Genomic DNA, 144,179 nt, shown 5'->3' with positions numbered 1-144,179 from the left:
GTGTGGGGTATAATGACCTATTTAAGAAAAATCTCTTCTTTTCGGAATCTTTGATATTTAATTATTTACAACATAAAAATAATACTAGTTTGTGTTCGCACTTACCGGCATCTTAAATCTATTAGATTTCTAAATCTTAAGTCAATGTATTTTGTGGAAATTTCAAATAGAGAAAAAAAAGTCAATGACCCCCCTCGGTCATCACGTAGTACATGTATCAAGTTAAAAACAAATCTTATGTATAACTAATTGTTTTTTTTTTCTCTTTCTCTAATTTTATTATTGTTTTTCGTTGTTCATTTTCTGATTTTCAACAAAAGAAGAAAACCAAAAAGAGCCTCTTAACATGGAAAATACATCAGAAAACCCGAAAATAATTGAATTGTGCGTGTTAAGCGTTAGGGAGTTGCCAGAGAGAGAGTGCCGACCGACCATATGTCGGCAGCACGCATATTAACTACACAGAGGCTACGTGTTTTTGTTTATTTAGTTTTCAAAATTTTCCAACAATTACGAAAATAGAAGGGGTTATTCACCTCTCCAAAGGAACTGTGGGAATATTAGTTGGTTTTAGTTTAGGTTTAGGTTTCATGGCTGTAAGGCCCAACTGACGTGAAGTTCAAATAAATGATCTGTATAAAATCATCATTGAGCCTTCCAAAAAAAAAAAAAAAAAAACTAACTAAAATCTCCAAAACTTCCACCACACTTTGGCTATCTCCCTTAAATCCCATTCCAGATGTACTAAACGAATGAAAATCCACATCATTTGTATAGCAACTCCCTTTTCATGTACGCAGCGAATGAATCACCATTACAGCTGAAAATGGTTAAGCAATCTCCATTCATTAATAACAAATGCTGAAGATAATTCAAGCACTTATTTGGAGTAAATCATGGCAAAGTTGTTTGTTGCACAGCTACCATGTCGACTTAGGAGGGAGACGAGGGAGCGACTGTGGATAGTTTGTTTTCTGCTGTTGTTGTTCATGCGTTTGTTTTGGGGTGTTACGAAGTTTGTCGTTCAAGCATATTAAAGTTCTGCATGATTGGAACATTAAATCATTTTTCAATTTTATTTCGAAAGAGCAACATAACAAATAAGGTAGATGGGGGGTTTAAACGGTAGTAATACAATACCCTACACTAGCAATATGTAACTCTCAAAGGTATAAGAAGGATCAATATTTAATTATTGAAAAAAATCCTCAGTTTTTGAGGAACAATTTCTTGGACCGATTTATTATGCTAACAAAATTTGGCAATTCCTGAGGCCCGAATTTTTTTCTCTAAGAATAAATCTCCATTTCTTGGTTACATGAAGCCCCAATTTTTTTCAATACCACAAAAAAAAAAACGCGAATTCCTAGTGTCGCGATTTTTATACCCTACACCACATAGTGGTAAGGGTATTATGTCTTTGTGCATTTGTTTATAACATGGCGAAGGAAGCGAGATAGACCAATAGTTACTTTTGAGGATCTCCATAGAATCACTTTCTGAGTTGATTTATGCATGTCAGTCCGTCCGTCTGTCCATGTATTCTTGTGAACAAAATGCAGGTCGCATTTATTATCCGATTGAGATGAAATTTTCCAAACAACATTTGTTTGGCCCAAGGACGAACCCTATTGAAATTGGGTCAAATCGGTCAAAAATTTGATATAGCTCCCATATATATCTTCGTCCGATTTGCCTTTTATTGTGCACCAAACGTGTAATATCAGCCCGAATAGTATGCACATACAACCAAATTAGGCCTGAAAATAAGTATGCCAAATTTGATCGAAATCGGCTCAGATATAGCTATTGCTCCAATATATAAATTGTTCATCCGATTTGTTATTTTTGTCCTCCGCAGCCGTAATATGCACTCCGTAACACCGACATTTAGGGAAATATATCAAATACAGCTCAGAAATATCTTTGCCAAATTTTATAGAGATCGGTTTAGATTTGGATATAGCTCCCATATATATCTTTATCTGATTTCAATTTAATTTTTGCACCAAATGGGCAATACAAGTCCGAATTTAAAAGATACAAATGATTCGTCATATTTAGTCCTTTGAACTTTAAATTACAATTATAATCATAGCGTGTATAATTAAATTCTCCAATAAAATATTTTAATTGTTATGTGGAACTCTACAAAATTAGCAAAGTTGTGTAGGGTATCATAAAGTCGGCCCCGCCCGACTTTAGGACCTTCTTTACTGGTTTTCTATACGAAAACAATCACCAGTTCTTGGAGACTCGGTTAATGGGAACTAATTTTTTCTGAAGACAGAAGAAATTCCTCAATTCCTTGAGGTGCAATTTTTTGCTATAAAAAAATTCTCATTTTCCTGCCAATTTTTTTCTGTATAAAAATTCGATTTTTTTTTATATCCTCCATCTAGTAAGGAGGGTATATTTAGTTTGTTATTCCGTTTGTAACAACTCGAAATATACATTTTAGACCCCACAGAGTATATATATATGTATATTCTTAATGCCGATTTAGCGATGTCCGTCCGTCTGTGGAAATCGCATTAGCTTCCGAACGAAATAAAGTAGGTTGATAAAATTTTACTCAAATGTACAGCCTAAGGCAGGATATTGTCTGTGCAGGTCCCCGTCTTCGTATAGTCCCATATAACGGTACCTCCCGATATTCGATACTTTGTTGATTTTAGCCCAAGGCTTTAATGCACCCTCCAGAATATTTTCGCGATAATATTCGGCATTTATTTCAATATTCGGCCACGGTCGATTAATAAGAGCGGAGAGCGGCCATCGGCTGTTATGGCGGCCCACACCATCACCATGGCCGACGCTTGAGTTCTGTTGGCCAACCGCAGGTGCAAATTTTCAGCTGACCTCTTTCGCAAGTAAACACGATCATTTAGTTTGTTTACAAACTGCTGGACAGCGAATGTTTTCTCATCGGAGAGAACCATATTCGGCAGTTCACCACTTTCGGCCAAGCGAATCAACTCCTTTGTTTTTTTGGGTGTATTTTCTTTCTGTTGCGGTGTAAGCTCTTGCACTTTTTGGAATTTCAATGGCCTTAGCCTGAGCTCATTTTTCAATATTTACCGAAAGGAATATTGCGATATGCGATTCAGCTCACAAGCTATTTTCGGCCACTGCGACGCGGGTTTCGATCGTCATAGTCGCTTCTTTACTTTTCGAACCGTTTCTGCTGATTTTGCTGTTTTCTTCCGTTCACATTCTTGACGTCGGATTACACTACCAGTATCACGGTAACGAGCAATGGTACGAGACACAAAAGATTTATTTACATTTAAATGCTGGAGTGCTCTAATGATAGCCACTTGTGGTTTTCGAGCCAAATATAAAGAAATCACACTATCACGTTTGAATTCCATCACGAATAACTTTTTTCCTGAAAAATTCTCATCAAAATGCTTTTGTACGCTTGTAGACAATATATTGAGCTGTCACTGGAATAATTTTAACAGCTGTCGGACGAGTGGCTTACAAATGTCAGCAGTCTGAAGTTGTTTGCAGTGTTTTGATCTCACCCTGTATATAGATGTTACTATTGGTTTCTAGGGTACGTAATAGTTTCGGATAGAAAAATCGGATGATGTATCGGTTTTACTATCGTCCTCCTCGGTAAACTTCAAAATTAAAAATTTTGAAACCAAGAAATAAAAAAAATTGAATGGACTTTTCTCTGACGAAATACCCTGCACTTGCTAATACTTATTTATTATAGTAGGGTATCGAAAATCAATACACCTCAATAGCCAAAACATCGATTATTGAAAATGCAACAGGAAATATGATTTAATGGCGCTATTCATGATGTTGCTAACAATGTTGTTGTTTTTGTTATTATTATGAACGTTGTTGTTGTTTATGTTCTTGTTACTAGCGTACGTACACTTTCATGTTGGTCTATTGAAACGTCAGTCAACAGCCATAAAGAGGCCAACAACTTTGTTGTAACAACTCGGGTTGATCAACAGCCATCCGCTTGGGCCGTGGTGCCACAAGAAGTTTGTTTTGTTTTGTTTAGTTTTTTTTTTAATTTCGAATGCAACGCATTCTATGCTACAACAAACGGTGGCAGGCGGCAGCAAAGCAGCAACAACAACACCGACTCGTACATAATTACATTACATGAAAAACAACAACTAGAAAATGGTTAGCATGTAATAACAATTATCTCTTCTTTGTGTTTCTGTGTGTGTTTTATTTTGAGTTTTCCCCCAATTGTTTGGTGTGGCTCCCGGAAATCTGTTTTTTTTTTTTTTTTTTTGGTTTTTGAAAGGAGGGGAGACATTAAATTTTGAGTTGGCTGTCTGCCTGTTTTTCCTTTTGTTTTGGAAAATTATTATGAAAATTGGGAGGAAATGTTTTTCAAATTGCTCCGACAGCTTTTTTGATGTTTTGATATGCTGGTTGGTATTTTTCAAAAAAAAAAAAAAAAAAAAAAAATATGTTCTTTTGTTGGGTTTTTTGTTATTGAAAGGGTTGGTGTAACAGGAAGTCTTTAATTCGTCAACTTTCCATTCTATGCTGGAGTTTCATGAAATTGTATTCGGTTTCGTATAACAAGAGGTGTTATTTTGGTATTGCCGTTATTTATGAAATACAGTATCAGCTAAATGACCATCACTTTTAAATAACCACATCTCCTTCATGGAAATCGAAAAGTGGCTGCCCTAAAGCTTCGATAGCCTCACAAATTTCATATTTGAGGTCTTCAATCAGCGTAACTTAAACTGTAACTTTCACGTGGCCCCCAAAGGAACAATGTATCCGCTGGGCCATAAAACCACATCATCCAACCACACTTTGAGGATGGAGAGGCTTTTCAACAAATACTATTATGTTTTCCAAGTCGCAGATGCAAAAATAGACCCTGTCACCAGTTTGAGTTCTTGTGTAAATTGAACTGTGTAAGTCTAAGGACCGTGTATTTAGGCAAATACGGTAGAATGACGTCCCAACAGATCGAACTTATCTCCAGTATTAAGGTTTGACAAGGTGCTTCACAACCGCCAAAAATGTTATAGATTTGCGATATTTTCCTGCAGGATTTTCACGAGTACTAAAATGTACTAAAAATTTAATACTTGGTATTGGACATACGGAATGTGCTAGAAATTTGGAATGAAAATCACTGATGGAGTTCAGGATAGATGTATCGATTGGATAGAGTTAAAAACTTGAAATTTGACCGGAGAATCAAGGTTGGAAAGTAAATTTAATATATGAAGGTGGTTTTGGAAATGTACGAAGTGTACTAAATGGTTCCAAATTTGGAACTGTTTGGTCTATGGTGAACAGATGAAGCTGAAATTTTGTATTGGGGTCCCTGTTAGTGGTAAGTTTGTGATAAAGAGGTGATCTTGAAAACGTGCACTAAAGTACTAAATATTACTATATTTGTGCTTGAAATTTTGGTATTAGGGTGGCTGTTCATGTGCCACAGCCAGGACATAAAGAGGTGGTTTAGGAAATGTGTTCTATTATTGTATGAAAAGTACTGAATGGTACTATATTTGGTATTGGTTGAGGGGATAGGGATAAAATTCTGAAATTTGATATTTAGATTACTAAGGGTATTTGAAATTGGCGGTGTTTTGGAAACTCGTCCTATATTTGTACTAAGAATACAATGATACTAAATGTGATGTTTGGTGAAGTAATAGGGCTAGAATCCTCAAATTTGATATCGGCCCTCTGTTGGTTCCTGTGGTTATGCAGGTGGTTTTTAAAATGAGTTTTATAATTGTTCGAAAAGAACTAAGTGGTACTAAATTGGGTTTTGGGTGAAGGGATAGAATTGCAATTCCGAAATTATATATTTATGTCTCAGCTGGTATCTAGTATTGAGATACGGATGAGGTTTTGCAAATGTGTACTATAACTGTAAGAAAAGTAATAAATTTGGTATTGATACTCGATCCTTGATATGAATGCCATACTTGGTGTTTCTGGTTAAGATATGGAGGTGGTTTTGTGAAATGTGTACTTTCTGGGGTAGAACGACAACATTTTCCTATTATTCTTTACGAAAAAGGAAAATCTGGAAAAGAAAATAAAACCTTGAAAATCTGAAAATTTAGTACGATGTTCAAAGTTTTTATTAAAAAAAATTATCAATCTGGACAAATTGTACATTTTGTGTACTAAAAAGGCTTAACACGAACTTTTGGAATGAATTTAAAATTTGAAAAAAAAAAATGAATTTTTAGGTGGACTTTTCGCTGACGAAGTAGTTAGCATGGTTTCAAGAATTGAATTGCTTCATTAACTTAGTGTGCAATTTTGTCGATTTCTGTCAAACTCCAATTTAAAAACTGTAGCTTATTGAGTTCTACAGATTTCAGCATGAACCAGTGAGTTCAGTTCATTTGGGCTGATATTAGCCATTATTTGCACAATAAACCTGAAATCGTATTAAGGATATATATGGGAGCTATATCCAATTCTTAGGCGATTAGGCGAATTTTGGCAAAAGCTATTTCCGAGCTCTAAAAGTATCTGGTACCAAATATCATTATTGTCGAATGCATACTACGAATTTAAGGGACTTAAATGCCAAATCGGATGAAACATATATATGGAAGCTATATCAATATCTGAACCGATTTTCTCTAAATTTGATATACTTGCTTCCAGACTGAATTCGGGCAGATGTAACAAAATTCAGGACTTTTGGAAAAATATTGGTCATTTGGTGCACAATTAACTCGAAGTCGGTTGAAGATATGTATGCGAGCTATATCCAAATCTGAACCGATCTTGATAAAATTTGAAAAATGTATTACTGGGCTGTATCTGATGTCGGATACCAAACATCATTCTTGTCCGGTGCATAATACGAATGTGAAGGATTTAAACACGAAATCGGATGAAACATATATATGGGGGCTATAACTATATCTGAACCAATTTTCTCCGAATTCGGTGTACTTGTTTCTAGACCGAATTCGGTCGGATGTACCAAATTTAGGATTTTTGTACTGATATTGGCCATTTGGTGCACAATAAACCTAAAATCGGATAATGATATATATGGGAGCTATATCCAAATCTGAACCGCTCATGATACAATTTGTCAGATGTACTCCTGGATTTTATCTGATCATTTAAACATTATTTTTCTTGTCGGTTGCATATTGCGAATATGGGGGAGACTTAAACACCACATAGGATGAAACCTATACAGGGTTGCCCATATTCGACGGACCCAACACTGGCTCGTACGGCAGCGATATTCTCGGCCGATCGCCTTGGTCGACTTTTATATGGCCTCTTCGGATTAGAAAGAGCCTTACCAGTCGAACATTTTTCGTATAAACGCTTAATGGTGTTCTTAGAAGGCGCACTTCTCACATTTTTTAATGTTTTAAAAGCACGTTGAGTTTTCACAATTGACTTCTTGTAAATTTCAACTATTTCAGAGCGCTCGCGTGGCGTGTGTTGGTTCATGGTAAACATCTGCTTGGACTGACGCTTCAAACGCGGTATGTCATTAAGCGATGTGACATCTCTGTCAAAAGTTATGGCGTTGCCAGATGGACCCGTCGAATATGGACAACCCTGTATATGGGAGCTATAGCTATATCTGAACCGATTTTTTAGGCTGAATTCGGTTGGATGTGCTAAAATTCATGTCATTTGGACTTATATTGGTAATTCCGTGCACAATGAACCCGAAATCGGTCTAGTATATGGAAGTTATATCTAAATCTGATCCGATTATCACTGATTTCAATAAGGTTATAATAAACAAATATTTTTAATTATAATATTATTATAAAATCGAATAGCGGCGTTATTCGCCGGAATTGTTTCAAACTCGTATATGAAGTTCAGAATCGGTACTACAGCCTATTATTTATGAAAGACCACGCCTTCGTATAGACTCCATATAAGGGGTTTCATTTGAGAGTTATTCTCTACAGATTTTGTTTATTTTTTGAAAACTTTCAAGTTCCTTCAAAATGGTGGATGTTGTCAAAAGTTCGGCCCGGCCAAACTTAGCTTCTTTTTACTAGTTTTTTTTTTCCAAAAAATTAGCAAACATATTTTCTAGTTTTTAATGTTGTATCAAATTCATCTTCTTTACATTCAATCATAGTATATCCCTAAATTTCCATTTGTTTAATTGGTTGTGTGCTATACCACAACTTGTTAATTACTTCTAATAAGCGCAATGGGTTGAAGATTCGGAACAAAAATTTTACACGCCAACGTTTTAAAATAGCGCAAAAATTTGTACATCGATGAGAATAGTTTGGCTTGTTAATTTTTGCTAATAAATCGCTAAATTGCATGTCATAGTTTCGGCACTTCAAAAGAAATATGAATATAAGGCAAAGACATCATACGAGTATATGCACAAAACGATGTGGAATTTGTAAGAGGGTAATGATTTATGATCGCATCGCCTTTTCATGTATATACCTACATACATATATAATTAATATATAGGCATAGTACTTTAAGTGGAGCATATATTTATTTCGATAATTACATATTTTTACGTCAAATTAAGTTCAAGTGTTTCAAAACAATTTTCATTCATATGCAATCAAATTTCAACAGAAGATATATTTTGAAATGCATTTTTTTATTCTGAAAACTTTCAGTTGGCATGAATGATGTAATATTTGCTGTTCACAATTGCCAATGTCACTTTTTGTAGGTTTTATTTATTTAATTTTTTTGTTGAAATATTTTTTTTAATAAATCCAAGTAATTACAAAAAGCAACAGTGATAAATAAAGGTGTTTAGTGGGTGGATGATATTGAGTCACTTGGTGCAATTAAATGGTAAATTAGTGGATAATTTATGTCAAGGAAATGATATCACAGCTGGAGATGTTTTTGTCTTTTTTATATTTTATGGTACAATTAATGTTAATAAAGTCTAAAAAAAATATTTGCAACTCACCTTCAATTAATTGTAGACAATTGCGAAGCGAATTTGTTGTTGTTGTTTTTTCATGGACAGGGGAATAAAAAATTAGTTTGCATCTGAAATAAGGCAGAATGAATAATTTCGTCACTTTTATTAAATATAAATAAAACAAGTTAGAAAATATCAGTCGATTTTGCCGAAAGATGTATACCCTCAGCCATTGTACGATTATTTAAATATATTTTGACTTCTGTTATAATTATTCAAATTGTTGACCCTCTATCGGTCCATTTTGTATGGGACCTAAATCAATATTATATAAATATTGCATCATTCCAGATTCTGGCCATATCGACTGCTTCCTTCACTTTATATAAGGTACGTGATAATTTTTAGAAAATGTTAAAAGTGTGCGGGAGATGTGACATATAGTCGGCCGAAGTGTTCCATTTTCATATCTCATCTAATACAGATCAAAATATTGGTATCAGCAAAATTACAAGAAATTCTAACATTTATCTACAATTTTATTCGAAATCATAAATTCCATATTAATCTTAGGTTTCTGGTTAAGAGAAATATTTAGATACAGCAAGTCGTAAAGAATCGCTGACTTGTTTCACAAGTTATGACAGATACAAGTATTGAAAATTGTTGCCCTTGTTGTGGGTGAGGTTCCAGAAGGGGGTCGCAGATATAGTCATCTTTACAATATATCTTGTGTTAGCAAAAATTTTTGTACAGAGTGAGATAAAAAAACTGCAACAAAGTCAAATCATTTTTAAATTTTATTTCAAATTTTATTGAATGAAAGCAAAAAATGTCAAATTTTAGAATAAGTTTAGATTTTTCCGAATTGGTCACCTTTGGCACGAATTATGGCCTTCAAATGGCCAATGAAACCGCCACACGTTGCCCGAATGTTGCTCTGCAGTATTTTGGCTCATTCCCGGTGAAGCGCTTGCTTGAGGTGATCGACGCGTTGGTATTTTTTATTGCCAACCTTGCTTTCCAAAATATTCCAGACACAAATGTGGTGGACATTGCGGAACCTTATCTTGTAATCATTCATGGGTGACGCTGCTGAGTGCGATGGTGCTGAGTCCTATTGGAATGTCCAAGGTCTGCGGCCAAAATGTTTGCGCGCCCAAGGCTTTAATACACCCTCAGTAATATTTGCGCTATAATATTCGGCATTTATTCTGACTCCACGTTCGATTAATACGACCATCGGCTGTTATGGCCGTTCACACCATCACCATGGCCGGTGTTTGAGTTCTGGTGGCCAACCCAAGGTGCACATTTTCAGCTGACCTCTTTGGCAAGTAAACACGGTCAGTTTTTTTGTTTACAAACTGCTGGACAACGAATGTTTTCTCATCGGAGAAAACCAAATTCGTCAGTTCACCACTTTCGGCCAAGCGAAGCAACTCTTTGGCTGTTTTGAGTCTATTTTCTTTCTGTTGCGGTGTAAGTTCTTGCACTTTTTGCAATTTCAATGGCTTTACCCCGAGCTCATTTTTCAATATTTGACGAATGAAACAATGCGATATGTTCAGATCACGAGAATTTTTTTCGGCCTCTGCGACGCGGGTTTCGATCAAGTCGCTTTTTTATTTTTCGAACCATTTCTGCTGATGTTGCTGTTGTTTTCCACCACTTGCTTGACGTCGGGCTACGATGGTACGAGACACAAAAGATTTTTTCACATTTAAATGCTGAAGTGCTCCAACGATAGCCACTTGTGGTTTTCCAGCCAAATATAAAGAAGTCACATAATCACGCTTGAATTCCATCGCGCATAATTTTTATTTATTTATTTATTTTTTTTTTTTGGAAAATTCTCACCAATATGCTTTTGTACGCTGTAACAATATAATGGGCTGTCGCTGGAATAATTTCAACAGCTGTCTGACGAGTGGCAGCTGAAGTTGATTGCAGGTTTTTTATCTCACCCTATATGTCTAAAATTTGCAAAAAGTTGGATGCTTATTACGTTTTCCAGGGTTTGCTTTATTGTGTTGATGGGAGTATTGAGATGTACCAAGTCTGGAATATAATGGGATGTTACTTTCGCTTTTTATGAGCTTTATGGATACTCAAACATTTTAGGCCTTTGTGAGCGAGGTACCAGAAGGAGTGGACCGATATACACCATCTTCACAACAGATCTTTTGTTTGTGGAAATAATGGGATGTGTGAAATGTAAAGAGAACCTGATGCTTATTTCGGATTTTATATATGTCTTGGTTATTCAAAACTTTGACCCTTTGTGGGGGATGTACCAGAAGGAATAGTCCGATCTCTACCGTGTTTATAAGAGATCTTATGTTGACAGAAATATTCAGATGTGCCAAATCTAAAGGAAATCGGACGTTAATCTCGCGTTTTATGAGCTTAATGGAAATTTCTAAAATTTCGACCTTTTGTGAGGGAGCTACCAGAAGGAGTGGACCGATATATTCCATCTTAACACCAGTCCTTGGGTTGAAAAAATTATTGGAATTTGTGAAATTTTAAGACATTTGGTCTCTTACATCACATTTTATAAGAGTTGTAATAACTCAATATTTTGACCCTTTGTGGAGAAGGTACTTGATGGAGTACACCGATATTGCCCATTTTTGCACGTGACCTAACACAAACACAAATATTAGGATTTGCAATGGAGCAAAATCGGATTATCCATTCCCTTTCTGTGCAGTAAATTATTTTCTTTGAACATTTCAACCCTTTGTGGGAGAGGTACTTGATGGAGTGACCGATATTGCCTATCTCCGAACTCGATCTGGTTTGAAATTTCAAAAATATTAGATTTTCATATCGTAGATTACCACCCTCATTATAGAAATTGTCTTTATAGTGAAGTACAATTTTTTCACAAAAACCGTTTCCCCCACATTTTAAATTTTCAAAAAAAAAAAAAAAAAAAAAAAATTCAAACAGCATATTGAACAAACCCCAACACATGTATCTATCATTCTTAACAACCAAATAAATGTCCATTTATATAATTTAATTAAATTTGAAAATCATGAATTAATTCAATAAAAAAAAGAAAAGAATTGCCGCTTAACAAATAACGTAATTGACAAAGTGTGGGATGTTTCAATTAAATTCTCCACTTCAAAAGCTTTATTACCCTTTTTGGCGTACAATTTTTTTTTTTGCACATTTCAGTTGATCAAAGCTGCCATAATTCTTTAATTCCATTGAAATTAAATAACATTTTCCTTGTTGTTGTTGCTGCCGTTTTTGCTGTTGTAGTTGATTTCTTAATTCGATAGCGAATGGCAAAATTGGTTGATAGGGGGTAGGAAAGAAAAAACTAAATTTCAATTAACAAAAACTTCAAACAATTGAACACGTGCTTTTAAGTCTCGCACAAAAAACAACAAAAAAGCTAAAAATGAAAACCGTTTAACTATTTTTATGCCCGCCAATTTGAGCTAAACAAACAAGCCAGCGATTTTGTTTGTTTGAAACGGAACCAAGTGCTATTAGAGTCAAAAATAATGTTGGCAAAAAATACACATTTTGAAAATCCAAAAAAAAAAAAAAAACCTTCTGACATTTATGGCGAACTGCCGGACACATACAATAACTACGTACATATGTACACTGCAAAGAGTTGAGCAGAATACACGTAGGCTACTGCCAAGACAATCGAAGTATAATTGAAATTGATTACACTTTATATCTTATTATCCGCTGCTGAGTGGTAGCAGTTCTTGGTGTCTTTGGCCAGAGGGTGATATAAATATGAAAAAAAAAAACGTATGATAGATATTCTTTTAGAAAATACGAGATTAAGGTACTTCTTATAATTTGTATCCAACAATACAATATATTTTTATGTTCTGTTATCTTCTTTTCTTTGGATCTCTTCCTTATCTGGCAGATGGCCCAAAAAATCATTAAGAAGTGATTTTGACTAGAATGAAGATTTCCCCCTAAGAAACATGCCTATATCTTCAGGGTGAGATGAAGAAACTGCAACCAACTTCAGACTGCTGTCATTTCTAAGCCACTCATCCGACAGTTGTTAAAATTATTCCAGTGACAGTTCATTATATTGTGTACAAGCGTTCAAAAGCATTTTGGTGAGATTTTTCCAGCAAAAAAGTTATTAGTGATGGAATTCAAGCGTGATAGTGTGATCTCTTTATATTTGGCTGGAAAACCACAAGTGGCTATCGTTAGAGCACTCCAGCATTTAAATGTGAATAAATCTTTTGGGTCTCGTACCATTGCTCGTTACCGTGATATTGGTAGCGTCGCCCGACATCAAGGAAGTGGACGGAAGGAAACAGAAACATCAGCATAAATGGTTCGAAAAGTAAAGAAGCGATTTGATCGAAATCCGCGTCGCAGTGGCCAAAAAATGTCTCGTGAGCTGAATCGCATATCGCAATATTCCATTCGGCAAATATTGAAAAATGAGCTCGGCAAATATTGAAAAATCAGCCCAAATAGTATGGAATACACGTACGACCAGATTGGACCTGAAAATAAGTATGTTCATCCGATTTGTTATTTTTGTCCTCCGCAGCCGTAATATGAACACTGTAACAACGATATTTGGGGAAATATATCAAATATAACTCAGAAATACCCTTGCTAAATTTTATCGAGATCGGTTAATATTTGGATATGGCTCCCATATATCTTCGTCCGATTTGCCTTTTATTGTGCACCAAACGTGTAATATTAGCCCAAATGGAATGGAATTTGGTACTTACGGCCAAATTGAGTATGGAAACCAGAAATACCTTTGTCAAATTTTATCGAGATCGGTTCAGATTTAGATATAGCTCTCATATATATCTATCCGATTTCACGATAATTCTGCACCAAATGGATAATACAAGCCCGAATTGAAAAGGCGCAAATGTCTCGACAAATTTAGTAGAAATCGATTCAGAGGAGGATATTCCTCCCATATATTAGTTCCTTTGGACTTTTTTTACCCTCCACCATACTATGGAGGGTATATTAATTTTGTCATTCCGTTTGTAACTCCTCGAAATACTCATGTCAGACCCAACAAAGTATATATATTCTTGATCAGCGTAAAATTCTAAGTCGATTTATCGATGTCCGTCTGTCTGTCCGTCTGTCTGTCTGTCTGTCTGTTGTAATCACTCTATCTTTCGAATGAATTGAGATAGGTGGCTAAAATTTTGCACACATGTTTATTTTTCCAGTAGGCAGGTTAAGTTCGTAAATGGGCCATGTAGGTCCACGTTTTCATATAGCCCCCATATAACGGTACCTCCCAATATTCGGTATTTTGATGATTTTAACGACATTATTCATGGGAATTATTTCAAATTTGGTACTTGAAGTTCAAAATGGATACTACACCCTAAGACAGAAAACTGTCTGTGCGGGTCCAGGTCTTCGTATAGGCCCCATGTATCCCTATATTCGGCATTTTGACGATTTTAGGTACAATACCCACCGAAATTGTTTTAGATGTGGTATTTAAAGTTCGTAATGGATGCTACAGCCTGTGACAGAAAATTGTCTATGCTGGCCCAGGTCTTCGCACAGCTCCAATTTAACGGCACCTCCTTATATACGATATTTTGATGATTTTAGCTACATTATTCACCGTTTATTTCAAGTTTCTAATTTGAATATGGTAATGGCTTATGACAAACAATGCCTATGTATGTCCACGTCGTATAGACCCCAATATAACGGCTATATTGGATATTTTTAAAATTTTAACAGAATTTTTAAAGGATTTTATTTTTTGAAAATTTCCAAATTCGTTGCAAATGGTGGAGGGTATTAAAAGTTCGGCCCGGCCGAACTTACTGCTTTGTAACTTGTTATTATTACTATAATCATAGTTGGTATGATTTAATTCTCACAAATTCCCCATTAAAACCTTTATTTGTTATGTGAGGCTCTACTAAATATGCAAAGTGGTGTAGGGTATCATGAGTCGGCCTCGCCTAACTTTAAGACTGTTTTTACTGGTTATTGTTTAGTAAAGTTCGCTGTCCCGTTATAAAAGGGACAGAGCTCAGAAGAAGACGGTTATCTATTTGGTTATCTGTGTTTGTTGAAACACGAGACTTTTTTCGGGTATGATTTAGTCGAAACTTTTTTATATCTTTGTTTCTAGACTCCACGGCCTCCTCCTATAATTATCTAATCTATACAATGAAAAATTTCTTAAGTCGGGTGCATGTATTAACATTTTATGAACTGTGGGTGGAAGATAGGTGCTAATGACATAGAATATGTTTTTATTGTTTGGGATTGATAAGGATGTAACTGAGGGGTGTTCAATAATGTTGCAAGCATTGTCTTCTGATTAATGCCGAAAAATTTAAGGCCTTTGCACTGGAAACTGCTAAAGAGTTAACAAATAGATATCCATGGCATCTATTTGTTAACTCTTTAGCAGTTTCCAGTGCAAAGGCCTTAAATTTTTCGGCATTAATCTTGCAACATTATTGAACACCCCTCAGTTACATCCTTATCAATCCCAAACAATAAAAACATATTCTATGTCATTAGCACCATAGAACTGACAAAATTGGAGCGAAGTCACTTCAGTATATTGGGCATAACATACACATCTGACAAAATCTGAAAGTTAAATTAGCCCTTTTAGAATCGTAGGACCATTACTAATGGCGTGAGAAAAATCACATTGGAGGATTCAGGAGGGAAAACAATTAAAACTTTACCTGAAAACCAATTTTATTTTCAAAATTAATCTTAAAGGCAACTTAGATCACTCACATCTTCTATATTATACACATAAGTCAATACCTTGCTTTTCAACAATAATGCCAAGATTTTTCCTTTTAAAATGTATTTAATTCTGTAATACAGTTCTATTTTTACTCCACTTTTTCACTGATCCCACAGAAAAAATCAACTAAATACATTTTCTCTTTTTTGATGCTATTCTCGAATAGGGCCGTTAGAATGAAGTCAAGATATTTATGTTTTCTAAAAAGCTTAACCCATTAAGAGTTCAGGTGTACACATTTGACAATGAATATCTGATTTTCATTTTTTGAATTTTGGCCAATGGCGGCGACCACTGTGCAAAGGTGACCAATTCGAACAAATCTAAACTTATTCTACAATTCGATGCTATTTCCGACATTTTTTACTTTCATTCAATAAAATGTAAAAATAATTTGAAAAATTATGGCGTTTGACTTGTTGCAGTTTTTTTATCTCACCCTGTACACGTTCACGGCTTCGTATAGGCCTCAATATAATGGCAACTCACTATAAATCGTTGCTGATTTAATGAAAATTATGATTATTTAAATTGTACCCTTGGAGAAGGGCTGATATCGCTGATATTGAAAAGTTTTTACTGGACCCTCCCAGTTGAATACTCCCTTCGCTTTCTATGAAAAATAGGAATTGTTTTGGAAACTGTGATCGCTTTTGTGAGGGGTGCCAAAAGGAATTGACCAATATTGTCCTACGATAGAATATTTGATTATTGTTTATAAATCATTACTGTAGTTGTCAAACTATCACTTTTAGGTTTTTGACCTTATTTTCCCAATTTCATTTTCAAATTAGAAAAAAGCTTACGTATAAAAAAATCAAAATAAAAAAGATACACCATGACATCACTCACTACCTGCAGGGATTTATCCCTCATCAACGAAATGAGAATACTTTTGCAATCTTCCACCTTTTTTTCAACAAATAATTTATTGAAATGGTCTCCCTCTCGTTTGTATTTCGATTATTTTTTGCTCATTTTTTTCAGAAAAAGTTTCAAGAACACAAAATTGAAAGCATTGACCTAAAAACCAAAACAATTTACCTGCATTCTGACTGGCGTTGTTCTTGCCGCTGATGATGATGATGATCGTAATCATCGTCTTCAGTTTTAATCCATTATTTACGGACTGTCGAAATAATTCTCAACGCGTCGAGACGTCGTGTTCTACTCAAGCTGTGTCTTAATCCTCCTACAGCATGAAAAGAAGTCAGAATTTCATTTTGGATGGTGGCTACCACAACAATAGATGCCCGAAGAGAGAGTTTTGCCTTTTTTGCGAATTGAGTTCTCCATAAAAAAACTTCAGTGTGGTTTTTATTCTGAATACCTACATTCGTTTTCATAATTTTTATTTTTTGTATTTTCTGTTTTACTTTTACTGTTTACGTTCTTATCATTGTTGTAAATTAATAAACAAGAAATGGCAACAAATACAACAATTATTCAAAAGAACCAGCAGAAAGGCTACCACGCTACTTGACACATTTACGTTTCTGTTTTATTATCTTTGCAGAAAAGTAGGACTCGGAAATATGATTATGGCAATAATCGCCATGATCATCATCACCGCTGCCGTCATCATCATCATCAGTGCCACAATAATGTGTGTCATGTTTTGTGTTTAATGCATTCATTTTATGGTTTTTATTATTATTCTGAAAACCAGAAAAAAAATTAAAAATAATGGAAATGTATTGTTTACGCACATTTTTAAGTTGCATGCGTTTCTAAATCGCATATTAATGTCATCACTTGGCAAAATCAAATCCATTTGCGAGGTAATAAAATAAAATAAATATAAAAAGTTGGTTAAATTAATTTAACATTTTTGTTGTTGTTGGAAATAAAAATGAATGCGAATAAAAACAATTGTAAATATATTTTAATAAAAAAATAAATGTTATTTTTATACCCTTCAAAACTATGCATTTGGTTGGGCCAAAAAATTATATAACACCTCGAAATACTGGACATCTGAATCATCCTATCTCGCCGAGCTGAGTCGATCTAGCTATGTATGTCCGCCCATCTTTCAATGTTAAATTGTAACCACGCTACAGTTCCTAATTATGTACATGGTGATGTACATGGGGTAAAGTCAGAATAAAAGCATATTTGCACATAACAGAAAAAATCTTTATTTTGTAGTTGCTCTGGATACCGAAAAATTTTGCAATGGGCTTGCGCTTAGGTCTGGTCAATTTGTGTGGTCTTAGAATAAAATTTACAATAATTTTTTGTAAAAAAAAAAACAATTTCATTTAAACCGCGAATATTTTTAATTCCAGAAAATTCACAACTTTTCGAAAATGTCACTTCTGACCATTATATTGATGTTGATATCCAATACAGGGTGAGATAATAAAAACTGCAACAAAGTCAAACGCCATAATTTTTAAAATTTTATTGAATGAAAGTAAAAAATGTCGGAACTAGCATCAAATTTTAGAATAAGTGTAGATTTGTTCGAATTGGTCACCATTTCACGAACTCAAACCTTCAAACCTTGGCCTTCAAACGGCCAGTGAAACCGTCACACACTTCCCGAATGTTGCTCTGCGGTATTTTGGCCCATTCCCGGCGAAGCGTTTGCTTGAGGTGATCGACACTTTGGAATTTTTTAGTGCCAATCTTCCTTTCTAAAATACTCCAGACACAATAGTCCAACGGATTGGTATTCGGAGATTTTGGTGGCCATCGTGCGCTGGAAATGGAGCGAGGATCCTCATTTTGTAACCATTCTTGGATGGTGCGTGCTAAGTGCGATGGTGCTTAGTCCTGTTGGAATATCCAAGGTCTGCGGCCAAAATGTTTGCGTGCCCAAGACTTGAATACACCCTCCAGAATATTTGTGCGATAATATTCGACACTTATTCTGATGCTACGGTCGATTAATACGAGCGAAGAGCGACCATCGGCTGTTATGGCGACCCACACCATCACCATGGCCGGAGCTTCAGTCCTGGTGGCCAACCGAATGTACACATTTTCAGCTGACCTCTTGGCAAGTAAACACAATCATTTTGTTTGTTTATAAACTGCTGGACAAGGAATGTTTTCTCATCGGAGAACCAAATTCGGCAGTTCACCACTTTCGGCCAAGCGAAGCAACTCTTTAGCTCTTTTGAGTCTATTTTCTTTTGGTTGCGGTTTAAGTTCTTGCATTTCGAGCACATTTTTTAATATTTGCCGAATGGAATATTGCGATATGTTCAGCTCACAAGCCATTTTTCATCCACTTCTACGCGGGTTTCGATCAAGTCGCTTCTTTACATTTCGAACAATTTCTGCTGATTTTGCAGTTTTCTTCCGTCCACTTCCTTGACTTCGGGCTACGCTACCAGTATCACGGTAACGAACGATGGTACGAGACACAAAAGATTTATTCACATTTAAATGGTGGAATGCTCTAACCATAGCCACTTGTTGCTGTCCAGCCAAATATCAAGAAAGCACACTATCACGCTTGAAGTCCATCACGCATAACTTTTTTTCTGGAAAATTCTCACCAAAATGCTTCTGTACGCTTGTAAAAAATATAATGAGCTGTCACTGGAATAATTTTCACAGCTGCCGGACAAGTGGCTTAGAAATGACAGCAGTCTGAAGTTGGTTGTAAATGGGAGCTATGGCCGATCTCAATACTATTTAACAGATGTATTTTTATGCTGTATGTGATAGCTAGGATCAAATGTCGTTGGTTGATAACATTTTACTAAAATGTCTACTATGCCTGCAGGATTTTTGGTATTGAAAATGGGCCATGTAGGTCCACGTCTTTGTAGAACCCTCATATAACGGTACCTCCCTATATTTTGTATTTCGATGATTGCATAGACCCTAATAAAACGGCTACATTCGGCATTTTTAGCATTTTAACAGAATCTTTAACGTACCTTTTTTTTTTGAAAATTGCCAAATTTATTTCAAATGGTGTAGTGTATTCAATTTCGGCTCGACCGAACGTACAGCTATTTTACTTGTTTTCATTTACAACATTATGGTATTCAGATTAAAATTAACCACAAGTTCTTCTTTGTCACTAAGCGAATGGTAGGTGCATGGAATTTTAAAGTCCAGATGAATGTCTCCCTTCGTCCAGAAGGATGAGATTTGGCCGAATATTTGGAAATTTTTTATTCAGGGTTTGGGAATTTGTACTAAAAGGCCTATCTGCTGTACATGGAGGCACAACTCAATACTATTTGAACTGTATTTACAATGTGCTACGATCAACACTTTCCTCATGGAAAAAACGTGTTTAGGCCCCAGATGTCTTTCAACCGCTTCCGTTTCAGGAATCGTCCGTACAGAAATTGTACAAAGTTAATTGTGCAAAGTCAACCGATCGGTGAAATTTTGCAAGAGGTCAAATTTATGGAGGAGTGATAAGGTGAAGTTTTTAGAAATTCGTAATTGTGTCAATATGTGGCATTATTTTGAAAATATTACGCACAAATCATGAACTACGGCTATAATCCTGATCTTAGATATACGATATGAAAAAGATATTCGCACCAGAAGTTAAAAAAAAAAAACAATATATATATATATATATATATATATATATATATATATATATATATATATATATATATATATATATATATATATATTTTAGAGTAGGAATTCTGATTTTTGATATGTCGTTTCAACAGACAAAACTGAAAGGGTATGCATAGTTCGAATCGAATCAAAAATCATTGTCATTCTGTAACTAAAAATGCTAAAATTTTACATAGTTAACAGTTCTGGCGAAAAGGCTCAAAAAGGGTAGGGTAGTAAATGGTAGGGTTTACGAAAATTACTACATTATATGAAGGCTTCAATTTCAACATTTTCAAATTGTGTCAATATGTTATAACAGTCAATTACTTGAATAATTTGAATTTACTCTAACTATACCTACGTAGCACCACGTATAAAATCCAGTTGTGATGCTATATATACCGTCTCGATCACATTTCATTCAATATTTGTTTTAAATTATTATTAACTCTCTATATAAAATCTTAATTGCAACAGAAAAATATAAAATAATAAAAAACTTCAACCAAATAGATTTGATATATCCACAAATAGAAACCAGTAAAGACCATGCAAGAAGCGGATTTTACTTGATGTGGTTAAAGTTGAGTTTGTTTGTTTTTTTTTTTTTTTTTTTTTTGCAAAAGTTCCATGTTCAGCATTGCTTTGCGGCTGTTGTAGCCATTACAAGTTATAGCACTTTCCATTTCAATAAAGAAAGCCCAGGCCTGCGAATTTACAGACCAGTTGCATGGCTGGATGGCTAGCTGACCACAAACTTGGTCAAATATGAAATTATGATTTCCATTTCATAGTTCAGAGTAATCGCAGCATGTGTTGTGCGTTTTCAGTTACCAACTTTGGAGTTGGCAGTTTTTTAGCTGTTTTTTTTTTTGTTTTTGTTGGTTTGCTTTGCAACACGTTCAGCAATTGTGGTTGCATTGCAACACTCTTCAATTAAATCCATATTGCAATAATGCAACGCACTTTGTGGCTAGTGCTGGCTAGTAGTCCACGAAAGAGACTACAGTCCCGTCAAGGCAGTGATATATAATGTGGCTTTGTAGATTTCCAACAATAACATAAATAATTTCATTTTTAATTTAGAAATATGAATGGTTGGTTGTTAGTATTAGTCGGAAAAACTAACATGTGTTCGTAGGTATACTCAAGAGGAAGGTCCATGTTATACCCTACACCACAAGGGGGTCAGGAAACGAGATAGATCCATAGTTCCTTTTGATGATCTGCATAGAATCACATTCTGAGTCGATTTATGCATGTTCGTCCGTCCGTCCATTTATTGGCATTTATTGCCTGATCCAGATGAAATCATTTGTTTGGCCCAAGGACGAACCCTATTGAAATTAGAGATAATCGGTGAAAAATTAGATAAAGCTCCCATATATATCTACGTCCGATTTGCGTTTTATTGTGAACCAAACGTGTAATATCAGCCCGAATAGTATGAAATTTTGCACATACAACCAAATTAGGCCTGAAAATAAGTATGCCAAATTTGATCGAAATCGGTACAGATATAGCTATAGCTCCCATATATATTGTTCATCCGATTTGTTATTTTTGTCCTCCGTAGCCGTGATATGCACTCTGTAACAACAATATTTGGGGAAATATATTAAATAAAGCTCAGAAATACCTTTGTAAGATTTTATCGAGATCGGTTCAGATTTTGATATAGCTCCCATATATAACTTCGTCCGATTTATTTTTATTGTGCACCAAACGTCTAATATTTGCCCAAATGCGATGGAATTTGGCACTTACGGCCGAATTGAGTCTAGAAGCTAGAATGTCAAATTTGGTGAAGATCGGTTCAGATATAGCTATAGCTCCCATATATATTGTTCATCCGATTTGTTATATTTGTTACCCACAACCGTAATATGCACTCCGTAACAACGATATTCAGGGAAATATATCAAATATAGCTCAGAAATATCTCTGCCAAATTTTATCGAGATCGGTTCAGATTTGGATATAGCTCCCATATATATAACTTCGTCCGATTTACCTTTTATTGTACACCAAACGTCTAATATTTTCCCAAATTGGATGGAATTTGGCACTTACGACCGAATTGAGTCTAGAAGCTAGTAAGTCATATTTGGTGAAGATCGGTTCAGATATAGCTATAGCTCCTATAAATATTGTTCATCCGATTTTTTGTATTTGTTACCCACAGCCGTAATATGCACTCCGTAACAAATATATTCAGGGAAATATATGAAATACAGCTCAGAAATATCTCTGCCAAATTTTATCGAGATCGGTTCAGATTTGGATATAGCTCCTATATATATCTTTATTCGATTTCAAATTAATTGTGCACCAAATGGCAAAAGCCCGAATTTAAAAGATACTTTTATTATTCTCTGAAAGATAATTTTGAACTTTAAATTATAATTATTCTCCCATAAAATATGTGGATCTCTACTAAATTAGCAAAGTGGTGTTGGGTATCATAAAGTCGGCCTCGACCGACTTTAAGTTTTTCTTTACTGTTTTTTTAGGAAAATACTGCACATAAATACATGTTTACTTTAAAGGGTCTCAAGTAACAATTTTGGGATGAGAAACTAACTACACCATTATATGGTGTAGGAAGCAAAAAAATTGGACTTGAATAAAATATATTTTCATAACAATTCTACTATGTTGATAAACCAGCCTTTTTATTTTCATTCAAACAATGACATCATCTGTTCTTAGTGATTTAGGTTACTTTTACTTTTGTCCATTAAAACATTATCTTCTTCGTTTTTTATTTAGTTGTTCTGTATTTTATTTTGCCAAAAGCATATGCTTGTGGAATTTACCCACCAACACCACCATTATGCTATGACTCATAGAGACTGTTTTGTTTTCAATTTGGAAAGACAGAAATATACTGGTCATGAGAACTGTGTTCTTAGAATATCAAAAAAAAACCTGTTGTATGTAGTTCGTGTGCTGTAACAACTTACTAAAGAGCAGAACATAAGTTGTCTTTTAGACGCACTAAATATCCAGCGAATCTCAAAATATGCTTATTTATTTTAAAATGTTTAAGAGCCATGCGTCAGAAGAACAGTAGCATTAACTAGATGTGAAAGAGCAGATGTATGTCCTACCAATTGCAATTAACCGCTTAAAACTTACAGAAACTTTGTCAAAAATATGTTTTACTCTCTTCCATATATTAAAGATCTCTAGAATTTTTTATATGTATAAATATGCAAAAAATTATATCTCAGTAATACATATGAAATGTGTTATACCTTCTATCCAATTGACTCTTCATTGGATGTCATATCCGTTGGGACCTGCAGAATTTGCAATCTATTGAAAACATCAAAACAAGAAACTTTTACGAGAGCTTTTCGAACTTCGAAGACCTTCAGAGTTTCACCTTGGTTTGGGGGCTCTTTAGATGGCCTGATATATTTAAAATACCTGTAGAAAATTTGCTCCCACACACCTTTTTTAGAATCTTATTTAAATGTTTTTTCCCTAACATCAGAAGGTCTCCATATCCTTGAGAATGTCCATTTTGAGGGAACTTGAATAATTAAAAAAAAGCAAATCGTGGAAAAATATCTCTCAAATGAAAACCCTTATATGGGGGCTATACGAAGACGTGGTACTTCATAGGTAATTTTATGTCGTAGGCTGTAGTATACTTTACGAACTTTAAATAGGAAATTTGAAACAAAAAATCATCAAAATACCGAATGTAAGTAGGAATGCGTTACATGGGGGCTATATGAAAACGAGGACATACGTGGACCATTTACGAATTTAACCTGCGTACTGGCAAAATACACATGTGTGCAAAATTTTAACCTTCTATCTAAATTTGTTCCATCCAAATCTTAACCCATTTCTAATTAATTTGTAAAATTTATCACTGTTACTAAATTCCGCCACACTTCCGAAATTTCATTGAAATCGGATATACATATCGTGTTTGGTGCATAACATGCATGAAATTGACCGAAATATGTGTATGAAGCTATACCCAAACCTTAACCGATTTCAATATAATTTGGCAAAAATAAAAATTTGGTACCAAATTTCGTCACTTTCTCCCAATTTCATTGGAATCGGACATACACATCGCCTAAAATCGTAAAATCGGCCGAAATTATATATGAGAACTATATCCAAATCTGAACCGCTTTGAATTTAATTTTACAAAATTATTTTTGTACTCATGCCGAATTTCATTGGAATCGGACATACTTATCGTGTTTGGTGCATCAAAAATGTGAAATCGACCGAAAATATATATAGGAGCTACAGGGTGAGATGAAAAAACATCAACCAACTTTATACTTCAGTCATTTCTAAGCCACTCGTCCGACAGCTGTTAAAATAATTCCAGTGACAGGACATTATATTGTTTACAAGCGTGCAAAAGAATTTCGGTGAGAATTTTCCAGAAAAAAAGTTATTCGTGATGAAATTCAAGCGTGATAGTGCGATTTCCTTACATTTGGCTGAAAAACCACAAGTGGCTATCGTTGAAGCACTCCAGCATTTAAATGTGAATAAATCTTTTGTGTCTCGTACCAGAGGACGGAGGAAAACAGCAACATCAGCAGAAATGTTTCGAAAAGTAAAGAAGCGACTTGAACGAAACCCGCGTCGCAGTGACCGACGAGCTGAAATGCTTCGTGAGCTGAACATATCGCAATATTCCATTCGGCAAATATTGAAAAATGAGCTCAGGGTAAAGTCATTGAAATTCCAAAAAGTGCAAGAATTTACACCGCAACAAAAAGAAAATAGATTCAAAAGAGCTAAAGAGTTACTTCGCTTGGCCGAAAATGGTGAACTGCCGAATTTGGTTTTCTCCGATGAGAAAACATTCGTTGTCCAGTAGTTTGTGAACAAACAAAATGATCGTGTTTACTTGCCAAAGAGGTCAGCTGAAAATGTTTACCTTCGCTTGGGCACCAGAAATCAAGCGCCGTCCATGGTAATGGTGTGTGCCGCCATAACAACCGATGGTCGTCTCCGCTCGTATTAATTGACCGTGACAACAGAATAAATGCCGAGTATTTTCGCGAAAATATTCTGGAGGGTGTATTAAAGCCTTGGGCACGCAAGCATTTTGGCCGCAGACCTTGGTCATTCCAACAGGACTCAGCACGCACCACCCAAGATTGGTTACAAACTGAGGTTCCTCGCTTCATTTCCAGCGCACAATGGCCACCAAAATCTCCGGATAGCAATCCGTTGGATTATTGTGTCCAGAGTAATTTGGAAAGCCAAGTTGGCACTAAAAAATACCAAAGTGCCGATCACCGCAAGCAAGAGCATTGCTGGGAATGGGCCAAAATACCGCAGAGCAACATTCGGGCAGCGTGTGACGGCCGTTTGAAGGCCATAATTTGCCAAAGGTGACCAATTTAAACAAATCAAAACTTAATCTAAAATTTTATGGTACGTCCGACATTTTTTGCTTTCATTCAATAAAATAAAAAAAAAAACAAGTAAGCAAAGGCTATAGTAGTGCGGGGCGGGACCATGTGATACCCCACAACACTACAATATGGTAGAAGCCCCTTATGTCCAAATCCATTTTGTAAAATTCCTTTTTGAAATTATGATATAGAGTACTGCCCAGATATCTTTTGCATTTTCGTGCGGTCAGGAAATTTTTTCTGTTTTTGGTTCATTTGAACCCCTAAATATTTTGTCATTATCTCCGAAAGTAAGAGGTCCCTCTGTATCTTCAAATTTAGACTCATCTATATGATTTGCTGGTCTACGATATTTAGCTATATTCGTCAACGAATTCAGCATATAAAAGCCAGAAGTTCGCCTTTTGTGTATTTCGGATATCGCCTCTAAGTATTGCTGGTACTTTTTTCACACAAAAGTAGTGGTCCATTCTACCCGCTGTCCTAAACTTTGTGACCTTTATAACGGCTGCAAGATCAGGAACATTTTTAGTTGTTGGTCAATTTCAACCCCCAAATATATTGCGGACATCTTTGAAAACAATAGGCTTAGGCCTTCTTAGCCTAATCCTACCTTTGTGAAAATTTCGTGAGGATCGGACGATAATTGCGATCTGTTGGTCCATTTCAACCCCTAAATATTATGCCATCATCTCTAAAAGCAAAAGCATAGCTAGATCGACTCAGCTCGGCGAGATAGGAAGATGCATATATACTTTCCTATCTGGGAAACCAATATTTCGAGGTGTTACATAATTTCTGGCCCAATCAAACTTATAATACCACCTACACATAGTGTCGTAGGGTATAAAAAATTTAAAATTTATGGCGTTTGACTTTGTTGCAGTTTTTTTTTATCTTCCCCGGTATATTGGAGATTTTCTTACGGTTATTTTGCACAATAAGACTAATTAAATGTTTTTTTCTTTAAAAATGATTTGGGGAAGATCTTGTAAAAGACTTTTAAACAGAATGCTATTCATATTGTGTCATTTTTAGGTATTCTAATTTTTAAACAAAGATCCATTGACCTATTAACCAGAAATGAACGGGGCCTTAGGTTGTTCATAACAGTTTATGATTTCGATATTGGATAACATAAAACATTCATAGAAAAAGGAAATTATCTATCAAACTTGTTACACATTTAAAGCATGTTTTCTAATAGATTCATATGGGATAGACTGAAACTCCAATGGCAAAAACTCCCGAAGACAAAAAAAAAAAACCGCCACAATTCACGATTGTCAACTTTGTTTTTTTTTTTTTTTTGACACCGAAATGCGTGTGAGAATGGCAATTCAAGGTGTGATCTCATCTGATCGAATCATTCGAATCTCAGCATCGAATCGAATTCTAAAAGACAGCTGCAGGAAATTCTAATTGATAATTTATGTTTCATGTTTTGTCGCGATTGAAACATTGGTCGTTGTTGATTTTTATGGTTTTTTTCTTATTTCGTGGTTTAGGGTTTACTTGTTTTAGTTGCCAGCGAACAACAGTGACAACATTATGCGGCAAATGATTTAATCTTTCAAATGTGTGTCACCATGGTGAATGTATGTCAGTTATTGAAAAAAATATTTATGTATGTGAGTAATATCTTTTGAGACTAAAAATGGAATAAATGGCAGCAAAATAATTCCAAATGGATGACGATTCTAAAGCGAATGTCAATGTGTCGTTTATGATATGTACTCATGAAAATCGTAAAAAACTGAGGAAAACACTTACGTAACTTCAAGATGTAATGAAAAAATTTAATTTTTTTATTTCTAAATCAGCTAGAACTCCATTTTGCGATTATCTTCTTTAGATATGTGGAAAAGTGGCAATAATACTTTTGGGAATTAACCCCTTTGCAGTAAATTTTTTCCAGGACCCCCAGATTGATTGATTTTTATGTTCCCTGTTTTTGCACTTTGTACCATACCTTTCGGTCGCACATGAGTAAATTTAGTTGCTGTGGCAATTCGACTGATACTTTCTGACTTCTGAAATCAATTTTAATACAACAATTTCATTGGATAAAGCTAGTACACAAATGGTACTTTTGTGTACATTTTACCAAGGATTTCTAAAAAAAACTTACACGTTTTTTAGCTCTATAAATACATAATATAAGCTCCGTAGTATTAGAGTACAAAAAAAAAAATAAAAAAAACAAGGTCTCCATATGAAAAAAGAAGTCAACAGTGACCTCAGTATCAATTTCAGTATTAGAATTTCTACCAATACCAAATTCAGTAACTATTAGTACGCATATACAAAACAATCTACTTCTCTCCATCCCAGACATTAAAATTGATCCAAAATTAGTACCATTTTGTGCTTTTCAAACAATTGTAGTTCCACCACCAGATACCAACAGAGACCTCAATGTACGCATTTCCAAACCATTCTCCATATATCATCCTCAGATACCAACTGTTATCTTAACATCAAATTTCAGAACTTAATCTCTTTCTCTTCAACCAAGACCAAATATAGTACTATATAGTACTTTTCATACATTTACAGTACACAATTCCAAAAACATCTCAATTCCAGACAACAACAGGGGCCTTAATATTAAATTTCGGGATTCCATTTCTTTTCCTTCACGAAATACTCAATTTAGTACAACTTAGTACTTTTCGGACAATTGTAGTACACATTTCCAAAGTTACTTTCATTTATTAAGCACATACAGGAACACTGACATTTATACCATATTTTAGGATTCAATACAAAATTAAGTACTATTTAGTACTTTTGTTACATTTACTGTACACATTTCCAAAACCACCACCATATCCTAATACTAAGAGAGACCTCAATGTCAAATTTGAGAATTCCAGCCCCATTCATCAAATTTAGTATAGTTTAGTACTTTTCGGTATACATTTCCAAAAACATCTCCATATCTGAATAAAAGATACCAATAGATACCCAAATATCAAATTTTGGGATTCCAGCTTGCCTTCACCCAATGCTCAATTTCGTACTACTTAGTACTTTTCGAGCAATTTTAGTACACATTTCCATAGCCAATAAATTTCAGATACCAACAGAAACCTTAATATCAAATTTGAGGATTAAAGTCCAATCCCTTTATCACAACTAAATATGGTACCATTCAGTAATTTTTGTACAATTATAGTACACATTCCTAAAACCACCTCCATATGTCCAGGATACACATGAACATTTACCGTTACACCAAATTTCCGATTTCAAGCACTATCTGTTCACCTAACAGCATATTGTACCAAAAAAAGTACCATTAACAATTTTTCGTGCACCTCTTTATCACAAATCGACCACCAACAGAGACCCCAATACAAAATTAGTACACATTTCCAAAACCACTTTCATATATCAAACTAACTTTCTAAATTTGATTAATTTCCAGTTTTAGCTCTATCCGTTCACATAATATGAAATGGTACAATTTTATAACTTTTCGTAACCTTAAATTTCGAATTTCCAAAAACCCTGCCCTCCATCAGTGGCTTTCCTTCCAAATTTATGAATTCTATCTCATTTCGTTTGCCAAGACAAAGTATTTAATATTTACTACATTTTGGTACTTTTCGTACGAATTTGCAAAAACCCAGCCGAAAAAAAATAACATTTAAATGTATGTGTAATTTGTTTACCCCAAATATAATGTATTTGTTTCCATTTAGTACATAATTCCAAATCTCCGGATTCCATCCTTATCAGTTCGCCCAAATACAAATTGTATCGAATTTAGTACCATGTAGTACACATTCCAACGCTATCGGTCCATCCAAATTCAAATTGTAGCAAATGTAGTACATTTAAGTAAAAATTTTCAAAACTACCTTCATATCCCAATCTTGTGACTCTTTTATCCAAATTTCAGGATATTAGCTCTCTGGTTCACCCAAATCCAAATTGTACCAACATTTAGTACCATTTAGTACACATAAGAACGATTTTCCGAATCTTCTTACATAGTCATAAAATGCAATAGTAATCCTAATTCCAAATTTTAGCATTCCAGTTCTATAGATTCTCCCAAATCCATACTATACCAAATTTAGTACCATTAGGTACAGGGTTGCCCATATTCGACGGACCCATCTGGCAACGCCATAACTTTTGACAGAGATGTCACATCGCTTAATAACATACCGCGTTTGAAGCGTCAGTCCAAGCAGATTTTTACCATGAACCAATTGACAGAAGAAGTCAATTGTGAAAACCCAACGTGCTTTTAAAACATTAAAAAAATTTGAAAAGTGCGCCTTCTAAGAACACCATTAAGCGTTTATACGAAAAATTTTCAACTTCTAATCCGAAGAGGCCATATAAAAGTCGACCAAGGCGATCGGCCGAGAATATCGCTGCCGTACGAGCTAGTGTTGAGAGGTCCCCAAGAACATCCCAAAAACGCCGTTCTCAGCAGTTGGGCATGGCCCGGTCCACTTTACAACGGATTATTCGCATTGATTTGCATTTGTTCCCGTACAAAATTCAATTGACGCAAAGAATGTTGCCTGCGGACAAGCCTCGTCGAATATGGGCAACCCTGTACATATATTAACCACAGACACGAACAGTGATATCTATATCAAATGTCAGTATTTAAATGAATTTTTGCATCCATATCAAATTTAGTACTTTTAGTACTTTTCGAACATTTATAGTACACATTTCCAAAACCACCTCCATATCCTATTACCAAGAGAGACCTCAATATCAAATTTTAGGATTTTATCCCCATTCATTCACCCAATACCAAATTTAGTACAATTTAGCACTTTTCGTACGACTATGCTAAACACTTCCGAAAACATCTCCATATCTGAATAACAGATACGAATAGATACCTAAATATCCAATTTTGGGATTCCAGCTCCCCTTCACCCAATGCTCAATTTAGTACAACTTAGTACTTTTCGAGCAATTTTAGTACACATTTCCATAGCCACCTCCGTATTTCAATTTCAGATACCAACAGAAACCTTAATATCAAAATTGAGGATTATAGCCCAATCCCTTCATCCCAACCAAATATGGTACCATTCAGTAATTTTGGTACAGTTATAGTACACATTCCTAAAACCACCTCCATATGTCCAGGCTATACCTGAACATCTACCGTAATACCAAAAATTTCCGATTTCAAACACTATCTGTTCACCCAATACCATATGGTACCAAAAAAGTACCATTAACAACTTTTCGTGCACCTCTTTATCACAAATCGACCACCAACACAACCAAAACCACTTTCATATATCAAACTAACTTTCTAACTTTGATTACTTTCAAGGTTTAGCTCTATCCGTTCACATAATACCAAATGGTACTATTTTAGAACTTTTCGTGACCTTAAATTTCGAATTTCCAAAAACCCTTTGATAACCTATCCTGCACTCTATCAGTGGCTCTCCTTCCAAATTTATGAATTCTAGCTCATTTTGTTTGTCTAGTACAAAGTATTGAGTACGAATTTGTAAAAACCCAACCGAAAAAATATAAAATTTAAATACATGTGTAATTTTTTACCTCAAATAGAATGTATTTGTTTCCATTTAGTACACATAAGTACGAATTTCTAAAGCTTCTCCCATACCCCAATCCTACACTCCCACCATAATCCCAGTTCAAAATTCGCCCAAATACAAATTGTATCAAATTTAGTACCATTTAGTACACATTCCAACTCTATCGGTCCTCCAAATTTAAATTGTACCAAATTAAGAACATTTAAGTACAAATTTCCAAAACTTCCTTCATATCCCAATCTTACACTCTATTAAGGACTCTTATTTCCAAATTTTAGGATATCTCTCTCTCTCTGTCTCTGATTCACCCAAATCCAAATTATACCAAAATTTAGTACACGTAGGTACAAATTTCCCTAACAACCTACATCACACAATCTAATAGAAATCATATTTAAAAATAAAACAGTAAAGAAAGTCTTAAAGTCGGGCGGGACCGACTTTATGATACCATACACTACTTTGCTAATTTAGTAGAGCTTCGCATAACAATTAAAAGTTTTTATGGGAGAATTCAATCATACACGCTATGATTATAATTTAAAGTTCAAAAGACTAAATATGCCGAAGCATTTGTATCTTTTAAATTCGGACTTGTATTGCCCATTTGGTGCACAATTAATTTGAAATCGGATAAAAATATATATTGGAGGTTTGTCCAAATCGGAACCGATCTCGATAAATTTTGGCAAAAATATTTCTGAGCTGTGTTTGATATATTTCCCTGAATATCGTTGTTACGGAGTGCATATTCCCATTTGGGCAAATATTAGACCTTTGGTGCACAATCAAAGGTAAATCGGACGAAGTTATATATGGGAGCTATATCCAAATCTAAACCGATTTCGAAAAAAAATTAGGAAATGTATTTGACATATTTCCCAAATATATTGTTGTTACAGAGTGCATATTACGGCTGCGGAGGACAAAAATAACAAATCGGATGAACAATATATATGGGAGCTATAGCTATATCTGAACCGATTTCGGTCAAATTTGGCATACTTATTTTCAGGTCCAATCTGATCGTACGTGCAAAATTCTATACTATTCGATATTACACGTTTGGTGCACAATAAAAGACAGACGGACGGACATGCATAAATCGACTTAGAATGTGATTCTATACAGATCATCAAAAGGAACTATGGGTCTATCTCGTTTCCTTTTGCCTGTTACAAACAAATGCACAAAGACATAATACCCTGACCACTTTCGTGCACTGAAGTAAAAATTTCGAAAACTACCTCGATATTCGAATCCTACTTTTTGTCATGTTAATTTTCAGGATTCCAGCTCCATCCATCAAATTGTACTTAATTTAGTACCATTTAGTACTTTTCGTATTCCACTTCCAAAACTAGCTCCTTGCATCGACTCTACTCCTCAACCTTGATACCCATTCCAGTTTTTAGCTCTAACCGTTCACATGATACGAAATGGTACCAAAAGTCAGTACATTTTAGTACATCTCGTACAACTATAGAGCAAATTTCCAAAAGAAAAAACTTTTGGTGCATCCATCATACACTCCATCACCCTAATTCTAAATTACTCTACTGGTTCGTCAAATACAAAGGGTAGCACATTTAGTACCTTTCTTGTGCGATTTTCCAAAAATCCAGTCTTAACTAACTGAACTGTTAGCCTTAGATGTATAAGGGTTCAAAATTCAATTTTTAATCTCTCTGAACGGGATGGAAGTTTTAGCACAGCCTAAAGTGGTTTCGATCTTTTCTTATAGAACTTTCACTTCGTCCATAGTAAAACGTTCAGGCAAATCGATCGGCAGATTCTTGTTGTTGTTCCAAACCTAATATTCCAATTTATTGCAGACTTTGAACTCCGAAACAAACTTAGATCTCTTGGATACAATTTTTATTGGGTTTCCCTATAATTTTGTTATAATCGTATATCATCGATGAGTTTATGGGCCATAATTCTTCTACCGAAATTAATTGAAGCCATATAAACGTATTCTCTCTCGCTCCTACCCTTTCTTTGTTTACTGCGACCATCCAATAGGATTCAAATTACCTCATATGAAAGACAACAAACAACAACAAAGTGTAATAAATGGCTTTTTATGACTTGTACAGGTCTATGTTACCACAGATCCCTAACTGCCTCGCAGTCAGCCTGGCCAAAGTGATAACCTTTTTTAATGACCTTCATTAAGTGGGGTTTAGTTAATTGTACGGGTTAGTCGTTAGTCGAGTCTCTCCCTCTGGTCGGGCCAAAATGCCCGGTGTCTGCCCCCTTTGTTTTCACAAATGAGCAACGGCTTAACCTCAACCTGCTGCTCATCATCATCATCGTCGTCGTGTTCGTCAACACAGCATCTCGAGTGTGAGTGTGTATGGTCATGGAATCGTTACACATCCACAATGTTGCAGTCAAATGGTGATCAGCAGCGGATCAAGTGTTGTCAGGGCTAAGATGGGGTTTCAGAGTGCGGCTGGTGGGACTGCATGTGGCTAGGGGCGGTAGACACTGACGTCCACAATGACGGATTGACTGTCAGTTGATCTGGTTGTGATGATGACGGCGATGAAGTAGATAGATTGCCCGTCCGTCCTGACTGACTGACTAGCTGACAATCGTCCACACGTATAGGTGTAGTGAAGAGGTTAGAGTTGTATCTTGTGGTCTTGATATGTTTGACTCGGACGTTGTTGTGATACTGTTGCTGCTGTTGTTGTTGGCATTTCAGTTTCTACTTTTTGGTTTCCTCTTGACATGACCGGCCTTTGTTGTTCTGTGAGATTTTGTGAAATTATAACAACAACATGTTGCAAGTTTGCAACTGACGTAGTGTTCGCTTCATACGTGTTGCCATTAACACTGCCATCGAGTAATGGCTTTGAAGTTTCAATTCTTTTGATGTTGATTTGATCGAGCAGATTAAATGGCATCAAGAAAATGTAAAAAAAAACGACAAAGCCACACCTGGCGAGTTGGGAGACTGTTTTCCTTCCATGGCAGATTTAGACGATGGACAGTGAATCGCAATTGCTAAGATATATTTTTGAATTGATTTTCGAATATTTCGTTATAAGTTCTCACAATATATTTTAAAGTTTCGAGGAAGATTGTTGACCAATTTAAATTTTTAATCAAAGATGGGACCGTTAAATTCCTACTGTTTCGAAACGATAACGGGACTGAATATAGAAAACTGTAAAACTGTAAAACTCTCTAGAAAAAATTGATGGTAATGCATAAAAGCTTTAGAGACTTCTTGTACTTTAAGCATCCTTCATTATAGAAATAATTCTCATTTACTTCGTATTACGAAACTAATATGGGGTTTCATGTTGCAACAATGTCGTTGCCCCCTAGAAAGTAAAATTAAAATGGGATTGTGGTTAAATTGCGCAAGACCCAATTTTTATACCCTCCACCATACATAGTATGGAGGGTATATTAAGTTCGTCATTCCGTTTGTAACTCATCGAAATAATCATTTTAGACCTAACAAAGTATATATATTCTTGATCAGCGTAAAATTCTAAGACGATTTAGCCATGTCCGTCTGTCTGTCTGTCTTTTGTAATCACGCTATCTTTCGAACAAATTGAGATAGAAGGCTAAAATTTTGCACACATGTATATTTTGCCAGTAGGCAGGTTAAGTTCGTAAATGGGCCATGTAGGTCCAAGTTATCATATAGCCCCCATATAACGGTACCTCCTGATATTCGGTATTTTGATGATTTTAGCGACATTATTTACCGGAATTGTTTCAAATTTGGCATTTGAAGTTCGTAATGGATATTACAGCCTGAGACAGAAAATTATCTGTGCAGGTCCACGTCTTCGTATAGCTCCCATATTACGGTACCCCCCGATATTCGATATTTTGATGATTTTAGCGACATTATTTACCAGAATCGTTTCAAATTTGGTATTTGAAGTTCGTAATGGATACTACATCCTAAGTAAAAAAATGAACCATGTAGGTCAACGTCTTCATATAGCCCCCATATAACGGTACACCCGGATATTATTTAACGGAATTGTTCCAAATTTAGTATTTGTTCGTAATAGATACTGCAGCGTAAAACAGAAAATGGGTCAAGCAGGTCCACGTCGTCATATAGGCATTCGGTATTTTTAAGATTTTAACAGAATTTTTAACAGATTTTATTTATTTATTTTTTTTTTTTTTTTTGAAATTGTCAAATTTGTACCAATTGGTGGAGGGTATTAAAAGTTCGACCCGGCCGAACTTACAGCTTTTTTACTTGTTTAATTTTAGTTATATCCTCAGCAATATGGCTAAAGAGTGTATATATCATTTGGTACGGCCAAAACATGCCTTATCGAAATTACTACCCCCACACAATAGTCGAAATTTCCAAACAAAAAAGAAATATTTTACTGCACAGAAAGATAAATGATAATCCGATTTTGCTCCAAATTCAAATATTTGTCTCAGTGCTAGGTCAGGTGTGAAAATGAACAATATCGGTCCACACTACCAACTACCTACCCCACAAATGGTCAAAATTTAGAATAATTATATCTCTCTTAAAATGTGATGTAAATGGAAGGAAATGGTTTTGAAAATGTATACTAAGTATAAGAACTCTACTAAGTGGTACTAAATTTGGTACAATTCCGTTTTGGGTGAACGGAAAAAGCGTGCATTTTGAAATTTTGTGTTGGGTTTCCTGTGCACAAACTTCACTTTTCAAATATAAAATGACTTCTTAAGAATTTTTTATGAACTTTCAAAACGTTTACCCTTTCAAAATGTTTAAGACTTGACAAGTAAAAAAGAAATAAGATTGGCAGGGCCTCACTTGGAATACTCTCCACAATTTTTAACGAATTTGCAATTTTTTTAAAAAAATAAAATCCGTTAAAAATTCCAAAAAAAAGTCTTAAAAATACTGAACATGGCCTTATATTGGAGTCTACACGAAGACGTTGGCCAGCATAGGCAAATTTTGTCATAAGCCATAACAATATTCAAATACGAAACTTGGAAAAAAATTTGGTGTATATTGTACCTAAAATAGTCAAAATACCGAATGTAGGGAGGTACCGTTATAACGGGGCTATAAGAAGACTTGGACCTGCATAGACAATTTTCTGTCACAGGCTGTAGTACCAATTAGGAACTTCAAATACGAGATTTAAAACAATTTCGTTGAATATTGTACTTAAAATCGTCAAAATACCGAATATAGGGCGGTACTGATATATGGGGTCTATACGAACACAATAGACAATTTTCTGGCATAGATTGTAGTTCCCATTACGAACTCTAAATACGAAATTCGAAACTACTCCGGTGAATAATGTCTCCAAAATCGTTAAAATATCGAATATCGTGGGGTACCGTTGTATGTGAGCTATACAGTGCCTATATAGGCATTTCTCTTCTAGGGGGAAATATCGTATACCTATATAGACAACAGGATAAAGTACTTATGTGGATTTTCAGACAATTTCATTTTAAATTTGTCTACAATCATCAAAATACCGAATATCGGGGGGCACTGTCTTATGTGGGTTATACGATATCGTGGACCGATATAGCCTACCTTGAACTTGACCTGCTTGCAGACAAAAGACTGATGTGTCCAAAATTTCAAAATTTCATATCTTAATTCGTTTTGACTGTAGCGTAATTACAACTGGGGGACGGACGCAGAGGGCTAAATAGTCCTAGAAGTTTAATAAAATTATTATTTCGATGAATTACAAACGTAATGACGAACTTATTATACCTTCCATACTACGTATAGTAGAGGGTATTGGGTGGTATTCGGAGATTCTAGATGTAATACCAAAAAAAAAAAAAAAAAAATACCATCAAATTTCAAAACTCATTTTTCATTTTCGCGAAGTATTTGGCAAAATATCGCAGACTCTTTGTGTATTTCACAAAAGAGTACCCATCTCTGCATTTTGTGAAGTTTACCTTGTCAAATTTCACTGCCTAGAAAACAGGTTCCCATCTCAGATTTGTGTTTGTAAAATAAATCTGTAGCCATACATTTCGACAAAGAGATGTTTTTAAATAAATAATTTTGAAACAATTGTAAATATATGATTGCATCGCTGTACCTTCTTAATTTTACCATGAAGCACTGTGCACTGGACCCGCTCAACTTTATGCTTTGCATTTTGGCCTTTGTCTGTCTAATGACGGCGAGCTTATTTCCTTCGAAATAAATAACTTCCATGGTGTCTTCTTGGTGTGATGGACAAGGCAGCTCTACCACGATTTCAAAAACTACAACAAAGCAATCAGATTACCTTGATATTTACAGCATCAATCGATGACTGACACAAACTGACGATGATGAGGATGCTAATAATTATTCACCCATTCTCTTCTTCCTTTTCGAACTTTAAAAACGAAAGTCATTAAGAATGTTTTTTTGTAAAACAATACCTAGAGATTGTTCTGTAAAAAAAATGTTTGCAAAATTTTCATAATTCTCCTTCATCCTTGGATTATGGCAAGAAAGAAGCCTTATAAAGGATCTCAGATTTGCATATATTTAGAATAAAATCCATGTAACCACAATGTAAACATCTACTGGTCAAGTGTCCAATTACCATTTATGGATTATTACTATTTTCAGATAAGCAGATGTTGAGCATTTTAGAGAGGTGTTGTGACTAGGAATAGGTTTGACATCACTTGTTTTATTTACGAGTATCTAACCACAAATGTGTTGGGAATAAACAAAGAGATCAGATGGCTTCTGGGAGGGAATAATAAATGTTTATTTTTTTTTTTAATTAGAAAATAATGGATAGGTTGGGATAAGGATTGCCTCGCAATCAAAGACACGTAGAACAAAAAATTATTTGTTAATGGCTACTAAAACTAAATAAGTACTTATTTGTTGACTTTAAGTGACCAGAGAATAACTTCATGTTACGTAATACATGCCCTTGTAAAAGTATACGGTAAGCCGATTTGTAATGAGTATTTTTACTGAATAAACATACAGGGTGAGATAAAAAAACGGCAGCAAAGTCAAACGCCATAATTTAATTTTTTTTTTTAATTTTATCGAATGAAACCAAAAAATGTCGGAAATAGCATCAAATTTTAGGATAACTTTAGATTTGTTCGAATCGGTAACCTATGGCACGAACTATGACCTTCAAACGGTCAATACCATCACACGCTACCCGAATATTGCTCTGAGGTATTTTGGCCCTATCCCGGCGAAGCGCTTGCTTGAGGTGATCGACACTTTGGTATTTTTTAGTGCCAACCTTGCTTTCCAAATACTCCAGACACAATAGTCCAACGGATTGGTATCCGGAGATTTTGGTGGTCATTTTGCGCTGGAAATGAAGCGAGGAACCTCATTTTGTAACCATTCTTAGGTGGCGCGTGCTGAGTGCGATGGTGCTGAGTCCTGTTGGAATGTCCAAGGTCTGCGGCCAAAATGTTTGCGTGCCCGAGGCTTTAATACACCCTTCAGAATATTTTCGCGATAATATTCGGTATTTATTTTGATGCTACGGCCGATTAATACGAGCGGAGAGCGACCGTCGGCTGTTATGGCGGCCCACACCATCACTATGGCCGGAGCTTGAGTTCTGGTGGCCAACCGAAGGTACACATTTTCAGCTAACCTCTTTTAAACACGTAAACACTATAATTTTGTTTGTTTACAAACTGCTATACAACGAATGTTTTCTCATCGGAGCGGAGAAAACCAAATTCGGCAGTTCACCACTTTCGGCCAAGCGAAGCAATTCCTTAGCTCTTTTGAGTCTATTTTCTTTCCGTTGCAGTGTAAGTTCTTGCACTTTTTGGAATTTCAATGACCTTACCCCGAGCTTTCAGCTTACGAGCCACTTTTCGGCCACTGCGCCGCGGGTTTCGATCAAGTCGCTTCTTTACTTTTCGAATCATTTCTGCTGATGTTGCTATTTTCTTCCGCCCACTCGGGCTACGCTACGATGGTACGAGGCATGAAAGATTTATTCACATTTAAATGCTGGAGTGCTCTAACGAAAGACACTTGTGGTTTTCCAGCCAAATATAAAGAAATTACACTATCACGCTTGAGTTCCATCACGAAAATTTTTTTTCTGGAAAATTCTAACCAAAATGCTTTTAACGCTTTTAAACAGTATAATGAGCTGTAACTGGAATAGTTTTAACAGCTGTCGGGGAGTGGCTCAGAAATGACGGCAGTCTGAAGAAGGTTGCAGTTTTTTCATCTCACCCTGTATGTACATCATAATCTGAAACTAAGGTGGTCAAAAATAGTTCATATTGAGATAAAGTAACATAATCTGCTGTTTTACTTATCTTCCCTTATACAAATGAATTTTAATATAACCATTTAAGCCAATAAATTATGTTAATATGGACCACCTAATTTATTTGTCATAAAAACTTAAGTTGATCAAATTTTAGAAATTCAAAAATAGGAACATTTTGTTATTTTCCCACGATATACATGAATATTCTATGACAAGGGGCGCACATGCTGACTATTAAAATCATCATAAAAGTTAAAATTATATTTTATGGGTATGCGAATAGAAGTTTTCGAAAACTACTTTGGATTTATACGTGACTGTCATTTGTTTGATTTTTAATCTGTTTTGATTTCGAAATTAATTATTTATATTAGCGTTTCTTTTGACGTGAAGAAAGTACAAGCTAGATTTGGTACTATATCCTATCCTGCTTATATGAAAAAGTATAAAAAAAGAAATCCACATTTTTACCGGTATTATTTCAAATTTGGAATTTAGAGTTCGCAATGGATACTATAACAGAAAATATTTTGCGATCATATTATTATTTCAGCCGAAATTCGAAAATGGTATTTTTGGCAAATTAACGAAAATAGTGTTTATTCGAAAGGGATTAGGGATATCGAAACAATTAAACTGCACTCAAAAACACAAACCTAGAACATTTTTTTTTTTTTCAAATTCCAAAATATTATTTTTTTCAAAACATATGCTTTATCGAAAGTTTCCGTCATTTTCTAAAATTTCGACAAAAAAGCGACTATAGTTTGCGATGACATCACTTGTAGAAGGATTCAATAAAAAATATGTATTGGAGCAACATGGAAACGTACGTCCCTCCATTTGGACTGATATTAGCCATTTTTTGCACAATTAACCTGAAATCGGACTTAAACATCAAATCGGATGAAACATATATATGGGAGCTATATCTGAACCGATTTTCTCTAAATTTGATGTATTTGCTTCTAGACTGTATTCGGTCGGATATACCAAAATTCAGGTCATTTGGACTGATATTGGCTATTTGGTGCACAATTAACTCGAATCGGATATACATGGCAGTTATATGCAAATCTGAACCGATCTCGACAAAATTTGATACACTTATATCATAGCTGTAACTGATAGCTGGTACCAAAGCTCATTGTTGTGGAATGCAAATTACGCTTGTGAGGGATTTAAAACCCCCAAATCGGATGAAACATATATATGGGAGATTTAGGATCAATCCAGTCGTAATTGCCAAAACTCAGGGTCTATCTCGCTTCCTTCTCCATGTTACATACAAATGCACAAAGACATAATACCCTTAACACAACGTGGTGTAGGGTATAAAAAGAAAAAATTCCACTTTGCATATGTAGTAGAGCTTCATATAACAAATAAAAGCTTTTATGGGGAATTTGTGAGAATTAAATCATACCAACTATTGTTGGCGTGATACCGGGACAAATAAACCCAAAACTAAAGAAAATAAAAACAAGGATTAGGTAGTTTTGTGTATTTTCAAATGATTTATTTGTAAAGTAGTGAGTTTCAAACGAAACAAGACTTTACCTTATGACTGTGGTTACGACGAGATCGATAGAACAAGTGTAGTTGCAGATGAGCACAATAACGGAACAAGGTCGTGACCAGCACCGACGACCGCAGCATTGGAAAGTGCCTCTCTGCATCCGATCTGAGCGAATATAACTTTTAGGAGAGAGTGCAGAAGATAGCGTAAGCTCTGCCCCACAATCCGAACTAGGCGAATGTGACTCCTAAAAGAACGGCAGAGAAGATTTCCCCATTGATCTCGACTGAGAGGCCAATTAATGTAATTAATTGGAATGCTGGGGAAGGGGGGACAATGCATCGAACACCTTGGCGTAACCAACGTATCGAACTTATACAACTAAGATTATAGTTATAATTTAAAGTCCAAAGGAACTAATATATGAGAGGTATATCCTCTTCTGAATCGATTTCTACTAATTTTTCCAAGACATTTGTGCCTTTTCAATTCAACTCAGAGTGTATACTACGGCCACGGAGGACAAAAATAACACATCGGGTGAACAATATATATGGGAGCTATAACAATATCTCAACCGATTTTGCCATACTTATTTTCAAGCCTAATTTGGTCGTATGTGCAATTATGCTATTCTGACTGATATTACACGTTTTGTGTACAATAAAAGGCAAATCGGACGAAGATATATATGGGAGATATATATTCAGACTGGACGGACTTGTGGTGTAGGGTTTTTTGGAAAACCCTTATTTTGAAAGCAATAAATTTGGTTTATGATTATTTAAAAGATTTTTTATATGAAACAGAAATTTTCCGCTTTAAGGGCTTTATTTGTCATAGCCACCCACCTGATCAAAGGTTAATTTTCTTTAATATTTACATTTATTAATTCTTCTAGTATGCGTTAAGTATACCCCATCCCCCCACTCTGAAATATATGACACAGATTTCCATATCAGTTCCATAAATTCAAAACGAACTCTCTTTTCTCTCCACCACTACCGCCACAACATCACTTTCAATCCCGAAAAAATATAATTTCCACTTCAATGCACTTTTACTTTAAACGAAAACGCTCAGCGAAAGAGGAGTAGGAGGAGCAGTAAAACAAGAAAAATCAATTAAAATTAGAAAATAAATTAAATTCGTTCAGTTGGATTTTTTTTATTAATCTATTTTTCAGTTACCACCACTGCCTATCGGTCATTCGAGTGCAACAGCAGCAGTTAGAGAAATGAAAATGACCACAAAAACCACAATATCACGGCTTATTGCAGTTGTTTTTTCGTGTGTTAACACACATACCCATGAAATGGAAAATAATATCACAAAAGAAAAAGAAAATCGGTCTATCCACATCTGTCCAGCCAGCATGGTTTATACGTCCAGTTTAACAAATAAGCAAATAAATCCTAGAAGGCGCCATTAAACAATCATAGTTTTTGGGATGAACAAAAAAAAAAAAAAAAAAAAACAGAAGAAGAAAAGAAAACGAGGAGGAGAACTAAACTTCACAGCAGTGCGCCACACATTGAAGTTGGAATGGACAGACAAGCTAAATTGCCATGGAAGAGAGTGTTTGGCAGGCGGGATGTAGCCAGCGGGATATAGCCACACGGATCAGTGTAAAACTTATGATTTTTATGGTAAAAAAGAAGAACAAAAAAATCATAGAAAATAAGCAAGACAAATAAGAACTCGATCATAAACTCATTTGCACAGTTGTTCAGGAGAAAAACAAATGGGGGAAAAATGGACGACAGATTCCAATATAAGAGAAGACTTCAAGTGTGTCTTCTATAAATACAAAATTCTTAATAGATTATTATTAGAAAAAAAACTGTTAAAAAGTATAAGTCGGTTTTGCGGATAAATATAGAGGGTGAGATAAAAAACTGCAAAAAAATATTTTTTTTTTTTAATTTTATAAAATGAAAGCAAAAAATGTAGAAAATAAGTTTAGATTTGTCACTCTTGGTACGAATTATCAAACGGACTATATTTTGGCCCATTCCCTGCGAAGCGCTTGCTTTAGGTGATCGACACTTTGGTATTTTTAAGTGCCAACCTTGCTTTCCAAAATACTCCAAACACAATAGTCCAACGGATTAGTATCCGGAGATTTTGGTGGCCATTGTGCGCTGGAAATGAAGCGAGGAACCTCATTTTGTAACCATTCTTGGGTGGAGCGTGCTGGGTGCGGTGGTACTGAGTCCTGATGGAATGTCCAAGGTCTGCGGCCAAAATGTTTGCATGCCCAAGGCTTTAATACACCCTCCAGAATATTTTCGCGATTATATTCGGCATTTATTCTGATGCCTCGGTCGATTAATGCGAACGGAGAGCGACCATTGGCTGTTATGGCAGCCCACACCATCACTATCATTTTTTTGTTACGAACTGCTGGACAACGAATGTTTTCTCATCGGAGAAACCCAAATTCGGCACTTCACCACTTTCGCCCAAGCGAAGCAACTCTTTAGCTCTTATGAGTCTATATTCTTTCTATTGCGATGTGAGTTCTTGCACTTTTTGGAATTTTTATGGCTTTACCTCGAGCTCATTTTTCAATATTTGCCGAATGGAATGTTGCGATATGTTCATCTCACGAGCCATTTTTCGGCCACTTCGACGCGGGGTTCGATAATTTTACTTAATTAAAATATTGTGATGTTCGAAGAATTATAATTATTCCAAATGTTGACCATTTGTGCAGGAGATACTTTATAGAGTGGACCGATATTTTCCATTATCCTGACGTTTTTTGAAAAATTTGGTTTTTTTTTTTTTCGAAAATTTCGGCCTTTTGTGGGATAGGTACCAGAAGGAGTGGACCGATATTGCCCACCTTTAGAGCAGATATTGTGTTAGTAGAAATAATGAGATGTGTGAACCGGAAGCTTATTTCGGATTTTATGCTCGTTTTTGTTATTCAATATGTTGACCCTTGGTGGGGGAGGTACCAGAATGAATTGTTCGATCTCTACCATCTTTATAACAGATCTTGTGATGATAAAAATGTTTAGAGGTGCCAAGTCTGAATGGAATCGGATGTTTATTTCGAGTTTCATGGGTATTAAAAATGTTTACCCTTTGTGGGGGAGGTACTGGAAGTAGTGAACCTATATATTCTATCTTCACATCAAACCTTGGGTTAATAAAATATTGTGATGTGCGAAATTTGTATAAAAGTTATAATTATTCAAAATAAAATATTCAATTCATATTTTTATAGGACTTGAAGCCAGCTCCAGGTATTTAATTTATAGAAGACGTCAATATAGACGGGAAATTATGTATAGCTGTTCTGCAAAAATAAGGTCTTCCGCATTTAAAACCTCGAAGTTTTCTATATTTTCTAATGCTATCTTTTTTGCTTTCTCCCATAGATGGAGGTATTATTATTATTTTTGCAGGTCTTCTACATAGAGGACGTACTGATTTTGAGCTTTTACATTCAATAAAACATTTCCACACCTGAATTAGATCTCCAAATTTGTCCAAAACTTGGTTTCCTTTAAGAACTTTTACACAATCATTTGTAAAGAATAACTTTCAGAGATTCTCCATGTAAAAAATTCATTTTTAGGTTTTTTAAAGACTTCTGAATACTGAACCCCTTCTGAAAGGATTCTATAAAGAAGAAGCATATTCTCTAGGGACACACTCAAAAATGTTATTCGAAACCATTTCGAGATTTGATAAAAAACAAAATTTTTCATGCCTTTAAAAATGTTGGTATAGTTATCATATCGGAGGAGGCTGGGCCCGGGTAGCTCCCACTTCCTGTGTTTTACTGGTCTTCTATTTATAGATCACGAATGGCTAAAATACACGTTACATTTCCTGTATCCTCCATACGTAATCCCAATCCCTGACCACAGTGCACAGTATGATCCTCTCCACTTTTTACAATTCACACTCACTTGTACACACGAAGATAGATACATATGTGAAAAGTGGCAGACCGCCAGCCACACACACGCGAGCTATTCTCTGGAGATCTATTGCCGAAGAAGAAAAGGAGGAATAGCAAAAAAGTTAACAAACAATTTTGAACTGCTTCTGGCCAGGCCATAACACTTTTGTTTGACTTTGATGACGGCGGAGGACGATGATATTTGCCATGTCCGATCATACAAGCCGCCAACAACTGTCAGTCAGTCAGTTGAAGAACGAGTCAGGCGGTCGTTCCGTCCAGCCTTCCCCCTCTGGATAAGTGGAATTGAACATAAAAGTGATTTGTCGTAAATTGTTAAAGTGTGGCAAACACAGAACCGGAGCGGATTTGTCCGAAAGATGTAAAACAATTGCCAAGAATCTGCTGGTGGTCGTGTTTAAGCAACTGTAAATGAAGTGAGATTTTTAAGAGATTATAAATTAGAAATTATAAGAGATATTCTTGTTCTTGTTTGTAATAAAAATGTTGAATTGAAGGCAATGTAGGTGCAAATATTGGCATGTTCCATGATAGGAGCAAATATAGTAGCCAGATACCCTTTTTGGGTAAGTAGGCGAAAATTTTAATTTACTCAACTTCCTTAAATCTGAAAGATGTTTCGACCAAATCGAATAGCTAAACAGAACTGAAAATAAAGGTCAAAAGTCATTCGGGCCGACTTAATAATACTCTACACTATCATGCATGAATGCGTATTATGGCTTTAGAGGAGTTATAATATGGAATCGGAAGGAACTAATTATAAGAGAAGTATATTCAACCCCGAATCGATTTTCACCAAATTTTTCGGGGGCATTTCAACCCCTCATACCAAATTACATTGCCGTAAAGTGCTATATCGAAATCTGAACCAATGTTCAGAAAATTTGGCAGAGGTATTTTTGAGCTATATCTAATATCTGGTATTAAATATCATGTTGAGGAGTACGAATATAAGGAACTTAGACAAGAAATCGGATGAAACATATATATGGGAGCTATAGCTATATCTGAGCTGATTTTCGCCAAATTTGTCAAACTTGTTTCTAGGCTGAATTCGGACGGAATTGCCGAAATAGTAAAATTCAAATCGGACAAAGATATTAATGGGAGCTTTGGACCGATAGTCATCAATTTTGGGATAGACCTTTGACCACACAAAGGACTTCTAACCCATTTGAAGTGCTTGAAATTTCTATTACTTATATTCAGGTTTCGGCTTCGTTAGGGAGGTTCGAATTTATTTTAAAAATCCACATTGTGGCTTTCTTAGGGAGGCTTGAAATTTTCTTTAAAAATCCACATTATGGCTTTAATTGGGAGATTTTAAAATTTTAGTAAAAAATCACGTTCCGGCTTTAATATGGTGACTTAAAAATGTCTTAAAAATCCGCGATGTGACTTTAATAAGAAGGCTTGCAAAACTCTTTAGAATGCCATGGTGTGGCTGAAAATTTCCTTTAAAAATCTAAGTTTTGTCTATTTTAGGGAGGCTTCGCTTCGCTTGAATTAAAAAAAAATCCCTTCTCGGCAACTTTAGGGAAGCTTGAAAATTTATTTAAAAAATCCAAGTTGTAGCTACATTAGAGAGGCTTGAAAAGTTCTTAATAAATCTACGTTTTGGCTATATTCGGGAGGTTTAATCATTTCTATACAAATCGACGTTTTGTCTACAGTTGGGAGGCTTGATTTTTTTGAAGAATCTACATTTTGGTTACATTAGGGTGGCTTGAAAAATTCTTTAAAAAATCCACGTTTCGGCTACATTAGGGTGACTTTAAAAATTTATTAAAAAAACACGTTTTGGATACTTTAGGGTAAATTGAAAAATTCTTTAAAAAATCTACGTTTCGGCTACATTAGGTTGACTTAAAAAATTGTTTAAAAAATCCACGTTTCGGCTACATTAGGTTGACTTGAAAAATTCTTTAAAAAATCCACGTTCCGGCTACATTAGAGTGACTTGAAAAATTCTTTAAAAAATCCACGCTTCGGCTACATTAGGGTGACTTAAAAAATTCTTTAAAAAATCCACGTTTCGGCTACATTAGGGTGACATGAAAAATTTATTAAAAAAACACGTTTTGGCAACTTTAGGGTAAATTGAAAAATTCTTTAAAAAATCTGCGCTTCGGCTATATTAGGGTGACTTGAAAAATTCTTTAAAAAAATCCACGTTTCGGCTACATTAGGGTGACTTGAAATTTTTTTTAAAAAATCCACGTTTCGGCTACATTAGGGTGACTTGAAAAATTCTTTAAAAAATCCACGTTTCGGCTACATTAGGGTGACTTGAAATTTTTTTTAAAAAATCCACGTTTCGGCTACATTAGGGTGACTTGAAAAATTCTTTAAAAAATCCACGTTTCGGCTACATTAGGGTGACTTGAAAAATCCTTTAAAAAATCCAAGTTTCGGCTACTTTAGGATGATTTGATTTTTTTTTAAATCCACGTTTCGGCTACATTAGGGTGACTTGAAAAATTCTTAAAAAAATCCACGTTTCGGCTATATTAGGTTGACTTGAAAAAATCTTTAAAAAGATCCACGTTTTGGCTACATTAGGGTGACTTGAAAAATTCTTTAAAAAATCCACCATTCGGCTACATTAGGGTGACTTGAAAAATTCTTTAAAAAATCCATGTTTCGGCTACATTAGGGTGACTTGAAAAATTCTTTAAAAAATCCACGTTTCGGCTACATTAGGGTGCCTTGAAAAATTCTTTAAAAAATCCACGTTTCGGCTACATTAGATTGACTTGAAAAATTCTTTAAAAAATCCACGCTTCGGCTACAATAGGTTGACTTGGAAAATTCTTTAAAAAATTCACGTTTCGGCTACATTAGGGTGACTTAAAAAATTCTTTAAAAAATCTACGTTTCGGCTACATTAGGGTGACTTGAATAATTCTTTAAAAAATCCACGTTTCGGCTACATTAGGGTGGCTTGAAAAATTCTTTAAAAAATCCACGTTTCGGCTACATTAGGGTGGCTTGAAAAATTCTTTAAAAAATCCACGTTTCGGCTACATTAGGGTGACTTGAATAATTCTTTAAAAAATCCACGTTTCGGCTACATTAGGGTGGCTTGAAAAATTCTTTAAACAATCCACGTTTCGACTACATTAGGGTGACTTGAAAAATTCTTTAAAAAATCCACTCTTAGGCGACATTAGGTGGACTTTAAAAAATCCACGTTTCGGCTAAATTAGGTTGACTTGAAAAATTGTTTAAAAAATCCACGTTTCGGCTACATTAGGTTGACTTGAAAAAAATCTTTAAAAAATCTACATTTCGGCTACATTAGGTTGACTTAAAAAATTGTTTAAAAAATCCACGTTTCGGCTACATTAGGTTGACTTGAAAAAATCTTTAAAAAAACCACGTTTCGGCTACATTAGGTTGACTTGAAAAAAACTTTAAAAAATCTACGTTTCGGCTACATTAGGTTGACTTGAAAAATTGTTTAAAAAATCCACGTTTCGGCTACATTAGGTCGACTTGAAAAATTCTTTAAAAAATCCACCTTTTGGCTACATTGGGGTGACTTGAAAATTTCTTAAAAAAATCCACGTTTCGACTACATTAGGTTGACTTGAAAAATTTTTTAAAAATCCACGTTTTGGGCTACATTAGGGTGACTTGAAAATTTTTTTAAAAAATCCACGTTTCGGCTACATTAGGGTGACTTGAAAAATTCTTTACAATAATCCACTCTTCGGCGACATTAGGGTGACTTGAAAAAATTCTTTACAAAAATCCACTCTTCGGCGACATTAGGGTGACTTGAAAAAATCTAAGTTAGCGAGTTTGGAAAAATTCATTAAAAATCCAATCAAGCAAGGATTGAATACTTTTTTAAAATATCCATGTTAGGGAGTTTTGAAAAGTTCTTTAAAAAATCTAAGATAGGGAGTCATGAAAAATTCTTTAAAAAATCCACCTCAGATTGGCCTTAAAAATTCTATAAAAAAAACATGTCTGGGAGTCCTGAAAAAAATTCCACGTTAGGGAGTCTTGAAAAATGCTTTATAGAATCCACCTTAGAGTAGTTCAAAGATACCGGTAAAAAATCCACATTAGGGTAGCTTGAAGATATCTTTCAATATTCCTCCTTAGGGTAGCTTGAATATGTTTTTCAAAAATTCTACTTAGGGTAGCTTGAAGATGTCTTTTAAAAATTCTTAGGGTAGCTTGAATATGTTTTTCAAAAATTCACCTTAGGGTAGCTTGAAAATTTCTTTAAAAACCTAAGTTAGGTAGCTTGAAAAATTCTTTAAAAAATCTACGTTAGGGAGTCTTGAAAAATTCACATTCGGAATTCTGTGAAAATCCACGTTAGGGAGTCTTAAAACATTCTTTAAAAAAAATTCATGTTAGGGTAGCTTGAAGATGTCTTTAAAAAATCCACGGTAGAGAAACTTGAAAATGTCATTAAAAAATCCACGCTTTGGCTACATTAGGGGGAATTGAAAAATTATTTAAAAAATCCACATATCGGCCATATATCTTGTAAAAAAAAAGGTTGTAGCTTCGTTAGAGAACTATGAAAATTTCTTTCAAAAATCCTCGTTTCGGCTAAATTAGGGAAGCTTTTCTGTTTTTTATTATATCCGTAATCAATTTACGGCATGGTTTTATGGGCGACATCAAGATTTTTCAAATTGTTATTTCGCAAATGAGAAACTTCGACATGAACAGCAACTACAACAACAAAAACAACAACCCCAACCCATTGGTCAGAAATCAAATACCGTTTGCCATTCAAAGGTGTTGGCAACAATTTGGGTTGGATAAATGTGGTGGCAAAAAGCAATAGCTACCGGCTAGCTCTAATACTGGCTGGCCGGGTGACTATCTGCTAGTCCAGCTATGGCAAAACGGGAAGATATGTGATGCCACTAAAACAAGAAAACAATCGAATACAACCAAAGGCTGGATTCCATTAAATACTTGGTTGTGGTGGCATCATTGCCAGCCGCCGCGGTCGTCGCGGCAAACGGTGGAAGTGTGTGACCCAAATTAAAACACACTTTTGCTGTCAATGATGGCATTTACTTTCCTAAGCTTTCACAGGTGTAATGGAAACACCATGGCAGGCATCGCTAGCAATGGCTAACAAGCCCATACGGCGATCAGGAGGTGGCCCGATGCTAACCCCAAATACACAAATTCATGTTGTTGATGGCACTGATGTTGTTGCTGTTGTTGTTGTTGTTAATGTTATGGCCACCGCCTGCCTGGCTGACTGGCTAGCTGGCTCTTTTATCTTTACAAAATTATTGCGTTTGTTCAAATGGTTGTTTCTTTTGCGAAGATTATCCATTCATGTGGCCAAAGCAGGAAAGCCGCCGCCTGCCACACCAGCCACTACTAGACCTCCCAAGCAATAACAGTAATGGATACAATGTTGTATGTCTGTCTAGTTGTCGTTTTGTGTTCTTTTTGTTTTTTTTTTCTTTCTTCTAAAGAAAATAGTCGGTACGAAATGTTACTGACCAACATCAACAACATATGGATAATATCAGATGTAGCCATAATAATAATAATAACTACAAGAACAACAACAGCATCACCAGATAGGCGCAAACACGTCAACAACATGGTCAACAGCAGCCGTAGCAGCAATATCACAATACAACCAGAAGGAAACTTAAAAATGAAGAGAAATAAGTAAAACCAGTAAAGAAAGTCTTAAAGTCGGACAAGCCGACTTTATGATACCCTACACCACTTTGCTAATTTAGTAGAGCTGCGCATAACAATTAAAAGTTTTTATGGGAGAATTCAATCATACACGCTATTATTATAATTATAATTTAAAGTTCAAAGGACTAAATATGCCGAAGCATTTGTATCTTTTAAATTCGGACTTGTATTGCCCATTTGGTGCACAATTAATTTGAAAATCGGATAAAAATATATATGGGAGCTATATCCAAATCGGAACCGATCTCGATAAAATTTGGCAAAGATATTTCTGAGCTGTATTTGATATATTTCCCTGTATATCGTTGTTACGGAGTGCATATTACGGCTGTGGGTAACAAATATGACAAATCGGATGAACAGTATATATGGGAGCTATAGCTATATCTGAACCGATCTTCACCAAATTTGGCATACTAGCTTCTAGACTCAATTCGGTCGTAAGTGCCGAATTTCATCCAATTTGGGCAAATATTAGACGTTTGGTGCACAATAAAAGGTAAATCGGACGAAGTTATATATGGGAGCTATATCCAAATCTGAACGCATCTCGATAAAATTTAGCAAAGGTATTTCTGAGCTGCATTTGATATATTTCCCCAAATATTGTTGTTACAGAGTGCATATTACGGCTGCGGAGGACTAAAATAACATAACGGATGAACAATATATGTATGGGAGCTAAAACTATATCTGAACCGATTCCGATAAAATTTGGCATACTTATTTTCAGGCCTAATTTGGTTGTATGTGCAAAATTCCATACTATTCGGGCTGATATTACACGTTTGGTGCACAATAAAAGGCAAATCGGACGAAGACATATATGGGAGCTATATCTAAATTTTGACCGATTATCTCCAATTTCAATAGGGTTCGTCCTTGGGCCAAACAAATGATTTGTGCAAAATGTCATCTGGATAGGGCAATAAATGTGAACTGCACTTTGTTTACAAAAATACATGGACAGACGGACAGACGGACGGCGGACATGCATAAATCGACTCAGAATGTGATTCTATGCAGATCATCAAAAGGAACTATGGGTCTATCTCGTTTCCTATTGCCTGTTACAAGCAAATGCACAAAGACATAATACCCTGGCCACCTTGTACCCTCCACCATTTGAAATGAATTTAGAAATTTTCAACAAAATTCGGTAAAAATCCTGTTAAAATCTTTAAAATACCGAATATAGGGAGTTACCATTATTTTGGAGCCTATATGAAGACGAGGACCTACGTAGGTAATTTTCTGTGACAGAATGTAGTACCCATTACGAAGTGCAAATACGAAATTTGAAATAATTGCGAAGAATATTGTATCTAAAATCATAGGTTGTAGTACCCATTACGAACTTCAAAAACGACATTTCGGTAAGTATTGTACCTAAAACCATCAAAATACCGAATATACCCAGGTACCGTTATATGGGGGCTATACGAAGACCTGAACCTGCATAGACAATTTTCTGTCATAGACTGATGTTCACATAAAGAACTACAAACACGAAATTTGAGACAATTCCGGTGAAAAACGTCACTAAAATCATCAAAATTCCGGATATAGGGTCCTTACGCTATATGGGGGCTTTACAAGGACGTGGATCTGCATAGCCAATTTTCTGTCACAGACTGAAGTACCCATGACGTACTACCATAACGAAATTTGAAACGATTGCGGTTTATAATGTATAAACCGCAATCCTTTCAAATTTCGTAATGGTAGCTCGTCATGGAGGTACCGTCATTTGTGGGCCCTACCATAAAGTAAACCTACATAGCCTATTTTCAATACCACAGTCTTGCAGAACAAACACACATGTGAGTAAAATCTTTTAATTTTTGTTTTAAATTTTATCAAACAACTTTTGTTTGTTCGGAAGGTAGAGTGATTTCCACGGACAGCCGGAAGAATGTCCCTAAATCGGCATTGAATTTGTAGGGTCTAAAATGTACATTTCGAGGTGTTACAAACGGATTGACAAACATAACATACCCTCCATACTATGGTGGTGGGTATAACAAGAAGATGGTCGGATCAGCCGATCGCCAGCAATAACAGCATGAACAAGTTGTATTCTTCTTATCCCCTCAACCCCCTAGCAAGTGGCAACATAGATACACAGTGGTTCATGAAGAAAATGGGTTTGGTTGCCAACAACCAATTTTCAATTATTTCCTCTCAAACCCACAGTAAGTGGTTGTCTACAGACAGCCAACAAACCGCCAAAGCAATCAGTCGCATCAACATCATCATCGACAACAAGCCGACTAACGCCAGCATCTCGATATCAACATCTCATCTTGGTATATTTTCTTAGTTACGTTCCTCTGTATGACTCTTTTTTCGATGTTGGCTAGTGGTGATATTGAAAATCGAAGCATATGTTTTCTAAAGGGGGGTAACTCCTTTAACCCCCTTCTGGGTTTCGGAGACAATGGTAAGTAATTATTTTCGTCATCATCACCATTTAAACGGTTTGTTGGTCAAATGTAATGAAAGACAAAGACCATAAAGGCAAAAAAAATAGAAACAACAACAATAATAATGCATGCAAAACTTCATATTTAAACATGCCAAACATTTTTTTACCGGAACCTCTGTTTTCAGTTCCACCAACTTGAGAATATGTTAACGTTAGACATTGATCGAACATCATGTTGTTGTCGCATCGTATGTGTTTGACGTTTGCACCTATGGATGTATGAGTGAAGAGAAAGTGTAAACAATTAGATTTGACCAAGATGTATTGACCAAAGATGACATTGGGTTGATCCTATATCAGTTATCGTTGGTTATGATAAGGATTGCATGTAGAAGTAGATTAGGTGAGCAATATTGATGTATGAATATTGTAGTGTTACAAACCGGGACTACCGAGTCAATCTGGTAAGACTTGGACTCCAGTATAATTTGTTTTCATGACTATCTCTGCAACTCCGAAGTAGACTCCAACAAAAATTCTGTAATGCACTATATAAGTTTTTAAATCCCCAGCTATATGGCTACATAGAATATATATCATTTGATACGGCCAAAAGATATGATAGAAATAACGGTTTTAGAGCCGATTTAGCGATGTCCGTCCGTCAGTCTATCTGTCTGCCTGGCATTTTCAAAAAATATATTTTCTGCACAGAAAGAGAAACGTTAATCCGATTTAGCTCCAACTTTGAAAAATCCTAATATTTGCCTCAGTTCTAAGACAGGTGCAAAAATGCATAATATCGGTCCACTCCATCAAGTCATAGGATCTAAATTTTGAATAATTACAACTCTTATAAAATGTGTTGTAAAAGTAAGATTGTCTTCAAATTTCACATATCCCAATACTCTTATTAATCAAAGGTCTGGTGTTAAGATGAAATACCTCGGTCCACTCCTTTTGCTACACACCCCCACCCAACCCACAAAAGGTCGGCATTTAAAAAAAAAAAATCTGCACAGAAAGAGAAGCAATAATCCGATTTTTCTCCACCTTTGCAAATCTTAATATTAACGTCAGGTGCAAAAACGGATAATATCGGTCCACACCATCAAGGTCCTCCCCACGAAATCGAAATTTTGAATATCCACGATGCTCATAAAACGCGAAATTAACATCCGATTCCATTTAGACTCTTCACATCTGAATAATTCTATCAACACAGTATCTGTTGTAAAGACGCCATTATATCTGGTACCTACCCAACAAAGGGTAAAAATGTTTATACCCTCCACTATACATAGTATAGAGGGTATATTAAGTTCGTCATTCCGTTTGTAACTCATCGAAATAATCATTTTAGACCCAACAAAGTAGATATATTCTTGATCAGCGTAAAATTCTAAGACGATTTAGCCCTGTCCGTCCGTCTGTTGTAATCACGCTACAGACGCTAGACGAATTAAGATAGGAAGCTAAAATTTTGCACAGATCTCCCTTTTGTCTGCAGGCAGGTCAAGTTCGAAGATGGGCTATATCGGTCCACGATATCGTATAGCCCCCATATGACGGTACCCCCAGGTATTCGGTATTTTGATAACTTTATCCACATTTTTCAACGGAATTGTCTGAAAATCCACACAAGGAGTTCCTTGTGGGTACTTTATACCTCGGCAGAGAATTATCTATATAGGACCACGATATCGTATAGCCCCCATATAACGGTACTCCCAGGTATTCGGTATTTTGACGATTTCAGCCACATTTTTCAATGGAATTGTCTGAAATTCCACAAAAGGAGTCCCTTGTGGGCATTTTACCCCCTCAAAAAGAACTGTCTATATATGTCCACGATATCGTATACCCCCATTATAACGGTACCCCCGATATTCGGTATTTTGATGATGATAGCCACACTTTTCAATGGAATTGTCTTAAAATCCACACAAGTAGTTCCTTGTGAGTACTTCACCCCCTGAGAGAGAATTGTCTATACAGGTCCACGATATCGTATATCCCCCATATAACGGTACCCCCGATATTCGGTATTTTTATGATTTTACCCACATTTTTCATCGGAATTGTCTGAAAATCCACACAAGGAGTTCCTTGTGGGTACTTTATACCTCGGCAGAGAATTATCTATATAGGTCCACGATATCGTATAGCCCTCATATAACGGTACCCCCGATATTCGGAATTTGGATGTTTTTAGCCATAGTTTTCAACGGAATGATCACAAGGGGATGATTTTAGCCACATTTACCAATTGTATTGTCTGAAAATCCACACAAGGAGTTCTTTGTGAGCACTTTACCCCTGAAACGGAATTGTCTATATAGGTCCACAATATCGTATATCCCCCATATAACGGTACTCCGCTATATTCCGTATTTTGATGATTTTAGCCACTTTTTCAATGGAATAATCTGAAAATCCACACAAGTAGTTCCTTGCGAGTACTTTACCCCCTGAGAGAGAATTATCTATATAGGTCCACAATATCGTATAGCCCCCATATAACGGTACCACCACGGTATTCGGTATTTTGATGATTTTATCCACATTTTCAATGGAATTGTCTGAAATTTCACAAAAGGAGTCCCTTGTGGGCATTTTACCCCCTCAAAAAGAATTGTCTGTATAAGTCCACAATATCGTATATCCCCCATATAACGGTTCCCCCCATATTCGGTATTTTTATGATTTTACCCACATTTTTCATCGGAATTGTCTGAAAATCCACACAAGGAGTTCCTTGTGAGTACTTTATACCTCTGCAGAGAATTATATATATAGGTCCACGATCTCGTATAGCCCCCATGTAACGGTACCCCCGATATTCGGTATTTTGATGTTTTTAGCCATATTTTTCAACGGAATGGTCACAATGGGTTCTTTGTACACAAGGGGTTCTTTGTGAGCACTTTACCCCTGAAACGGAATTGTCTATATAGGTCCACAATATCGTATATCCCTCATATAACGGTACTCCCCTATATTCGATATTTTGATGATTTTAGCCACTTTTTCCAATTGAATTATCTGAAAATCCACACAAGGAGTTCCTTGTGAGTGCTTTACACACAGACATAGATTTGTCTTTATAGGCACACAATATCGTATATCCCCCATATATCGGCACTTTCCTATATTACATATTTTAAAGATTTTAAAAGAATTTTTAATGGATTTTATTTTTTTGAAAATTTTCTAATTCGTTCCAAATGGTGGAGGGTATTCAAAGTTCGGCCCGGCCAAACTTACTCCTTTTTTTCTTGTTTTTATCTCACCCTGTATATGAGAGCTATATCTTCATTCATTCATTGCAATCGGATAATAAATGCAGCCTACATTTTGTTCACAAAAATACATGTCACAAAAAAGACGGACGCATAAATCGTCTAAGAAAGTGATTCTATAAAGATCCTCAAAAGCAACTAGTGGGTCTATTTCGCTTCCTTCTCTATGTTACGAACGAATGCAAATTAACATAATACCCCTACCGCTATTTGGTGTAGGGTATAAATATAAATATGATATCATAATATTCGATGTTTGGATCGACAGGTAACATATATGATCCGTTTGCAAATATTAAGTCAAATTGGATAATCAATTTTAGTATTTTAAACTAATTTTTATACCCTCCACCATACTATGGAGTGTATATTAAATTTGTCATTCCGTTTGTAACTCCCATCTGTGGAACAAATTGAGATAGAAGACTAAAATTTTGCACACATGTATATTTTGCCAGTAGGCAGGTTAAGTTCGTAAATGGGCCATGTAGGTCCAAGTTCTCATATAGCCCCCATATAACGGTACCTCCCGATATTCGGTATTTTGATGATTTTAGCGACATTATTTACCGGAATCGTTTCAAATTTGGCATTTGAAGTTCGTAATGGATACTACAGCCTAAGACAGAAAGTAATCCATGTAGGTCCACGTCTTCGTATAGCCCCTATATAACGGTACCCCCCGATATTCGGTATTTTGATGATTTTAGCGACATTATTTAACGGAATCGTTCTAAATTTGGTATTTGAAGTTCGTAATAGATACTGCAGCATAAAACAGAAAATGGGCCATGTAGGTCCACTTCTTCGTATAGCCCCCATATACCGTACCCCCCGATATTCGGTATTTTGATAATTTTAGCGACATTATTTACCTGGATTCTTTAAAATTTCGCATGTTAAGTTCGTAATGGATACTTCAGCCCATGCCAGAAAATTGTCTGTGCAGGTCCACGTCTTCGTATAGCCCCCATATACCGTACCCCCCGATATTCGGTATTTTGATGATTTTAGCTACATTATAAACAGATTTTTCTTCAAGTTTCGCATTTAAATATTGTAATAACTTATGACAAAAGTTGCCTATGCAGGTCCACACCGTCGTATAGGCATTCGGTATTTTTAAGATTTTAACAGAATTTTTAACGGATTTTTTGTTTTTTTTTTTTTTTTTTTTGGAAATTGCAAAATTTGCACCAAATGGTAGAAGGTATTAAAAGTTCGGTCCCGCCGAACTTACAGCTTTTTTACTTGTTTTATTTTAAAATTCGAACTTGGAATTTGGATAATTCTTTTATCTATACTGTTGGAGCCAAAGCTAATAATTTCAACGAGAGTTACAACAGATTTCGCCCAAACGGACATAGGGTCTTAAACCGATCGATAGGGCACACATTTTGACCGTATTATATAATGTAACCTCTGCAGCCATATAACTTACAGTACACATATTGTGCTGTTCAAGATCAAAGCTTTTAGTAATTTTTTGTACTTTTCTATTTGGTTTACCGGAATAAAATATATAACAATTTGTACTACTTTTCAAATTTCCTCCATAATATTTTACAGCAAAAAATTTTTCCAGATGTGACCTAAAATAAATCAACCCACTTCACTTCTAGCAATGCATTTATTTTCAGGTTGATTTCTTTTTCATTACCCTAAAATTTATGTCACTCTGGTTTGGCTTCTCTAGAAAGTTAAACCTCAAAAGATATTTCTTTGCCCTCGGCGATAGTTGTAAAACTTTCTAAGTTGTAAAAAATGTAAAATGCATTTAAATCAGTCTATAAACTTTTTAAGAAGAAGAAGAAGAAAAAAAACTCAGTTAGTCAAATGAACAGCAGAAATGAGTCAAACCCAAACAAATCGAAAACAAAAAAAAAAAGATTTTCTTTTTGTTCGTGGTTTATATTTGTTTGCTGTTTGTTTACGATCACCTGTCAGCCACAAGCTTAAAATGTCAACTACGTATTCATTGTCGGCATTGCTGCCGTCGTCATCGCAAAGTCTCTTCTCCACCAGCCTACCGCGTCATGACAGGTCTCGTCAAAAAGACAAACAGACAAACAGAGTTCAGAAAAAAATTGAAAATTGTTCGCACATAAAACAATGTTTACAACTTTCTTTGACGAAAAACAAAAGTGAAGTGAACTGAAATTAAATAAAATAAAATATTTAAACGATGCCAATAACTCTTATTTGAAGAAAGTGGTGTTTCCTTTCTCGCCGCGATTTGTGTGTTTATTTATGTGTGAACAAAGGGGGTGTCGTTTTTGAAATGATGGTGTTTGTAATAAGATACAATTTTATGAGGATGTTATATGAAGGTAGTAGGTTCGACCTGAGATTGCCTTCACAATATTTCATATCATATCATATTAAAAAAAAAAAAAAACAGAAAAACAAGTAAAAAAGCTGTAAGTTCAGCCGGGCCCAACTTTGAATGCCCTCCATTTGGAAGGAATTTGGCAATTTTCAAAGAACTAAAATCCGTTAAAAATGCTGTTAAAAATCTTAAAAATATCAAATGTAGCTGTCATATTAGGGTCTAAACGACGACGTAGACCTGCATATGTAATTTTTGTCATAAGCCATTAAAACAAAAAATCGGTGAATAATGTAGCTAAAATCATCAATATAGGGAGGTATTATAATATGAGGACTATACCAAAATTTGGACCTGCACAGACAATTTTCTGCCTTAGGTTGCAGTATTCATTGCGAACTAAAACAACAACTTTGAAACAATTCCGGTGAATAATGTCGCTAAAATCAACAAAGTACCGAATATCGGGAGGGGCTATACGAAGACGTGGCCCTGCACAGACAATTTTCTCTCTTAGGCTGAAGTATCCATTTCGAACTTCAAATACCAAATTTAAAACAATTCCGGTGAATAATGTCGCTAAAGTGATCAAAATACCGATTATAGGGAGGTGCCATTGTATGGGGGCTACACAAAGACGTGGACCTGCACAGACAATCTCCTGTCATAGGCTGTAGCATCCATTACTAGCTTCAAATACCAAATATGAAACCATTCCGGTGAAAAATGTCGCTAAAATCCAAAAAGTACCGAATATCGGGAGGTACCGTTATATAGGGGCAATACGAAGACGTGGACCTGCACAGACAATTTTCTGTCTGAGGCTGTAGTATCCATTACGACCTTTAAATACCAAATTTGAAACAATTCCGGTGAATAATGTCGCTAAAATCAATAAAAAGTACCGAACATCGGGAGGTACCGTTATATAGGAGCTATATGAAGACGTAAACCTGCACAGTCAATTTTCTGTCTTAGGCTGTAGTATCCATTTCGAACTTCAACTACCAAATCTAAAACAATTCCGGTGAATAATGTCGCTAAAATCCAAAAAGTACCGCATATCGGGAGGTACAGTTATATAGGGGCTATACGAAGACGTAAACCTGCACGGACAATTTTCTGTCTTAGACTGTAGTATCCATTACTGGCTTCAAATACCAAATTTGAAACCATTCCGGTGAAAAATGTCGCTAAATCAAACAAGTACCGAATATCGGGAGGTACCGTTATATGGGGGCTATAACAAAACGTGGATCTACATGGCCCATTTTCGATACCAAAAGTCCTGCAGACATAATATACATTTGAGTCAAATTTTATCAATCTACTTCATTTCGTTCGAAAGCTATAGTGATTTCCACAGGCGGACGGACATCGCTAAATCGACATATAATTTTATGCTGATAAAGAAAGTATATTGTGGGGTTTAAAATGTATATTTCGAGGTGTTACAAATGGAATGACAAACTTAATATACCCTCCATAGTATTGTGGAGGGATAGGTATGGAGGGTTTGACTGAAAACCTTCACTAAACTAGCGGGCCTTAATGTGAAGGCATTTAAAAAAATAAAGCTTATTTAGAATTTTACTGAAATAGTCGATAACTTGGTTACAAATGCCAACGCAAAACAATTTCGATTGGAATATAATTTTTTCACCATGAATACATGTTTCTTGAACTATCACGCCTTTCGAGATACACCCTTTCATCTACGCTCACACATGACAATACTTTAACATTCAACTCTTTTTTGGGTCATTAACTTGACAATTATTGCAGATAAATACAGTATTTTGTGTGAGAGGTCAGTAAACCTTGGATTTGGATGGGGTTTTAAAGAAAATCGCTATTTAATCTGTGTTCAAATTGTAAATACTAATTTTTTAGGGAGTGTTGTTAAATTGTTCGCATATGTTTTTAAATATTATTACCTTCTTTTAAAATGAGAAAGTTTAATAAATTTTGGTGACATATTTTGTTGTTGTTTTCACTTAAATGCATTACCATTCAATGGATATACCAACTCCAAAGATATATAATTTGTTAATTTTGGGATAGGAGAATGGGTTGATTTATAGAGTCTTGAAAATGTAAACAAGTAAAAAAGCAGTAAGTTCGGCCGGGCCGAACTTTGATTACCCCTCCACCATTTGGAACGAATTAAGAAAAATTTCAAACAAATAAAATCCATTAAAATTCTGTTAAAATCTTAAAAACCAGTAAAGAAAGTCTTAAAGTCGGGCGGGGCCGACTTTATGATACCCTATACCACTTTGCTAATTTAGTATGTAAATCGGACGAAGTTATACATGGGAGCTATATCAAAATCTGAATCGATCTCGATAAAACTTAGCAAAGGTATTTCTGAGCTGCATTTTACATATTTCCACAAATATTGTTGTTGCAGAGTGCATATTACGGCTGCGAAGGACTAAAATAACAAACCGGATGAACAATATATATGGGAGCTATAGCTATATCTGAACCGATTTCGATCAAATTTGGCATGCTTATTTTCAATCCTAATTTGGTTGTATGTGCAAAATGCCATACTATTCGGACTGATATTACACGTTTGGTGCACAATAAAATGCAAATCGGACGAGCTATATCTAAGGGAGCTATATCTAATTTTTTACCGATTATCTCGAATTTCAATAGGGTTCGTCCTTGGGCCAAACAAATGATTTGTGCAAAATTTCATCTGGATAGGGCAATAAATTCGAACTGTACTTTGTTTACAAAAATACATGAACAGACGGACGGACGGACATGCATAATTCGACTAAGAATGTGATTCTAAGCAGATAATCAAAACGAACTATGGGTCTATCTCGTTTCCTTTTGCCTGTTACAAACAAATGCACAAAGACATAATAGAATATCGGAAGGTGCCGATATATTGGAGGATATACAGTATTGTGGACTTATATATACAAATCTATGTCTATGGGTAAAGCACTCCCAAAGAACTCCTTGTGAACAATTTCAGAAAATTTCGTTAAAAAATGTGGCTAAAATAATTAAAATACCGAATATCGGGGGTACCGTTATATGGAATTTTACGCTGATCAAGAATATATATACTTTGTTGGGTCTAAAATTATTATTTCGATGAGTTACAAACGGAATGACGAACTTAATATACCCTTAATATACCCTATGAATGGTGGATGGTATTAAAAGTATAGTCAATAACCTTGTAATAACTAAAATCTAGGGGTATACCTGCTATACCATCTTTTTCCACTAATAAACAAACGTAGTTTTTTTTAAAGACAACTATAATGGGATTAAGCCTAACTCTTTTGCAACATCTAAATATGATAAAAATATTACAATCTGAGATACCAGAAGGAGTGCGCCGATATATCCCATCATCACATCAGATGGTAGAAATAATGGGATGAGTGAAATTTGAATAGAACCGGATGCTTATTTCGGATTTTAAGTCCGTTTGGGTATTCAAAATTTTGACCATTTATGGGGGTGGTACCAGAGGAAATGGCCCAATCTGTAACAGACTTGTGTTGATAGAAATATTGAGATGTACCAACTCTAAATGCCATTGGATATTAATTTCGGATATTCAAAACTTTGCTCCATTCTGGGAGAGGTACCAGAAGGAGTGTATCGATATATCACATCTTCATAAATAGAAGAAATGGCGGAGCATTCAGAAAAAGTGATCCAATCCCGAAGAAATTTTCTTATCTGTACCATCTTTATAACATATTTGAAGTTGATAGAAATAATGAGATGTGCCAAGTATGAATGGAATTATGTATGACCTTAATGGATATCAAAATTTTGACCCTTTTTGGTGAAGATACTTGAATTAGTGGATCGATATTTGGCATCTTTATAACCGGATCATGGGTTAATAAAAGTATTGTGATGTGCGAAATTTGTAGACAATGAAAACTCCTTTGTGGAGAGATACTTGATAGAGTAGGTCGATGTTGGTCATTTTCGCACCTATCTTGACACTGACAAAAATATTGGAACAAAATCGAATTATTCTCTTTTTATAAGGTAGTCTTTGTTTGTCTTTTTGTTGTGAAGATTTTTGGATGGACCTGCATAAGCAATTTTATATCACAGGTTGTAGTTCCCATTAAGATCTCCATATACGAAATTTGAAACAATTCCTGTGAATAGTGTAGCTAAAGGCATCAAAATACCGAATATAGGGAGGTTCCACTATAGGTGATCTGTAGAAAGACGTGGATCTGCAAAAGACTATTTTCAGTGATAGGCTGTAGTACCCATTAGGATCTTGAGATACGAAATTTGAAACAATTCCGGTGATTAGCTTAAATCATCAAAATACCGAATATGGGGAGGTGCCGTTATATGGGGGCTATACGAAGAGTTGGACCTGCACATCCAATTCGTGTTAATACCATAAAGAAAAATATAATCATTTACTGTTTAGGAAATTATTGTCTTGCCAGCTAATACAATTACCACGTGCATAGATTTTTTTTTAATCTGGATGAAGTATGTTCTCAGAACTAAATGAGCAATATTCAAACTAGCCACCCCTTTATAATTTAGTAAGTACTGTTAAACCATTACTATGTACACATGTCTAGGTATGCAAAAAAAAAAAAAAATCAAATTAAATTTGCATATAAGTGCTAGAATTTCTACCTCCCTAGTTTTCTACAACAAAAATAAACAGCCATATTTTCAGAATACAACCACACAATCTCAACATGTGCTCTAAGTAATCAACGTGTTCTGCAAGTGAGGTATTTTCCTAACTTTTAACTTGGTCGATAAAATTTGGTTTGGTTATTCCTGGTTGTTGATGTTATTGTTGCTGTTGTTGTTACTATTTGTTGATCATGTCCAACAGAAGCTTTAACAACACAGTTTAGCCGACACTCCGTCAGTCAGTCAGCCAGCTAGCCATTCCGATAGACAGATAGCTGGATGAATAGATGGTCAAAAACACTCCTTGCCATCAAGGCTTTCTACATTTCTGCTACTTGGGACGGTGATGTTGATGTACGAGAGAAGTACATCAACTGTCAGTTAAATGTCAACTCGCAGCCAAAGACACCGACACCGACCGAACATCACCAGTTCGAGACGAGAGAGACGACGAGAAGCAGAGACAACAACCGTTTATGGCCAGCATGTGTGATTGATAGCAAAATGTTGTGTGAAAGAAATAAGTACCCACCCGATTCGAACATGATTGGACTAACGAAATGTTAGACGGCCGGCGCAGCAGATATGCTAAGACTAAGTGTTGGACAATTTTCAAAATGATTTTTATAGACTTAGAGACTTGTTTTTGCAACAACGGTTAGCTAGTGCAATAGTCCCGTAACATTGAAAACGGAGGCATCTAAAGGGAGCGGGTTTAAAGTTATGAAGTCTCCGTGTATTTTGCAGAACAGATGACAGCATTTTAATATCAAATGTGATATCATGGGGCATTTATGTATCAATTTGATATTATATATACAGGGTTGCCCATATTCGACGGACCCAACTGGCAACGCCATAACTTTTGACAGAGATGTCACATGGCTTAATGACATACCGCGTTTGAAGCGTCAGTCCAAGCAGATTTTTACCATGAACCAATACACGCCACGCGAGCGCTCTGAAATAGTCGAAATTTACAAGAAGTCAATTGTGAAAACTCAACGTGCTTTTAAAACATTAAAAAATGTGAGAAGTGCGCATTCTAAGAACACCATTAAGCGTTTATACGAAAAATTCTCGGCTGGTAAGGCTCTTTCTAATCCGAACAGGCCATATAAAAGTCGACCAAGGCGATTGGCCGAGAATATCGCTGCCGTACGAGCCAGTGTTGAGAGGTCCCCAAGAACATCCCAAAAACGCCGTTCTCAGCAGTTGGACATGGCTCGGTCCACTTTACAACGGATTATTCGCATTGATTTGCATTTGTTCCCGTACAAAATTCAATTGACGCAAGCCTCGTCGATTGGAATGGGCCCAAAGGGCCCAAAGGTCCGTCGAATATGGGCAACCCTGTAAATACATTATAGGGTATATACCATTTGATATGGCCAAAACGTGACTCATCGAAGTAACGGGTTTAAACCCTAGGTCTCATTGGACCAAATCAGTTTTAGGATATTTGGAATAGATTTAGGGCCGTCCGTCCGGTTAGTGCTCACGATAACTCTCGAAGAGAGTATCCGATTTGGCCCAAACTTGATACATCGTAATATTATTATTAAACTTAGATCGAATTCGGAGATGGGCAATATTGGTCCACTCCTTCTGGTACCTCCCCCAAAAAAGGTCAAAATTTTCTAAAAAAAATATATATTTTACTGCACAGAAAGAGAAAGGTTAATTCAATTTTGCTCCAACTTTGCAAATCCTAATATATTTCATGTGCGAAAATGGCCAATCCCCTCAAGCACCTCCCTCAACAAGGGTCAAAATTTCCAGTGATTATAACTTTTATAAAATGAGATGTAACAGCCCGATTATTTTCAAATTACACAGATCGCAATCTTTTTCTTACCCCAAGGTCTGATATAAATATAGAATATATCGGTCTACTCCTTCTGGTACCTCCCCAACAAAGGGTCAAAATTTTGAATATCCATGTAGATCATAAAATGCGAAATTAACATCCGACTCCATTCAGACTTGAAACATCCCAACATTTCCATCAACACAAGATCGGTTAAAAAGATGGAAAAGATCGGACCATTTCTTTGGTACCTCCCTCACAAAAGGGTCAAAAGTTTTGAATAACCAAAATGATTATAAAATCCGAAACAAGCATCGGGTTCTCTCCTCTAATTTTATACATCCCAATATTTTTACTAACAAAAGATTTTCTGTAAAGATAGGATATGAAGGTCCACTCCTTCCGGTATCTCCCCCATAAAGGGTTAAAATATTGAATAACCACGAAGCTCATAAAACGCGAAATTTACATCCGATTCCATTCAGACTTGGCACATCTCAATATTTCTATCAACACAAAACCTGTTGTAAACATCGTAGAGATCGGACAATTTCTTTTGGTACCTCCCCCACAAAGGATCAAAATTGTGAATATCCATGAAGCGCATAAAACGTGAAATTAACCGCCAATTCCATTCAGAATTGGCACTTCTCAAATTTTCCTTCAACGCAAGATCTGTTATAAAGATATTATAGATCGCACCATTCCTTCTGGTACCTCCCCCACAAACGGTGCAAGTTTTGAATAATCAGAACGATTATAAAATCCGAAATAAGCATTCGATTCTCTTCATATTTCACACATTCCATTATTTCTGCTAACACAAGATCTGCTATGAAGATGGAATATATCGGCTCACTCCTTCTGGTACCTCCCCCACAGTAGGTCAATATTCTGAATATTCGTGAAGCTCATAATACGCGAAATTAACCATCGATTCCATTTAGACCTGGTACATCTCAATATTTCCGTCAAAACAAGATCTGTCATAAAGATGGTAGAGATCGGACCATTTTTTCTGGTACCTCCTCCACATGATTTGATTTTGAAACACAAAACGCTCAAAGAAAGCGAATTAAGCATCTAAGTCTCTTCATATTTCACACATACAAATATTTTTGCTAACACCTCGAAATATACAGGGTGAGATAAAAAAACTGCAACAAAGTCGAACGCCATAATTTTTACGTTTTTTTTTAAATTTTATTGAATGAAAACAAAAAAATGTCGGAAATAGCATCAAATTTTAGAATAAGTTTAGATTTGTCCGAATTGGTCAACTTTGGCACGAATTATGGCCCTCAAATGGCCAATGAAAGCGTCACACGCTGCCCTAATATTGCTCCGCAGTATTTTGGCCCATTCCCGGCGAAGCGCTTGCTTGAGGTGATCGACACACGCTGCCCGAATGTTGCTCTGCGGTATTTTGGCCCATTCCCGGCGAAGGGCTTGCTTGAGGTGATCGACACTTTGGTATTTTTTAGAGACAACCTTGCTAAAATACTGGTATCCGGAGATTTTGATGGCCATTGTGCGCTGGAAATGAAGCGCGGAACCTAATTTTGTAACCGTTCATGGGTGGCGCGTTTCTGAGTGCTGAGTCCTGTTGCAATGTTCAAGGTCTACGGCCAAAATGTTTGCGTGCCCAAGGCTTTAATACATCCTCCAGAATATTTTCGCGATAATATTCGGCATTTATTCTGATGCCACCGTCGATTAATACGAGCGGAGAGCGACCACCGGCGGTTATGGTGGCCCACACCATCACCATGGACGGCGCTTGAGTTCTGGTGGCCAACCGAACTGTGCACTGCTGGACAACGAATGTTTTCTTACGGCCAAGCAACTATTTAGTCTTTTTTGAGTGTATTTTCTTTCTGTTGCGGTGTAAGTTCTTGCACTTTTTGGAATTTTAATGGCTTTACCCAAAGCTAATTTTTCAATATTTGCCGAATGGAATATTGCGATATGTTCAGCTCACGAGCCATTTTTCGGCCACTGTGACACGGGTTTCGATCAAGTCGCTTTTTCACTTTTCGAACCATTTCTTCTAATGTTGCTGTTTTCTTCCGTCCACTTCCTTGACGTCGGGCTACGCTACCAGTATCATGGTAACGAGCGATGGTACGAGACACAAAAGATTTATTCACATTTAAATGCTGGAGAGCTCTTACGATAGCCCTTTGTGGATTTCCAGTCAAACATAAAGAAATCACAGTATCACGCTTGAATTCCATCTCTAATAAGTTTTTTTCTTCTGGAAAATTCCCACCATGATTTTGTACGCTTGCAAACAATATAATGAGCTGTTACTGGAATAATTTTAACAGCTGTCAGACGAGTGGCTTAAAAATGACTGTAGTTTGAAGTTGGTTGCACTCCTTTTGGTACCTCATCCACAAATGTTACAACCTGCTATATCTAAATATTTCCCTCAACCAGAAACCTGAGATGAATATGGAATTTATGGAAATTGGATAAAAATGTTCGAATTTCTTGTATTTTTGCCCATAACAAAATAATTTTATCTGTATTAGATGAAGTATGAAAATGGAAAACATCGGTCGACTATATCTGGTACTTTACGAACATTTCGATATTTTCTATAAATTATCACATATGTCATATAAAGGAGAGGAATATACGATATAGTCCAAACCTGGCACGTCGTAATATTTATATCCATAGAAGGTCAACAGTTTGGATAATCGCAATAGAATTTAAAATATATTTAAATAATCGAACATTGGCGGAGGGTATACATCTGTCGGCAAACCCGACTGACACTATTTAACTTTTTAGACCCTCCACCATACATAGTATGGAGTGTATATTAAGTTCGTCATTCCGTTTGTAACTCATCGAAATAATAATTTTAGACCCAACAAAGATATATACTCTTGACCAGCGTAAAATTCTAAGACGATTTAGCCCTGTCCGCCCGTCTGTTGTAATCACGCTACAGACGCTAGACGAATTAAGATAGGAAGCTAAAATTTTGCACAGATCTCTCCTTTGTCTGCTGGCAGGTCAAGTTCGAAGATGGGCTATATCGGTCCACGATATCGTAAAGCCCCTATATAACGGTACCCCCCGATACTTGGTATTTTAATGATTTTACCCACATTTTTCAACGGAATTATCTGAAAATCCACACAAGGAGTTCCTTGTGAGTACTTTACACCCAAACATAGATTTGTCTTTATAGGACATATATCGACACCTTCCTATATTAGATATTTTAAAGATTTTAAAAGAATTTTTAATGGATTTTTTTTGAAAATTTTCTAATTTGTTCCAAATGGTGGAGGGTATTTAAAGTTCGGCCCGGCCCGGAACTTACTGATTTTTTACTTGTTTTTACTATTTTTAATTTGAAAATCTTGCGTATTTTTTAAATATCTTTTATTATTATAAATTTCAACAATGTACTTACCCACTGCCAATTGGAAAAACAGAAAACATTCTGTAAAGACAACAAAATACCATCCGCATAATAAAGTGACTCCAAACAGGAACAGCTTTCAAAATCATGTTAAATGATGAGATGTAATAAAGAAATAGATTTGGAGGCGTGGGTCTTAACTGAAATTGATAAAGTGATGTTTTTCTTATTAATGATGACTACAGCACTACAGCGCACTAAACTCCAAGAAGCATTTAAAGCCAAACAGAACTAAGCCCGGCTAAAATGAAGGTTGTAACTATGTAACTTTTGTAGCTAAGCACAATACAAATCTAGTGACGATGACGAAGTCTTCTTTCATTTACTTTGCTGGAAGTTAAGATAGAGCCAAACGCCTTAGAACTTTGGGCTTGGGCATGTGAAAGAAAATTGTTAGCGCCACAGGCCTTAAACGTGCCACACAAAAAAAAAAAAAGTTCATTATGAAGGTTCAACACCATCAAAAGAAACAAGTAAAAAAGCTGTAAGTTCGGCCGGGCCGAACTTTTAATACCCTCCACCATTTGGTACAAATTTGGCAATTTCCAAAAAATAAAACCCGTTTAAAATTCTGTTAAAATCTTAAAAATACCGAATGCTTATACGACGACGTGGGCCTGCATAGGCAACTTTTGTCATAAATTATTACAATATTTAAATGCGAAACTTGAAGAAAAATCTGTTTATAATGTAGCTAAAATAGTCAAAAAACCGAATATCGGGGGGTACCGTTATATGGGGGCTACAGGAAGACGTGGACCTGCACAGACAATTTTCTGGCATGGGCTGAAGTATCCATTACGAACTTCAAATACCAAATTTGAAACGATTCCGGTAAACAATGTCGCTAAAATCATCAAAAAACCGAATATCGGGGGGTACCGTTATATGGGGGCTACAGGAAGACGTGGACCTGCACATATAATTTTTTGTCTTAGGCTGTAGCATCCATTACAAACTTCAAATGCCAAATTTGAAATAATTCCGGTGAATAATGTCGCTAAAATCATCAAAATATCGAATATCGGGAGGTACCGTTATATGGGGGCTATATGATAACTTGGACCTACATGGCCCATTTACGAACTTAACCTGCCTACTGGGAAAAAATACATGTGTGCAAAATTTTAGCCTTCTATCTCAATTTGTTCGAAAGATAGCGTGATTACAACAGACAGACAGATGGACAGACAGACAGACGGACAGACAGACAGACGGACATGGCTAAATCGTCTTAGAATTTTACGCTGATCAAGAATATATATACTTTGTTGGGTCTGACATGAATATTTCGAGGAGTTACAAACGGAATGACAAAATGAATATACCCTCCATAGTATGGTGGAGGGTATAAAAAGGTAGCGCCTACCCATCCATCTATCCGTCCACCATCCACCATTGCTCATTTGGAGAAAAAATGGGCATGGGACCTGTTTTGGGGCCGCAAAGAATGAAAAGTAGTTTGTAATTTTCTCATTTGATAAATTGTGTTAATCACCTTGAAATGGAATGGGACAGCAGAACAAGTTTGTAATTTAAGGAGAAGAGAAGACAAGGCAGCTATAAAACAGAGTATGTATAAACGGAGACGGAATTTAAAGTTAATAGGTTAGATCTAATTTAAGCATATGGTGAATAAAATCAGTTAAAATTCTTCTTAGAATTATTTGCTTTAAAATTAATTTGGGTCTGAATTTTATTCGATTGAGCTGAAAACTTTAGTTAATATCTTTAAAATACTAATAAACATGGTATCATAAATATCAAGCATTGACAAAATTGAGGGGATCTTTTTTACTCGTTTAAATAAATAAATAATTGCTTCTACAACTTGAAATTGTGATCAGGATGTCAAACTCACAAGCATCTTATTTTTTGAAGCTGTTGTCATAAATAAATCAATTCTAACAATTTGTCTTAATTTTCAATAAGATTCTAAATTCGGTTGGAAATAGCAAATAACTTTGGAAGACAACAATTGTCTATGCTAAAAGTCACCATAAAAATTGTGACCCTTATTTTAATTGCAGCACTCTGACAGGCAGGCGAACTTAATTAAATACAGAATATTTCGAGGTTTTCAGAGTTGGTCCATTTGATTTTTGACTCAGAGATGGTCCGTTTGATGACTCAATCACCGCGTTTCTTTTAAAAACACTTATCATTTGCCTAGGTTTAAGACTTTTTCGATGAATGTATGATACGTCGGAATTTCTGACAGGCTATAAAACTATATTTTAATCCGTACCGATTTCAACTAAACTTTACAGACCTCATATGGAGTATAAGTAAAGTCAGTTGGTATACATCCAGCCCAAATAAAGGTATTTCACCCTTTTTTGGAAAAACAACCTTAACATTCTTTCGAACATTCGAATATCGGCGCAGTACTGAGTTCAGTATATTTGGTATTGAAAATGAAATATATCGCTTAGGTATAGGTCCCATAATTTTGCATATTTCGCTGTTCTGGCCCCAATTCTCAACCAAATCAGCTATGGTAAAATATTTCCATATCCCTCATATGACGGAGCTTCCCAATTTTAGTTATTATATTATGTTATTATTCATATGATGGAGAGAATGGAAATTTGGCTTAGAAATTTCTTGTCTTTTTTATTTTTTTGAATTTTTTTCTCAATGTCTTCGACATTGAATTTCAAATAATTCCGGTGTTAAGTATGAAACAAATCGTGAAAAACGGAACTGGAAGAAGTACAGTTATATGGAGCCATATGAAAACTTGGACATATATAGCCAATTATGTGCCAAATAATGTGGCGCATGTTACGAAATTCAAATACCAAGATTGAGAGAGTTCTGTTGAAAAATTTAGGTAAAGTCATTAACATACCGAATATATATCTAGAGGTATAGTCATATGAGGTTATACAAATATGTGGACCTGTATGGGCAATTTTTCGTCATAGGGGGTAGTATTAATTACAAACACAAATACCTGGACCTATATAGACAGTCATATGGGTTAAAATTGTGACTGTAAAACGACCAAAACACCTAAAATCTGGTGTTTTAGTTTATATGACCAATTCCCAAATACCAAAAGTCCTGCAGACATAAAAATATGAATAAAATTTGATCCACTTACTTGATGTCGTTCGGAAGCAAGAGAGATTTCCCCTGATAAATAGACAGATATAGAATTTTATGTTGACTAAAAATATATATATTTTGTGGGGTCTAAAACATTTATTTCGAGGTCTTATAAATGGAGTGACAAACTTAAAATAACCTCAATACTATGGTAGAGGGTATAAATATATAGCTCAAGGAATCTCCCATCGCTTGACATACTTTGCATTCCTTGTACGACCAGAGCTCGAATTCGAGAGAGACTACTGCAAGTAGTAAAAGTAAATCGGGTATAATCATCAGCATTAATGTAATGGTCAGAAGTTACTTTATGTTTCCTATGTCTGGGGCCAATATTGAGTAATCTCATCGATTTATTTAAGATATATTACCATCCAAGTCGGAAAAAAATCGATAAGATTAGTTTCTTCTTAAGTTTACACTGACAGGCTGTTATACGATTGGGAAACAGAGTAAATGTGAATATACGGGGTGAGATGAAAAAACTGCAACCAACTTCAGACTGCTGTCATTTCACTCGCCACTCGCCCGAGAGCTGTTAAAATTATTCCAGTAACAGCTCATTATATTGTTTACAAGCGTACAAAAACATTTTGGTGAGAATTTCCCAGAAAAAAAGTTATTCGTGATGGAATTCAAGCGTGATAGTGTGATTTTTTATGTTTGGTTGGAAAACCACAAGCGGCTATCGTTAGAGTACTCCAGCATTTAAATGTGAATAAATCTTTTGTTTCTCGTACCATCGCTCGTTACCGTGCCCTGATACTGGTAGTGTAGCCCGACGTCAAGAAAGTGGACGGAAGAACACAGCGACATCAGCAGAAACGGTTCGAAAAGTAAGTAAGCGACTAGATCGAAATCCGCGTCGCAGTGACCGAAAAATGGCTCGTGAGCTGAACATATCGAAATATTCCATTCGGCAAATATTGAAAAATGAGCTCAGGGTAAAGCCATTGAAATTCCAAAAGGTGCAAGAACATCGCAAGGGAAGGAAGATAGACTCAAATCAAAGAGTTGCTTCGCTTGGCTTAAAGTGGTGAACTGCCGAATTGGGGTTCTCCGTCTCCGATGAGAAAACATTCGTCGTCCAGCAGATTGTAAACAAACAAAATGATCGTGTTTACTTGCCAAAGAGGTCAGCTGAAAATATCCACCTTCGGTTGGCCACCTGAACTCAAGCGCCGGCCATGGTGATGGTGTGGGCCGCCATAACAGCCGATGGTCGCTCTCCGCTCGTATTAATCGACCATTAGAAGAAATGCCGAATATTATCGCGAAAATATTTTGAAGGGTGTATTAAAGCCTTGGGTAAGCAAACATTTTGGCCGCAGACCATGGACATTCCAACAGGTCTCAGCACCATCGCACTCAGCACGCGCCACCCAAGAGTGGTTTCAAAATGAGGTTCCTCGTTTCATTTCCAGCGCACAATGGCTACCAAAATCTCCGGATACCAATCCTTTGTAGCATTGTTTCTGGAATACTTTTGAAAAGCAAGGTTCGCGCTAAAAAATACCAAAGTGTCGATCACCTCAAGCAAGCGCTTCACCGGGAATGGGCCAAAATACCGCAGAGCAACATTCGGGCAGCGTGTGATGGTTTGATTGGCTGTTTGAGGGCCATAATTCGTGCCAAAGGTGACCAATTCGAACAACTATTTCCTATATATATTGCTATTTCCAATATTTTGTGCTTTCATTCAATAAAATTAAAAAAACAATTAAAAACTATGGCGTTTGACTTTGTTGGAGTTTTTTTTTATCTCACCCTGTATAGTCACTACATAGTCAAGATATAAATTTCGAAAGAGTCATTGTACGAGTTTCATTTACCATACTAAATTAAGTGTATATTTTTATAAAAATACCTGTTAGAAAACAAATACTTATATACATTATTTTTAATGGATATCGTCGACAGAATATTCAAATTAAATATATTTCTAGAGAAATTAATTATTCCAAAATAAAAAGAACCAATTAAAATATTTAAGCTGGCTTTGGCAGAATATTTATAACCTTAACAGCTTTTGCACTCTGCGACGAATCGTAAATTCACTTTAGAAGTTAACGTGCATATGAGTCAAACTAATATCCGAAATATGTGGTATAGTTGGATTATACCACAGGTATGTGAAGGATTGAGCGTACTACTCAGCGTAAATAAAAATCGTTACCAACCAATGAATTTCTGACCATTACCTGTTTACATTTTCGAATTCTAATTAAACAAATTATAACATTTTTATCAAATAACTATAGGTCTTGGTAAGATATTATTTGTGTTTTTCTGGTCATATTTTGATGAATTCAAAATATTCTAAACAAGTAAGCAAAGGCTATAGTCGTGCGAGGCCGACTATGTGATACCTTACAACACTACAATGTGTTAGAAGCCCCCTTATGTCCAAATCCATATTGGAAAATTTCGCTCTTGAAATTAGGATTTTGACTAGGGACATTTGCCCAATATTTATGCACTCCTTCGGGCTGTTAGTTTTTGTGGTCCATTTTACAGCTAAATATAATCCAATGGATATCCAAACATGGAATTGTTGGTCCATTTCAACCCTTAATATATTGCGGACATCTTTGAAAACAATAGGCCTAGCCCTTCTGAGCCCAACTCTACCCTTGTGAAAATTTTCGTGAAGATCGGGCGATATTTGCAATACTTATATAATACCCCCAACCTGTATTGTAAGGTGAAAAAATATTACAAAATATTATAAGTCAAATTGAAAAAATCGCATGCGATAAAAAATAGAAAAAATAAAAATATGTCACAAAATATTACAAAATCTATATTAACATCATTATTGGCATATTTGTCTGCGATTTTTTTTTTGAATTTGTACTTTTATGTCAAGAGGTCATTCTGAATTGACAAAATTCGTCAAAATCGGTCCATCCATTCTTGAGATAAGCATTCTAACTAACATCCCCTTCCTTTGTATATACACATTGTATATATTTCGCTATATACAACCGATACATTTACTATCGGCATCGACGTAATGGTCAGAATTGACCTGTTCGTCTATTTGTGATTTGGTCGGGATTAAAAATATTCGCGGTTTAATGAAAAATTGACTTTTATTTGACACAAATGTTGTGGCCTATTTCACCCACTAAATATTACCCGATGACCATCAAAATTGGAAGGCTTCCGCCAGCCCTAAGCTCTAGCCCCATGCTGACTTTCGCGTCCATTGGTCTATAATTGCGACCTGTAGAGTAACTGCAAAATCAGGAATTTTTCAGTTTTTGGTCCATTTCAACCCCTAAATATTATGCGATCATCTCCAAAAGAAATAGGGTTCTATTCTGACCCTAGGGTTCTATTCTGACCCACCTCTAATCTAAATTTCGTGAAGATCGGGCCATAATTGCGACCTGTAGAGTGATTACAAATTAACATGGACAGACGGACAGACGGACGGACGGACATACATAGCTAGATCGACTCAGCTCGGCGAGATGGGAAGATCCATATATACTTTCCTATGTGGGAAACCAATATTTCGAGGTGTTACATAATTGTTGGCCCAATCAAACTTATAATACCCCCAACACATAGTGTTGTAGGGTATAAAAAGGTAACTAAGAGAATATAAAACGGAAAAGCTAAGCAATTTGAACATTTCAAATAAAAATTGTAAGGCTCTTCGCAATTTATATTGACCCAACCAAGATTTTACCGTAGACAAACAGGCTGGGGAACAAACGGAACATTTTATGGGCAGGACATTTATGCTAGTATAGAATATATGCACGTATTTTTATATTTTACGAAGCCGAATATTTTGAGGTGTTCCAAACGGATTGTCAAATCTAATTACCATTAAGCGGAGATTATAAAATAAACAATATTTAATTATCAACAATAGAAAACAAGTTTCTGCACATTGAATATTTAGTTAAACGAGTTTATGAAAGCTGCAGACAAAATTCGAATATTGATTACTGGGTTAATTTAAAAGTGTTCAGTTGGAGGGCCTTGAAAAAATATTTCTATAACTATTCACTGGTGGCAGTTAACATTCTTTGATCTTTGGCTTTATTCAAAAGCAATTGAGCAGTTTGAATTAAAAAAAAAAAAAAAGTTTAAATCCAAAATGTTGACCCTTTATATGGCAGGTATCGGAGGAGTGGGTCAATATCTGAAGCAATCTGAAGTAAGTCCGATATAAATATTTCGCCGTTCCAGCTTTGACCACATCGATTACTTCCTCCACTTTATATCAGGTATATATCTCCTTCGATATCAATAAAAGAGGAAAATGTTTGTACGTTTGTTTGTTTGTAATTTATAGACTCAAAAACTGCTTAACAGATTTTCCTGAAAATGTCCATATATACTACAGCATCGCCTTAAAGTAACATAGGCTATATAATGGGTGAGATAAAACAACTGCAACAAAACCAAACGCCATAATTTCTACATTTTTTTAAATTTTATTGACCGAAAGCAAAAAATGTCGAAAATGGCATTAAATTTTAGAATAAGTTTAGATTTGTTCGAATTGGTCACTTTTGGCACGAATTTTGGTCTTCAAACGGCCAATGAAACCGTCATACGCTGCCCGAATATTGCACTGCGGTATTTTGGCTCATTCCCGGCGAAGCGCTTGCTTGAGGTGATCGACACTTTGCTGTATATTAGTCCCAACCTTGCTTTCCAAAATACTCCAGACACAACAGTTCAACGGATTGGTATCCGGAGATTTTGGTGGCCATTGTACGCTGGAAATGAAGAGAGGAACCTCATTGTAACCATTTTTGGGTGGCGCGTGCTAAGTGCGATGGTGCTGAGTCCTGTTGGAATGTCCATGGTCTGCGACCAAAATGTTTGCGTACCCAAGGCTTTAATACACCCTCCAGAATATTTTTGCGATAATATTCAGCATTTATTCTGATGCCACGGTCGATTAAAGGAGCGAAGAGCGACCATCGGCTGTTATGGCGGCCCACACCATCACCATGGCCGGCGTTTGAGTTCAGGTGGCCAACCGAAAGTGCACATTTTCAGCTCACCTCTTTTGCAAACTGCTGGACAACGAATGTTTTCTTATCGGAGAAAACCAAATTCGTCAGTTCGCCACTTTCGGCAAAGCGCAGCTATTCTATAGCTCTTTTGAGTCTATTTTCCCTCTGTTAAGGTGTAAGTTTTTGCACTTTTTGGAATTTCAATGACTTTACCCCGAGCTCATTTTTCAATATTTGCCGAATGGAATATTGCGATTTGTTCAGCTCACGATCAGTTTTTCGGCCACTGCGACGCGGGTTTCGATCAAGTCGCTTCTTTACTTTTCGAACCATTTCTGCTGATGTTGCTGTTTTCTTCAGTTCACTTCCTTGACATTGGAATACGCCACCAGTACCAAGGTAACGAGCGATGTTGCGAGACACAAAATATTTATTCACATTTAAATGCTGGAGTGCTCTAACGATAGCCAGTTGTGGTTTTCCAGCCAAATATAAAGATATCACACTATCACGCTTGAATTTCTTCACGAATAACTTTTATTCTGATACGATATAATGAGCTGTCACTGGAATAATTTTAACAGCTGTCGCACGAGTGGCTTGGAAATAACAGCAGTCTGAAGTTGGTTGAAGTTTTTTCATCTCACCCTATAATGGCTTGTTCTGGGTTACACGTGGATTTTCAGTCCCCCAGAAACGTAAATTTTTCTTATTTAAGTAATCGCTAACATAGAAATCGACCTCATCACTCATGATTCGTTTTGGTGAAAAATCATCTTCACCTTTTTGTTGGTGATTAAGGATGACTGGCGGTCAGCAGCTATAAAGTCCAGATGATGCAGCATCTGGACTTTGTACAGAAATATCTTCAAATCTTGTACCAATATTCCCTGTGAAGACCGTTGACTGATACCCATTTGCGTGGCCAATCGTAAAATTTAAAGCATTTTCTGATAGGATTTAGTGGACCGATATTTTTAATTTTCGCACCTGTCTTAGTACTGATATAAACATTAGGATTTAAAAAGTTAATGCAAAATCCTTTCTTGTTGAATTCCTAATCATTTTCTATGAAAATTTCAACATTTTGTGGACGATATACCAAAAGTAGTGGACCGATTTTGCTCTTCTCCGAATCCGATGTAAGTTTGGTAGAAATAATAAGATTTCTCAAGTTTAGAAAGAATCGGATACTCTCTTCGAGAATATCGGACATCGCTAAATTAACGGCAAATATTCTGAAACGAAATTCGCGCAAAGATACATAGGGTCCAAACCCGTTATTTCGGGTTTGGCTGCCTCAAATAAAATGAAGAAGAAATCTACTAAAAATACACCTTTAGTGACTCGCTTGAGGGTTAAAATTCCCAACCAAAATAATTATCATATCGATATCAGTAATACAGTACGTTAAGTTTATACGGCATATGAGGCCCTCGCACCTCGGCTACGTCAATGCAGTCTATGAAACTTGTCTTCTAAATTCTTTCAGCATATTATTGTCTTTAAAATGAAATTTCATATTCTGGAATTGGTTTATATTTTTTTAAATTACTCAATAACAAACAACAAAAGCTCGACATAGCCATGAGTGCTAAGTTGATAATTAATTTTTGTTTCTTTTCGTTTTATTCAAAAATGTGTCTTCTATTAGCACAGTAAGTAGCTTACTACGCCGAGTCGGTAGCAGTTAATAAATTGTATTCTCCTTAGGCTGATCGGATAGAATATTGGGGCTACACGAGTGAAATTCATAATGTGACCACAAAGGATGGATTTACTTTCAGTATATTTCGTATACAGCCATCAACATTCTCTCAGGCGAGGAGAGCGCGACCTGTTGTTCTGATGATGCATGGCTTGAGTAGTTCTTCGGATTTTTGGGTTTTAAAGGGACTCCATCAACCATTGGCATTTCTGTTGGCCGCAAATGGCTATGATGTTTGGTTGGGTAATACTCGTGGAAATCCTTATGGTTATGATCATCCGGAAATATCTATGAATTCTCGAAAATTTTGGCGTTTCTCTTGGCATGAAATTGGTGTCGAGGATTTGCCCAGCACCATCGAATATATATTGGATATAACTCATCAGAAAACATTGCATTTTGTCGGCCATTCGCAGGGATGTACAAGTTTGTTTGTTTTACTCACCACAATGCCCGAGTATAATGACAAACTAAGATCGGTACATTTGCTGGGCCCAATGGCCTATGCGAGCCATATGCGTTCGCTGTTGGCTCGTACAACCGCACTTGTCATTGGAAGATTTTCCCCATTGGATCCGCTCTTTGGTGATACTGAACTTTTTCAAAATCCAATTTTACTTAAACTCTCCGGCTTTGAGAGCTGCCGCATAACAGGGGGAGCACTGAAAATATGTCCCCTTTTGTATTTTCTGGCATTCGGTGGCGAATCGGATTATACTTTGAAGGTAAGTTATGCCTATCATTTTTTTATAATTTGTAATTTTTATAATTTGTAAATTCTTCAAAAAAAGAATTCTATTCCAGTCCGTTTATCCCGACTTTTTCGAAACCCATCCGGCCAGATGTTCCACCCATCAAGGCATACATTTTCTTCAGCTTTATATTTCCGGTTATTTTCGTCAGTATGATTTTGGTGCCGAGGGCAATCGTCTACGTTATGGTCAAGATGTACCGCCGGAATACGATTTGTCTAAGATAAATCCAAGATTTCCATTGCATCTGTACCATAGTAAAGGTGATGCGTATTCTGCCATCGAGGATGTACAACGCCTGAGTGCAGTTTTGGGTAATCGAAGTGTTCGACATTTTATCGATTTGGATAATTTTGCCCACATGGATGTTGTGTTGGGTTACAACGCTTATGAGGTTGTAAATATAAATGTGATGAGAACTATGAAGCAAGTTGATGACCATTTTCAGGAATAAATTTAAAACGGAGGAATTTTGAATATTTTGTATTGACTTTATGGCTTAATTTAATAATAAAATATTCATGCAAAACAGCTGAAACCATGGTTGGAAATATTCAATCAATTGAAATTGTATCGAAATAGTAGTTTCTTATATGTTACTATTTTTTATACCCTACACTACAAAGTGGTCAGGGTATTATGTCTTTGTGCATTTGTTTGTAACAGGCAAAAGGAAACGAGATAGACCCATAGTTCCTTTTGATGATCTGCATAGAATCACATTCTGAGTCGATTTATGCATGTCCGTCCGTCCGTCCGTCTGTCCGTCGGACTGTCCATGTATTTTTGTAAACAAAGTACAGTTCGCATTTATTGCCCTATCCAGATGAAATTTTGCACAAATCATTTGTTTGGCCCAAGGACGAACCCTATTGAATTTGGAGATAATCGGCCAAAATTTAGACATAGCTCCCATATATATCTTCGTCCGATTTGCCTTTTATTGTGCACCAAACGTGTAATATCAGGCCAAATAGTATGGAATTTTGCACATACAACCAAATTATGCCTGAAAATAAGTATGCCAAATTTTATCGAAATCGGTTCAGATATAGTTATGGCTCCCATATATATTGTTCATCCGATTTGTTATTTTTGTCCTCCGCAGCCGTAATATGTACTCTGTAACAACAATATTTGGGGGAATATATCAAATACAGCTCAGAAATACATTTGCTAAATTTTATCGAGATCGGTTCAGATTTGGATATAGTTTCCATACATAATTTCGTCCGATTTACCTTTTATTGTGCACCAAACGTCTAATATTTGTCCATATTGGATGAAATTTCGCACTTACGACCGAATTGAGTCTAGAAGCTAGTATGTCAAATTTGATCGAAATCGGTTCAGATATAGTTATGGCTCCCATATATATTGTTCATCCGATTTGTTATTTTTGTCCTCCGCAGCCGTAATATGTACTCTGTAACAACAATATTTCGGGGAATATATCAAATACAGCTCAGAAATACCTCTGCTAAATTTTATCGAGATCGATGCAGATTTGAATATAGCTCCCACATATAACTTCGTCTGATTTACCTTTGATTGTGCACCAAACGTCTAATATTTGCCCTAATTGGATGAAATTTGGCAGTTACGACCGAATTGAATCTAGAAGCTAGTATGTCAAATTTGATGAAGATCGGATAAGCTATAGCTATAGCTCCCATATATACTGTTCATCCGATTTGTCATATTTGTTACCCCACTCCGTAACAACGATATTCAGGGAAATATATCAAATACGGCTCAAAAATGTCTGCTAAATTTTATCGAGATCGGTTCAGATTTGGATATAGCTCCCATATATATCTTTATCTGATTTCAAATTAATTTTGCTCCAAATGGACAATACAGGGTTGCCCATATTCGACGGACCTTTGGGCCCTTTCCAATCGACGAGGCTTGTCCGCAGGCAACAGTCTTTGCGTCAAATGAATTTTGTACGGGACAAATGCGAATAATCCGTTGTAAAGTGGACCGAGCCATGCCCAACTGCTGAGAACGGCGTTTTTGGATTGTTCTTGGGAACTCTCAACACTGGCTCGTACGGCAGCGATATTCTCGGCCGATCGCCTTGGTCGACTTTTATATGGCCTCTTCGGATTAGAAAGAGCCTTACCAGTCGAAAATTTTTCGTATAAACGCTTAATGGTGTTCTTAGAAGGCGCACTTCTCACATTTAATGTTTTAAAAGCACGTTGAGTTTTCACAATTGAATTCTTCTGTTGAATGTAAATTTCAGAGCGCTCGCGTGGCGTGTATTGGTTCATGGTAAAAATCTGCTTGGACTGACGCTTCAAACGCGGTATGTCATTAAGCGATGTGACATCTCTGTCAAAAGTTATGGCGTTGCCAGATGGGTCCGTCGAATATGAGCAACCCTGTACAAGTCCGAATTTAAAAGATACAAATGCTTCGGCATATTTAGCCCTTTGAACTTTAAATTATAATTATAATCATGGCGTGTATGATTGAATTCTCCCATAAAAACTTTTAATTGTTATGCGGAGCTCTACTAAATTAGCAAAGTGGTGTAGGGTATCATAAAGTCGGCCCCGCCCGACTTTAGGACTTTCTTTACTGGTTTTAATATTTGCAGAAATGTTGAAAGCCAAAATGAGAATTTTTCATATTTAATAGAAAATTAAAGTTTTACTGTGGGAATGAGGTCTAGAATGTAGTGACAGGGCCTACGAATCTTACAAATATTTTTTAAGGACTTCAAGAAAAAATTGCGCATTTCTAAATTACTTTGTGGCCAATAATCAAGTTGTTTCATGGACTTATTTCTTAGAGCCAAACCAAACTCTTAGATCGAAAAATTGGGGATTTCAAAGATTTTTTAAGGACTTGACCTGCTATTACTTAAAAACTTCCTACATTACACAGCCCCATTCAGGCCGATGGAAAGAAGGGTGAATATTAAATCAAGACCAAATCTTCTGGATCTATTTTCGTTTAGAGCGACATAGCGCCTGAAAGCCATTATTCCAACTGAAAATTATGATTTTCCTTTTTTTTTTTTTGAAATGTTAACACCGATTTCAAGTTTTTTTTTAATTTTAATTATATTTTCCGCTTACTTGAAAGAAGTAACGGTATAGTCCTTGGCAATTGAACACCCTTTTGCAGAAGTGCTTTTCTAACCTGCTACCAGCCCTATTGCTTTACCAATACCGAAATTTAGTACAACTTAGTACTTTTCGTACAAATAAAGGATGCGTTTCCAAACCATCACCAAATGTTAAACAAAGATACCATCAGCAGTCTATATGACAAATTTCAGAATTTTATCTCCATCCCTTCACCCAGTACCAAATACAGTAGCATTCAGCACTTTTAATACAAAATCAGAGTGAAATGAAAAAACTGCAACCAACTTCAGACTGCTGTCATTTCAAAGCCACTCGTCCGACATCTGTTAAAATTATTCCAGTGACAGCTCATTATATTGTTTAGAAGCGCACAAATGCATTTTGGTGAAATTTTCCAGAAAAAAAAGGATGCTCTGCTCTCTTTGGATGCTCTGCTCTCTTTCATTAATAACACGGCGACACTGGCGTCATCGAAGTGTCTGCCATTAAGTCTTCCTGTAGTGGAATTTTTGGTAACACTGAAGCAGGCCACATAACTCGAGGTGGTTAGCAGGTTGGTTGCAGAAGAAGACCTTTGAAGTCCTCTATAGGACACATTTGAGGTCTTATATTCGTGATGGAATTCAAGGGTGATAGTGTGATTTCTTTATATTTGGCTGGAAAACCACAAGTGGCTATCGTTAGAGCACTCCAGCATTTAAATGTGATCTCGTACCATCGCTCGTTACCGTGATACTGGTAGCGTGGCCCGACGTCAAGGAAGTGGACGGAAGAAAACAGCAACATCAGCACAAATGATTCGAAAAGTAAAGAAGCGACTTGATCGAAACTCATGTCATAGTGGACGAAAAATGCCTCGTGAGCTGAGCATATCGCAATATTCCATTCGGAAATATTGAAAAATTAAAGATTGAGAAGGAAAATAGACTCAAAAGAGCTAAAGAGTTGCTTCGCTTGGCCGAAAGTGGTGAACTGCCGAATTTGGTTTTCTGCACTTTTTTATCTCACCCTGTAAAGCCGCCATATCTTTGCAAGATATAAGTCACATTTCCCATTTGATTCGATCCAAAACGTGAAGCAATAAAATTGTTTTATTCCACATATTAGGAGCATGCCCAGGCCCATGCACCTCGGCTCCGTCAATGAAAACTAATAAACTTGAAGTCTAATTTATGGCAATACATATGGCCTTTAAAAATGCAATTTCATATTCTGGAATGGGTTATGTTTTTCGAAATATTCAATGAAGAACAACAATCTCACGACAAAGTCATGACAGTCAAGTTGTTAATTAATTGTGGGTTTCTTTGCGGGATCATTCAGAATGTGTTGTGCATTACCACTGTAAGTATCTTCTCAAGGTTAAAGAGAATAAACGTTTACGACATTATTTCCATAGGCTGATCGGATAGAATACTGGGGCTTCACGAGTGAAATACATAATGTGACAACAGGAGGTGGTTTTACTTTCAGTATATTCCGCATAAAACCATCTGCATCCCATCAATCACAGGGAGCACGACCTGTGGTCCTATTGATGCACGGCTTGAGTAGCTCCTCGGATTATTGGGTTCTAAAAGGACTCCACCAACCATTGGCATTTCAATTGGCCAATAATGGCTACGACGTTTGGTTGGGCAATACTCGAGGAAATCCCTATGGCTATGATCATCCGAAAATATCTATGAACTCTCGAGAATTTTGGCGTTTCTCTTGGCATGAAATTGGTGTCGAGGATTTGCCCAGCACCATCGATTATATATTGGACATAACTCAGCAAAGAACATTACATTATGTCGGACACTCGCAGGGATGTACAAGTATGTTTGTTTTACTCTCCGAGATGCCCGAGTATAATGAAAAACTAAGATCCGTACATTTGCTGGCCCCAGTGGCCTATGCCAACCATAGTCGTTCGACATTGGTTCGTACGACCGCAATTGTCCTTGGAAGATATTCCATTTTGGATCCGCTCATTGGTGATAGTCAACTTTTTCAAAATCCAATTTTACAAAAACTCTCCGGCTTTGAGAGCTGCCGCAGAACAGGGGGCGCATTAAAAATCTGTCCCCTGTTGTATTTTCTGGCATTCGGTGGGGTATCGGATTATACTTTGAAGGTAAGTATACCCAAGTTGTATGCAATTTGTAATTTTGTGCATTTGAAGAATTCTCTTTTAGTCCGTTTATCCCGACTTTTTCGAAACCCATCCGGCCAGATGTTCTACCCATCAGGCAATACATTTCCTCCAGCTTTATGTTTCCGGTTATTTTCGTCAGTATGATTTTGGCCACCGGGGCAATCGTCTACGTTATGGCCAAGATGTACCGCCAGAGTATGATTTGTCGAAAATTAATCCTAGATCTCCCCTGCATCTGTACCACAGCAAAGGTGACACTTTTTCAGCCATAGAAGATGTTGAACGCCTGAGTGCAGTTTTGGGTAATCGAAGTATTCGTCATTATATCGATTTGGATAGATTTGCCCACATGGATTTCGTGTTGGCTTACAACGCTCATGAAGTTGTCAATCCAAATATTTTGAGAGTTATGCAGCAAATGGATGCCAATTTTTCAGAATAAATTGAAAACGTAAGAAATTTTGGATATCAATTTTGGATTGAATTTTTTCATTCATAAATTTTTTAAAAAAAATATGCATACAGTTTTTATAACCTCCACCATAGTATGGAAGTTATATAAAATTTGTCATTCCGTTTGTAACACCTCGAAATACACATTTTAAACCCCACAAAATATATATTTTCCTGATCAGCATAAAATCCTATATCGATTTAGCCATGTCCATCCGTCTATCCGTCTGCCCGTTTTTGGAAATTACTCTAGCCTCCGAACGAAATTAAGTAGGTTGATAAAATTTTACTCAAATGTGTATTATGTCTGCAGGACTTTTGATATTGAAAATGGGTCATGTAGCTCCACATTTTGACATAGCCCCCATATAACGGCACCTCCCGATATTCGGCATTTTGATAATTTTAGCGACGTTATTCACCGGAATTGTTTCAAATTTGGTATTTGAAGTTCGTAATGGGTTCTACAGCCTAAGACTGAAAATTGCTGGGCAGGTCCACGTTTTGGTATAGCCCCCATATAATTGTACCTCCCAATTTTCGGTATTTTGATGATTTTAGCGACATTACTCACCGAATTTTTTTCTAGTTTCGTATTTGTATATTCTAATGGCTTATGACAAAAGTTGCCTATGCAGGTCCACGTCGTCGTATTGACCCTAATATAACAACTACATTCGCTATTTTTACGATTATAACAGAATTTTTAACGGATTATATTGTTTTTTTGAGAATAGCCAAATTCGTTTCAAATGGCGGAGGGTATTCAAAGTTCGGTCCGGCCGAACTTACAGCTTTTTTTACATGTTAAAAAATCAAAATGTGTATAACACTGTACAACACAACATATACACGTGCCTTGACTTTATGTGAAACTATGAAATTTGTCATTCTAATCTCCACCAATCCCAAATATTTAAGTATCTGATACCAATAGAGACCTCAATACGGAATTTTGGGATTCTAGCTCTATCCCTTCACCTAATACCCATTTTTGTACCACTTGGTACTTTTCGAACACATTTGAAAAATAACATCCATATCTCACTCCCAGATGCCAAGAGAGGACTCCAAACCTATCCCTTCACCCGATATCATATGAAATATCACATTTCCAAAACCATCTCCATATCTCAAATTCAGATACCAACAGAGGCGTCAATATCAAATTTAGTACTTTTTGAACAATTATAGTACACATTTCACATTTTTTCACGAATTTCGGGATTACAGCTCTATTCCATCACCATATACCTAATTTAGTACCGCTTAGTAATTTTCGAATAATTATAGTATACATTTCCAAAATTACTCTTATATTTCAATCCCAAATACCAACAGATACCTCAATATCACATTTCGGTATTCCAGCTCTAACCCTTCACCCAATACCCAATTTAGTAGATATGGAATAAATTTTTGGGAATAATTGTTAATTGTTGCTTTAAGCCTTTTTTGTGTGGGTGGAGTACTAGAAGGATTGAGATAAATTCCATAATCGCATCAGATCTTTGGCCTATGGGAAAAGTAAAATTTTTTAGAACTATTCAAAATTTTGTCCCATTGTTGGGTGGTACAAGAAGATGAGGACCATTATTTCACATCTTCACATCTGATATTGTGTTTATAAAAATATTGGGATTTGTGAAATTTGAAGAGAATCGGATGTTGATTTCGCATTTGATGAGTGATGTGCCAGAGGGAGTGGCTCTATCTCTACCATATTTATAATAGATCTTGTGTTGACGGAAATATTGAGTTGTACTAAGTCTGAATGGAATCGGATAGTAATTCCGCGTTTTATGAGCTTCGTGGACATTGAACATTTTGAGGTACCAGATGAAGAGAACCTGATACTTATTTCGTATTTTTTAATCGTTTTGGTTATTCAAAACGTTGACCCTTGACCCAGAAGGAATCGTCCGATATCTACCCTCTTTATTAAAGATCGTGTGGTGATGGAAATATTGAGATGTTTAAAGTCTGAATGGAATCGAATATTAGTTTCGCGTTTTATGAGTTTCATGGACATTCAAAATGTTGACCATTTGTGGGGGAGGTACCAGAAGAAGTGGACCGAAATATTCCATCTTCACAGTAGATCTTCTGTTAGTAGAAATAATGGGTTGTGTGAAATATGAAGAGAACGTGATGCTTATTTCGGATTTTATTATAGTTTTGTTCATTCAAAACTTTGACCCTTTGTTGGAGAGAGGTTCCAGAAGGAGTGGACCGATATTTTCCATCTTCACACAAGACCATGGTTTAATAAAAATATTGTATTGTATGTAATTTAAAGACATCGGACTCTTACATCACATTTTATAAAAGTAAAAATTGCTCACAATGTGACTCTTTGTGGGAGGTGTTTGATGGAGTGAGATTTACAAGGTTTACACAAAATCGAATGATCCGAATTCTCTTTCTATGAGGTAAATTGTTTTCATTGAAGATTTAGACCTTTTGTGGAGAGAGGTACCAGAAGGTGTGAACCGATATTGTCGATCAAAGTTTAACAATAAAATTACGATACTCGCTTCGAGGGTTAAGTTGAGTATCGCCCATTGATTGACTCCAAATATCCTGGAACGGATTTTGTCCAAAGGTACCTGGAGTATAAATCCGTTATTTCGTTGAGGCACGATTTGGCCGTTTTAAATGATAAATACCCTCTGCAGCCATATGACTAAGGATGTGAAAATAGGTAGAGCTCAAAGATGAACTATTTAAGCACATACTTTCAGGAAAATCCTCCCCTCCTTTGGGGCACCAAATTGATCCATACTTAAAATTTGTCTGATCGAAGAAAATCGGACTCATTTCCTACTTTTTTCAAATTAATGAAGTATATTGGTATACTGGCCTATTCGCCCAGACTCATTAAGTAAAAATTCCGAAATGTAATGGTCAACCCTCGTAAATATTTGACAGTAAATGTACTCGATTTATTATCTCCATGTTCAAAAAATAAAACTTCCCTTTACCTATCCCGCCAATAATCCATCGACACGTTTCATTTCACTCAAAACATCGCCATTTACAACATCCTTAACATTATAACCCAACACGAAGTCCATATGGGCAAAGTTATTCAAATCAATAAAATGCCGAACACTCTTATTACCCAAAAGTGTGACCAAGTGTTCTACATCCTCCTTTGCTGAAAAGGTATCATCTTTGCTGTGATACAAATGTAGAGGGAAGCGAGGATTGATATTCACCAATTGGTAATCCGGTGGAGTTGTCTGATTATAACGCTGCTCATTTCCCTTCGTGCCAAAATCGAATTGACGAAAATGACCCGACTTGTAGAGTTGGACAAAGTGAATGGCCTGGTTCATCGAACAACGAGCCGGGTGAGTACTGTAGAAATCTGGATAGACATTCTATTTTGAAAAAAAAAAATAAAATAAAATTTTAGTTAGAGTACCAAAAATTGGGAATTTGTCCCTCCTACTTCCAGAGTGTAATCCGAACGACCACCAAAACCCACAAAGAATAGATAGGGACAAATGAAGAGCGCACCCTCGGTTCGACGACAACTCTCAAATCCCAATATGTTGCGTATGAACACATTCTCCAACAGGGATGTGTCTCCAAACCAGGGTGTTATAAATGAATAGCTACCGAACGGTAACGACAAAGCTCTTATCATTGTCGAACGGCTATTTTCCATAAATGACACGGGAGCCAGTAGATGTACGGATCTCAGTTTTTCACTATACTCCGGATACGTGGATAATAAAACCAAAATTACTGTTGTACCCTGAGAGTGTCCCACATAATGGAGTGTCCCTTGTTGCGTTGCCTCCAGAACATAATCAATGATGTTGGGTAAATCCACTACGGCAATTTCATGCCATGAGAAACGCCAATATTCACGTGAATTCAGTGATAGCTTTGGATGATAACCTCCATAGGGGTTACCCCTGGTATTAGCCAACCATACATCATAGCCATTTTCAACTAAAGCATAGGCCAAAAGATCAGGAACACCTTTGAGTACCCACAAATCGGATGAACTAAGCAAGCCATGCATTAGCAAGGCAACAGGTCGCTGTGTATGGCTCGGTTCACTGGGTTTCTTTATGCGAAATAGGGTAAGTCGGAACCCGTCCCTGGTTGTTACATTATACGATTCACTAAGATAGCCAGCACTTTTTACACGATCCGCCTGGAACATAAATATCGAGATGTTAATTTTTTTTAATGGAAAAATATTAGGCAATTTTGGCTTACAGTTGTCTCAGCTCCTACATTTTTAAGTTTCAAAAACGCCACCGAAATTAATATAAGTATTGAGTTTTTCATTAAAAGTCCTCCTAAAGTTTTTATAACTTGTTAAAAACGTTCTGGCAAAGCTTTAAAAAATGCCACGAATATATAGAACGAAAATCTCTTCAAAAACCATTAAAAATTTTATGAAAAATAGTCGTGTTCAATAAAAATTGGAGTAAAATAATTAGTTTTTAAAAGAAAACGTCATTTAACGTCGTACGTATGTTGAAAATTTGCAGGAGGGACAGTCTTGGTGCGGATACGTGTGACAAGGCATGATTTTTGGAAATTCGCACCAAAAAGGTAATAAAATTACTAAAATGTGCTAAAAATTTAATACTTTGTATTGGATAGATGAAATGTGGAATGAGAGTTACTGATGAAATGCAGGATAGATTTACTAAGGGTTTTTGGAAATGCAAACTTTACGGTTATGAATAGTTCTAAATTTGGTATTATATGAACGGATGAAGCTAAAAACTTGAAATTCGGTATGAAAATCAAGGTTAGAAGGTTGATAAGGTGGTCTTGGAAGTGTGTACTAAGTGTGCAAACTGTACTAAATGGTACTAAATTTTGGAACAGTTTGGTATGGGGTGAACGAATGAAAGTGGAATTTTTAAATTTTGTGCTGGTGGTAGGTTTGTGACCGTTATATGGGGGCTATATGAAGACGTAGACCTACATGGCTCATTTTTTGACTTAGGATGTAGCATCCATTACGAACTTCAAATAGCAAATTTGGAACGATTTCGTTAAATAATGTCGCTAAAATCATCAAAATAACGAATATGGTGGGGGGTACCGTTATATGGGGGCTATAAGAAGACGTGGACCTGTACAGATAATTTTCTGTCTTAGGTTGTAGTATCCATTACGAACTTCAAATGCCAAATTGAAAACAATTTCGGTGAATAAAGTCGCTAAAATCATCAAAATACCGAATATCGGGAGGTACCGTTATATGAGGGGTAATTGATAACTTGGACCTACATGGCCCATTTACGAACTTAACCTTAACCTACTGGCAAAATATACATGTGTGCAAAATTTTAGTCTTCTATCTCAATTTGTTCGAAAGATAGCGTGATTACAACACACAGACAAACAGACGGACATGGCTAAATCGTCTTAGAATTTTACGCTGATCAAGAATATATATACTTTGTTGGGTCTGACATGAGTATTTCGAGGAGTTACAAACGGAATGACAAAATTAATATACCCTCCATAGTATGGTGGAGGGTATAAACATGTCGGAAATAGCATTAAATTTTAGAATAAGTTTAGATTTGTTCGAATTGGTCACCTTTGGCACGAATTATGGCCTTCAAACGGCCAATGAAACCGTCATACGCTGCCGGAATGTTGCTCTGTGGTATTTTGGCCCATTCCCGGCAAAGCTCTTCCTTGAGGTGATCGACAATTTGGTATTTTGTAGTGCCAACCTTGCTTTCCAAAATACTCCAGACACAAGAGTTCAATGGATTGGTTTCTGGAGATTTTGGGTGGCCATTGTGTGCTGGAAATGAATCGAGGAACATCATTTTGTGAACATTCTTGGGTGGCGCGTGCTAAGTGCGATGGTGCTGAGTCCTGTTGAAATGTCCAAGGTCTGCGGCCAAAATGTTTGCGTGACCAAGGCTTTATAATATACTCTCCAGAATATTCTGATGTCACGGTCGATTAATACGAGCGGAGAGCGACCATCGGCTGTTATGGCGGCCCACACCATCACCATGGCCGGCGCTTGAGTTCGGGTGGCCAACCGAAGGTGCAAATTTTCAGCTGACCTCTTTGCCAAGTAAACACGATCAATTTGTTTGTTTACAAACTGCTGGAAAACGAATGTTTTCTCATCGGAGAAAATCAAATTCGGCAGTTCACCACTTTCGGCCAAGCGAAACAACTCTTTAGCTCTTTTCAGTCGATTTTCTTTCTGTTGCGGTGTAAGTTCTTGCACTTTTTGGAATTTTATTGGCTTTACCCCGAGCTCATTTTTCAATATTTCCCGAATGGAATATTGCGATAAATTCAGCTCAAGAGCCATTTTCGGCCACTGCGGCGCGATCAAGTCGATTCTTTACTTTTCGAACCATTTCTGCTGACGTTGCTGTTTTCTTCCGTCCACTTCCTTGACGTCGGGATACTCTACCAGTATCACGATCGTAACGAGCGATGGTACGAGACGCAAAAGATTTATTCACATTTAAATGCTGGAGTGCTTTAACGATAGTCACTTGTGGTTATCCTGCCAAATATTAAGAAATCTCACTATCACGCCTGAATTCCATCACGAATAATTTTTTTCTGAGATATTTGTACGCTTGTCAACAATATAGTGAGCTGTCACTGGAATAATTTTACCAGCTGTCAGACGAGTAGCTTAGAAATGACAGCAGTCTGAAGTTGGTTGCAGTTTTTTCATCTCACCCTGTGTAGTTCTTGAAATGTGATATTTAGTATTAGGATCACCGTTTATGTGTAGCCTGCACATACTGATGTGGTTTCGAAAATGTGTATTATATTTGTACGGAAAGTACTAAATGGTACTAAATTTGGTATTGGGCCAAGGAATAGAGCTGAAATCCGGAAATATGTTGTTGGTATTTTGAATTGAGATATTGTGGCGGTTTTGGATATGAATACGAAAATTATAAAATATCACTAAATCTATTATTGTTTGAAGGAATAGGGCTGAAATCCTGAAATTTAATACAGATATCACTATTAGTGTTGATGGTTAAGATATGGAGCTGGTTTTGAAGATGTGTACTTCCAAAAGTACTAAGTGCTACTAAATCGGGTATTGGGTGATGGAATAGAGCTGGAATCCCAAAATATGATATTAAAATCACTGTGGGTATCTGAGGTTAAGATATGGAGATCTTTTTGGAAATGCGTTCTATAACTATACGAAATGAACTAAATGCTACTATCTTTGGTATTGGGTGAAGGGATAGATATAAAATTCTTAAATTTGATATTGGGATTACAGACGGAATATTTGTCTGAGATTTAGCGTAAAGAAGTAAATGTTACTAAATTTGGTATTGGGTGTCACTATTGTTGTCTGTAGCTGAGAGCTAAAAGTACGAATAGTGCAAAATGGCACAAAATATGCCGTTCGATGTTGTGTTCGATCTGAAATTTGATATTGAGGTCACTTACATTTGAGGACGTAAAATAATTTTAGTATAAATTTGATTGTGGTCCTTTGCTATGGGTTGACTAATATCCTCCTCCAAATGAAAGAGTTTGAAGACTTTTTGATGTAAAAAAGTAAGCATTTTCTTATTATTCTTTCCGAAAAAGGAAAAACTTGAACAATTTTTAAAACTTTGAAAGTCTGAAAATTTAGTACGAATTTAGTATGATTAAAAAAAAAAACAGTTAAAAAATGCCGGGCCGAACTTTGAATACCCTCCACCATTTAAAACGAAATTTTCAAAAAAATAAAATCTGTTAAAAATTCTTTTAAAATCTTAAAAATACCAAATATAGGAAATCGTCATTATATTGGGGTCTATACAAAGACGTGGAATGGCAAAGACAACGTTTGTTATAAGCCATTATAATATTCAAATACGAAACTTCAAAAAAAAAAAATCCGTTGAATAATATAACTAAAATCATCAAAATACCGAATATAGAGAGATACCGATATAGGAGGGCTATACAAAGATCTGTACCTGCATAGATAATTTTCTGTCACAGGCTGTAATACCAATTAGCAACTTTAAATGCGAAATTTCTAACAATTCCTGTAAATAAATTCTCTAAAATCATCAAAATACCGAATATAGGCAGGGGTACCGATATAGGAGGGCTATACGAAGACCTGGACCAATTTTCTGTCATAGACTGTAATTCCCATTACGAATTCTAAATGCGAAATTTAAAGCAACTCCTGTGAATAATATCGCTTAAATCACCACAATACCAAAAATTGGGAGGTACCGTTATTTGGAGGCTATACAAAGACGTAGACCTGCATAGACAATTTTTTGTCATAGGTACCCTATAAGAATTCTAAATACGAAATTTGAAACAACTCCGGTGAATAATATCCCTAAATTCGTATCGAATAGCGGGGGCTACTGTTGTATGTGGGTACGATATCGGGGACCTATGTAACATTTATCTTCAACGGGAGCAAAGTTCTCAGAAGGAACTCCTGGTGTGGACTTTTAGACAATTTCATTGAAAAGTTTGGCTACAAACATAAATATGCCGAATATCGGACAGGGCTTAAAATTTTACGCTGATTCAGAATATATATACTTTGTTGGGTCTAAAACTATCATTTCGATGAGTTACAAACGGAATGGCGAACTTAGTATGTGGTGGGGCGTGTAAAAACTATTTGTTCGTGTAATATGGTGTAGCAATCGAATACAGGGTTGCCCATATTCGACGGACCCATCTGGCAACGCCATAACTTTTGACAGAGATGTCACATCGCTTAATGACATACCGCGTTTGAAGCGTCAGTCAAAGCAGATTTTTACCATGAACCAATTCACGCCACGCGAGCGCTCTGAAATAGTTGAAATTTACATTCAACAGAAGAAGTCAATTGTGAAAAAAATGTGAGAAGTGCGCCTTCTAAGAACACCATTAAGCGTTTATACGAAAAATTTTCGACTGGTAAGGCTCTTTCTAATCCGAAGAGGCCATATAAAAGTCGACCAAGGCGATCGGCCGAGAATATCGCTGCCGTACGAGCCAGGATTGAGAGGTCCCCAAGAACATTCCAAAAACGCCGTTCTCAGCAGTTAGGCATGGCTCGGCCCACTTTACAACGGATTATTCGCATTGATTTGCATTTGTTCCCGTACAAAATTCAATTGACGCAAAGAACGTTGCCTGCGGACAAGCCTCGTCGATTGGAATGGGCCCAAGGAGTCATCGAAATGGCCGAAGATGACGAGCAATTTTAGAACAAAATTATCATGTCCGATGAAGCCCATTTCTCATTGAATGGGACCGTAAATAAGCAAAATTGCCGTTTTTACGCCACTGAAAATCCTTAGGAGATTCAAGAAGTGCCTTTTCATGACGAAAAAGTCACAGTTTGGTGCGGCGTTAGTGCGAAAACGGTCATTGGGGCGTTTTTCTTCCAAAATGAAAATGGCCATGCTGTTACCATCAATCAGGAGCGTTATCGCGACATGATGACCAATTTTGTGATGCCAATTATTCGTCGAAAGCGTATGAGGCAGTTCTGATTTCAACAAGACGGCGCTCCACCGCACACAAGTTGCATAACAATCGATTTTCTGAAGAATTTGTTTCCGGGCCGTTTGATATCGAAAAGTGGTGATTTGGAGTGGCCACCGCGTTCGCCCGATTTGACGCCGCCTGACTTCTTCTTGTGGGGATATTTGAAGTCAAAGGTTTACGTTCACAAGCCAAGGACCGTAGAAGAGCTCAGGGCAACATTCGTGAAGAAATAGCCGCTATTCCGGCCGAAATGTTGGCAAAAACGATGGAAAATGCAGCAAAAAGGGCACAATACGTCATCAACGCCAGAGGCGGCCATTTGAGAGATATCATATTCAAAAATTGATGTAAACAAATCTACTTGGAACAAATTAAATGATTAACATTGCCAACCGCCAAAATTTTATTTTTTTTCTTTGATTAAAAAAAAAAAAAAAACATGGGTCCGTCGAATATGGGCAACCGTGTAGAATAGAACCCCGCCATAAATATAAGCTTGACCTATGGCAAAATATTCCAACCGATTTCCTTAAATACTCACCATAAACTAAAATGATTATTATAACATCAGGCCCCTGAGGCCCTTTGATTACAGAACCATATATTTTAATACTGATTTCGCGCGGCAATGCGATATAACACTTTATGCTTTTGTCCTAATATTTTTTCTCAATTCAGCTTTTCTCATATCCAGCTTTACACTATTGTATTATTTTTAATCACTAACTGTTCTTCAATATCTTCCATGACTTTCAAAATAGGCTGATTTATAACCTCGTTTATATTATTGCCCCATATAAAATCGATGTGCGCGAAATCCTTCAAATCGATGTAATGATCAACACTACGATTACCTAAAATTCTGCTCAATTTTTCAATATCTTTACGCGTTGCCAACTCATCAAAATCGCTGTAATACAAATGAAGAGGATGGCGAGTTTTAATATTCTCCAGAGGATATCGGGGTGGTGTTGAGTTACTATAGCGCTGCTTATTACCCTCCGCACCATAATCATATTGGCGAAAGTGACCCGATATTTTCAACTGTATATAGTGTATGGCCTGGTGTGTGGAGGACGGTGCTGGATGTGTGGCATAGATATCCCTCAGAAGGGCCTGACAAGAGTAAAATTATGTTTCAAAATTATTCTGATGCTAATATTTTTTTTCCAATACTTACATTATTAAAATATCTGGAATATCCTCCACCCACAAAATATAGCAGCGATGCACAATATTCAGGACTAGCATTGCCATTACGACAATTATCCAGACCAAAAATTTGATGTAAAATCGGAATTTGCATCAGAGGTGTGTCACCCAACATTTCATTTAATTGAGTATTACGACCAAATACCGGAGCCAAAATCTGAAACACTGGGGCTCGCACATTTGCCATAAATGCTGCTGGAGCCAATAGATGAACTGATTTCAGCATCTCATTATACTGCGGCTGAGTAGAGAGCAGGACCAACATTATGGTACAACCCTGAGAGTGGCCTATATAATGCATCGAAGATTGATGAGTTTTTTGTATGATATAATCCATCATTGTGGGCAAGTCAATCGAACCAATCGCATGCCAGGAAAAACGCCAAAATTTCCTTTCATCATTTGTCATTTGGAGGTGACGACCGCAATAGGTATTGCCTCGAGCATTGCCCAACCAAACATCATAACCCTTGTCAGCCAATTGAAAAACCAAAGCATCTTTTAGGCCTTGTATCACCCAGCAATCTGAAGAACTCATAAGACCATGCATCATTAGTACTACAGGACTATTCGTCTTCGTTTTCTTTCCTGCAGAATTTTTTATACGGAATATGGTCAATTGATAACCATCCGAGGTGGTCAGCTCATGAGTTTCACTCAAGTAGCCAGCATCTTCTATGCGATCAGCCTGTCAGCAAAAAATTTGATATTTTCAAAATTGAGGAAATATATATCACCCACTTACCGTTGTATCAGCCGTTGTTGATTCCTGAAATTTTGAAATTAGAAAAATTAAACCCACAATTATCACCGTTTTCATGACTCGAATCGTGACTGACTCAATTGATAAACCGTTAAAAATATAATGAAAACTTAGATGGGTTTGTTCTGTAAAATAAGTGTTTATTTGTTAAACGAACAGAATGATAGACAGACACACACCAGTTGTCATCGATATAAATTGAATACGATTTGAAAAATGAAGTTTATTTATTGAAATAAAAAAAAAACACTGAGAAAAATAGAATTTCATTTGAAAGTTATGGAAGCGAGGTTCATGAAAGTTGAGTGTCTAAGGAATATTTGTTTAGAACTAGGCGACGTATCATAAAGTCGCCGTACCCTAGCGTTTGATATCCATATGGAAAAATTATTAATTTTGAATATTGCTGAATATTGTTATCCTATTTTGAAAATAAATTTGCAAACTTAAAAAAAAAAAAGAAACAAGTATAAAAGCTGTTAGTTCGGCCGGACCGAACCTTGCATACCCTCCACCACTTGGTACATATTTAACAATTAAAAAAAATAAAATCCGATAAAAAAAACTGTTAAAATCTTAAAAATACCGAAAATGTCCCATAGAACTATTGGGATTTGTGAAATTTGAAGGTAATCAGATGCTTACTATGCATTTGTTTTGGTTATTCAAAATTTCGACCCTTTGTGGGGGAGGTACCATACATGCTCAATTTTCACTCTAGATCTTGTGTTAGTGGAAATATTGAGATGAGTGGAAATTGAACAGCATCGGATGATTATTTTGGAAATTATAAGAGTTATAATTATTCAAAATGTTGACCCGTTAGTGGGAAAGTACCAGAATGAGTGATCTAATATATTTTACTTTCACACCTTATTATATGGTGATAGAAACATTGGGATGTGCTAAGCCTGAAAATAATCGGATGCTCATATCGCATTCTATGAGCTTCATGGATATTTAAATTTTTTGACCTTCTGTGCGGCAGGTACCAGAAGGAGTGGACCGATATAATCCATCTTCATGCCAGACCTGTGGTTAATACAACTTTTGTGATGTGTGTAATTTGAAGACAATCAGGCAAAACTTATATAACACCTCGAAATATTGGTTTCCCACATAGGCAAGTGTATATGGATCTTCCTATCTCGCCGAACTGAGTCGATCTAACTATGTGTGTCCGTCTGTCCATTTTAATTTGTAATCACGCTACAGGTCGCAATTATGGCCCGATCCTCACGAAATTGAAAATGGAGGTGGGGTTAATGTCAGAATAGAATCCTATTGTTTTTTTAGGTCATCGCATAATAATTAGGGGTTGAAATGGACCAAAAACAGAAAAAATTCTTAATTTTTCACTTTCTCTACATGCCGCAATTACAGACCATTCATCGTGGAATTTTGCATGGAGTTAGAATTTAGGACTGGGCAGAAGCGTACCATTTTGGATGGTCATCGGACCATAAATTAAACCACGAATATTTTTAAATCCATCGAAGTCACAAATAGACGAAAAAGAGGGGCATGTTGCTTTTGGAGACGATCGCAAAATATTTAAGGGTTCAAATGAACCAAAAACAGACATTTTTTCCTAATCACACAAATGAAACCAATGGACAAGGAATTTTGCCTAAGGAGAGAGTTAAGGACAGCGAAGAAGCCTAGTATTTGGTTGACCATTGGATTATACTTGGCTGTAAAATGGACTACACACGACGGAGTGCGTAAATATTGGGCAAATGCCCCTAGTCAAAAAGCTAAGGGTAATATTTGGACAATGGTCTATGACATAATTTCCAAAGCGAAGTTTTCCAAAATGGATTTGGACATAAAGGGACTTCTTGTAGGGTATCACATGGTCGGCCCGCACGACTATAGCCTGTACTTACTTTGGAAAAAATAAAGTAAACCAAATTATGCTTTTTAATTTTACTTTTCGATGTAAATTTTCAAGAAGTCAGTTTCCTTGTGAATTATTGAGCACTCTATGCTTTGAAGGATACCCAGCTTCAAATTATTGAATTTAATTTTTAAGGCGAAAATTGTCTGTAGCATTAATCTGATGTCTGATGATATTTTCGAATTTCTATTCCAAAATGGAATGGATTCGTGTATCATCAATAAGCATATTTATATAATAAGTGGTAAATATATCCCTTAAACCCCGGATTGGTTCGAGTCTCTATATGTTTTTTTTTTTTCTAAATTCTCTAAGATTTCTTACTCACTCACAATGGATTCATCTTAAATATCATTTACATACAATGCTAATTTTCGTTAAGTGCTCGATTATTAATTCCACCATGATTTATGGAAGACGACACTAATAGCTGCAGTAAGCTGACACTTACTAACTAGAGTCGTGAGCAGGATGTTGGATGTTTTGATTAATTTTGTCAAGTGTAGAAGATCGCATGCCATCTTCGATTTCTACACAATCGCGATTCAATAAATTTCGTTTTATAAAAAAAATATAAAGTTATTTTCAATTACACAAATGTTAATTATATGTATTTAGATGTGATATGTTGTGGTGTAGATCTAATGCTGACATAGCGAAAATTTTCAACCGCATTAACACTCCAGCCAGGGGTGAATTATGTGATGATGATCTTATAGAATTCAACACTAAGATTGATTTATTTAATATAATATTTATATTAGTAAAATCATTTGACAAAGTTCTTTGAAATTTAATACATATTCAATGAGATTATAGTTTGCAGTAAAGAATGCAATATTCTACTGGTTTAGTAGTCAAATGTATGCCTAGAAAAATCAGTTGGGTGGATCGTTAACCGAGACCAAATCTAGCTTTCGACTGTGTACTGAAAGTATAAATCAGAATATTTCGCGATCTAAAGAAGATTATTTTAATGGCTAGGGAAAATGAATACATAAATGTTGTTTAAAATTGTGGCATTATCGATCCTTGTATATTTACATCCACGATTATAGCTCAATGTTCTTTGACAAATGTTCTTAAAAATCTAGTAGTGGATACAATGGTCCTTTAAAAATCTTTAATAAAAGAATCCTATCAAAATTATAGCTGCAAATGCAGGGTGAGATAAAAACTGCAACAAAGTCAAACACCATAATTTTTACATTTTTTTAAATTTTATTGAATGAAAGCAAAAAATGTCGGAAATAGCATAAAATTTTAGAATAAGTTTAGATTTGTTCGAATTGGTCAACTTTGGCACGAATTATGGCCTTCAAACGGTTAATAAATCCGTCACACGCTGTCCGAATGTTGCTCTGCGGCATTTTGGCCCATTCCCGGCGAAGCGCTTGCTTGAGGTGATCTACACTTTGGTATTTTTTTGTGCTAAAAATACCAAAATACTCCAGACACAATAGTTCAACGGATTGGTATCCATTGTATGCTGGAAATGAAGCGAGGAACCTCATTTTGTAACAATTTTTGGGTGGCGCGGCGACGTGGAGAGCGAACATCGGCTGTTATGGCGGCCCACACCATCACCATGGCCGGCGCCTGCGTTCTGGTGGCCAACCGAAGGTGCACATTTTCAGCTGACCTCTTTGGCAAGTAAACACGATCATTTTGTTTTTTACAAGCTGCAGGACAACGAACCATACCATACTATAGAGGGTATATTAACTTTGTCATTCCGTTTGTAACTCCTCGAAATACTCATGTCAGACCCAACAAAGTATATATATTCTTGATCAGCGTAAAATTCTAAGTCGATTTAGCGATGTCCGTCTGTCTGTTGTAATCACGCTATCTTTCGAATGAATTGAGATAGATGGCTAAAATTTTGCACACATGTTTTTTTTTACAGTAGGCAGGTTAAGTTCGTAAATGGGAAATGTAGGTTCACGTTTTCATATAGCCCCCATATAACGGTACCTCCCGATATTCGGTATTTTGATGATTTTAGCGATATTATTCACCGGAATTGTTTCAAATTTGGTATTTAAAGTTTGTAATAGATGCTACAGCCTAAGACACAAAATTGTCTGTGCAGGTCCATGTCTTCGTATAGCCCCCATATAACGGTACCTCACTATGTTCGGTATTTTGATGATTTTAGTGACATTTTTCACGGGAATTATTTCAAATTTGGTATTTGAAGTTCGAAATGAATACTACATCTTAAGACAGAAAATTGTTTGTGCAGGTCCACGTCTTCCTATAAGGGTATTTCCCAATATTCGGTATTTTAATGATTTTAGCGTCATTATTCACCAGAGTTGTTTCAAATTACGTATTTGGAGTTCGGTTTGAGAACTACAATCTGTGACAGAAAATTGTCTATGTAGGCCCACGTCTTCGTATAGGCCCCATTTATCAGTACCTCCCTATATTCGGTATTTTGACGATTTTAGGTACAATACCCATCGAAATTGTTTGAGATGTGGTATTTGAAGTTCGTAATGGATGCTACAGACTGTGACAGATAATTGTCTATGCAGGTCCAGGTCTTCGCACAGCTCCGATATAGCGGTACCTCCCTATATGCGATATTTTGACGATTTTAGCTACATTATTCACTGTTTCGAGTTTGAATATGGTAATGGCTTATGACAAACAATGCCTACGTAGTTCCACGTCGTATAGACCCCAATATATTTGGTATTTTTTAAAATTTTAACAGAATTTCTTATGAATTTTATTTTTTGAAAATTTTTAAATTCGTACCAAAAGGTGGAGGGTATTCAAAGTTCGGCCCGGCCGAATTTACTGCTTTTTAACTTGTTTTATATTGCGGTGTAAGTTCTTGCATTTTTTGGAATTTCAATGGCTTTCCCCCAAGCTCATTTTTCAATATTTGCCGAATGGAATATTGTGATATGTTTAGCTCACGAGCCATTTTTCTGCTGATGTTGCTCTTTTCTTCCATCCACATCCTTGACGTCGGGCTAAGCTACCTGTATTACGGTAAAGAGCGATGGTACGAGAGACAAAAGATTTATTCACATTTAAATGCTGGAGTGCTCTAACGATAGCCACTTGTGGTTTTCCAGCCAAATATAAAGAAATCACAGTATCACGCTTGAATTCCATCACAATTAACTTTTTTTTCTTGAAAATTCTCACCGAAATGCTTTTGTGGCCTTGTATGAGCTGTGACTGGAATAATTTTAACAGCTGTCGAACGAGTGACTTAGAAATGACAGCAGTCTGAAATTGGTTGGAGTTTGTTCATCTCGCCCTGTGGGCCGGAAAAATGTAATAAATAGATATACATGATTATAACTTCTATAACGGTCCTTTGAAATATTTAATTTGCAAATATCCTTTAAAACAAGAACATCTCAAACTTCAGGATTAGAGTTACTACGTCACTCAAAAAATATTTAAAATCCACGAATAAAACATTTTATTAAAAATTTAGTATTTAGTTATTTCAATAGAGAATCCTTCATTTTCGCCTAATAAAGCAAACATTTGATCATAAATTTATGATTAAACGATGTTAGTAAAACTAAAATATTTTGTAAAAATATCCCCAAAAAATGTTTTATTCATGTTTTTTTTTTTTTTTTTTGTTGTAAAATCAGAAAAATAATGATTTTATTTGATTTATTTTATAAAATACAGAATTAATTTTTTTTAATATCTTGTTTAATATAATTCACAATTAATGTTTTTCGGTTTTTGTGTTAATTATGCTTTTATTGGTTTTTGAAAAAATACTTTAAAAAATAATAATGGATCTTGAAAAAAAGTCCTTACAAATCCACGACCTTTAAAAAGGATAAATTTTTATTTATTGTTATTCTAATTTTTAAATTATAATTCTTAAACATATATCACATAATTTTTATTTTTTATGACCTAATCTTGAAGTGCGTTACTCGTTGAGACCTTCCCTTTGCAGTATTACCTCAGCATCATTTGTAATTTCCAGAATACGATCGTTGATGACCTCCTTCACATTCGAGGCCCAAAGAAAATCAATGTGAGCGAAATTCTTCAGTGGTATATAATGAGCGCCAACTCGTTTTCCCATAATTCCAATTAATTTTTCAACATCCCTTGCAGCGGATAGTTCATCATAGTTGCTGTAGTATAAATGCAAAGGAAAACGTGTGCTGATATTGGCCAAATTATAATCGGGTGGTGTTGTTTGGTTATAACGTTGCCTATTGCCCTCAATACCAAAATCATATTGACGAAAATAGCCAGAGACTTTCAGTTGAATATAGTGTATGGCTTGATGTGTAGAGGCCGGAGCAGGATGGGAGTCATAGGCGTCCTTTAAGAGAGACTGAAAGAAAACAAAAAAAATAAATATGTAAAACTTATAAATCAACAGTGACCTCAATATCAAATAACAGCTCCCCATTACAAAATTTAGTATCATTGTGTATAATTATCCGTGTGGGCTTATCCTAAAACAGCTCCTTCTCTCAACCATTGAGAGCTATGATCATTTTAAAATTCTTATAATTTCACACTTAAACACCGAAAACTCAATATTTAAAGAGTTATGGTCATTTCATAATTTTTATTAATTCACAATTTAAAAAGTGATCACAAATAATAGCTAAAAACGCTGTAAACTCAATATTTAAGGAGTTATGGCCATTTTAAAATTCTTATTAATTCACACTTTAAAACGTGATCACAAATAATAGCTAAAAACGCCTGTGATTCCATTGACACAATCAGAGACATACATTTCAAATTGCAGGATTTCAGCTCCATTCTTTTACCCAATACCAAATATAATACCATTTATTGCTGTCCATACAATTGTATTACACATTTCAAAAATCACCTCCACATCTTAATTTCAAATACAAAGGGAAACCTCATTATCCCTTTCACCCAATATCAAATATATTTCATTTTAGTATTTTTCGAACAGCTATAGTACTCATTTCCAACCAACCTCCAAACCTCAACCTCAGATACCAACAGTGATCTAAATTTCAAATTTAAGAACTTTATCTCTTTGTCTTCAAACAAGACTACCTTAGAACCATTTAGTACTTTTCGTACAATTATAGTGCATATTTCCGATACCACATACTAATTTCCAGGCTACAAATGAACAGCGACCCTAATATAAAATTTCACCATTTCAGCTCTATCCTTTCACCCAATACCAAATTTAGTTCAATTTAGTACTTTTCGTACAATTATAGTACACATTTCCGAAACAACCTCTATATATCAAACTTTCAACCTCGATTCTCATACCAAAAAATGTAGCTCTAATTGTTCATCTAATACCAAATGGTATCATTTTAGATGTTAAATACCATTTCAAAATATTTCGAAACCTTAAAGTTCGATTTTCCAAAAACCCTTTGGTACCTCTATCCAGCACTCCATCAGTGAATTGACTTTCATTCCAAACTTCTGAATTTTAGCTCATTCCGTTTGTCCACCACAAATTTTTTAATTTTTAGATATTTTGGCACTTTTCGTACCCGTTTATAAAAACATATTAAATGAATTAATTTCAGAACTTCGGCTCAAATTCAATTTCTACAAAATTTAGTACCATTTAGTGCCCATTAGTACGAATTTCCAAACATACGCCAATCCTACTCTACCACAGTGATCCCAATTCCAAATTTCAGATTCCACCTCTATCGGTTCGCTCAAATACATAGTTTAGCAAATATAGCACTACTTGAATATTCCATAATCCTACACTTCAACAGTCATCCTAATTCCAAATTTCAGGATTCCAGGCCTATCGGTTCACCCAAATCCTAATTGCTCCAAATTTAGCACTATTTAGTACACATAAGTACGCATTTCACTCCCACCGTAAGCCCAATTCCAAAGTTTAGTATTCCATCCTTATCGGTTCGCCTGAATACAAATTTTAAAAAATTTTGTACCATATAGTACAGATTTCCAAAACTTCATACATATCCCAATCCTGCACCTCAATAGTAATCTTGATTCCAAATTCCAGGATTCCAGCTCTGTCGTTTCGCCTAAATCCAAATTGTACAAAATTTAGTAAATTTTGGTACATATATATACGATTTTCCAAAACTTCCTACATAATCCAATCCTATACTCCGACAGTAATCTTATTTCCAAATTTCAGGACACCATCTCTATTGATTAACCCAATTAATCGCCTAAAACAAATTATACCAAATTTTGTACCATATAGTACAGATAAGTATGCATTTTCAAAACTTCCTACATAACCAAATACTGTACTCCAACAGTAATCCAAATTTCAGGATTACATCTCTATCAGTTCGCATAAATCCAAATTGTACCAAATTTAGTACATATAAGTACAAATTTCCAAAACAACCTACATATCTCAATCATACATTCCGACAGTAATCTTATTTCAAAATTTCAGGTTACCAGCTCTATTTTTTTTAACCAAATCCAAATTGTACTAAATTTAGTACTTTTTAGCACACTTAAGTACACATTTTCAGAACAATAGAAGTTTTATTTCCAAATTTTTGGATTCCAACTCTACTGGTTCATTCAAAATTTAAATTGTACAAAATTTTGTACCATTTAGTACCCGTAAGTACGAATTTTCAAAACTACCTTCATACCCCAGCCCTACGATTCAATAACAATCTTCTTTCCAATTTTCAGGATTCCAACTTTATTGGTTCTGCCAAAATTTAAATTGTACCATATTTAGTACCATTCAGTACACATAAGTAAGAATTTTCAAAACAACCCACATTCCTCAGTCCTAGAATATAATATAGAAAAGTAATCTCATTTCTAAATTTCAGCATTCCAGCTCTATCGGTTCACCCAAATCGAAGAATGGTTACAAAACAAGGTTCCTCGCTTCATTTCCAGTGCACAATGGCCACCAAAATCTCTGGATACTAATCCGTTTGACAATTATGTCTGGAGTATTTTGGAAAGCAAGGATGGCACTAAAAATTACCAAAGTGTCGATCACCTCAAGCAAGCGCTTCGCCGGGAATGGGCCAAAATACGCAGAGCAACATTCGGGCAACCTGTGACGGTTTTAAAATTTGATGCTATTTCCAACATTTTTTTGCTTTCATTCAATATTTTTTTAAAAAGTAAAAATTATGGCGTTTGACTTTGTTGCGGTTTTTTATCTCACCCTGTACATATAAAAAAATCAGTCCGCAAGAATGTATTTTTTATACCCTATGATGGTATCCTTTATGTAGGAACAATTGTAGATGGCCACCAGGACTGTATTAATACTCTACACCGCAAGGTGGTCAGGGTATTATGTCTTTGTTTGTAACAGGCAAAAGGAAACAAGTTAGACCCATAGTTCCTTTTGGTGATCTGCATAGAATCACATTCTGAGTCGATTTATGCATGTCCGTCCGTCCAGATGAAATTTATTACACGATCCAGATGAAATTTTGTACAAGTCATTTCAAGGACGAACCCTATTGAAATTGGAGATAATGGGTAAAAATTTACATATAGCTCCCATATATATCTTCGTCCGATTTGCCTTTTATTGTGAACCAAACGTGTAATATCAGTCCGAATAGTATGAAATTTTGCACATACAACCAAATTAGGCCTGAAAATAAGTATGCCAAATTTGATCGAAATCGGTCCAGCTCTACGATTCAATAACAATCTTCTTTCCAATTTTCCGGATTCCAACTCTATTGGTTCCCACAAAATTTAAATTGTACCAAATTTAGTACACATAAGTACGAATTTTCGAAACTACCTACATTCCTTAGTCCTAGAATGTAATGGAATCTTTTTTCTAAATTTCAGTATTCCAACTCTATCGGTTCACCCAAATCGAAATTGTACTAAATTTAGAAATTTCGAAAAATTCCTCCATATCCCAATCCTACACTCCGCCAGTAATGTTAAATTCAAACTTCAGGAATTTCAGGAAATTTCCTTTCCTCCAAATTCGAATTGTACTAAATTTAGTACCGTTCAGTACTTTTCGTATACATGAGAATACACTTCCACAACTACCTCCTTGCATCGACTCTACTCCTCAACCTTGATTCCCATTCCAAATTTCATGTTTTAAGCTCTAACCGTTCACATGATACGAAATGGTACCAAAAGTACCACATTTTAGTATTTTTCGTACACTCGTAGTGCGAATGTTCATACATCATCTGTCATACACTCCACAAGTGATCCTCATTAAAAATTTAAGTGTTCTAGCTCTACTGCTTCCTCAACTACAAATGGTGCCATATTTGGTACCTTTTACTAATTTTCTTACCCTTGTAGTACAGGGTTGCCCATATTCGACGGACCTTTGGGCCTATTCCAATCGACGAGGCTTGTCCGCAGGCAACATTCTTTGTGTCAATTGAATTTTGTACGGGAACAAATGCAAATCAATGCGAATAATCCGTTGTAAAGTGGACAGAGCCATGCCAAACTGCTGAGAACGGCGTTTTTGGGATGTTCTTGGGGACCTCTCAACACTGGCTCGTGCGGCAGCGATATTCTCGGCCGATCGCCTTGGTCGACTCTTATATGGCCTCTTCGGATTAGAAAGAGCCTTACCAATCGAAAATTTTTCGTGTAAACGCTTAAAGGTGTTCTTAGAATGTTTTCAAAGCACGTTGAGGTTTCATAATTGACTTCTTCTTTTGAATGTTAATTTCAGAACGCTCGCATGACGTGTATTGGTTCATGGTAAAAATCTGCTTGGACTGACGCTTCCAACGCGGTATGTCATTAAGCGCTGTGACATCTCTGTCAAAAGTTATGGCGTTGCCAGATGGGTCCGTCGAATATGGGCAACCCTGTACATATTTCCAAAAACTCATTCTTATCTCACCACTTTGAATCTCACTAAAAAAGATTCTAGCTACAACCCTTCCGTCTGGGCGTTGATGCATCGTTAGGTCAGTCAGTCAATTACTTCACTCTTTTATTTATTTAGATATCTGAAGAGATTAAAGCCAATTTCAATAGTACACTCTCTGTACTTCCCCTATGAAACAAATGAAAACTAGAATATAAATCTCCACCTACCTGTTTAAAATACGCCGAATATCCGCCATATATAAAGAACACTATGCGCGTGCATATCTCCGGGCTGAGTAACCGTTCGCGGCACTTATCAATTGCAAATACTTGACGCAAAATAGGCTGCTGAAATAAAGCCGAATCGCCTAGCAATGGATCCAATGGTGAATAGTTTCCCACAATGACCGCCAACAGCTCAAACAACAATTCACGAATATATTTGGAATACACCACAGGAGCCAACATATGGGCAGTCTTAAATTTGGAATTATATTCCGGTTGCATGGAGAGTAATACAAACAGTATCGTCGAACCTTGAGAATGACCAACATAGTGCAACGATGTTTGTTGCGTCTCCTCTAGAATATAATCAATGGTTGTGGGTAAATCAATCACGCCAATTTCATGCCATGAAAAACGCCAAAATTTCGGATCATCTGTTGTTAGATTTACATGACGTCCACTATAGGTGTTGCCACGAGCATTACCCAGCCACACATCATAGCCACTGTCCACCAAGTCGTAGGCCAAGGTATCGGTGAGGCCTCGAACAACCCAACAATCCGAAGAGCTAAGTAAGCCATGCATCAGTAGGACAACGGGACGTCGGACGGATGAATTATTATCCACTGTGGTATTTCTGATACGAAATATTGTAAGAATATAACCATCCTGAGTTTGAATTTCATGCGTTTCACTGCCATAGCCAGAACTTTTAATGCGATCAGCCTAAATAATAAATATTTTATAAATTTATTTTAAATATTTAAAGAATATAAATAATTTCAATTCAATTTCCTTCTCACACTTGTCGTTGTGGCTGCAGCGATACTCTGTAACTTTAGAACTAGAACACCGAGACTTATTACGCTAACCGACTTCATTGCTCACAGCTCAGCAATGTAAACACTCAACTTGTAATGCCTCAACATTTCCTGAGCTTGTTTATAAAATAAGTCTAGAATAGTAAGCATCAAGCGTATGCATGTGGCTAAGACGAACTATAAATACTTTACATCGATAGAATATTTGGCACAAAGTGAGGTTATGTGGTTTGCAAGAAATAGTTTGCAAAAAAAAAAAAAAATCATTCATACATTACCGAGTGATTTAAAGCGTTACAAATTGTAACAAATAATGAGAGGCTTTCTTCTCATTAAATTTTTTATACCCTCCACTATATTATAGAGGGTACATTGAGTTTGTCATTCCGTTTGTAACACCTCGAAATATATATGTTAGACCCCACAAAGTATATATATTCTTGATCGGCATAAAATTCTATGTCGATTTAGCGAAGTCCTTCCGTCTAACCGTCTGTGGAAATCACTCTAGCTTCCGAACGAATTGAAGTAGATTGATAAAATTATACTGAAATGTATATTATGTCTGCAAGACTTTTGGTATTGAAAATGGGCCATGTAGGTCCACGTTTTGGTATAGCCCCCATTTAACGGTACCTCCCGAAATTCGATACTTTGTTGATTTTAGCGACATTATTCACCGGAATTCTTTCAAATTTGGTATTTGAATTTCGTAATGGATGCTACAGCCTATGACAGGAGATTTTCTGTGCAGGGTCGCGTCTTCGTGTAGCCCTCATATAATGGTACCTCCCGATATTCGGTATTTTGATGATTTAAGCGACGTTATTCACCGGAATTGTTTCAAATTTGGTATTTCAAGTTCGTAATGGATACTACAGCCTAAGACGGAAAATTGTCTGTGCAGGTCCACGTCTTCGTATACCCCCCCTTATAACGGTACCTCCCGATATTCAGCTACATTATTCACCGAATTGTTTTCAGTTTCGCATTTTAATATTGTAATGGCTTATTACAACAGTTACTTATGCAGGTCCATGTCGTCGTATATACCCTAACATAACAGCTACATTCGGTATTTTAAGATTTTAACGGTTTTTATTATTTTTAAGAATTGCCAAATCCGCTCCAAATGGTGGAGGGTATTCAAAGTTCGACCCGGCCGAACTTACAGCTTTTTTACTAGTTTTTTTTTAATCACTTTGGTTGGAACATGCGATTCATGTCTTTGCAACAGTCAAAGTCGGTAAGTACCCCTACATATTAGTCATAAGGGTTGCTGGCCTTTCGTCGTCAGCCGTTAATGCAAATGTAATAAAATTTAGACGTTAATTAACGAAAAATATTAAATTACAGGTAATTCTGCACCAAAATATCAAAAAACAAGTAAGCAAGGGCTATAGATGAGCGGGGCCGACAGTGTGATACCATACTACACTTTAATATATTAGAAAACCTCCTTAGGTCCAAACCCATTTTAGTCCAACACAAATGATACCTTAGGTTTTTGACCGGGGCATTTGCCCTATGTTTTCCCCTCTCTCTGTCGTGCCGATTGGTGTTCAAAACAAGTTCACATAAAATGTGTGGACCATTTTATCCAATGGTCATCCAAAATGCTAGACTTCTATCCTGTCCTTCTGGTAGGCTTCTGCTTAGCCCTAAACTCTAACTCCAGTTGGTTTATAATTGAGGCCTGTAGAGCAGCAGCACATTTTAAATTTCTTGATGATCGGGTCATAATTGTGAACTGTAGCGTAATTACAAATTAACATGGACAGATGGACGGACGGACATGCATAGCTAGATCGACTCAGCTCGGCGAGATCGGAAGATCCATATATAGTTTCCTACATATGTCGGGGACCAATACTTCGAGGTGTTACATAATTTTTGGCTCAATCAAACTTATAATACTTCCAACACATAGTGTTGTCGGGTATAAAAAATCACACAATATCTGAGAAAATCCGACACTGATTTTCCACTTTAAAATAGTTATTATTAATACAGGGTTGCCCATATTCGACGGACCCGTGACTCTTGGGGCCCATTCCAATCGACGAGGCTTGTCCGCAGGCAACATTCTTTGCGTTAATTGAATTTAGTTCGGGAACAACTCAATGCGAATAGTCCGTTGTAAAGTGGACCGAGCCGTGCCCAACTGCTGAGAACGGCGTTTTTGGGATGTTCTTGGGGACCTATCAACACTGGCTCGTACGGCAGCGATATTCTCGGCCGATCGCCTTGGTCGACTTTTATATGGCCTCTTCGGATTAAAAAGGGCCTTACCAGTCGAAAATTTTTCGTATAAACGCTTCATGGTGTTCTTAGAAGTCGCACTTCTCAGATTTTTTAATGTTTTAAAAGCACATTGAGTTTTCACAATTGACTTGAATGTAAATTTCAATTGTTTCAGAGCGCTCGCGTGGCGTGTATTGGTTAATGGTAAAAATCTGATTGGACTGACGCTTCAAACGCGGTATGTCATTAAGCGATGCGACATCTCTGTCAAAAGTTATGGCGTTGACAGATGGGTCCGTCGAATATGGACAACCCTGTACAATTTTTTAGGTTAGTCTCACCTAAATATGACTACACAGGGTATATATCATTTGATACTGCCAAATCGTGCCGTCCGTCTGGCTGGTGTGCACGACAGCTCTGGGAGAGAGTATTCGATGTGGTCCAAACTTGGTACATCGTAAAATTATTGACAAACTTAGATCGAGTTCGGAGATGGGCAACATAGGTCCACTCCGCCTGGTATCTCCCACAAAGGGTCAAAATTTGGAAAAGTTGAACTCTTAAAAAAAAAAAAAAAAACAAAAAAAAACAGGTTTAGTTCGTAAATGGGCCATGTTGGTCCACATATTCGTATAGTCCCCATATAATAGTAACTCCTGATATTCGGTACTTTCATGATTTTAACGACATTATTTACCGGAATTATTTTCGTATTCGTACTTGAAGTTCGTAATAGGTACTACAGCCTATGAAAAACATTTTTGTATGTAGGTCAGTGTCTTCGTATAGCCCCCCCATATAACGGCACATCCCAATATTCGATATTTTCATGATTTTAACGACATTTACCGGAATTATTTCAAATTTCGTACTACAACCTAAGGCAAAAAATTGCCATCGTGGGCAGGTCCACGTCTTCGTATAGCCCCCCATATAATGGTACCTCCCGATATTTCATATTTTCATGATTTTAGCGACATTATTTACCGAAATTATTTCAAATTTCGTATTTATAGTTCGTGATGGGTACTACAGCCTATTTCATTTTTGTATGCAGGTACACGTCTTCATATATTCCCCATATGACGGTTTTCAATGAAGTAGTAGTTTTCGGATTTGTTTTTGAACTTTTTAAAGTTCCTTCCAAATGTTGGAGGGTATTAAAAGTTCGGCCAGGCCGAAATTTATTGTTTTTTTACTTGTTCTGGTTCATGATAGAGATAATAAATGGACCATGCTTTTTTAGAATAGAAGACAATGCTAATATTAAAAAAATTGCTATGGCCAGTTGAGGTTGAGAGCAAACCAGAAGACAATTCCAATCATCAATAGATGTTACATTCCGAATGAGAAACAAAACATACCGTTTCAAATTGTATTTTCATATGCAGTAATTTATATTAATATCTTCCTTAGTTGAAATGATTAAGGCGTGATTGTTTTTCTTAATTACATACATATCTATTTGTAACATTGGCATTTTAAATTACAGAGAGTGTAAACTAATAGTAACTATTAATGTTGGTAGACAACTAAAAACAAATAAAAGTAAATCACACTTGATACTAATATTTTGCAAATATGTAGTCGAATTACAAATATATGAGCAAAATACATTATTTTGATTTTTTTAAATTCGCAAACATGTGTTTTTTTTTCATAAAATGTTTGAAACAAAAAAAAATTAATAATAATAAATAACCTACATACAATAATAGTACTCAACACCCTCCCACTTACTTAAGAGAAACTTTGGTATATACCAATTAATGACATTATCTGTACATATCCGTTACAAAGCATCTGACAGCAGAGCTTGAAGTTTGAAGGTAAACATTGAAATCGAATTAAAGGAACATATCGACGGACACACGCCTACAAATCCTGTTGTTAGATTTATTTTTTATTTAGAACAATACCAAAGAATGTTATCGCACATTTATATTTCATTTCAATTAAAAAAATATAAAGAAATCAAAAAGTGGCTACTCAAATAAGTCAATAACTATTGCTTTGTTCTAGAAGCTGCAAGAATCTACCAATTTTGCAAACTTTTCGATAACATAAAGGAATAATCGGTTATCACAGTAACATTTTTATTCAATTCTTTCGATTTCAGGAAAAGAGCATACGTTATTCCATTTAATTTATTCGTTCATCTATGAAAGTACGTTGGAATCATGTGGGCAATATAAAAACACCGGAACTCTAATTTACATAAAAAAAATAAAATAAATAAATAAAAACAAGTAACAAAGTTGTAAGTTCGGCCAGGCCGAATATTGAATACCCTATAACATTAGGGACGAATTTTACAATTCTCAAAAACAATAAAATCCGTTAAAACTTCTGTTAAAATCATAAAAATACCGAATGTAGCTATTATATTAGGGTCCATACGACGACATGAACCTGCGTAGGTAACATTTGTCATAAGCCATTACAATACTCAATTGAGAAAAAAAAATCTGTTTTAATGTAGATAAAATCAAAATACCGAATATCGGGAGGTACCGTTATATGGGGGCTATACGAAGACGTGGACCTGCACAGACAATTTTCTGTCGTAGGCTATAGTAACCACTACGAACTTCAAATATCAAATTTGAAACAATTCTGGTGAAAAATGCCCCTTAAATCATTGAAATACCGAATATCGGGAGGTACCGTTATATGGGGACTTAACGAAGAGGTGGACCTGCACAGACAATTTTCTGTCTTAGGCTGTAGTACGAATTACGAACTTTAAATACCAAATTTGAAACAATTCCGGTGAATAAATTCGCTAAATTCATCAAAATACCGAATATAGGGAGGTACAGTTATATGGGGGCTAGAGCAAAACGTGGACTTTCACAGACAATTTTCTGTCTTGGCTGTAGCATCCATTACGAACTTCAAGTACCAAAAATGAAGCTATTCCGCTGAAAAATGTCGTTAAAATCATCAAAATACCGAATATCGGGAGATACCGTTATATGGGGGCTATACCAAAACTTGGACCTGCATGGCCAATTTTATCAATCTACTTCAATTCGTTCGGAAGCTGGAGTGATTTCCACAGACGGGCAAACAGATAGACGGACAGACATCGACATAGAATTTTATGCTGATCAAAAATATATATACTTTGTGGGGTCTAAAATGTGTATTTCGAGGTGTTACAATCGGAATGGCAAACTTAATATATCCTCCATACTATGGTGGAGGGTATAATAAAATTAGAATAATATTTCCATTCATGTGTTCGAAATTTAGGATATCTAGATCTATATATTAATCTGAAAATTCATAAAATAGAGTAAAGTAATTGACTGACTGACTCATCAACGCCCAGACAACACAACTGAAAGTAGAATATTGAAATTTTGGGTGAGGGTTACTTTTGATCCGAAGGGGACGGCTGGGTTTTTTTTTTTTTGAAAATTCGTACTAGAGGAGGAGCTAGCAATAGATCTTGAACTCTTAAATTTGGAGTGAGGTTCACTGATAGCATTTTGAAGCAAACCAACTATAATTTATTTACTTATCTTACTTTACTTTTATATTTTCAACAATGAATTCCACTAATTGCTTAGTTTATATATTTTATTACATTACGTTTTAACTAATCTGTGTAAATATTTGAATTCAACGGTTAAAATGTAACCATGTAAATAGTACAATAAGTTAACATCTCTGATTCCTACTACCTTTTCAAGCTACCGTAGTTTTAAGCAGAGAAAATGTGTATAAAAGGAGAATGATTTTACAAGAAACCATCCATTCTTGTAGTGATCATCAAATGCTTAACATCAAGTTACCCACGCTTGCCCAAGTTGATGGAATTGATAATAAGCTGAAAATAATCACAAATAAAGAATAGTTCCATTTTTTTTTTTTAAATAAACAACGTTGGTGTTTTATTGCATGAAGCCGTACAATCTACGCCAACGTCGTGTTTCAATTTATAATAGATTTACCGAAGGGTTTTTGAAAATTCGCACAAAAAGTGTAGGAAAATTACAAAAAAGTACATTTGTACCATTTTGTGTAGTCTGAACGGTACAATATGGTACCATTTCGATTCGGGTGAACCGACAAAGCTGGAATTCTTAAATTTAGAAATAAGATTACAATTAAATTTCAGGACTGAGAGATGTAGATAGTTTTGGAAATTCCTACTTTTGTGTACTGAAAGGTGCTAAATTTTGATACAATTAAATTTTGAGTGAACCGGTTGAGTTGGAATTCTGAAATTTCAAAAAAAAAAAAATTTTGCTATTGGACTGTATGATGTAGTTCGTTATGAAAATTGGTACTTAAGTGTAGTAAATCGTACTAAATTAGGTACAATTTGGATTTGGGTGAACCAATGGAGCTTGTACCCTGAAAATTAGAAATAAGATTATTGTCGGAGTATATGATTGTAGTTTCGGAAATATTTACTAAAATGTACTAAATTTGGTGCAATTTGGATTCATATGAACCGATAGAGCTGAAATCATGAAATTTGGAATTAAGATTACTGTTGGAGTGTCGGATTGGGTTATGTAGGATGTTTTGAAAATTTGGGTGAACCTATAGAGTTAGAGTTCTGAAATTTGAAAATATTTTTACCACAAGAATCCAAATGTAATAAATGATACAACATAAAAAGTAAGAAAATTACTAAATAGTAATAACTTTAGTATTTGTGGAAGAATTAGAGCTGGAAATCAGAAATTTGAAGTGAGGGACTTTAATGGTTTTTTTAATTCTAACAATACACGTGCCAAAAGTTCTGAATGTACTAAATATGGTACCATTTGGAATTATATGAACGGATAAAAAAACCTTGGAATTTGATATGAAAATCAAGTCTCAAAAATAGGGTTGGTATAAGGAGGTGGTTTTGGTATATGTGCCAAATCTTAAATTTGGCACTGGGGTTGATTTAGGCTTCGAAGTTGTTTTTGAAATTACGTACTGCAAACAATTACGGAGAATACTAAATAGCACGAAATTTGGTGTTTGGGAAGGGATATATCTGAAAATCTTAAATGAATGTGTATTCAAATTAGACATCTTATTTATCATGTTATTAATAAATTATGTTCTTTTATTTAATATTTTCTATTTGGAATAAAAAAAAATTCATTAAGACCAATTCACTTTATATTAATTTTTGATTCCGCATGCGAAGTAGTGGGCACTTGCATTTCCGTTGTCTAGTGTTGATTTTTGTATCGTCTTGAGCAATTAAATTATTTATTATTTGTTTTTAAACTGAACTCACAAATTGAATAATTACAACAAATGAGTAAAAATATGAATGTGGCACGTCATTCAGCTACTATTTGTTAAATTGTTTTCGAATCGAACAGGTTTAATTGGCTAGGAAGCAATCGAGTAATGATATGTGCAACAATTGCAACTGTCTAAAAAATAATATTTATTTATTGTTAAATGTTACTTATATTTACTTCCTTTCTAAAAAAATATTCTATGCGATTTAAACGACTAACTCGGGAAATAAAACTGCAAATGTGTTTCCATTGTCGATTAACGAAATCCTGTAATATATAACAATAGTTATTATTTTCATATGATATGACATAATAGTTATGCAATTATTAGCTGGGGAAAAAATGTGCGATAATTTTAGAAATATTACAATATTTAGATTATATATAGAAAAGTTTTTTTTTTTTCTTCAACGCATTTCTGTTATTTCGACCTTGCTTTTAAACAAATCAAACACCTAACATGAATACAGTTCACTTCCCCACGATCATTCAGTTTATAATTACAACAGCACCAATGAAAGTTCGCTTCAAAGCTTCTAATTGTGTTTCATTCGAACTTGTTGTAATTCACAATAACAACCAGCCAGCTGTCATCATTTCTGCAAAACATATGGCAACGATAATTAAAGTAAATTTATAAAAAAAAAGAATAAACAAATAAGCTTAACACGGTGAGATAAAAAAACAGCAACAAAGTCAAAAGCCATAATTTTTATTTTTTTTTTAAATTTTATTGAATGAAAGGAAACAAGTACACCACCATTTGGTACAAATTTAACAAAAAAATAAAATCCGTTAAAAATTCTGTAAAAAAATCTTGAAAATACCTAATGTAGCCGTATATTAGAAACTATACGACGACAGGTCCACGTCGTCGTATAGTTTCAAATATATAGGCAACTTTTGTCACAAGCTATTCCGAAACTTGACAAAAAAATCTTTTTATAATGTAGCTAAAATCATCAAAATACCGAATATCGAGAGGTACCGTTATATGGGGGCTATACGAAGACGTGGACCTACATTTTCTGTCTTAGGATGTAGTATTCATTATGAACTTCAAATACCAAAATTGAAACAATTCCGGTAAATAATGTCGCTAAAATCATCAAAATACCGAACATCGGGCGGTTACGTTACATGGGGGCTATACGAAGACGTGGACCTGCACAGACAATTTTCTGTCATAGGATGTAGCATCCAAATACAAAATTTGAAACAATTCCGGCAAATAATGTCGCTAAAATCATCAAAATACCGAACATCGGGGGTTACATTGCATGAGGGCTATACGAAGACGTGGACCTACATGGCTCATTTTCTGTCATAGGCTGTAGCATCCATTACGAACTTCAAATACAAAATTTGAAACAATTCCGGTAAATAATGTCGCTAAAATCATCAAAATACCGAATATCGGGGGGTACCGTTATATGGGGGCTATACGAAGACGTGGACCTGCACAAACAATTTTATGTCATAGGCTGTAGCATAAATTACGAACTTCAAATACCAAATTTGAAATAGTTCCGGTAAATAATTTCGCTAAAATCATCAAAATACCGAATATTGGGGGGTACCGTTACATGGGGGCTATACCAAGACGTGAACCTACATGGTCCATTTTCTGTTTTAAGCCGTAGCATCTATTACGAACTTTAAATATTAATTTTGAAACAATTCCGGTAAAAAATGTCGCTAGAATCATCAAAATACCGCAAATCGGGAGGTACCATTATATGGGGGCTATACGAAGACGTGGACCTAAATGTCCCATTTTCAATACCAAAAGTCCTACAGACATAGCACACATTTGAGTAAAATTTTATCAACCTACTTCATTTCGTTCGGAAGCTAGAGTGATTTCCACGGACGGATGGACGGATAGACAGACGGACATCGCTAAATCGACATAGAATTTTATGCTGATCAAGAATATATATACTTTGTGGGGGCTAAAATGTATATTTCGAGGTGTTACAAACGGAATGACAAACTTAATATAACCTCCATACTAAAGTGGAGGGTATAAAATTGTGGGAAATAGCATTACATTTTTAGAATAATATTAGATTTGTTCGAATTGTTCACCTTTGGCACGAATTATGGCCTTCAAACGGCCAATGAAACCGTCATTGTGCGCTGGAAATGAAGCGAGGAACCTCATTTTGTAACCATTCTTGTGTGGCACGTGCTGAGTGCGATGGTGCTGAGTCCTGTTGAAATATCCAAAGTCTGTGGCCAAAAAACTGCGTGCCCAAGCTTTAATACATCCTTCAGAATATTTTCGCGATAATATTCGGCATTTATTCTGATGCCACGGTCTATTAATACGAGCGGAGATCGACCGGACCATCGGCTGTTATGGCAGCCCACATCATCACCATGGCCAGCGCTTGAGTTCTGGTGACCAACCGAAGTTGCACATTTTCAGCTGACCTCTTTGGCAAGTAAACACGATCATTTTATTTGTTTACAAACTGCTGGACAACGAATGTTTTAGCTCTTTTGAGTCTATTCTCTTTCTGTTCCGATGTAAGTTCTTGCACTTTTTGGAATTTCAATGACTTTACCCCGAGCTCATTTTTCAATATTTGCCGAATGGAATATTGCGATATGTTCAGCTCACGAGCCATTTTTTGGCCACTGCGACGCGATAAAGTCGCTTCTTTACTTTTCGAATCATTTCTGCGGATGTTGTTGTTTTCTTCCATTCACATCCTCGACGTCGGGCTCGGAAATGCGTCCTCTATTTGTATGAAAAGTTCAAAATGGTACTTAGTGTGGCATTGGATGAAGCGATATTGCTGAAATCCTCAAATTTGATATTGAGCTCTCTGTTGATATCTGGAATTGCGATATAGAGGTGGTTTTGGAAATGTGTACTACAATTGTACGAGAAGTACTAAATAGTACTATATTTGGTACAATTTGGTAATGGGTGAAGGTATAGAGCTGAAATACTGAATTTTTATATAGTCACTGCTAGTATCTGAGTTTGCTTTGCTTTAGAAATGCGTCCTATATTTGTACGAAAAGTACTAAATGGTACAAATGGTATTCAGTGATTGTTTAAAGCTGGAATCCAGAAATTTTGAAATTGAAGTTTTGGAAAAGTGTACAATAATTTTTCGAAAAGTACTAAATGGTACTAATTTTGGATCACTGCATATGACCTATGTCTTATATAATTATTGCGACGTGTCAGGTCTGGTCTGTAACTTCCTCTCCTTTATTTGAGATAGTTGTACATAATTTTTGAAAATTTTGATATTTTGACGTGAAATTTTGACCGCTTGTGGTGATGGTATCAAAAGGAATGTGTCGAAAAAATCCATATTCACATCAGATCTCGACTTAAGTCAAACATTGAGATGTACTTTCTTTAAAGAGAATCGCTGCCTTGTATTAACTTTGACATTCCTCGAAATACTCATGTCAGAATACTCATGTCTTGATCAGCGTAAAATTCTAAGTCGATTTAGCGATGTCCGTCTGTCTGTCCGTCTGTCTGCCTATCTTTCGAACGAATAGAGATAGAAGGCTAAAATTTTGCACACATGTTTATTTTTCAGTAGGTAGCTTAAGTTCGTAAATGGGCCATGTAGGTCGACGTTTTCGTATAGCCCCCATATAACGGTACCTCCCGATATTCGGTATTTTGATAATTTTATCGTCATTGTTCACCGGAATTGTTTTAAAATTGGTATTTGAAGTTCGAAATGGATAATACAGCTTAAGACAAAAAATTTTCTATGCAGATCCACGTCTTCGTATAGCCCCCATATAACGGTACCTCCCGATATTCGGTATTTTGATGATTTTATCGTCATTGTTCACCGGAATTGTTTCAAATTACGTATTTAGAATTCGTAATGGGATCTACATTCTGTGATTGAAAATTGTCTTTGCAGGTCCAGGTCTTCGTATAGCCCCTATATAACGGTACCTCCCGATATTCGGTATTTTGATGATTTTAGCGACATTATTAACCGGAATCGTTTGAAATTTGGTATTTGAAGTTCGTGATAGATACTACAGCCTATGACAGAAAATTTTCTCTGCAGGTCCACGTCTTCGTATAGCCCCCATATAACGGTACCTCCCAATATTCGGTATTTTGATAATTTTATCGTCATTGTTCACCGGAATTGTTTCAAATTACGTATTTAGAATTCGTAATGGGATCTACATTCTGTGACTGAAAATTGTCAATGCAGGTCCAGGTCTTCGTTTAGGCCCCATATATCAGTAGCTCCCTAAATTCGGTATTTTGACGTGTTTAGATACAATACCCACCGAAATTGTTGGAGATGTCGTATTTGAAGATCGTTATAGATGCTACAGCCTATGACAGAAAATTTTTTTGCATGTCCAGGTCTTCGTATAGCTCCGATATAACGATACCTCCCTACCTATAACGGATATATTCGGTATTTTTAAGAGTTAAACAGAATTTTTAACAGATTATATATTTTGAAAATTTCTAAATGTTCATGTTCTAAGGGTTATAAGTAGACAAAATTGGGAACCTTTTGTGGAGGAGGTAAAAGAAGGAGTGGTCCAATATATTCCATATTTACACCAGATCTTGTGTTGATAGAAATATTGAAATGTCAAAAATTTGACCAGTTGTGTGGGAGGTACCAGAAGGAGTCGCCGATATCTACCATCTTTACATCAAATCTTGTTTTAGTAGAAATATTGGAATGTGTAAAGTTTAGAATGAGTCGAATACTTATTTCGCATTTTATTAGAGATATTATTATTCCAAATTTTGATCCGTTGTGGGGGAGGTGTGTGAAATTTGAAGATAATTGGGCTCTTATTTCACATTTGATCCAAAGAGTCCCAGGGTCTCTGTAGCCATATGGCTGAGTGTATTATAAACGAGTTTTAATCACAGTTCGTCGTCATCTATGATATGATCGGTTTTATGAGCTACTCTGTTGTAAAACCAGAGCCGAGTTTTTCCCCATAGTGTAATTCGGTCTTTAATTCGAAATCCATTTAATCAGGGCGAGTTTGATGTTATTGCTCATAAAATTAAGGTTAAATATATTTTTTGGTATTTTTCACTTAAATTTAATTAAAATCTAGTTATCTCTCTTCATTTCGCCATGCCTCCTCCGTCTCCTGCATAATTTTCAACACAACCGGATTTATAATCTTTTTAATGTTATGGGCCCACATAAAATCAAAATGGGCAAATTTCTTCAAATTAATAAAATGTGAAATACTTCTATTTCCCAGAATTTTACTGAATTTCTCAACATCGAGTTTCGTTGAGAAATCATCAAAGTCACTGTAGTAGAAGTGAAAGGGGAAACGGGGTTGTATCCTCTGCACATCATAGTCTGGCGTTGTGGTTCGATTGTAATACTGAAGATTTAGCTCCGCTCCAAAGTCATATTGGCGAAAATGTCCTGAAATATGCAGCTGGACAAAATGAAACGATTGACGAGCTGAGGTACTGGCTGGATGGGTTTTGAAAACATCCGGGAAGATGGACTGGAAGAGAAATATTTTTTTAGGAGATTATATTTCCAAATTCCGACAAAATACTTACTTTTTGTATGTAATCGGACATGCCACCATTCAGCAAGGCAGTCAAAACGTCACACAGTTCTCTGGAGGCCCTGGGATTGATACAAGTTTTGAAGAGCATTCCACCAATTGGTAGGTATCTCGAAGTGGTATAACTAACCAAGTTATCCAGTGGTGTATGCATCCTCACCAGCGGCACAGCAGTTAGCACCGCCGGAGAGCGGGTGTGCTTGAGATATGCAATGGGCGCAATCATATGCAACGATTTTAATTTCTCGCTATATTTTGGTTGAATGGAGAGTAAAACGAACATAATAGTAGTACCCGGAGAATGGCCCACATAATGAAGCCTTGGCTGTTGGGTCTTCTGTAGTATATAATCCATGGTGGTAGGTAAATCAATAATTCCAATTTCATGCCAGGAAAAATTCCAAAATTTCGGTGAATCCAAAGATAACTTTCGGTGACGTTTGCCATAGGTATTTCCTCGAGCATTACCCAACCAAACATCATAGCCCCTATCCACCATATTATAGGCCAAACCATCTTTTAGACCTTGTAAGACCCAACAGTCGGAGGAGCTCATCAAGCCATGCATCATTAGCACTACAGGGGCAGTGGGGGAAGAGGTAGTCCGATTTCCCCTGCCAATTATGCGAAACACCGTCAGACCATAACCATCTTTGGTAAAAATCGTATGTGTCTCACTGCCATATCCAGCCGCTTTGATACGATCAGCCTGCTGGCAAAACGTGATTAGAATTTCTTTGTTAAATTCTCTAATTGTTTACTTACCGTCGTTGTCACCGCGCTTGTCACATGCTGCACTTCGACAATTAAAATAATTATATTTAGAATCACAACAACGGATTTCATTGCCACCGCCAACCAGTGTTAGCAGATCGAACGTCTTGAGAGAAATGGCCACAGAATCGCCGTGATAATGTTTTCAAAGTAATCATTATTAGATACAAAGAATCTGGGTAATAAATAGGTACTTAAAGTGACAAGACCGCAGAAAAAATACCCTACCTCATGGAAATAAAAATGTTTTAATACTATTAAGTATCGAGTTTGTAAAATTACAACATAATATACCAAGGCTTTTAACATTACACTGTGCTACAGCCAATCTGGGAAATGAGAATTTCCAAGGTGGTGGGATTGGGTTAGCAGATTTAAGAACCCAAAAATGTTCCCAGACTAAACTATTTTTAGAGTCCTTTATATAGGCTTAACAATGCAAAAAGGTCTCCCATATTTAGATTCATATCAAACCAAAATACCAAGTAAGAATCAAATCATTTGGAAGATGCGATCAAGACCCTCGAAGTAGATTAAATTGGAGGCTTCCTCTCAGGTTTACATTTAATGAAAAATTTAAAGAAAAATTTCTTAAAAACAACTTAAAAAGTATCCGACAAATGTAGACTATTATTTAAATATATTTATACTTCTGATATGATTTTTAAAATTGTTGACCATGGAGAAGATTCCGAAGAAGTGGGTTCATTTCGTATCGAACCTAAATATATATGATATAAATATTGTGACGTGCCAGGTTTGGACTATATTGATTACTTCCTTTACTTTGTATGAAATATGCGATAATTTTTAGATGATGTTAAAATGTGCGTGAGATACCGATGGAAGTATTCCATTTTCTTACTTCATCTGACACAGATAAAAATATTGGTATTGACAAAATTACAAGAAAATCGAACATTTATATCAAATTTTATGAGAAACCATAAATTCCATATTCATCTCAGGTTTCCGGTTGAGAGAAATATTCTGATATAGCAAGTTGTAAAGAATCGCTTACTTATTTCACAAGTTATGAAAGATAAAAGTATTGAACATTGTAACTCTTTGTGGATGAGATATCAGAAGGGGTTCGCAGGTGATATATATCACAACAAATTATGTGTTAGCAAACAATTTTTTATGTGTGAAATTTGAAGAAAGTTAGATGCTTATTTCGCTTTCTTTCAGATTTTTATTTTTCAACTCTTGAACCCTATGTTGGAGAGGTAGCAGAAAAAATGGTCCAATCTCTACCATCCTTATAACAGCTTTTGTGTTGATGTAAATATTGAGATGTACCAAGTTTGAATGGAATCGGATGTAGGTCCATTAAGATAAATACCGTATTTATCTAGCGGAGACATAAACCACTCTGTTAACAGAGCCATTAACAGAGCAATGTTAAACTTAACAGAGCATAAAGAAAATTGTTATTTTTTTTAAAATTCTATTTTCTAATGTTTAGTCATCAAAGAATTTATTTTTTTTATGATAAACAACAACTATAGCTTTAATTAAAAAGTTTATGAAAAGCTGTCTTGCTACGGGTACCCACTAACTTGTAGTTGCCCAATATGTGACAGGACATTGGCATTAGATAAACTACGTTTTAAAACAATTCTTCCAATCCAACATGCACATCAGTGAAAAGCTTACGTAGAGTACTATCCATTGGCATAATAAAAATTGCGGGTCAATCCGACAGATTCCGAGGTATTTGGCTATTTCTGGAAAAATCCTTTGGACAGGATAATTCCATTGGCCAATATGCCTTCCAGGACAATTCTTCCAATCAAACATGCACATCAATGGAAAGCTTACGAAGAGTACTATCCATTGGCATAATAAAAATTGTGGGTCAATTCGACAGATTCTGAGGTATTTGGCTATTTCTGGAAAAATCCTTTGGACAGGATAATTCCATTGGCCAATATGCCTTCCAGGACAATTCTTCCAATCCGATATGCACATCAATGGAAAGCTTACGAAGAGTACTATCCATTGGCATAATAAAAATTGTGGGTCAATCCGACAGATTCCGAGGTATTTGGCAATTTCTGGAAAAATCCTTTGGACAGGATAATTCCATTGGCCAATATGCCTTCCAGGACAATTCTTCCAATCCGATATGTACATCAATGGAAAGCTTACAAAGAGTACTATCCATTGGCATAATAAAAATTGTGGGTCAATCCGACAGATTCCGAGGTATTTGGCAATTTCTGGAAAAATCCTTTGGACAGGATAATTCCATTGGCCAATATGCCTTCCAGGACAATTCTTCCAATCCAACATGCACATCAATGGAAACCTTACGAAGAGTACTATCCATTGGCATAATAAAAATTGTGGGTCAATCGGACAGATTCCGAGGTATTTGGCTATTTCTGGAAAAATCCTTTGGACAGGATAATTCCATTGGCCAATATGCCTTCCAGGACAATTCTTCTAATCCGATATGCACATCAATGGAAAGCTTACGAAGAGTACTATCCATTGGCATAATAAAAACTTCCTCTGCCAAATTTACCAATGGAATTATCCTGTCCAAAGGATTTTTCCAGAAATTGCCAAATACCTCGGAATCTGTCGGATTGACCCACAATTTTTATTATGCCAATGGATAGTACTCTTTGTAAGCTTTCCATTGATGTACATATCGGATTGGAAGAATTGTCCTGGAAGGCATATTGGCCAATGGAATTATCCTGTCCAAAGGATTTTTCCAGAAATAGCCAAATACCTCGGAATCTGTCGGATTGACCCACAATTTTTATTATGCCAATGGATAGTACTCTTTGTAAGCTTTCCATTGATGTGCATATCGGATTGGAAGAATTGTCCTGGAAGGCATATTGGCCAATGGAATTATCCTGTCCAAAGGATTTTTCCAGAAATAGCCAAATACCTCGGAATCTGTCCGATTGACCCACAATTTTTATTATGCCAATGGATAGTACTCTTCGTAAGGTTTCCATTGATGTGCATATCGGATTGGAAGAATTGTCCTGGAAGGCATATTGGCCAATGGAATTATCCTGTCCAAAGGATTTTTCCAGAAATAGCCAAATACCTCAGAATCTGTCCGATTGACCCACAATTTTTATTATGCCAATGGATAGTACTCTTCGTAAGCTTTTCACTGATGTGCATGTTGGATTGGAAGAATTGTTTTAAAACGTAGTTTATCTAATGCCAATGTCCTGTCACATATTGGGCAACTACAAGTTAGTGGGTACCCGTAGCAAGACAGCTTTTCATAAACTTTTTAATTAAAGCTATAGTTGTTGTTTATCATAAAAAAAATAAATTCTTTGATGACTAAACATTAGAAAATGGAATTTTTAAAAAAATAACAATTTCCTTTATGCTCTGTTAAGTTTAACATTGCTCTGTTAATGGCTCTGTTAACAGAGTGGTTTATGTCTCCGCTAGATAAATACGGTATTTATCTTAATGGACCTATCGGATGTTTATTTCGCGTTTAATGATCTTCATGGATATTCAAAAATTTGACGCTTTGTAGGGGAGGTACCAGAAGGATTGGTCCGATTTATTCCATCTTCACAGCAGATCTTGCGATAGTAGAAAAATGGGATGTGTGAAATATGAAGAGAACCAGATACTTATTTGGGATTTTATAATGGTGTTGGTTGTTTAAAACTTTGACACTTTGTGGGGAAGGTACCAGAAGGAACGGTCCATCTCTACCGTTTTTATAACAGAACCTGTTGATAAAAATAAGAGATATGTCAATAGAATCGGAAGTTAACATCGCGTTTTATGAGCTTCATGGATATTCAAATTGTTAACCCTTTGTCGGGGAGGTACCAAAAGGAGTGGACCGATACATTCAATCTTCACACAATATCTTAGGTTAATAATATTGCGATCTGTGTAATTTGAAGACAATCGGAATTTTATATCACATTTTATAAGTGTGGTAAATATTCAAAATTTTGACCCTTTGTGGGGGAGGTACTTGATGGAGTGGACAGATATTGTCCATTTTCGCACTGACATAATATTAGAATTTTCAAAGTTGGAGCACAATCGGATTATCCGTTCTCTTTGTGTGCAGTAAAATATTTTTTTATGAAAATTCCGAATTTTAGTGGAGAGGGTACCAAAAGGAGTGGACCGATATTGCCCATCTCCGGACTCGATTTAAATTTAATAAGAATATTACGATGTACCAGCTTTACATCAAATCGGATACTTCCTCCGAGAGTTATCGTGCGCACCAGCCAGCCAGACGGTCGGACGGGCGGACATAGCTAGAGCGACTCCAAATGTCCTGAAACGAATTTGGTCCAAAAAGTCCTAGAGTCTAAAATGTTATTTCAATGAGGCACGTTTTGGCCGTATCAAATGATATATACGGTCGCTAGCCATATGAATGAGGGTATGAAAAACCTATGACACTATGTACCTAACATGAAAGGGTTCCAAAGAATCGTAATCCAAAATTTTCCAAAAATGTTTAAGAAGGGACAGTGTCTATTTCTATTTAGATTACTTAGGGATGAAACCACATAAAACAACGGTACATGTGTCTTATATTCTTTAGCTCTACTTTAAAAATCTTTTGAGTTTTTCCAGTAAATACTTTTTTCTGTTACACTGTGTGTTTCTATAAATTTATATTTATTGAAAATTGTTAATTAAAAATCATTTTACTCGTACAGATATCAAATGGACGGTTACATGTTTCAAGATGTATTTTCCTAAATTATTACAAATGTATTAGATAGATTAGTTGTAAAAGACGAAATGAAACACAACAATTTTGAATGAGTTTTTCAAATTACTGAGTTAAATCTTCCATTTGAAGAACATATGTATTCATATTCATTCATTTTAGTATTTTCATACGGACATTATTGGACCAAAAATTATGTAACACCTCGAAATATTGGTTTCCCACACAGGAAACTATATATGGATATTCCTATTTCGCAGAGCTGAGTCGATCTAGCTATGTATGTCCGTCCGACCGTCTGTCCATGTTAATTTGTAATCACTCTACAGGTCGCAATTATGGCCCGATCCCCACGAAATTGAAAATGGAGGTGAAGTTACGATCAGAATAGAATCCTACTCTTTTGGAGATGATTGCAAAATATTTAGGGGTTGAAATGGAACAAAAACAGAAAATTTTCCTGATTTTGTAGTTGCTCTGTAGGTCACAATTATGAACCAAACGACGCGGAAATTTACATGGAGTTAGAAGTTAGGACTGGGCAGAAGTCTACCATCGGACAATATTTAGCTGGTAAAATATACCCTAACATTTATGTATGAAAACAGGAAAATATCCATTAAACCGCGAATATTTTTAACCCCAGCCAAATCACAAATACATTAAAAGGTCACTCCTGACCATTAAAGCGATGCTGATAGCCATGATATCGGATATATAGCAAAATAGGAACAATATATATGTAAAAGAAAGAGATCTTATTTATTCTGCTTATAAGTCAAGAACCGCTGGGCCGATTTTCACAATTCCCCTCAATTCGGAATGGTCTCTGGCCAGAAAAGGATAAAATCTAAAAAAATCGCGAAAAAAAAAATAAATAATCGAATGTCTTTTGCTTTATTTTTTTAAATTTTTGTCATATTTTTTATCGCCTTTGATTTTTTAATTTGACTTGAAAATTTTCTAATTTTTTACACTCCCCAACGCTACGCTTTGAAGGTATTATATGCATGTCGCAATTATTGGCGGATCCTCACGAAATTATATGGGGTACCGTTAGGGTCCGAATTAAAGCCTATTGTTCTTAAGATGTACATATAGGGGTTCAAATGGACAAAGAAATTAAATTTTTTCTAATTTGTAGTCGCCACAAATTGAAAACTAATCGACACGGAATTTCGCATTAGAAGAGAGTTTAGGACAGAGAAGAAGTCTAGCATTTTGGATGACTATTGGATTATATTTAACTATAAAACGGACCACAACTTTCGTGTGAAATTGTTTGAATACAACACGATACGTGAATATTGGCCAAATTCTCCGAGTCTGTCATTTTATTTATTATTTTTATGGGATTTGTTTTATACTCGTGAGTAAGAGCAAAGAAAGTTTAATAAATTTACCGTACACAAACAAAACAATTTTTTTTAATAATAAAATTTGCAAAACGAGTTCTAAATTAACCACAAAAATAGCAAAACAAGCCATATTTCAAGCAATTTCAATTATGTAGTTAAATAAAAAAGTTTCAATAGCAATAATGCAAACAATAGATTGCGTATTTAGAAGCTAAATGGAAGGAATGACCGAAAAATAGATGAAATCAAATATTTCAATTAATTTTGTTTTTGGAATAGCTTTAGAATTAAAGAAACCAACTTGTAAAAGTTTTGGTGGTCAATGTAGCCGCATGATCGTACTATTTATTGATATCCTATACCACAAATAAAAATAAAATAAATAATATTTTGAAAATTATGACTCACTAGGAGAAAGGAAGACCAAACCCATTATGGGTTCAAAACCATTATTTATTACAGGCACATTTTATACGTATCTAAATATACATATTTATACTAATATTGGATTTCACTTTCAAAAAGTGTTCCAAAAAAAGGAAAAAACCACCGGTTATAATACAAAACACAAGTATTTTGGAAAAATATATTGCAAAAATTATGTCCTTACCATTATTCTCTTAAAAGTCCACGACTGTGGGATGTGTTTCACAAAATACGTACACATACCCAGTGGGGAAAAAGGTGAATTTTTAAAAAAAGGTATTCCCAAAAATTAGGTTGGGAAATAATTAAATTAATTTTAATTTAAATTAATTAAATTTTCACAATATTTAAAAATTAAATCTTTAAAAACAAAAAATTAATTTTGTACATTCGTCGATTCATATTCTTAAAAAATGTACAATCAATTTTGAAAAAAAATGCAAATATCTACATTAATAAGTTCGGCCGGACCGATATTTTTACACCCTCCATCAATTGCAAGAAACTTGAAAAATTTCAAAAAATCAGTCGAAAATGCCGCTCAAATGAAAATCTTTATATGGGGGCTGTACGAAGACGTGTCCTGCATAAGTATTTTTTTTCTCACAGGTTGTAGTAATGATTTCGAACTTCAACTACGAAATGTGAAACAATTCCCGCTAATAATGTCGCTTAGATCATGAAAATACCGAATATTTGAGGGTGCCATTACATGGTTGCTATACTAAAATGTAGACCTATGTAGACAATTCTCTTCCAGGGGTAAAGTGCTCCGAAGGAACTCCTTTTGGGGGGTTTAAGACAATTCTATTGATAAATGTGGCTAAAATCTTCAAAATACCGATTATCGTGGGGTGCTGGGACTATACGATATCGTGGACCTATATAGAAACTTCTCTTCTAGGGGATAAAGTACTCACAAGGAGCTTCTTATGGGAATTTGCGACTATTCCATTGAAAAATTTGGTTAAAATCATCAAAATGCCGAGTATTTGGGGGGGGGGGGTACCGTATTATTGGGGCTATACGATACTGTGGACCTATATAGACAATTCTTTCCAGGAAATAAAGTGCTCACAAGGAAGTCCTTGGGTGAATTTTTAGACAATTGCGTTGAAAAATGTGGCTAAAACCATTAAATACCGAATATAGGGGGGTACCGTTATGTACTATATCGTGGACCTTTGCAGACAGTTCTCTTTCAGGGGGAAAACTACGTATAAAGAACTCCTTGTTTGAAATTTAAAACCATTTCATTGATGAATGTGACTAAAGTAATCAAAACACCGAATATCGGGGGGTACCATTATAGGGGGGCTATACGATATCGTGGACTACTACAGCCCATCTTCGAACTTATCTATGCAACATTTTAGCTTCGTATCTTAATTCGTTTTGATTCTAGTATGATTACAACAGACGGACGGACGGACATGGTCAAATCGTCTTAGATTTCTACGCTGATCAGGAATATTTATACTTTGTTAGGTCTAAAATAATTATTTCGATGGGTTACAAACGGATAACGAACTTTATAGACATGGTAGGTGGAGGGTATAAGAAATGGAAAATCTACTATTGTGGACAGTCTTTGACATTATTTAAAAACTAAATCTTACAAAGTCTTAAAAAGTCTAAGCTTGGAAAATATTTTTGTTAAATTCCGAAGCATTAACAAACTATTGAAACATGCTTAAATCTTTAAAGAATATATAAAAATTAACATTTATGGATATTTCCTTAAGAAGTCCATGTCCCTAAATATCGTTTCTAGACCCAAAACAATTGTGCAGTATTTGTATACACTAAAATTATAATTTTAATATTTCAAAAAAAAAAAAATAATAATAATAATAATAAATAAATAAATAAATAAAATATTCTGCGAACAACCTCCATTTTAGAAACGAAGCCTTTAAGTGATATGTTTTAATAAAACCTAACACAAAATTTAATTTACTTATTCCATAGTTAGCCAATAAAAATATTTAGAGTTTCTTTGGATGATGATATTTCTATCAAGTTTTGATGAAAGAGTCAATCAACCAAACACAATAACCGGAGATTGTAGCGCAAATAAAATAATGCATTTTTTGAGATTTCTACAATTCATTGTATGATAATAAAACACACTGTAATGAATTGTAATATATTGCATTTACATACCGTTATAGATGGTGCGGGGGGTAAATTTGCACGGTTGTTATTGATTGACAAATTCTAAGAGAATAATTGTAGAAGAAAACTCACGTGTGGAAATGGGTTTCAATTTGCGTTAGTGTATTTATAACAATCGCAAGGGAGTTTACCCATCAAGTTTGACCTACCTTAATTTTTTCGTGTATTTTATTGTGAATTTGGTAAACAATTATAGATATATAGAATTATATTGAATTATAATTGCAATAAATGTATTAAAGAAATCAACTTGAAAATTTTTAATCTTAAACAACACAGTTCGTTTTGTTATTAAATGACAAGGAATGAAAACTAACAAAAAATAATAATACCGTAAAATTAATAATTTTAAATATTTGAAGTGCTTCATAGCAAACTATATTTTTGATACATTTCAAATGACGTCACAAGGATTCGGTTGCTTTCAATTTTTATGTATAAACGCAATTTATGTATGATAATATGTAAACCTATGCTGAAATAGACATTTTCGAACTTTCGTAAAATTGCAGATGTTGGTCAAATTTTTATACCCTCCACCATAGTACGGAGGGTATATTAAGTTTGTCATTCCGTTTGTAACACCTCGAAATATACATTTTAGACTCCACAAAGTATGCTCTTGATCAGCATAAAATTCTATGTCGATTTAACAATGTCCGTCCGCTGTCTGTCTGCCTATCCGTCTGTGGAAATCACTCTAGCTTCCGAACGAAATGAGGTAAATTGATAAAAAATTTCTCAAATATGTATTATGTCTGCATGACTTTTGGTATTGAAAATTTTCCATGTAGGTCCACGTCTACGTCATATATATGGTGTAGCCCCCATATAACGGTACCTCCCGATATTCGGTATTTTGATGATTTTAGCGAAATTATTTAACGGAACTATTTCAAAGTTGGTATTCGAAGTTCGTAATGGATACTACAGCCTATGACAGAAAATTGTCTGTTCAGGTCCACGTCTTCGTATAGCCCCATATAACGTTACCTCCCGATATTTCGGTATTTTGATGATTTTAGCGACATTATTCAACGGAACTATTTCAAAATTTGGTATTTGAAGTTCGTAATGGATACTACAGCCTATGACAAAAAATTGTCTGTGCAGGTCTACGTCTTCGTATAGGCCTCATATAACGGTACCTCCCGATATTCGGTATTTTGATGATTTTAGCGACATTATTTAACGGAATTGTTTCAAAGTAGGTATTCGACGTTCGTAATGGACACTACAGCCTATGACAGAAAATTGTCTGTGCAGGTCCACGTCGTCGTATAGCCCCCATATAACGCTACCTTCCGATATTCGGTGTTTTGATGATTTTATCGACATTATTTACCGGAATTGTTTCAAATTTGGTATTCGAAGTTCGTAATGGATACTACAGCCTATGACAGAAAATTGTCTGTGCAGGTCCACGTCTTCGTATTGCCCCCATATAACGGTACCCCCCGTTATTCGGTATTTTGATGATTTTAGCGACATCATTTAACGGAACTATCTTAATACCTCCCGATATTCGGTATTTTGATGATTTAAGAGACATTATTTACCGGCATTGTTTCAAAATTGGTACTCGAAGTTTGTATTGGCATTTTTAAGATTTTAACAGATTTTTTAATGGATTTTAATTTTTTTTTGAAAATTGCCAAGTTTGTACCAAATGGTGGAGGGTATTCAAAGTTCGGCCCGGCCGAACTTACAGCTTTTTTACTTGTTTTTATCCGGGGTTTCGTATATATCTACAAAAAAAAAAAGAAAATACAATTTCTGACACTCTTCCTAGACCACCATTTATGGCTATTGAATTTTTTAAGTAGCCATTACAATTTCCCAGTGTAGGTTATAAAAATTCAATATTTTTTTAATTGCCTGGTTTTTGCAAATGTAATCTGAGATAATTAGTCAAAGGTGACAAGCTGAAGAAAAAAGTGTGACAATCGTATGTCATTATTGAGTTAAGATTTATTGGATTTTTGATTTTCTATTTATTCGCCGATTAAAGTGATTGCAGTCCGAGTAATTAATTTGCAATATGCACTTTATAATTTATAGCTAATTTAGAATGAAACTAATTACCGATTCAAAGATTGATTTAAAATATAAATTTATATTTTTCGAAATTATTTTTTTGGAAGTGCAATTGGCAGTTTTAAAAACGTCTATTATTGAACACCCATAGCACCATTAAATAGGTCCCACTGTATATGTGGGTTATTTAAAGGGGTTTTGTATTAATTCTCTTTAATTCCCAGTTTTCATTCCAGCTGCTCATAGAAGAATTTAATATCGGTCTATGTTTTAGTACCTTGAAGTAAAATTGTGAAATTGATAATCTGTTTAATCCTTGCACACAATTCCCCTCGTACATTAACACTTATCGGAGGGTCCTTGTTCCACCCATTCATTAGTAAAATATTCGTAGTTGTTTAAGTTTTGGAAATAAGATTTACCCTATTTTAGCGTTTTTCAAACATCAAAATTCTCTCTCCGTCCATTAAGCTAAATTCTAAGATTCTAGCTTCAGCCGTTGCGCTTGCATATCTGAAGCAATCTCGGTGAAATTTGGCAGAGGTATTTTCGAGCTGTATCTGATGCCTGGTATCAAATTTCACTGTTGTGGAGGGCATATTACATATGAGAGGGACTTTAACAACAAATCGGCTGAAGCATATTATGGGAGCTATAGCAGCACCTGAACCGATTTTCACCAAAATTTGAGGCACTTGCTTTTAGTTTGAATTCCATCGAAAATGCCAAAAATTCAGTCTATTTGGACTGATTTTCACCAAATTTAATGCACTTGCTTTTAGACTGAATTCGATGGGATTTGCCAAAATTCAGGCCAGTTAGCAATTTGGTGCACAAGTAACCCGAAATCGGTTGAAAAAATATATAGGATCTATATCTAAATTTTGACTGATTCTCACGAATTTCAATAGAGTTCGTCCTTGGAAGGAAGGAAGTATCCCATTTGATCCAAACTTGGAACATCGTAATATTATTGTCAAACTTAGATCCAGTTCGGAGTTGGGCAATATCGGTCCACTCTTTCTGGTACCTCCCACACAAAATATCAACATCTTCAGAGAAAATAATTTACTGCACCGAAAATGAAAGAATAATCTGATTTTGCTCCAACTTTGCAAATCCTTATAACTGCATCAGTGCTAGGTCAGGTGCCAAAATGGATAATATCGGTCCACTCCATCAAATGGAAATGGAATATATCGGTCCACTCCTTGCGGTACCTCCCACAAAGCGCCAAAATTTTAAATATTCACGAAGCTCATAAAGCATGAAAGTAACATCCGAGATCTCAATATCTCTATTAACAGAAAATCAGTTATTAAGATGATAGATCGGTTCATTCCAACTGGTACCTCCTCCACAAAGAGTCAAAGCACGAAATTAACATCCGATTGCATTCAGACTTGACACATCTTAATGTCTCCATCAACACAAGTTCTGTTATTAAGATGGTAGAGATCGGACCATTTCTTCCGGTACCTCCCCCACAAAGGGTCAACGTTTTGAATAACCATAACTCTTATAATATCCGAAATAAGCATCCAGCTCTCTTCATCCCATTCACACATCCCATTATTTCTACAGGGTTGCCCATATTCGACGAACCCATCTGGCAACGCCATAACTTTTGACAGATATGTCACATCGCTTAATGACATACCGCGTTTGAAGCGTCAGTCCAAGCAGATTTTTACCATGAACCAATAACGCCACGCGAGCGCTCTGAAATAGTTGAAATTTACATTCAACAGAAAAAGTCAATTGTGAAAACTCAACGTGCTTTTAAAACATTAAAAAATGTGAGAAGTGCGCCTTCTAAGAACACCATTAAGCGTTTATACGAAAAACTATCGACTGGTAAGGCTCTTTCTAATCCGAAGAGGCCATATAAAAGTCGACCAAGGCGATCGGCCGAGAATATCGCTGCCGTACGAGCCAGTGTTGAGAGGTCCCCAAGAACATCCCAAAAACGCCGTTCTCAGCAGTTGGATTATTCGCATTGATTTGCATTTGTTCCCGTACAAAATTCAATTGACGCAAAGAATGTTGCCTGCGGACAAGCCTTGTCGATTGGAATGGGCCCAAAGAGTCATCGAAAAAACATGGGTTCGTCGAATACGGGCAACCCTATACTAGCACAAGATCTGCTGTGAAGATGAGATAAATCGATTCACTCCTTCTGGTACCTCACACAGAAAGGGTCAACATTTTGAATATCCATGAAGCTCATAAAACGAGAAATTAACATCCGATTCCATTCAGGCCTGGGACATCTCAATATTTCTATCAACACAAGATCTGTTATAAAGATGGTAGAGGTCGGACCATTTCTTCTGGTACCTCCCCCACATAGGGTTAAAGATTTTGAATAACAAAACGCTCAAAGAAAGCGAATTTCAATACTTTAATCTATCACAGCTTGCGAAACCAGTCAGCGATCCTTTACAACTTGCTCTCAACCAGAAACCTGAGATGAATATGGAATTTAGGATTTCGCATAATATTGGATTAGATAACTGTTCGATTTTCTTGTAATTTTCCAAAAGAAATATTTTTATTTGTATTAGAGAGGTATGAAAATGGAATACTTCGGGCGACTATATAGAATAAGATATTTTTTGGAATAAGAGTTTCATATTGGCTCAAACCTAGGAATAATGTTCCATTTTTTAATTTGATCTCAAAATTGATGTTCACTTTATTACCTCCCTTTCAGCGCCAATTCGACTTCATCCATTCTCTCGATGACGCCTCGGTTAATAACCTCCTTGACATTCGTGGCCGCCAGGAAATCCAAATGGACAAAACGCTTCAAATCAATGAAATGATTGATGCTATTATTACCCAAAAGTTCACTTAATTTTTCCACATCCTTCTTGGATGACAACTCATCGAAGTTGCTGTAGTAGAAATGCAGGGGGAAGCGGGGTTGGATATTCGACACCTCATAGTCAGGCGGCGTGGAGCGATTGTAACGTTTTTGATTTCCCTTCGGCCCGAAATCATATTGACGAAAATGACCCGACACATGCAGCTGGACAAAATGTATGGCCTGATGGGTGGAACAGCTGGCCGGATGGGTGGCAAAAAATTCCGGTATTATGGACTGGAAATTAAACAAAAATAACACTAGTGAACATTTCCCCTGGAAGGTATTCAATTGTTACCTCATTAAAATAGCCCGAGGCACCACCATAGATCGAAAATAAAATATAGGTACACATTTTCATATCCGCATCGGGATTGCGACATTTTTCAAAGCCCAACATTTGCTGTAAGAATTTTTGTTGCATAAACGGTTCATCTCCCAAAGCGGCAGTCAATGGCCCATATGTACCCAATAGGGGTACCATATCAAGCAACAATTCCGATCGAACATTTTTCATATAGGCAATGGGTGCCAACATGTGGGCCGTTTTTAATTTATGATTATATTCCGGCCGACTGGAAAGCAACACAAACATAATGGTCGTACCCTGAGAATGACCCACATAGTGCAGGGCGGAATGACCAGTTTCCCTTAGAATATAATCCATCATGGTGGGCAAATCAATCGTGCCAATTTCATGCCAAGAAAAACGCCAATATTTTTTCTCTTTCGGTGACATGCTGGAGTGGCGCATACCATATGGATTACCACGGCTATTTCCTAGCCATACATCATAACCTCGTTCCACCAGCTCATATGATAGAGCAATTTCCGGACCCATGAAAACCCAACAATCCGATGAACCGGTGAAACCATGCATCAAGAGGACCGCAGGACGTTGAGGGCCATTATCACTGCGACGGGATTTTTTAATGCGAAACAATTGCAGGGTAAAACCATCTGAAGTCGTAACACTGTGACTCTCACTATAATAACCATGGCTCAATATGCGATCTGCCTGTTGGAGGTGAACATTGAAATTCCCATAAATTTCAAGAAAAATGTTCCCACTCACCGTCGTCCTGCCAGCAGCACTGTCCACACCCTCATCCAAATGCAAAACGACAAATACGAATATAATTTCTATCAGACAGCTTTTCATTTCGCTTCTCAAAATCGCAGACCTAGGCAAATTTACGATGTCGGCTGCAAAGTCAATAATGCTTCCGTATTTGATGAGACATGGAAAAATATACCCTCTCCAATTGATTTGTATTCTTCGGATGAGGCATTCGAAACGTGATTGCATTTTTAATTACTAATCAGACCTAGGGTTGGGTTTCCTTTTGCAAATTCGCACCACGCTACATTTCCTCCGGTTGCGTGCCTTAGAATGGCATGTTAGACGGAGTTGCAATGCATTGAGAATGACTTGACGTTTTAGAAAGAAAATTGGCGTGTCAAAATCCTGCCCAGGGCCTTGGTATTGGGTGTTTATAAACACGTGTCGGAACAATTACTTCCAGGAAAACACAAAATTTATTGTCTTAGGTCATAGACGTTTTCGTAATATTTTATACAAAGAAATCCAAAATATCAAAACAACATAAAGAAAATCTTTAAGATCCGAAGGGCCGAACTTTTAACATCCTGACACTCATGAGGTAAAGAAAAAATGTACAGGGTTGCCCATATTCGACGGACCCTTGTTTTTTTTTTAAATCAAAGAAAAAAATAAAAATTTGGCGGTTGGCAATGTTAATCATTTAATTTGTTCCAAGTAGATTTGTTTACATCAATTTTTGAAAATGATATCTCTCAAATGGCCTCCTCTGGCGTTGATGACGTATTGTGCCCTTTTTGCTGCATTTTCCATCGTTTTTGACAACATTTCGGCCGAAATAGCGGTTATTTCTTCACGACTGTTGTCTTTGAGCTCTTCTACGGTCCTTGGCTTGTTAACGTAAACCTTTGACATCAAATATCCCCACAAGAAGAAGTCAGGCGGCGTCAAATTGGGCGAACGCGGTGGCCAGTCCAAATCACTACTTTTCGACATCAAACGGCCCGGAAACAAATTCTTCAGAAAATCGATTGTTATGCGACTTGTGTGCGGTGGAGCGCCGTCTTGTTGAAACCAGAACTGCCTCATACGCTTTCGACGAATAATTTGCATCACAAAATTGGTCATCATGTCGCGATAACGCTCCTGATTGATGGTAACAGCATGGCCATTTTCATTTTGGAAGAAAAACTCCCCAATGACCGTTTTCGCTCTAACGCCGCACCAAACTGTGACTTTTTCGTCATGAAAAGGCACTTCTTGAATCTCCTAAGGATTTTCAGTGGCGTAAAAACGGCAATTTTGCTTATTTACGGTCCCATTCAATGAGAAATGGGCTTCATCGGACATGATAATTTTGTTCCAAAATTGCTCGTCATCTTCGGCCATTTCGATGACTCTTTGGGCCCATTCCAATCAACGAGGCTTGTCCGCAGGCAACATTCTTTGCGTCAATTGAATTTTGTACGGGAACAAATGCAAATCAATGCGAATAATCCGTTGTAAGGTGGACCGAGCCATGCCCAACTGCTGAGAACGGCATTTTTGGGATGTTCTTGGGGACCTCTCAACACTGGCTCGTACGGCAGCGACTTTTATATGGAGCCTTACCATTCGAAAATTTTTCGTATAAACGCTTAATGGTGTTCTTAGAAGGCGCACTTCTCACATTTTTTAATGTTTTAAAAGCACGTTGAGTTTTCACAATTGACTTCTTCTGTTGAATGTAAATTTCAACTATTTCAGAGCACTCGCGTGGCGTGTATTGGTTCATGGTAAAAATCTGCTTGGACTGACGCTTCAAACGCGGTATGTCATTAAGCGATGTGACATCTCTGTCAAAAGTTATGGCGTTGTCGAATATGGACAACCCTGTATGTATCATATCATATTGTTTACAAGCGTACAAAGGCATTTTGGTGAGAACTTTCCACAAAAAAAGTTATTCGTGATGGAATTCAAGTGTGATAGTGAGATTTCTTTATATTTGGATGGAAAACCACAAGTGGCTATCGTTAGAGCACTCCAGCATTTAAATTTGAATAAATCTTTTGCGTCTCGTACCATCCATCGCTCGTTACCGTGATACTGATAGCGTAGCCCGACGTCAAGGAAGTAGACGGGAGAAAACAGCAACATCAGCAGAAATGGTTAAAAAAAAGCGACTTGATCGAAACCCGAATCGCACTAGCCGAAAAATGACCCGTGAGCTGAACATATCACAATATTCCATTCGGCAAATATTGAAAATGGAGCTCGGGACAAAGCCATTAAAATTCCACAAAGTGCAAGAACTTACACTGCCACAGAAAGAAAATAGACTCAAAAGATCTAAAGAGTTGCTTCGCTTGGCCGAAAGTGGTTACTCTGCCTAATTTGGTTTCCTTCGATAAGAAAACATTCATTGTCCAGCAGTTTGTAAACAAACAAAATGATCGTGTTTACTTGCCAAAGAGGTCAGCTGAAAATGTGCACCTCCAGTTGGCCACCAGAACTCAAGCGACAGTCATGGTGATAATGTGGGCCAACATAACAGCCGATGGTCGCACTCCGCTTGTATTAATCGACCGTGGCATCAGAATAAATGCAGAATAATATTGCGAAAATATTCTGGAGGGTGTATTAAAACCCTGGGAACGCAGACATTTTGGCCGCATACCTTGGATATTCCAACAGTACCCAGCACCATCGCACTCAGCACGCGCCACGCAAGAATGGTTACAAAATGAGGTTCCTCGCTTCATTTCCAGCGCACAATGACCACCAAAATCTACGGATACCAATCCGTTGGACTATTGTGTCTGGAGTATTTTGGAAAGCAAGGTTGGCACTAAAAATACCAAAGTGTCGATCACCCCAAGCAAGCGCTTAGACGGGAATGGGCCAAAATACCGCAGAGCAACATTCGGGCAGCGTGTGACGGATTTATTGATAGTTTGAAGGCCATAATTCGTGCCAAAGGTGACCAATTCGAACCGATCTAAACTTATTCTAAAATTTGATGCCTTTTCCGAACTTTTTTGCATTTATTCAATAAAATTAAAAAAAAAAAACAATTTAAAAATTACGGCGTTTGGCTTTGTTGCAGTTTCTTATCTCACCATGTAAAGGGTACTTTCGATTGGCGTTATGACAAAGGACAGGAATTTGTGACAGATTCGAGGTATATTTTCCTGGAAGGTACAGCGAGGAAATGGAAGTATCCTTTTTAAAGGATTTTACAAAAAAAGGATCATCTACTTCTCATTCGATCCTAACCTTTTTTTAACATTTTAAACGCCTTATGAGCTTTCCAATGGTAAAAATAATGGAATTGCAGTAGTGTTTGGGTGATCGGTGTGCCCAATGGAATTATCTTTTTTAAATAATATTTAAAAAATTATCGTATACCTTGGAATCTGTCCGAAAATCTTTTTATACCCTACAACACTATGTGTTGGGGGTATTATAAGTTTGATTGGGCCAACAATTATGTAACACCACGAAATATTGATTTCCCACATAGGAAAGTATATATGGATCTTCCTATCTCGCCGAGCTGAGTCGATTTAGCTATGTATGTCCGTCCGTCTGTCCGTCTGCCCATGTTAATTTGTAGTCACTCTACAGGTCGCAATTATGGTCCGATCTTCACGAAATTTAGAATGGAGGTGGGGCTAGGTTCGGAATAGAACCCTATTTCTTTTGGAGATGATTGCATAATATTTAGGGGTTGAAATGGACCAAAAAATGAAAAAATTCCTGATTTTGCAGTTGCTCTACAGGCTATACAGGTCGCAATTATAGACCATAAGTTAGCATGGGGCTACAGCTTAGGGCTGGACAGAAGCCTTTCAATGTTGATGGTCATCGTGTAATATTTAGTGGGTGAAATAGGCCACAACATTTGTGTTAAATAAAAGTCAAATTTTCCATTAAACCGCGAATATTTTTAATCCCGGCGAAATCACAAATCGACGAGCAGATCAATTCTGACCGTTACTATATATAACCGATAGTAAATATATCGGTTATATATAGCGAAATATATACAATGCGTATATACAAAGGAAGGGAATGTTAGATAGAATGCTTATATCTCAAGAATGGCTGGACAGATTTTGACAAATTTTGTCAATTCTGAATGCCCTCCTGTCATAAAAGAATAAAATCTAATCGCATAAAAATATGCCAATAATGATGTTAATATAGATTTTGTAATATTTTTTGACATTTTTTTATTATTTCATATTTTTTATCGCATGAGATTTTTTCAATTTGATTTAAAATATTGAAGTTTATATTTTGTAATACATTTCACCTAACAGCACAGGTTAGGGTTAATATATACAAATTGCAATTATCGTCCGATCCTCACGAAAATTTTCACAAGGTTAGGGTTAGGCTCAGCAGGGCTAGGCCTATTGTTTTCAAAGAGCACCGCCATATTTAGGGGTTGAAATAGACCAACAACTAAAAATTTTCCTGATTTTGCGAAATCACGAAATCTCGTTTGAAGTTAGAATCTAGGACAGCGGGTAGAATGGACCACTACTTTTGTGTGAAAAAATACCATCATATTTTACAGGCGATATTCAAAATACACAAAAGGCGAACTTTAGCCAAATATCGTAGACAAACAAATCATATAGATGAGTCTCAATTTGGAGATACAGAGGGGCCTCTTGCTTTTGGAGATGATCTCAAAATACTTAGCGGTTCAAATGAACCAAAAACAGAAAAAAATTCCTGATCACACAATAGAAACCAATCGACACGCCTGAGAAGAGCGTTAAGGAGAGGGAAGAATTCAAGTATTTTTGATGACCATTGGACTATATTTAGCTGTAAAATTTGCCACAACAACTAACAGCTCGACGATGTGCGTAAATATTGGGCAAATATCCCTGGTCTAAATGCTAAGGGTAAAATCTGTGCAGTGCTTCGCGAAATCTTCCAAAATGGATTTGGACATAAGAGGGCTTCTAACATATTGTAGTGTTGTAGGGTATAACATGGTCGGCCCCACACGACTATAGCCTTTGCTTACTTGTTTTCAAATCATTTCCTTGGCCCTTTCACATAAAAGATTTTTAAAATAGTTTTCGTAGTAGAATAAAAACTCCTTACAACAAAAGTGTGAACTAAAATTTATTCTAATAAATGCAATGCGAACTATTTCTATATCACAATTTAACTCTTCCTTATATCTAAGTAATTTTTAAGCTTATCCTAAGATTTATTTTCCTGCTGCAACAAATGTTCCACCTTATTCATTTGCCGCAGTATGCCATTATTCAGTACCGCCTTCACATTAGAACTCCACAAGAAATCGGCGTGAGCAAAATTTTTCTCGTTAATGAAATGAGGCAGACAGCGTTTACCCAATATCCTTATCAAATGCTCAACATCCTCCCTGGCGGAGAGAACATCATTGTCACTGTAATATAAATTCAAAGGAAATCGAGGTTTTATATTGGCCACCTGGTAATCGGGTGGTGTGGTTTGATTATAACGTCGCAGATTTCCCACAATTCCATGATCATAGGGACGAAAATGTCCCGAGACATAGGCCTGGACCAAGTGTATAAATTGATGTGTGGAACAGCTGGCCGGGTGGGTATTAAAAATTTCCGAATAGATGGACTAAATAGAAAAAATGTATTTTACTTTAGAAATTCCATGGAGATTACCTGCCTTACTTACTTGTGGTATGTGGGTGGAATAACCCAATGACAAGTTGAGCCAGAAATCACACAAACATCGATGAGTAAAAGGACTACGACATTTGTTTATCCCCAGAACTTTTCTTAACAGTGGATTTTGTAAGAATGGCATATCACCGTACACAGCATCCAAATTACTGTATGTTCCGAAGAGAGGAGCTGCCAGATGTATGGGCTTCGAACGAGCATGTGACATAAAGGCAATCGGGGCAAACATGTGACTAGTTTTCAATTTCTGATTATATTTCGGCTGTGTGGAGAGCAGAGCAAACATAATTGCCGATCCCTGAGAATGACCAAAATAATGCAGGGAATTCTGGTGCGTCAGCTGAAGGATATAATCTATGGTGGCGGGTAAATCTTTCGATGACACATCATCCAAGGTATATTGCCAAAATCTGCGATCATTTGAAGAGAGAGATATATGACGATTGCTATAGGGATTACCGCGATAATTTCCCAACCACACATCATAGCCGCTGTCCGCCAAATTGAAGGGCAACGCATCCGCTGGCCCCCCCAATATCCATGCGTCCGAGGAACTCACCAAACCATGCATCATTAGGGCGATGGGTTGGGGTTTTTGGTGTCCTCTAACTGTTGCATTTGTTATGCGAAATATACCCAAGATGTAACCATCTTTTGTTTGTACCTTGTGGGTCTCAGCGGAATAGCCGAAATTCCGTATACGATCAGCCTGAAGAAGAAAGATAATATCAAAAGTAAATTATGAATTATTATGAAAATTCGATGTACTTACTGTTGTCCGAGGAACAGTCTTCGTCAGAGTTAGTTTTATAATTATCAGAAGTATTAAAATTAACCTCATATCGAACCTTTATCAACAATTTCAGTACTTCCTTGTGGAAGAAAGGGAATTCTTATTCTTATTTTCTTATCAAAGTGTCTACTTCTTGTCTTCTTGTATGACGTATTTCTAATAAGATGTGATGTACTTTTTTATAAATTCCACTTTCTAAGACTATTTCCCTCCTGTTTACTTTAAATTATAAAATTTTGAAAAAAATCTTATAAACCAGGACTATTTAATTCCGATCCGATAATGTACTTTGATATCTATTCTATTTTTACACCAAAATTAATTAGTGGTCACTCACCGATGACTAGGAATATTGACGCATTAGATTCCGACAAAATAAGTTTTTCTTAACTACTTATGGATTTTAAAATCACTTAATGAACCGTCTCATCATCCTGGTTAAGTACATTGAGTAAAAATAAGAAATTGTAAAGAGCTTTGAATCCTCTACATAATCTTAATTGGTGATGGCAGCAACTTAATGGGATGGTACATCTGTGGAAAGCTAAATACTTAAACATGAGACATAGCGATTGTTTTCTGGTCTACTTCTATGATCCTTCGGTTCTTCTGCGAGGATACTCTCTGGTCTTCTATGAGAAAGCTTTCTTATCTTGAATGAGAAGACATGCAGCCCCTCTATGAGAATACCTTCGAGTCTTCAAGAGTATACCTTTACTCACCTAAAAGAAGGCCTTCGGTTCTTCTATAACCTTCTGCTCTTTTAAGAGAAGACCACCCTCTGCTGTTTTACGCTTCTTCTATAAGAAAACCTCCCGATCTATTGGAAGAGTGTACCCTCTGTTCTTTAGCGAAAAGTCTATCTAGTGTTCTCAAAGAAGACCACCTGGTCTTCTGCGAGAAGACCCTCTGTCTTTCTATGAGAAAACCTTCTAGTCTTTTGTGAGAAGTCCTTCGTTTATTCTATGAGAAGTGCTTCTGTTCTTCCATGAGAAGACCCTCTGGTACCTCCTTCTCGTCTTCCAAACGAGAAGATCTTCTCATTTTCTAAACGAGAATACCTTCTCATCTTCTAAACGAGAAGACCTT

General features: G+C 36.0%; 6 protein-coding genes across 7 annotated transcripts in view; 1 reads left to right on the top strand and 5 right to left on the bottom strand.

Annotated features, from left to right (window-relative positions):
• Nucleotides 1-78,555: 78,555 nt before the first annotated feature.
• LOC101894394 (lipase 3-like) lies at nt 78,556-84,858 on the top strand. Its single transcript, XM_020037895.2, has 4 exons — nt 78,556-79,137; nt 79,217-79,558; nt 83,668-84,387; nt 84,449-84,858. The coding sequence occupies exons 1-4, from the start codon at nt 78,556-78,558 to the stop codon at nt 84,848-84,850; spliced, it is 2,046 nt and encodes a 681-aa protein (XP_019893454.2). The 3' UTR covers nt 84,851-84,858.
• A 2,922-nt stretch (nt 84,859-87,780) lies between these two features.
• Nucleotides 87,781-89,210, bottom strand: LOC101894223 (lipase 3). The gene is made up of 3 exons (XM_005186659.4): nt 89,101-89,210; nt 88,319-89,035; nt 87,781-88,247 (listed from the first exon to the last, which is right to left on the bottom strand). The coding sequence occupies exons 1-3, from the start codon at nt 89,170-89,172 to the stop codon at nt 87,846-87,848; spliced, it is 1,191 nt and encodes a 396-aa protein (XP_005186716.1). The 5' UTR covers nt 89,173-89,210; the 3' UTR covers nt 87,781-87,845.
• A 5,739-nt stretch (nt 89,211-94,949) lies between these two features.
• LOC101894050 (uncharacterized) lies at nt 94,950-108,233 on the bottom strand. Its single transcript, XM_005186658.4, has 6 exons — nt 108,086-108,233; nt 107,286-108,008; nt 102,170-102,582; nt 96,323-96,482; nt 95,546-96,265; nt 94,950-95,481 (listed from the first exon to the last, which is right to left on the bottom strand). Exons 1-6 carry the CDS (start codon nt 108,161-108,163, stop codon nt 95,062-95,064), a joined length of 2,514 nt encoding a protein of 837 aa, XP_005186715.2. The 5' UTR covers nt 108,164-108,233; the 3' UTR covers nt 94,950-95,061.
• A 7,916-nt stretch (nt 108,234-116,149) lies between these two features.
• Nucleotides 116,150-136,824, bottom strand: LOC101893875 (lipase 3-like). Of its 2 annotated transcripts, none has more exons than XM_020037894.2 (4): nt 136,617-136,824; nt 135,840-136,559; nt 135,378-135,778; nt 116,150-116,216 (listed from the first exon to the last, which is right to left on the bottom strand). In XM_020037894.2, exons 1-4 carry the CDS (start codon nt 136,701-136,703, stop codon nt 116,165-116,167), a joined length of 1,260 nt encoding a protein of 419 aa, XP_019893453.2. In that variant the 5' UTR covers nt 136,704-136,824; the 3' UTR covers nt 116,150-116,164. The 2 variants fall into 2 exon arrangements, with proteins under 2 accessions (XP_019893453.2, XP_058978107.1); XM_059122124.1 differs by having other exon boundaries at nt 135,840-136,555.
• Nucleotides 120,642-122,199, bottom strand: LOC101890440 (lipase 3-like). The gene is made up of 3 exons (XM_005186637.4): nt 121,960-122,199; nt 121,187-121,903; nt 120,642-121,128 (listed from the first exon to the last, which is right to left on the bottom strand). Exons 1-3 carry the CDS (start codon nt 122,038-122,040, stop codon nt 120,718-120,720), a joined length of 1,209 nt encoding a protein of 402 aa, XP_005186694.1. The 5' UTR covers nt 122,041-122,199; the 3' UTR covers nt 120,642-120,717.
• A 4,991-nt stretch (nt 136,825-141,815) lies between the features above and the next one.
• LOC101893711 (lipase 3-like) overlaps nt 141,816-144,179 on the bottom strand; it is a 27,776-nt gene continuing 25,412 nt past the window's right edge. Inside the window, exons 2-3 of the mRNA XM_005186656.1 lie at nt 142,290-143,006; nt 141,816-142,229 (exon numbers count right to left, since the gene is read on the bottom strand). Coding sequence (XP_005186713.1) covers nt 141,816-142,229; nt 142,290-143,006 — 1,131 coding nt within the window. The remainder of the gene's footprint in view (nt 142,230-142,289; nt 143,007-144,179) is intronic.

This window comes from Musca domestica, unplaced genomic scaffold (genome assembly GCF_030504385.1).
Source record: "Musca domestica strain aabys unplaced genomic scaffold, Musca_domestica.polishedcontigs.V.1.1 2, whole genome shotgun sequence".
Classification (NCBI taxonomy): Eukaryota; Metazoa; Arthropoda; class Insecta; order Diptera; family Muscidae; genus Musca; species Musca domestica.
The sequence above is the reverse complement of the archived record's forward strand: the minus strand, read 5'-3'. Positions and strand labels throughout refer to the sequence as shown.

Bases quoted from the DNA above. Each gene is read 5' to 3' on its own strand.
- LOC101894394 (XM_020037895.2), top strand. From the start codon at position 78,556: ATGCATGGCTTGAGTAGTTCTTCGGATTTTTGGGTTTTAAAGGGACTC. The intron at 79,138-79,216 runs GTAAGTTATGCC...ATTCTATTCCAG, and splicing joins AATCGGATTATACTTTGAAG to TCCGTTTATCCCGACTTTTT. The intron at 79,559-83,667 runs GTTGTAAATATA...TTATTTCCATAG, and splicing joins TGGGTTACAACGCTTATGAG to GCTGATCGGATAGAATACTG.
- LOC101894223 (XM_005186659.4), bottom strand. From the start codon at position 89,172: ATGAAAAACTCAATACTTATATTAATTTCGGTGGCGTTTTTGAAACTT. The intron at 89,036-89,100 runs GTAAGCCAAAAT...TTTATGTTCCAG, and splicing joins ATGTAGGAGCTGAGACAACT to GCGGATCGTGTAAAAAGTGC. The intron at 88,248-88,318 runs GTAGGAGGGACA...TTTTCAAAATAG, and splicing joins GTTCGGATTACACTCTGGAA to AATGTCTATCCAGATTTCTA.
- LOC101894050 (XM_005186658.4), bottom strand. From the start codon at position 108,163: ATGAAGTCGGTTAGCGTAATAAGTCTCGGTGTTCTAGTTCTAAAGTTA. The intron at 102,583-107,285 runs GTAGGTGGAGAT...GTTTTCTTTCAG, and splicing joins ATTCGGCGTATTTTAAACAG to TCTCTCTTAAAGGACGCCTA. The intron at 96,266-96,322 runs GTAAGTGGGTGA...TTTTGCTGACAG, and splicing joins CAACAACGGCTGATACAACG to GCTGATCGCATAGAAGATGC.
- LOC101890440 (XM_005186637.4), bottom strand. From the start codon at position 122,040: ATGAAATCCGTTGTTGTGATTCTAAATATAATTATTTTAATTGTCGAA. The intron at 121,904-121,959 runs GTAAGTAAACAA...TTTTGCCAGCAG, and splicing joins CAAGCGCGGTGACAACGACG to GCTGATCGTATCAAAGCGGC. The intron at 121,129-121,186 runs GTAAGTATTTTG...TTTCTCTTCCAG, and splicing joins TGTCCGATTACATACAAAAA to TCCATCTTCCCGGATGTTTT.
- LOC101893875 (XM_020037894.2), bottom strand. From the start codon at position 136,703: ATGAAAAGCTGTCTGATAGAAATTATATTCGTATTTGTCGTTTTGCAT. The intron at 136,560-136,616 runs GTGAGTGGGAAC...CACCTCCAACAG, and splicing joins GTGCTGCTGGCAGGACGACG to GCAGATCGCATATTGAGCCA. The intron at 116,217-135,377 runs GTAATAAAGTGA...TATGTTTTGCAG, and splicing joins GAATTGGCGCTGAAAGGGAG to AAATGATGACAGCTGGCTGG.